The 144179-nt window shown below is 43.9% G+C and overlaps 1 protein-coding gene across 1 annotated transcript; it reads left to right on the forward strand.

Moving 5' to 3' along the window:
- Positions 1–57907: 57907 nt before the first annotated feature.
- LOC144136436 (neural cell adhesion molecule 2-like) lies at positions 57908–104576 on the forward strand. Its single transcript, XM_077668749.1, has 15 exons — positions 57908–58560; positions 84003–84362; positions 85561–85671; positions 91578–91784; positions 92692–93009; positions 93639–93893; positions 95217–95501; positions 96192–96512; positions 97693–97818; positions 98506–98542; positions 100043–100134; positions 101157–101275; positions 102264–102439; positions 102563–102734; positions 104431–104576. The coding sequence occupies exons 1-14, from the start codon at positions 58368–58370 to the stop codon at positions 102588–102590; spliced, it is 2628 nt and encodes an 875-aa protein (XP_077524875.1). The 5' UTR covers positions 57908–58367; the 3' UTR covers positions 102591–102734; positions 104431–104576.
- The last annotated feature ends 39603 nt before the right edge of the window (positions 104577–144179 follow it).

The raw sequence follows: 144179 nt of genomic DNA on the forward strand, positions 1-144179 counted from the left end.
CATGCGTTTTATAAAAACACAAAAGACACAACATGTAGAACACGTGTGGACAGGACTGACGCTAGTCTGCAATCTCGTTTATTCGACAGTTTCTTTTCCAAACGACAATTTCCATATAGCCGAAGTTCGAGCCTAAACAATTCTGAATAACAACCACAGGTTGTATCGCAATACGACAGGGAACAAAAAATTAAGGCACAAAATAGGAGACAGTGTAATGTTTCAGCACGGTGTTTTTCGTTGTTTTTATTACGTTCGTTTTGTGTAAGCATTGATGCTAGGAAAAAAAGCACGTGGAGAGTGAATTAGACATCAAGGCATAGAATTTTAAGGACAAATGAAAAGTAGTCTCAAAACCTTCATGCTCATTGTAAGAGAGAAATTGCAATACCTGCAAAGGTTGTGCAACCATAAAACAGAGACGCGTAAATTGAAGCTGAATAATCATATAAAGAAAAGCGATGCCAATCTTATACCTGATTTTTGCGGCATATGCGCCTCTGGGCTTGTGAGTGCATCTTCAGCGCGGGCCACATAAAACATTAGCAACCATGCTTTCTGGATCTTGAAAATTTTAATGCTCGTATTTTGGGTGTCTTAAGGACGCCCACTAGCGCGACATTCATCGAAGAAAATAAGGCTGAAGTGGTTGCGGATTATTTTGAAGATAGATCTTTTTATTTGACGAGAAGCACAGAACACACTTCGCTTGACCCTCATACTTGGAGGATATTTTTGTAATCTTTCTACTCTTTGCTATTACCTGCAAGAAAGACCTAAACTGAACAAAACAAAGACCTAAAAGAACTGTAATCTAAGGTATTCATGACACCAAAAACACAAGTAGACTCTCTAGGGATGGAAGTGCAATATAACTGCCATTTGAGGCATATATTGTTTTTTTTTTACAGATGCGAGAACTTCATTTTCAGCTATCTTGGAAACACCCGCTGGGCCCTCTTTGTGTTGGCACATATCCAAGAGAACCGTATTTGACACAGGCGATCGACAACCCCGCACAAATTGAGCCATCGAAAATGATGTGACCTACTTCGGTTGAATCGAGAACAGGCACAAAACGAAAGGAGAAAATCTCATGACTGATTTGTTTTCAGTGCCAGGAGTCTTATTGTCGCTGCTTGAAAGATACGATTTCTGTGCACATGTCTGCTTTATTTTTGGTTTCTCGGTTATTTCGTTTTTGAGGCTTCATATTCATTAAATTGGCGTGAATTACCCCTCAGCTGTCTTCCGCAACGGTCAGCGAAACAGCGTTCTTTTTCTATTTCTGCTTTTTTCTTTAAAGCTGCGTGAATAAATGACTGAGTATTCCTGGCTGAAAGGAGGGGTCAATGAAATCTTTTTTGTTTTTATTGAGGGTCGCTTTATATCTGAATAAAAATGAGCTCCCCTGCCTGTCTGGCGAATTGGGTTGATCGAGAAAAGCAGCCTGGGTCGCAGAGGCCCCACCGGTGGCAGCACTTGTCATCGCTGGGGCGGCAGGAGCAGTGTGAGGCCTCCCAGCGGTATATGAATCCAAAGTAAAGAATGACCGATTCCGCATATATGGGCAATAATACATAAATGCTATTGCGTCACACCGTTAAGGCGGAGCTTGAGTGTCCCATACATTTTTTGTGCGCTAGAGCTAAGGTCGCGACTCACCAATTTCGCCTGTGTGTACAGCCTGCTTGACCTTGAAAACCATGCCTATAACCGAAACAGAAGCCGAGGTGAAAACCAAAGTGCTGCCGTACCTAATCCGTATTTGGCCTAATCGCGCTAAACCGTTCGTCTTATTTTCCAGCCGCTTATTACAATTTATCGACTCTGCAGCAGTTGCCTTAGCACAAAGAAATGCCGTGTGTTTGTAGACCGCAGCTTCAGACGTTGTTCAGTTCCAGCCCAAATACTGTAACTGCACTCTGATTTGATACGGAAGGGAAGCACTGCATAGCCAGATCACTAATATGTTTTACGGTGTAATTATTCTTCCGAAACATTTTTTTTTCCAACTGCTGGAAGCAACTTTGATTCTTTTGGCCTGCGAAAGCTTCCTCTTATAGACACTGCGCTTCACCCCGGACTCATGCTCAAGCATAAAGCCCACCATACAAACAAGCACTTTCCACCGCTCGCTCTTTTGCAGTGAAGAAGAAGTGCACAAATCAGTCACCCTGCGGTTACAGTACGGGCCATTTATACCTTCGTTGTGGCTTCATGCGCGTGCACATCTGAAGGGTCCTATGCTGAGGCCTTTATTCACGACAAAAGATATTGTCGTGTCTTGGCGACTACATTCACGTTGTAAGACAAACGAGTAATTCTAACGTGAAACCGTGCCTTCACCCGAAGAAAGTATTTCATGGCTGCGGTAGTGACACGCACAATCGAGAGTCGTCGCCGGTTTCAGTCGCGCTCTATTTAAACATGACTGCGAACGCGCTGTTCCGCGCCGATAGATCTTCCCGAGCTCTCCCGAACACCGCAGGGTTGCCCACGCGTGAGCGTAAACATTTGCGAGTGATCTAGTCGTGTGTAGCAGAACTGTTTGAGACAGCTCGCCTGGTCGATTGATTAGAATGTCGTATCCAATGAACAGCGGTGGAAACAGTTCGATATGAGAACGTTCGGAAGAAGTTTTTCATTTTGGAAAATAGTACAAATAGTACAAGTGGTTCGAATAGTACGAAAAGACTGTTCTACTGAATACGTGAAGTCGCAGGGCAGACATGCCGCTTGTATTACATCGTGTAAGTGTGCATCTGACGAGTTTTGTTCACCGAATAAGCGGTAACGGATGACCAGTGTGCTGGCTGCAGTTTCATAGGGCTAACATCTTTTTCCACCACGAATATGGCAAACTACAGGCGCATCAGAAGTCAAGCTAGCAAAAGAAGCAAAGTCCGTCTCTTAAAATTCAAGCTGCTGTGGTAATACCAAAATCGCACGCCTGTCGCCAAATCCTAATATATTACATTGCAAAAATCAATGTGTAAGAACTTAATTACGCTCGACGGCTGCAAACTTTTTCATAAAATTTATGGCTCTTATTGAACCTTCTAAAGTGCTCACGCTTAATCTCTTTGAGGGAAAAATTTCCTGGTCATGAGAAAGCATTTTGAACCTCTCAGACAAGTGCAAAAGTTCGCCTTAATAGAAAAAATACAAAAAATCATATATTTTACTTTTGCGCACTATAAGTTTTGTACACAATGCATATGCATTGCGGATATTCATAACGCAGCAAAAAATGTCCGCACAAAGTCATTGCGCTGTCTTAATTCATGATTTTACCCGAAGAAGCACCATTTTTGCTTATTTAAAAAAATGTTTAGCCACATTTCTGAGCAATATCATATTTTTCGGCGGCCCTGTGAAACATGTGCTATCTCAATGAATGGTTTACTGTACCACAACACATATTATATTACAACATAATGTATTTCAGAAAAAAATGTGGAAATTAAAAAAAGTGCTTCACTGTGCTTTCGGCCATAAATTTCGTATATAAGGGAATGGTTCTGTTCTTTCATAATTTGTGGGCTTTATTAAATTCAGCCCGGTTTATAGCTAATTTCATTGTAATTTTGCTTAGAGAATTTTATCGGAGTTTTTTTTGTTTCAAACGAGAAAAACATTTTTGAAATTCAGCGCCACACCTCGAGCAATTGTTGCCTTGCACTGCCGCTGCACTGCCGAACACGGCTGTGGCGCCGCTTAGAATTCTATGTTGGGTTTGCAGGAGGAATGGCATGCGAGAGCAACATCAAATGACTCGAGGGGGAATCGGGAAGAACAAATATGATTACCTGAGGAAGCAGGCGCCTAGCCACGTCGGCGTTTAGCTTCCTCCTGCGCCCAGCCACCTTTCAGGCGGAGCCGAGACAACTCGCTTTGCTCTCAAATTTTTTACTGGAACTTGCTTTATTAATAAATAAGACGCAGTACAGTCCTTATTCCAAATAAAGAATAAATGCATTTTGTTCTGTCAGCAGAGCAAGAAGCGCCGCTAGTTGTTTTGTTCCAGTGTTCCCCAGCAAATATGGAGCATGCAATGATTTGAAAACCTTGAGTCAATATAACATATTCAAGAAAATTTATTCTGAGCCTTCTTTTTTTTTTGCACGAATTAAGGTAAAGAATGTCGTCACGTTCATCAACCCCCCCCCCCCCCCCCCATCCCTTCGGCACCCGAAATTTAACTGAAACGGAACCAAGAGCAGAAGAGCAACTGTCTCTGTGCTTCCGCGGTTTTCAAAGCGGGTGGTGGCGGTTTCTTTGATGACGGGAAGACATCTGGAATGTTTACACTTGCTTTGTTACTGAACACTCCTCTGTAATTGAGTAACATGTCGTTCCAGCGAAAACAGCATTGAATGATGGAGGTTTCAAATGGTGTAATGCACGTGTGTCTTTCACAAAAATTGGCACTGCCAACCTCTGAGTAGGTTTGGCTTATTTTTCTTCAACTGCTCTTTCTGGTACCAAAGAACTTCAGTACCCTTTATGTTAGTTTTCGCCCACATGAAGGCCCTTTGTAAGGGCTCTGAAGCCTTGCCCTTGATGCAATATACTTTACTGTTCTTCAAATGTCGTCGCAAGAGTTCTTGCCATGAGTGGTTGCGAAAAAGTTCCACCCAGCTAAGAGATTGAAATCCTCTTCGCGGTGGCACGAGTTAACGACGTTCTTTTTAGTCTTGTACTGGGGTGAGGCACACTCGGTGAACTACTTTTCTGATGGTGCCTCGTTCTTTACCTTTATTAGTTAATGCAGAACAAGAAGGCTCAGAGTACACACTCTGGAAACTATTATATCGACTCATGTTATTGAAACCATTGCATTATACATATTTACCGAGGCAACACTGGAACAAAATATTGTACTGCGCTGCTTGCTCTACTGATATGGCGAAATGAATTAATTTTGCATTTGGAACGAGGAATTTATTGGGCCGTTTATATTAGGCGAACAACTTCCGTAGAAAATTTGCGAGCTAAGCGAATAGCGCCGGCTCCGACTGAAAAGTTGGAGGGAGCGGCTAAAAGCAGAGCGCAGATGTAGCGAGGCGACTGCTTCCTTAGGTAATTATATTAGCTGTTCCCGAATGCAACCCTCCAGCCTTTTGGTGCTGCTCTCCCATTTCACTGCCCGTGTAAACCGAACACGGAATTCTGAAGCCGTCGTGGTGGCTCAGTGGTTATGGCGCTAGGCTGCTGACCCGAAAGACGCGGGTTCGATCCCGCGTGTTTCTAGAGGCCTGTGTATTATGCGATGTCAGTTCACGTTGAGGAACCCCATGTGGTCGAAATTTCCGGTGCCCTTCACTACGGCGTCCCTCATAGCCTGAATCGCTTTGGGACGTTAAAGCCCCCTTAACCATAAACGAACAAAGAATTCTGAGCCCCGGCTGTGTTCAGTTCAGTACAGTTCGAGGCGACCATGGCTTGAGATGCGTCGGTGAACTCCAAAAACTTTTCTCGCTTAAACATTTAAGGTTTCGATAAAATTAGCTCAACAAATTTACAATGAGAATAGCTATAATTCGGGCCACATCTCATATTTTTACTAGAAAAATCTCTGCACGAAATTCATGATCGAAAACTCGGCACAACACAGTCTTTACTAGGCTCGACTTTTTCCTGAATTATTATTACATTGTAATATAGATAAACTATTTATATATATAGTACACGTAATAGTGACCCGTTGGAAGATATGATGTTACAGTTTCAAAAATAGCAAACACATTGCTTCTTGGGGTAAATAATAAATTAAAATAACGCTGAACCTTGTGCTGAAAACTCCTTGCTGTGCGATAAAAAACTCCAATGCATAGGTATTATCTATAAAATCTTTTCTAGCGCAAAAGCAAAATACCTGATTGTTTGTGAATTTTCTTGTGCAACTAACTTTTGCACTGGTCTGAGAAATTCAAAGGGCTGTCACATGACCGCAAAAACTTCTTCGCGAAAGTTAATAAGGGTAACTACTTTAGACGCTTCAATAAAGAGACAGAAATTTTATGGAAAAACCAGAGGGAGGAGGGGGGTCAAACGCAAACTATGTTTCATTTGGCATGGAATGACCCTAAAAAAAGAATGAAACAATGATATGAAATGGTACGGCATACATGGCAAAATTACTTTTTAAACATAACTAAATTACATTACTAATTAGTTTCGTAGAAATCTTGCAAAAATATGAAATTATATTACAAGATTACTGCTCTTAGAAAGTAATGCCATTACATTACGATTTCTCGCCAAAATAATGCAAATTATATTTACATTACTTTTAGGTTCGACGTATAAAAAGTTGCCCATTGATCATCTTTCCTACAAAATTTTCAAATTTCTTTATTTGCACAGCTAATGAGCTTCAAAATGGGGGCGAGAAATTTTGCTCCTTGTTGTAAAAAGGTAGTGCTAGTCCATTGAACAGTCGCTCTGCTGACGCAGATGCGGTCGCATGCGTAATATGGTGCGACCCTCTTAAGAATTTCTATGCACTGCTTGTTGACGTTCATCTTCCCGGAAAGGGGCGCAGACAAGCTGTCAATTCTACTGTTTTCTGAAGGCACGTTGGTGGACCTAGACTGCATGTCGCCTGTGCTGCCTTTGAGTTAAAAATCGGACATCAAATCCGGCCAAACATGTTTCCCCCGAAACTCAGTCCCAACTTTTTTAGATGTCAGTTGCCTGACCTCTTGTCAGTTTGGAGACATGACAATATATAAGAATCAGTCTAGAGGGAAGTACACTATCAAGCACTCGCAGTGCTTCTGCGCATATAGGTGCAATAGGGCGTGCCATGGCCTTGGAGCTCTCCTGATGGCCCTGCGGCGGGTCTGTATGTGCAGCCGCACAGTGCTGGATGTGTCCGTGTGCACCGCCTCGCTGGAGTGCTGGCTGTTGCTGGCCGCGCTTTTTTTTTTTTTGCTTTGCAGACGCCCAGCCCAGCAAACCTGAGGTTAAGGCATGGCCGATAGAAGGAGGAGCACAGGCTCATTTTTCAGGAAAAGTAATACTTCTAGTAATTAATCACTTTGCCGTGAAATTACTGCTTCAAAATAATTCATTACATTATTAAATTACCGGTTCAGAAAAGTAATGAATTACATTTCAAATTACCGAAAAAAGAAATTTACTTACTGTCATTTAATTACTGCCATGTATGTGGTACAGTAGGGTTCGGTACGGTTCAGTACGGAACGGCGTTGTTTGGTTTGGTACGGTATGCATGGTATTGCATGGCATGGCACGATATGGTACGGTATGGTATGGTATGGTACGGTATAGTATAGTACGTTGTGGTATGGTATGGTATTGCTGGAAAGAAATATGCTAGAGCAACGGAAATCGATAAACCGCTTATTCATATTATCTGATCCCCGTGCCTTTGGACTAACTTTGAGTACCCTGTGCAAGGGTCTCAGACGTGAGCTGCAGCTCATTATTTTTCAATGTTCGAAATAAAGTTTTTACGAAGTTTCGGAGCCTAAAGAGGGAATTTCGTAATTACTCCTTCATTCGAGTCGGCTCTGTATGTCGGCAGCTTCTACTTAATTGGTTCGTACAAATCCTTTCAAGGCCTTAGCATTCGCAAATGAATTGTCTCAGTGATCTCTGGTCTTCCAATTCTGGTAAAGTGTGGCGTTGATCCTAAGGGCAGAAATCCGTCCTTTTACATTAAGGTGTACACAACACGGCCTCAAGAGCAGCACCTTCAGTCCAGCTTTCTAACGCCCTAAAGTGAAATCAGGCATTCAGTGTGTACTTTGTACTAAGTGCGTCGTCGGCGCGGATCACAAAAAGACAGAGAAAAGGGGCAGCTAACCGTTAGTGCCGTGTAGTAATGTCCGCTGAAAGCTTCTGCCGTAGGAGTCCACGCGCACTTATTTTGACTGCGCAAGAGGGACTGGTGTAGCCCTTGCTTATCAGGGACAGCAGCTCCCATGCGACGCCTGAAATGAATGGCACAGAAGCTTTTCGGAAATCTGGCGGAATGCCGCAGCGCGAATAAAGGAAGCAAGTCACGGCCTTGAGGGTCGGCGCAAAGGTTTCCTAATACTCTGGCGCCCTCGGGGCCTGTTGCAATTTTGTGTCATTGTTTCGCAGGAGCCGGTGCCGCACTTTCGTGTTATTTCATGCGGCGGGAATAAATAGAATAGTATCTAAGAAGGTGTCTTTCCTATACCTTGAACGACGTGTGCTTATTAAAGAATGCCAAGATTATGACGGTAATATCCACGTGACATTTTCCAATTGAGCCCACTCAAAAAATAAACTCAGTCATGCAATTTATTTATTACAGTCATTCAGAACTTTGTGCTATGAGTTCTGCGTGGTTAAAAGCCGCGCAGCTTCACTACTTCACCTACAGTAACGGGTTTCATGCCGCATAATTTAGGGGTTTCGAGCAAGCAGTACGCTCTGGCAGTGATATTTCTTCGATTTGTTGTGTATTTCTGATTAAGATGGGTGTTTTACCTTTATACGATTGTAAAAGCACTGCAAAAACATAAAACGCAAATAAGAAAGACCATATTACTATTTACGCTGCCCCCTCGTTCACTTAACGCTGATTTTGTCATGTCACGTAGAGAGTACGTAGAGAATGTAATGTCACTAATTGTTCGCAAACAGAATGGGAGTAGAAAATTTTACCGTATTTGGCGGTATCAACAGCACCACTTTTAAGCTTTGATGCCCCTACAACAATCCACATCAAAGAACAAAACTGGGACGTTTCAGAAGTATCGTGGAAAGGCCGTTTCAGAATTTCTTTTTCACCTTTGGATATGTGCACTTCTTAATGGCTTAAACAGTTTTGATCCGCAAGAGACAGAGTGTCACTGTATTGCTGCTGGAATCAGACTTGGGCTAACAGAAAGTGTAAAACACAACTGTTATCTGAAAAACTTCGAGCTCTGGCCGGTGGCTGTCGCACAAGTTTCCTTCACTCGATGACCTAACTCCCGTAGTTTACAGAAAGGTGCTTTCAGTGTAGTCGCTAAGCGATCTCTCTGTAGAGCTAGGGAGGACCGAACGGGGACACTTTCAATACGAAGCACGTCTCTGGTTTGAACAGGAGGCCGACCAAAAAGCTGATTTAGCAGTCGACGCACGTTCAAAAGAGGCGCACAGCATACCAAGCAGGATATGCAAAACATGGGCTTGAAAAGGGAAGAGAGCGGCAAGTAACTGTGCCAGATGTAGTTGCTCTACTTGAACAGGCGTCGATAGAAGCTCAAGAGAAACGAGAAGAAAACAAGAGTTTCTTAAAGCGTAGAGGATATTCGAGTGCTTTCCAAAAAAGTCATGATTGATTTCGACACGCAGCAGTCGATCGGACGTTTAGCGACAGCTCTTGTTGGGTGCCTTCTGATTTCTTTCTTTCTTTCTTTCTTTCTTTCTTTCTTTCTTTCTTTCTTTCTTTCTTTCTTTCTTTCTTTCTTTCTTCTTTCTTTCTTTCTTTCTTTCTTTCTTTCTTTCTTTCTTACTTTCTTTCTTTCTTTTTTCTTCCCTTCTTCCTTTCTTCCTCTTTATTTCTTTCCTTCCTTCTTTCTTTCTATCGTTCTTTCTCTCTTTCCTTCCTTCTTCCTTTCTTTCTTTCTTTCTTTCTTCCTTTCTTTCTTCCTTTCTTTCTTTCTTTCTTTCTTTCTTTCTTTTTTCTTCCCTTCTTCCTTTCTTCCTCTTTATTTCTTTCCTTCCTTCTTTCTTTCTATCGTTCTTTCTCTGTTTCTTTCTTTCTTTCTTTCTTTCTTTCTTTCTTTCTTTCTTTCTTTCTTTCTTTCTTTCTTTCTTTCTTTCTTTCTTTCTTTCTTTCTTTCTTTCTTTCCTTCTCTCTTTCTTCCTTTCTTTCTTAGTTTCTTTCCTTTTTTCTTTCTTTCTTAATTTGATTCTCCAGGTCTTTCTCTATTAAGCATACAATATCCAAAAAAATATACACGAACTCTCTGTACCCACAGTCATAAAGATAATCCTGTGCCCACTAAAGACTGTGCTGAGTGTTAAAGTAGCCGGGTGCAGTTTAATCAGTCATGATGTGTGGAGTGGGATAGGGAATGGATGTGTTGGGTGAGGGCGTAGGCGGGCAAAATAGGCGTAAGTCACGCGTGCCACCGTGTGTTACGTGCGGTCACTTATTGAACGCGGTCATACGACGTGACTGCGAGGGTTGAATGGAGAAGAGGGGGATTCGTGATGTCACCAGTGTCGTCGTAATGTTCAGGTCAATCGTTGATTCGCATTCTGAACAATTAGCGTGCCTTTTTGTCACAACATCCTTTGTTACAACGCCAATAACCACACTGCATGAGCAAGAAAAGTGGCCTTAACTAAACCTTAACAGCGGTAGCTATAAATATAGCTGCCATTGCTCCCTCGCGCTAGCGACTAGCAGCTTCAACGCTCGTAATCCTCTTTTCGCAAAGATGATCAAGGTTTTGTAAAAAAAAAAAAAACTGAAATTACAACGTAATCTATCGTTGTTGGTCAGGGAAAGTGTAAAAATGCGTTTATTGATCATTATTTTTAATCCATATTATAAACCGAAGTTTATGAAACAGACTATTCATTCCCTTTTTCCGAGCGCAAAGGCGCGATAACACTAAAAATGAATTGTTGTGAAGAGCACTAGCAGTTCTTTGAGAACTTCTCATAAAACGAATTTCAGCGAAGGGCGTCTCTGGAAACAGAAAAATATAGGCAAACAACAAAGACTACCGAGACTTCTGCGGTTTGCATTGTCCTTCCTGAAAAACCTGCTCTGCACCTAAACACCGTTTCAGAAGACGTCGTCTCCTTCCTAAGGGTTTCTTGTACATTTTTAAGTGTTTTATAAGACCGTCACCCAGAGGACGTTGTAAGAAGGCGACGCCAAGCGAAACATGATTTTGGAACCACGGCGGCATGGATTACGACATTGTGCATCCAACTGTGCCTGAAGCGACAGCATGATAATTTTATCTTCCATCTAAGGTTCCGCTGTCTTCCTGTCGCGAAGACGTCTGAGAAAAGCGCAGTGAACAGATACAAAACAAAAGAGGCCGGACACGAAAAAGAGAGAGGGGCACCAAAAGATACTCTCAAACAATAACGCGTGCAGTGATGTGATGTTCCGCGGCGGAGAATATCGTGGCGTCCCATAAATAACTTAAGCGGAGAGAAAACATTGATCAAGTAAAAACAAACAACCAAGTATGCGTTGAAATCACTTTGCCGTTTCGGCGCGGCTCCATAACTCTCGATCGCTTCCACGCCGGCGATCTTCGCCCCCCTCCCCCCCTGACGGTTGCTGATCGCGCGCTGCCTTCATGCCAGCTGTGGCTACAGACCATCAGATTGTAATCTAAGATGGCTGGATGGTGGTATCTTCCTAGGGAAGGGAGGTCTTCCACCCTCGTCTCTTATGGTTCAGTGTGATCCGCACGGCGAGTCTTCCTTGCAAGTAGTTGTGTGCACTGCTGTGGCATCGATTAGTTATTGCGGGCGCGTTCGCTGCAGTCGCCGCACGGGAACGACCCAAGGACTACAATCTATCTCTTCTTTAGCTCCGCAACTTCCTGTTTTATGTCTATCGAAATCTACTGCAAAACACGCTTGCTAAAGCTAAAGTTTGTTCAATGTTTGCCACTCGTTAGCTACGACGTCGGTGCACCGTCGTCTCCGCCACTGGGGAGCTTCGTACTAAGGCAGCTTTGTTCTGCGTAGGATGGAATGTGCCTCGGCGGCAGTGCAGTCTCCTTGATGCCGTAGGAATTCATCGGACCTAGCAGAGCGAAGTTGATCACTTCGCGGCGTTGAGACTCCCGCATGGCTTCCGCATTGTGAGGATCAGGGCGTAATGTGGAAGGTTTTCAGACTCTACTCTCTGTGTATTCTCGGTTTCCTATGCTTGAATCAGGAATATCTGAACATGACAGCTTTTCAAAGTAGTTTTGGCTGTTGTTTAACTTCGAAGCCCTTGTGTGTAATGTCGACGGCTCAGAACAGGCAGTTAATGCGGAGAATTTGTTGCACAATAATTTCCCCGCTCCCTTGTGTCTTCTGATCGCAATGATGGTTCAACGTAGATCTCGTACATTCTTCTTTGACAGGTGACTAGTGCTTGCTACGTATCCAGCGTATTGTACCAAAAGCTTGCTACGCACCCAAAGCTGCCGGTAGGTGGCTCCACTCCTATGATGTCTTGGCGATGAAAGGTGCCAAGCAAGCAGCAGTGCGGCAAAATGGGATACCAACCTCGCGTGGATGGTCAGTGCGGGAACAAATGTTGGCAGGTGGGAAGAACAGGCTTTTTATAGATCATCGTTCGTGTTATAAATTTTAAAGCAAAGGCTCAGTCGTGACCAGTCTGGAGGCACACAGGAAGAGAACACTAGTGCACCACTACATCTTCATAACTCAATAGTATATATGCGCGAGTCTTAGAAAGCGTCGAATGCAGATAGAATAATATGGCCTTTGTATTTGTTTTTTTATTTGAAAGATCAGTACCTCTTTTAATCTGGAATATTTTGAAGGGCATGTTCATTCGAGAGGAATCTCATATCCAGAGGTGCCTGTAAAAGAAATAGTTGTCTTGGGAGTGCGAAATGCCTAATGGCCTTCCTCGTTAGCGACAAAAGAATATCGTGACTCCATGCACGTTCCAGGGCTGATTAGGTCCTCGTAGGAAGGTTGAATATGTCTTAATAATGCATATTCCTGGTGCTCCAACCCGAGTGACGTGTTATGCCTTGGATTAGAGTCCATCAGCCAATAAAAAGACACTGTGACGTTACTGATCCGAACCACGCTTTTAGCTGTGATACTGAGTAATTATTCAGCAATGCTCCATATATGGTGTACATTTCAAGCTTCGATATTAGAAACTAGCAATCAGTATTCGAATCTTATTCAAAAATTTTGGCATTCTCACGCACCTACTCAAAAGCGAATCGCGACGAATACGCCCATTTGGGCAGGAGTGTACATTCTACAAACATCATGTTACATGTTTTTCCCCATTAAAGCCATCGATACCTGCTCACTCCAACATCCGCGGTCTTGCTGAATGGGTGGTTTTACTTTTTCTGCTATTAATTGGTACGAATTAATTTCCTTCTGCGGACACACTAGAGGCTTTTTAATACGACAGCCAATAACAGTTACATAATTGCAGCAACTGGAACAAAAGCATTAACATGTTTTTCCACACATTCAGTCGGCGGAAAGAACGGCAGAAAGGATTGCGCCGCGTTGCCCTTTCTTGATTTATTGAACAACACTTCGACAACACGATCGGTTGCCAGCATTTGTATCTCGTTTCTCTGCTGTCCGCTGCGTCGACGAAAATACACCCCTCGCACAGCTGGGCGATGTTTTGCTGATATAGGTTTTTTTTTTCAGGTGCGCAACCTCCGCCATATATCTTTGTTCCTTTCTCTATTTGTTGGCGAACGGTGCTCGAGCCCTTATTGATAGAAGATCAATAATTTCGCTCCAATGGCCTTGGCGATGGTGCATTCAAGGTCATGGCGTTCGACGCCTCCGAACTGAAGAAAAAGTGACAGCAATTCATGCCGCGCCTACACTTGTGCAAGAAGCCAATATTAAGAGACTTTCGCTCTTTCGTCAGCTCCTCAGCTCTAAAGTGAAATAATATGAAAGAAGAGTGCTAATACCGTTGGATTCCTCTGAAATTCTATATTTTGGGATCTTGCGTATAATTACAGTTTGTGTTTGTGGCACACTAAGCTTCCTACACCAGGTAATGAACCCAACTGATGAACCCAACTGGAGGCGGCGCATTTGAGCAAAATGGGTGCCTGCGAGTTGAGTGCTATATTTGTTAGTGTTCGGTGAATGACTCTGGAAGGCAAGAGAAAAAAAATAGATTGCTCCTGACGTTGCCAGTTTCGGGAAAAGTGCACAAGTATCTGTCATTAAAGCGCCTACGAATCCGCGTTTTCAACTAGTGCTGGATGGAGACTGCTTGCGACGGATCTAACATACTGAGGTCCCCTGGTGGCTCGCGAGGAGGTTGCCTCACTTTCAGCCGCTATCAATAGCATATTTGTAGTAGTGAAGCAGCCGATACGACTATTCGTTAAAAAGTGTTCGCAAGAAATAAATCAGGATTAACTTTTAATAAGAACGTTCACAGAAAACGGCAAGGTTTGCCTTTTTTCAGAGAGTTACTTTTATTTTGTGATTTTTGGAGGTTATCTTTTTTTTTCTGATTGATTCCTCAATCTTGAGATTCCAGCTTAATATCCTGCTTATTTTGGTGGCCCATTTTTAAAAGTGTTGTCAGGATTGCTTAGCTGTACTTTTTTAAAAGTATTATTACTATAGCTTAGAATAATAAACAAGTCTTTGCTGGCTCATTAATTTTCTGTTTCGAGGGGATATGAAGGTGGGTAATGGGTGTGGAGTGTGCCATCACGTTTTCGCTGGCGAGCCGCTGTCGCGCTATAGCCTAAAAGAAATAATCAGCCCGTGTTCTTTGTAATGACGTATTGCGTGTCAGAAAGGGCTTTATCTTTCCTTCAGCCAATGAGTGGAACTTTTTTCTTCCCTACTGTACGAAATGGAAGAGGCATGTTTATAAGGCTGAAACTTCAGACTTTTCCTTCCTTTATTTTCTCGTTACAGTGCTTTCGTACGTAAAAAGAGACGGGCCCTATAGCCTGAGTTGCGAAAAGGTGTTACGTCAAGTAATAACGAAACCAATTAGTACAAAAACTCAAGCAACAAGTAGAGAATCTCACATCTTCCCTATTCCCCACAACCGCCTTTCTGGAGAAAAAAAAAAACTTTGCCCACTCGCTTGTTTCTGCAAAAAGGACAAGGCACGTGGACAGATTTTTACTTTCGTTTGTATTCGCTTCAACAAATGCATGCAAGTAAAGGTTATTACACAGAGCAATAGAAGAAACAAACCATCTTCCTTGCTGAAATTGTTCCCCTCTGGATTTGGGTAAAGAGTTAGGTTGCTTGGTTCTGAATCCGCGCACACTTTTCCGTATGCAGTTTGCTTCACTGTCTCGAACGCGTTATTTTCTGCTGTTGTAGCGCTTCTCAATTGCGCGAAGAATTCGCCCGCACAATGTTTGAATAATACAATTCTTTAGATGCTTCCTTGCTGTCAACCATGTTTGCATGCTCTCGGGGATGAACGGATGTTTTCATTATTGTGGAACATTTTCAAATCCGATGGGTTCGTGATAAAAGCTTGAGAAAATAGCCACGCTGAATTTTGGACGAGTACCAAACGCCCACTCGCACAGCGGGCAGTAAAGGAAAAAGTGGAAGTCTGCACAAATCATGAGCTTGCCATGTATAGAGGTAGTTTTCGTAGGTTTGAGTCAGGAAAGCAGTGCTGATCATTGCTGCTTCTGGAAGAAAGTATTGTCCTTTGGATGACATTTTGACAAAAAGCTAGATAACGCAGAAGGTTCGGGTGCGCTTTTATTTGCCGGCTTTCTGCACAGCTTTCTTTGAAGAATGAGGTAACATGATGTGGAGGTTGAAGAGAACAGATGATTGAAATTTCAATAGATGCCTCTCGGTTGGAACAGCGGAAATTGAATCACAGCATGCAAAATACATTACCTGATTTTTCCTTTAGTCTGCTCTCTTGGATTTGCCGCATGAGATGAAAGTTAAGCTGGCTTCAAGATTTTCATCAGTTCAGGGGAGCTCGTGTTCCTCTTTCAAGATTTTGCTTTTTGATCTTTTGCTTGACCATTGCTCCTTAGAGGTACTCACGAACACGATGCACAGCAAGATCATCCACAAAATTTCTGTTAAGGTTGGATTTCTATAAGTCATTTTAATGTAATATTTTACATCTAGGCTAAAAGGTGCATTCGAAATGGGGTCCCTTTTTCAAAAGAAGGACTTGCAGATCAGCATCTGCTGAACTAGTCTCAGTGTCGTGTGCAATGTTGTACCGTAGTTATTAAACGAGCAGTGTAGCATGGAAGTGAGAGAAAGTGAAAATATACGGGCAAGTATTTGTCTTAAATTTGGAAAGTTCGTAACACGGTTACAAAACCTCGAACAATAAAGTTTCATACTCCTCTTTAATACATCCACTAACAGAAGAATCACGTGATTACCAAGGACGCGAGTATGCGAGTTTGCATCCTCGAACCGCCCTAAGCAGGACTAAGCAGGAGGGCCCGCGCTGGTGCTGACTAGCAAATTAAAGTCTAATTTTGGAAACTGAATCGCCTCGCTCATGTTCTATCAGTAAATAAACTACCGCTGTGGGCAGGTGCCGGCCCAATATTTGCTGATAATTGTGAGTAGACAAAGGGTATCTCTTCAATGAATGCCGCCTCTGGTGAACGCACACATATTTACATATATTTACATATTTACTAATATTTGTTTGTGGCGATTTCACGCATCAGATCGAAGTGATAAAAAAGGAAATATATTGAAGGAATCGCTTAAGGCAAAATGTTTAGTTTTTTTGCCGATGACCGCGGTAGACCACAAAAAGACAATATAGTTAGACGGTTCGTTCTTGTTTAAATGGGGGCCAACTTTTCCAGTGAGAGTGACAAGAGGGTGTACGATGGAAGTGAAGGTTGCAAAGAAGTTTGCATGACTGATTCAAGCTGTCTGTGGTAATTCACCTGCACTACACTTGTTCATCTGTTTTTCTTAAATTTTTTTTTGAATTGGGCTGAGTTGACTCAGTATTGAAGGATATACTTGATTTTGCTAGTGGAATGCTGTTCGGAGTTTTTTCTTTTATTGATTGGTCTGTTTGTTCTCAAAAGAAGACGTTGATTAATATACTTACAAAACGCGGCCTTTCTGCCAGAACGGGTTTTGCGATAAAGCGGAAGAACAGGGCCGCCTGTTTTGCGACGGAACCTAGAACCGACTCTGCGATTCCCAGAGGGATCCTTCTGCGCGGCTGTAGACATTGGTACCGGGACCGCGCACTCGTTAGTCGGTGATCGATTAGGCTAGGAACCGTGGCGCTGACCAACGAATGGAAATCGCACGTCAGCCGCATTAGGCGGAACACGCCCGTTTCCGCAAGGCCGCCCCTCACTAAACGGCCCGTCTTTCCGGCGCGGAAGTGTTGAGGTCAGCCTCACCCGGGGGATCAATTTAGACGGACAAGGCTCACCTGTGCAAACGGCTATTGGCGATGGACCGGCGGCACTTCGGCTGTCTCGGAGCCGCGCTCGCGGCCAAGCGTGCTTAGCTGTGGCCGGGTTGGAAGCTAGAACTGGAGGCGTAAAATAGATTTTTCCCAAACCTTTTCTTCCTGAAGCGTGCTTTCAGAATGAAGGGCAAGTACATAGCTCAAAGAAAGTCTCGAAATGAACAAGATTTTGTCAATTACGCAGAAATTAGCATTCTAAACCGGAACTTGGAATTCTTACAATTCATTCATTTAATTTCAAAAATTTTATTTTAAGAGTATAATTTTTTGTGACCGCTATTCGGTTGTTCACCTTAAAACATTAAGCAGCGCGCAGAAATGAGGACTACACAGAAGCAGTTTCTTGAAAGACGCGTTAACCGCATACTAATATCAGGCGTGCAGCGATTTAACATAAGCTTTGAGTTGTCGCGTGTAAATTTGCCAGAATATGATGATTGTTTCTATTGCTGCCCGCAGAACTGTGAAGCTGGACTTCGAACTTTTTCCAGTTCGGAGACATTCACATTCCTTCTATGGGAAATACCTAAACATGCCTTCAAAACGTTACACATTCGCATGCTTAGCTGTAGTCTTGGCTCTCACCACAATAGTTATTGCACCTGCGGCGCTGGAGCTTTCCCTCTACTGTCCCTTCTTGAGGAGACACCAAAGGGTGGGTAACTAACGGGGTCGCGTGTGACGTGCAAGCAAAGATAGAGAGAAAGGCCTCAACGCAATCACCAGTGCTTTGCGCCTAGGTCATGCTCCGAGACAGAGAGTAGCAAAGTGCCAGCGCGAAGGGACGAACACATGTAGGCAGTGATACCCCTGTTTCACACCAGAGTTGCAGTGGGAGACAAAGTGCGTGATAGGCTACTGCAATAAAGAAAGAAGGTGTACTACTCAAGGGGGTGTGGGCGCAAAAGAACAAAATAGAAAAAAGCGGTGAAGGATTTCTCTGAGAAAGTGCGCCTACGACCTTTCGGTCTCCTTTCTGCCTTCTGTGACGCTGCTACACATAGCGGAGCTTTTGCTTTCCTCAGCCATGACCTACGATGCGTGTGACAAGGATTTACTGGCCTTAGCTTGGTCGGCGCCCAGAAGACAAAAATGGTTCTTGCTTGGCAGGCTGCCTTTCGTCAGATTGCGGACGGCCCCGGTGCACTTTATCCATTTTGTTGCTTCTTATGTATATGGTTTCATTTCGCAAGCTACCTTCCGCGAACCCATAATGGATGAAAGCAGTTTTTCTTCTTGTTGTAACAGCATCGAAGGGCGTAGGATAAAGCCTGTCTTGCCACTACTACTATCTACACCGTCCTTCAGACAATCTTCTCCGTCTACTGAACGCCTTCTCCTGGAAACCTTGCGCCTAAGAACTCTAGCACAGCAGCTTACGTCTCTCTGGTTTGTTTTTTGTTTTTACTGCCAATTTATGCATTATCTTTGTTATTGCTAATACCGAGTTTGCTGCCTGCAAATTGGTGACTCTATTCAAAACTCTACCGTCATGAATGAATACTATTTTTTAAGAGTTCCTTTGATGCTTCGCTAGTGCAGTAAAGGTAGTAATGCGATCCATAAAATCATTCACTACCGCTATGCCTACGGTAAAAACGCATTTGTGGGATTATTACTTGGAACGTCCTGATTCTTTTGTGGGATTTTAATTCACCTTGAAAATTGTGTTGGTGCTACTGGAAGATTGTGGTAGTATAGTTCATCGCCCCAATGGCGCTAACGGTAACATAAGTAAGCTGTTGAAATTTTTTTCCATCTCTGTTCGTTATACTGTAATGAACACTATGTGCTTTCGGACTCCACTTGTGGCGGTATGTGTAACCATCTCCTTAAAATACCGTTTCTTCTCTGTCACACCGTTACGTCATCTTGAGGGTCAAGAAATATTTGAAAGAACAATGTAGCGTTAAGACAACACACAGATAAGGCGAGGACAAGATGGGCTTTTCCTCGCCTTTCAACGTAGTGTCTTGACGGTACATTCGTAGTTAAAATATTAGGTGTGACCAACTGGCCCTTCAGTATACCTTGTTAACGAGGAATATTTGCCTGTCATGTCCCTTTCAGGCTACCGTAAGTAGGCCGTGTAAGCCTGTTTAATAGAACTGGATTAAATATCCATCACATTAGGTTTTGCAATGAGCTAGCACAAGGCTGTACCACACAGCTTAATAGCTGGTTGACTGCACAAAGCAAATCTCCTCAAGCACGATGTTACTTAGTTGAGGTTTCAGTGATCTACACAGAAGCGCTGTTCATTGAATTCATTAGCACGCATGTCTGCCGTTGTTAACTGTCATGTGCGCGTCAAGTGTAGAATGTGGAGCGTCTCCATGTGTATGCCATGCTTATAATCGTAATGAATTATGTAAGCTTCGTAGTGCTCAGTTACAGTTTACCTAAACTGAAGAGGCATCAAACTAAACTCCTCGTAGTTTACGGGATTCTTTTGGAGCCCACGTACCAGAGTTGTACTTGTATTACGAGGTATATTTATGAAGCTAAAAGCACAACATGCCAAATTGGTGTGAGTTCCTTTAAAAGAACATAGCAGGTCAAGACGTTTTTTTAGGAATCAAGAAAAATGACCAACTCGTCCAGACTGGGAGAGCACATCGAGACTAATAGTTTGAAACACTGAAAAACGAAACATTGAGGGTATCACCTTCACAATTCTGCGGTTATGACTTCATCCTCATGTCCGCATGTCTTTCCTTATTGTATTGTTCTTATGTCCCTACTGAATGCAACGCTCTTATCTGCCTGCTTATTGTTGTGTTCTGATATCCCAGTCTATTGTGTGTTGTTCGTTTAATGTGTTTGTTGATCACAGGCATTTAGTGTGATTATGCCTGTTCATCGCTTCGCGTTGATTTGCCACTTTTCATTAATGATAACATTTGTGACGTGTCTACTGTGTTCTCTGTATTCTGCATTGGATGTGTTGTAGTTGTGTTTTGTTGCGCTTTATGTCGTCGGTGCCAGTGAGTTCTTCCAACAAGTAGAAAGCAGTAGTCGCCGCCGCCGACAGGCACCAACCTCTCTTCATGTCCATGAGTATAAAGAAAATACTTTGGGCAACTCTGACAGTATAATATCTTATGGTAGAGGAAGTTTTTCCTTGATCTGAAGAATGTCGTGAGCCTTAAATAGAGGGGCTAGATGCACAGAAGGGGTTGCACTAGTCTTGATGGATTAATTTATTTGCTTTTATATCTGGAATCGTCTGACACGCTGGTGCTACACGCACTCGTGACATTCTTCGCGTTAATAACGGGTCTGTCGAATAATCCAGCTTCATAGGATACGTGCACACGTGCAACTGTTTGTGCAGGCCGCAAGGCCATAACTTGGTTGCAGACAAGCGAACCTGTGAGCTAATTAAATAGCCTTCGCGACACCAGCTATCGCCGCCGCCATATGATGCATGGGAAATGTAGTGTGCTATGGATATTATGGCGAGGTGGGCTTCCGGAAACATAAGTGAATTAGGGAACTATGCCGAACATAGACGTCTATAGCGACCAATAGTTGTTGCTTCGAGGTGAGACGGCGCAACATTAGTGCCGAGAAAATGTTGCCCACTCGTTGTTGCTGAAACTTCTTTCTCACAAAACATTGTCGCTCTCGCGACACTAGCAATAAACAAGAAAAATTGCTCATAACGGCTTGCTTGTTTGCTGGCAGCTCTAACCGCTGCATCAAAGCCACTGAAGGCTAAGAAAGTGATAGAACCAACGCGACTTGATCATGGCTTGCGATGTTGTCAGCCGAAAATTTAGCACAACGCTTCGTCTGTACGTATCTTTTCTGAGCATGTTTTTATGCGAGTGTAATTAAACGGCAGGTCTGTTATTTATGTATACATCGAAGACTTATGCAAAGACATACAACAGTATTTTGTTACCAGTTGTGGAGCTTTTCTGTTGCAGGTTAGGCTGCAAGGTCTGTAGGTTATTTTTGAACTGTCTAAGGCAAATCTGGAGAATGGCGTAATACTAATATGCCACAAACGCTATGGCTGACATGCTCCAGATGGAACATTAGGAGACAGGAAACAGTAATACCTAATGTGTGACATATCAGTGGCTAAGGTGCCTTGCTAAGCAGGAAGCCACGGAGCTAAGTGCCGGCTGCGGCGGCCGCATCTGAATGGGGACAATACAAAGAAGACACGTGTTTTGTTCACTGTGAGGGCGCAGTCAAGAATCCTGACTTGCCGTCTGCATAGGCAAAACGCTGTGGGCGAAATGTTTCCCCGAACAATGGCCGCTGCCGCAGCTGGTGAGTTCGGTCCGGTGCCGCAGAAGCAACAGAAATTTGCGGAGCCGGTGCGAAGCCGGCACACCTCTTGCCGCTAGTGGGGCACTGTCTAGGCTGCTGGTCACAACGTCCTGCCGAGCGCAGGCAGGATCGCCGCAGCCCGTCTGACACGTCAGACAAGGCGCTTTTATTCCCGCTCCTCATCTCTCGCGTAATTCACTTATTTTGCATCTGATCTTGTTCTAACTTCATTGAGTTCTGCCCTCATCTTCTTCGCCTACTTATTTTATTTTCTTAAACTAAGCCAGGTAACCATTTGTGGAACGTCCTCTGAGTCAGCAGTGATTTCTTTCAATGAAAATACCATCCAGAAACATCTCCACAAGACTTACCGATATAGCCGGGTGGTTAGACTTCTTATCCTCAAATCTAAGAGTCGTGGTCTCGAATTCAACTGAAAGGTACATTTTTCTGTGATGCATTTTAGATTCGCGAGTTTCCCAGTGGTGTGGACGGACGGGCGCACAAATGTGCGGGCAAGGAGAGGTGAAAACGTAGCTGTTAAATGCATTCCTGCTTTAATAATCGCAGCGACTCCGCACATCCGGCCATCTTCGTAATTTGTTAGCCAAGAAACGACGCATTGAAACGCACCTCCGTTTTGCTTGATTTTTAGTAGATATGAGTTTGTCAAATCAGCGGTCTGCCATAGGCTCCATGCATGACATACACGAGACTAGGCGTATTCGCCGGTTATTTTCGGAATGGTACGCTTCCTCTAGTTTTCAATCATGGTGAAGAGGAGCCTCATTTAACTGATTAAGGACTCATTTTGTTTCGTCCCAAAATGAAGCAATATCAAACCACCTGAGTCTAGACCATTACACCGCTGTCTCTGTTATGCTCCTTGATGGCGTAATTTCGGTGTGTTGCATTCGGCAGTCTTCAGCATGCTTGTCTAGAGCGCTCGAAGGCCCCAATTTCGCACAAAGGAAACGAAATATCAAGGCAGAAACTCGTTTTCAAAGCGAGCGCTTACGTTGGAGGGACAGCGCATACACATGCACTTTGCCTTAATAATTCCATTGTGTCTATTATGAAGCAGCTGAGCTAAAATGTCACTTTCCTGGTCCACAGCCCACCGCTCAAAGGCTCTTCACAAATGTGCTTACGAATGTACTAGCTGGTTGTAATAATTGTGTTTGTATGTAGCGAACAAATACATTCGCAGAATGTTTACTCGAAAGACGCACTAAACCTGAAAAAACGACTGAGCTGCTGTTTAGCATGGAATGGGTTTAAACGGCTCTACCGCAGACTACCTGCATTAAGCATCCCACAGCTAGCCACCTTCATTGAAGGGCTTCAGAAAATAACTCGCCACTAACAAGGACTGATTTTCAACTTATTCACTTCAAAACTCGCGCCACACTTCCTTTTTATCTTTAAATAGCCATCGTTCCATTCAGATAAAAGAATACGAAAGCAGCACAGAACACGCCTTGGCAGACTCTGAAATGCACCGCTGATCCGTCAGACAAAAATAACTATTTAAAAAAAAACACACAAAATCGAGTGTCAGACAGTGCCTTTCCGGCGAAAATCTGATAGAGACTTTTAGCTTATGCCGAGGAAGCCACTCTAACGAGGCTCTTTTACAGCGACGCCGAGAACCTTCTGCAAACCTCCCTCTGAATGCTACCCAGATGCACTCTATGCCGCACAGTTGTGGGCAGCAAAATAGCCATTTATTTGTGCCAAAGCATATATCGTGTGACATATGTTGTGCTCTTCACTGTGTAGAATTAGAAATTTCCAAATTCGCTCTCCACATTTTTCATTTTATTTGGCGCTAAATGACCGAATAGATGTAACAGAATAGAAGAAATATTGCCGAGTAAACAATGCAAAATGTCAATGTCCATTCCTGTAGTAATATGAGAAAGTTAATGGAATAAAACAAACTAATGTTGCCCCGGTTTCCGATTAAAACCTCGGAGTGAGATACACGGGGGTGCATTATAGAAGCTCGAAAAGCCTTTCGAGCTGTGAAAAACTGAGCCAGGTGAACAATGAAACTAGACACTTAAAGCATGCAAAAGCAAACAAACAGGGCAAACAGAAATTTTGAAGAATGCAGAAAACTTCAGGGGCACACAAGCTCCGCCTTACGAGTACGACGCGCTAGCGCAAATGAGTTCTTTGAATGGCCTAGGGCACACTTTGCTTATGAGTTGGGAGGCACGGACACTGTTCTTTATTTAATCATCACATAAAGCTTTACCCACCCTTAAGAATACAATGCGATTGTGTAAGAGGTCCCTCTGGGCCGGCAGCTGTTTTGAACAGCCACCGGTTGGGTATGTGAGACGTAGTTTGCCTCCAAAGTGCCCACAATTCGTTGGGAAGGTTCTGATTGTCACAATGTCAGGTGGGCAAACGAATTTTCTGCTCACAATGGCGTTGACGACGACACCAACGACGCTGCATTTTCTGTCATACAGGAGCCATAGCGTTTACCAAAAGTTACCGAAGCTTTCTAGTGAATCAACAGTATTGTTACGCGGTTGCGCGGTGGCAGTTGAACAGACAGGTCAACATACTGAAAGGTGAGATGCGCTTTAATAGCCTAGCGACTCAAGACTAGCAGGTGTCTCAATAAAGTTTATTCTCTCTGTAATACTGGCCAGTGGGCCTAGCGCAAGCGCTCCGGCCCACGGCACTGCTCGCTTTGTCGTTGTCTTCGTAGCACCATTCGGTGCCGCCAAACGATCGTCCCGATAGATTACGTGGATTTCGAAGGATGACGTGATGATGCGGATGTTCAGGAACGAGTGGAGGAGAATGAAAGCCTTGCCACTGCGATGAACGAGGAGATCCGACCAAAGCTCGAACCCGGAGCTTCAGCTTCTGCGGTCGCCAAGATTCGTATGTCCATGGCCCATGGATGCGTCGGGCGGCTTACGTGCGGGTGCCATCTTGGTTCGGTTGGTGATCTGCTCGGTACGTCGTCAGGTCTGGTCATACCTCGTCTTCTCCTGGTCGTCTAGTCTTGTGGTAGGGGCATCGGAAGGGGCGGGCAGGGTGGTAGGTCGGGTCGGATCGAGTTGAACTTGGGCTGAGAAGGGCGGCGGAGTCCAGGTGTCCTTCGCCAATGATCAAGGCGAGCGGGAGGCGTCGACGCTCCAGGGCAAGAATGAAATGGTTGGCAGCACCCCAGCACAGATGTTATGTGGCGGCAGCGAAGGGACTGACCGGCATGCGGACAGGATGAGATGTGCGTTAAAGACCAGTGGGGTTAGCGAAACGGTTGATGATGATGATGACGACGACCTCAGGCTTAATGACACATACCCACGGCGGGAGATTGGCCAGGGTGGATTGCTGATACATACATGCTCATGGGCAAGGTGTGGAGTAATTGGATGGTTTTGTGTCCGAGACTGGCCCGCGTGACTTCGCCCTTGGTTGTTATCTTCGTCGTCGGGATTTTCACCAGGGAAAATCTTGCGAAAGAAACTTTCTTTCTTGCTATTGCTGCTTTGACTAATAAAGAGCGACTTAATTCGACAAAAGGTTTCGTGCTCATCTCAATACATTGAAGGGCTGTATTGAAAACTTTCTCAATACAGCCTTTTCTTGCCCGTTGCTTTGTTTCTCTTTTTCTTTGTACTCGCTTTGTAGTTTGATGTTGTTGCTGCCACTGCAGGAAAAATGAAAAGGAAAGTGCGCCGGCCTGCCCACTGGCTCAAGCTCAATCGATATTTTCCTTATGTTCAAGATATTTGCTGTTCACAGTTATTGACTGGTTACTAAGCTTAGAGGTGTCGTGTTTTGTCGCATTATATAGGCCCCACTAAGAACATAATCTCTGCAATACGTAAGGTTCATCACACCTTTATTCTCAATCAGTCTATCTTCACGCGCCTGCAATAAACGAAAACAACCAGGTAATGAGACAAATAAATATTTTAATACCATATCCTTGTTTCTTTTGAAAGTATTTCTTTAAACGTATTACTAACCGTAGTAAGGCATGAATTTTGAGAGGTTATTATCTGTTTGAACCACAATTTATTTATTTATTTATTCAAGTTACCCCTAAAGGCCCTCCAGAAGAGGGTATTACATAGGGGGGGGGGGGTACAATCATAAGTAATCGCGATACATTTCAACAATTGAAATGCTTTGTGGAATCTACTTGCGGTAAGGAGCGTCCCTTCTTGCCTTGCACCATTCAAAAGGACGGCAAAAATTGACAAACAAAACTCGCACTTCTCGCGTCTACAATGGTGATACCCTTTTAGAAAACACCACGCGAGGGAATGCAGCCACATGTCACCTGGGAGCACAAAGGGAAAGGCAGCTCTCGCAAGCCAGACTGTGGAGGATAGAGTGTCAAGTTTCAACGTGTCGTGGCACTCCACAATGAGGGCTTAGAAAAGTGTTCCTGCCTACGCTAACGCCACTTTACGCGTCCCCTGAAACGGCTTTCTTCAGCGCACTATGAAAACAGATCGCGCTAGCCATGCCACCTATGACCTCTCTTGCCGGGCGACGTGAATAAGCGTTGACGAAGTGCAAAGGACCGAGTTAACCTCGGGGTTAGTGGGCCAACTTAACGCGTCGCCGCGGTTACGCTCTGCTGCAACTGCCCAACTCCGGGTCGGTGTTTTCGAGCCACGATTGTAGCTTAGAAGGCACAGTAGGGGAAAGTCAACTGTTGAGAACTTTAAGCATGTTAAAATGGCATGGGCAGTATACGTGACGCTGTAAGCGCAAGGTTTCGCACACTTGATGGTTGAAACCTTCTATGGGGCTCTGGATTTCTAAAAATGAAGGAAGTTATACTTCTCTGTAGTAGAAAAAAATAGATAGTAATGTAACAAAACTGTAATAAGACAACACATAAAGCATAAAAACTAATAATCTTCGCCCATCCCTCACTGAGAAAATATGCTCATAAGGTGGATTGTGTCAGCTACTTGGTGCATGTTCACTTAAAACCCGCAGCAGAGAAGAACCAGATACAAGGAACAAGCACACAGACGTGGACGAGGCTGCCCCTTTACCAGCCTCGCAGCCTCGCGCAGCCTCGTCTACGCCTTTGTGTTTGTTCCTTGTATCTGGTTCTTCTCTGCTGCTGGTTTTAAGTGAAAATATGCTGTTTTCAATTTGTGAGGCGCATTGTCAAGGGCATTCTTGTACAATTGTCTATAGTCTGCAGAAAGGCAGTTTTCTTTGCGGGATTTCAAACTGACACACAAATTACCCAAATACCTATTTCTCTCATAACCATGGGACCTGCTTCTGTGTATTATTGAATTGTACCATGACGTCATACAAACGAGATAAATTTGATTTGCTTAGATTTTACCATAACGGCACTGGTACTTAAAAGCGCTCCTTTCATGTGTCTGCTTTTTATTCAGTAAAATTGTGAAAAAATTTTATGCCGTTTCTAATGCAAGTTATCTACTGAAAATCTAATAATGCTAAAAACTCGCATGGTTCCTCTTTATTTATTCGACGAGCCTGTCACAACGCATAGGCTTAGAAATGGGGAATGTGATATAGGAGAAAGTTAGGAATGTAGACCAGTTTTGGTAGGAAAGCCTCATAATTTGACAAACTACTGATTGTACACTGCCAACTTTTGATAGCCACCTTCGCGGTTCAGCCGGAAGCCCGCCTTAAGCGCTTAATAACAGGCGAAAGTAAAACTTTTTGTACTACTAGGCACATCACAGTATTAGTTTAGAAAGTTAGCTAACAGAATATAACCTATTTCTTAAGACGATTGAAATGTTTTTTTTTATATCCGCCACCATTAGTATCGCTATGCAGCCAACAACTTAGTTATATAAAAAAAACTTATTTATAAATACTACTGAAAGCTGTCGCTCATAGTTAGATAACAGTTCTGACGTCATAAACTCTAACTCTAGCGAATAATGTACTAGGCGAGCAAATGAATCAGGAAATGAATCATCGCGATACGCGGCCTTCATTCTTTTTTTTCCCATTGTTCTTCACATACGCTGCCCAGTGTCTCAGGGGCTGCGTATTCCTCTGTCTTATCGCTCCAGCAAAAAAGGTAATGGACAGCGCCAGTTCATCAACTGTTATGCGGTCAGGCGAAAGAACTGCGCAATCATCAGAGCTTCCCAGAAGAGCGCGCTTAATGTGCGGCAGTCATTAAGACTTTCGTCTAGTTCGTGTCTCTGAAGAGTCGCTTGGAACTTTCGCAAAAGAAACGCCAAGCACTCCGAGCGAAACGCACTGTGGCAATGGAAGCAGCACTGCTGAGACGGCCAGCCGTGAGTCCTAATTACCCCGTACCGTGCCTCGTCACTTCAGGGAATGCCGCCGCTTTCTTCCATGGTCCTTGAGAGAAGCGCCGTTTCAACGACATCGTTACCGCGGTAGCTTGGGACACTTTTACAGCGCCGCTCTGTAACGTCGTTCGGCCCGCTCTCTATCTTTGGCGTCTCTTGCTATTCCGACCGACCAGCCATTGTTGACTTTGTAGTCGGTAATCCTTAAGCGAAATAGAGACCTTAGAGCATAATGGGCGACGACGCCGTTATGCCTGTTGCCCGCTTTCTTGTAGGCAGTTAAACTCTGAATGGAGCTCTTGTGCAGGCTTTGGGAGCACGAGTAATGCGACGGTGAACAATAGGAGAAATATAACTTCGCAAAGCATTCTATTGAACCAAATGATGAGATAAAGCAGTTTTGCCACGCTAAGCGGCGTTGGCTACTCTTATTTCTCTTCGGCCATCAAGAAAAGTGGCGCGAACTGCAGCAAGAAAAATTCTCCACAAGAGCGCATTGGCTAGTAGGCTAAGAAATCTTCATAAGCCATTGGTTTCTGTCCGCAAAAAAAAAAGGTCTTTTCCTGTCATTTGGAAAGTTGAGGGCTAAGGAGCGGGGCACTGACAGCGGGCCATGGTGTGTGTTTAAAACTGCCGTTCGGTGCCGCAATTAAGTGTTCGTGCAATAGTTCACGCGATGATGAGGTGCTGAGTGCAGAAAATATAGCAAGCATGCTACTTTGATACAGACAAGAATGTTCGAAATCAATTTCAAACCCAAATTCATAATTATACCTCCAAATGTTAAGCTGAAAAGACTCGAACAAAAGTGAAACAAATTAATTTGCTTGGGCTCTAACCCCTTTCACAAAGCACAGGGCAAGGACAATTTACAAAACCATATTCAGGGGTCATATACAGTTTTACAATTTACAAAAACAAACAAATTAGCGCGAATTACGAATAGAAAGGTTGCACACAGCTTTTTTGCGCTATTAAATTATTGTATCAAAAGGAAGAAAATAGAGAAAAAACAAGAATAGATTATTAAAAATACAAAATCTAAAGAACGGGTATATCATCCAAGAGTAACATGGGAAATCACATGATAAAAACTAATGATTATTAGGGCATTGGATCTAGCAGGTAAATAGCAAATGATAATTTCGAGTGACAGTAGGTTCAGCTGGCTGACCCTTGTTGAAACACAAGTTTTAAGATCGGAGATACCGATGTGAACAACATCATTTTGGTTGGGTTGAACTTGGTTCAATAAAGTTGGCTAAAAATGATGAAACGGTTGTTGGCCTAAATGTTTTCGTAAATATAGGACTTTCCATCGTGCTGAAAACCGCGGTAAAAAATTGATGTTAAACTTGCTTGAACTGCGGATTGTAAGTCTATCTGACTAACGCTGGTTTCCTGTTGGCATCTTTTTTCCAAAGTATATAAATATATATTGTGTTCACTTGGTAATTAAAACCGAACAAATTACGGAGAGCACTTAAGGCTACTTACGTGCTGTTAGTGAGAAAGCATGCACGCGGGGTGTTCGGCTGCGGCGATGGCGTACTACTTTAATTCAGTGACCAGCGAAGCTCTTCTTTTCGCGCCGCCGAATGGAAGGTGATAAAGACGGTTATCTCCCGTACTCGGTACGATACACTGGGAGTTTAGCGCGCAGAGTGTTGGTCTGCATATTTTTGGTGTAATAATACCATGTTTAACAAGAAAAAATGATGTTGGCGCAGCGCTGTAATGAAGTGGCAGGCGAAGCTACGCTAGTAATGTGTAGTGTAAGGAAGTGGCCAGCGAGCCTACACAAGTAATGTTACCGTAGACTATAAAAAGGAGTGCTTCCTTGGAATACTTATGTCCTGAAACACTGAATCCGTCGAAGAAATAATGTAATAAGAGCTAAAGGTGCAGTCTATATTCTTTAAGCTTTTTTTTTAACACTATTGGGTGATTCAGACGATCTACAGCTGTTGAATAATCTATGCACATACCAAAAACAAATTTTTTTTCTTGAAATTATTTTATTTTGCATTCTTTCTGGGTATGTACCGCCAGCTCTGCGGATATACCTTTTGGAAAGCTGAATGTTTCGGGGTTAACAAATTTTTAACACGTGAGAATTGCATACGGCTTTTAATGAAAGTTAGTCGGGACGACCTAATAGCTTTCCTTTCTAGTATTGTTCGAAATATACTCCAGCTTGTGAGGCTTATCTGAGGTCCGTGTTTTCAAAGATACTATTGAAGTGCTTTCAACTAGCAACGTATACTCATCATGGGACTGAAGTAATTTCTTGGCTGCTGCGTCTATGGCTAAAACAAACTTAGAATAGGTTCCCATATCTCAATAAGTACATTACAGGTGATAATCAAGGAAAGAAATAACACCGAACAAAATAAGTGTCACTTTGAGAGAATTTGTCAAACTGTACGATGTGTACGATGCTGAAATACGAAGGTTTACGCCTGTAAAAGTGTACTTACCAGTAAAGGTTTAGTCCATCAGGACGGAATCTTTTATTGCTAAAAGCACCTTTTTTCCTATTGCTCGTGTACTGCTACCATAACTGCAATGCACCCGGCGGCACGGTTCCACATGTGGCGGTTGTGGAATATCAAGAATAGTCCTTCTGTGTACACTGGCCCTAATTATGGCGGGAGTCACGCGTGACGGAGTCACACAGCCCTTCGAGCTAGCCAGCGAAGCCAGATAGAGAGAAAAGAAAGTGCAAAATATGCACAAAAGAAGTGCTACCGCGCTAGCGCCCATGTCCCGGTTAATTAGCCTTAATGGCTCGACGAAGGCAAGACCGCTACAACCTTCAGCGGCTTACGCAGCCGTTTAGCATAGGCGGAAGATACGGCTTAACTCGGGCGCGCAGGGAGTCAAAAGGAAACACAAAATCATTGTGGCGCGGTCGAGCTTTCTTTCAGGCCCACGATTTTTTTTCTCCTATGACCAAAACGGATTGATACGGTCGAATGACTTACCAGATGCAACGACCGAGCCAGATGTTTCTATTCTATTCTCGTAAACAAATCAAAGCAATGTTTTTGATCAGCGCACTTAATTTAAAACCCGCAATGCCGGGTGCTGGTTGAACTGCGTTTTCAGCTGTTCTTTCTATTTAGTCTCGTTGCGAAGATGTATGCGTCTATGAAATCCTAAATTTTCTGAACTGCCAGGCAGTGCCAGTCGAGCACTTTTTTCTTTTACATACCCGCGAGGACGAACGAAGCGGCGGCCTACCCTCCGTGAAGTGGTTCTCACTGTTTTTTTTTTGTCAGCTGACCGTCATCTTCGTAAAAGATGGTTAAAAGTAAGCGTTAATTTATGAATTGAATAATAATAATAATAATTGGTTTTTGGGGAAAGGAAATAGCGCAGTATCTGTCGATTTGCTTTCCAGTCGGAGAACACAGAATAAAGAACATAAAAAGTAGTCGAAGTGGGCTCGCTCCATCGTGCTTAGCAGTGTTGTCTGGGCACTCTTTCTTCGGTTCGTGCACCATCGAATCATGTCGCACGACGCTGGTTGATTTACAATTTTTCTTTGCAATCTTTACCAGTTTGAGAACCGTCGCAGGACACACCAGCATTGCCTACTTTAAAGCTAGCTTTTTAATTCGCTTACAAGCTGCTCTCATAAAAATGAAAAGATGACCAGTGTTTCGATGCATCATTTTCTTTTTTCACCCTCCGTGCACCCTGCGGCGCGCTCTGTGCTTAAACAACGGCATGCCGCAATGGGCAAGTTTTGCATTTTGTTCCCCTCTTTGACAGTGGCGAGGCCCTGTGAATCGGTGAAAACGGGGACGACTGGTCCGAGAACTAACCGTCACAGAAAGGAATAAAAAATGCTTCTCAATTGTGTTTTGTAACCATGGTGATCTGCCTACTATAAGTACGTTGCTAGTTTTTGAACTTTGAATTTACTAGCGGCATATGAAGCTAAAAGTTGATGTAGAGAACAGTACTCGAGTTTCATTTGTCCTTACCGAAGCTCATTGTGCACGTTTCACTAAACTGAAATTGCAGCGTATGGGTTACAAACGCTTCAAATGGACTTCAGAGTATATGGACTTCAGCTAATTAAAAGCGCCAAAAAAACTTCAAGGTGAAAAACGTAGCGCAAAGAAACGAGGACACAGAAATACGGACAACACACGGCGACAACAAAAGCGCCGTGTGTTGTCCGTATTTCTGTGTCCTCGTTTCTTTGCGCTACGTTTTTCACCTTGAAGTTATGAACCAACAAGCCCAAGCATATACCCTGCCAAAAAAACGTTTAGTTCTTCGCTATTCGAGGTCTGGCACGGTCTTTTTCTAACTTTATACTTCACACCATTTCTATTACTTGTATTTAATAACCTTATGCAATAATTTTATTCACCGCATTATTGCACTGCTTGAGTAGAAAATAACCATGTGCAGATCAATTCCATGTTAGGCAGAACAGGTATTCTCTTTTTATAGCGTTTCTGCATCTGGTCTGGTCTCTCTGGTCCCGTTGTCTAGCGCTGTTGAAAATAATTCTTGTCACGGAGCACCACCTCGCCCAGTCTGCCGTCTTTCTACATAAAGCGTACATGGTCTGAGTGAAACTAGCTGAAAAGCGAGGTTTTTTTTACTCACAGCGAATTTTCGTTCATGGCCGCTCAAAGGTTGACTCAACTTGGTTATGGTTTCTCTTGTGAGCTGAAACTTAACACCGCACTCACGAACGGAAATGTGAGCACCACCAAATGTGGTAATTACCTGCGTTGTCGTAATACATTAAAAAAAAAGTTAGCTTCCCGGATTGTTATTCCAGAATGATACGACGGTTCAGCGCGTACATAGGAGACGAGTAGCCTATTAAGAGAAAGACTTGCGGTGATGTGAGCCATCTTCCAAAAGGCACATGCTCTTTTAGTGAAGGCGCAGTAGACACATACTAGCAAATTTGATCCTCTCCAGCAAACGGCAGTTATCTTGCAGAACACCGCTGCTGCTGCTGCTGCTGCTGCATGTAAGAGGCGAGGGTGGGGGCAGTAAAGCTAGTGGCAGGCCCCGGCTGCAGCACTTTATATACATGACATGTGACTATGGGGTTTACAGTCTTTGCCAAAAGTAACCGAGCAGCAGCGATGGCAGCGGGAGCGGCGGCGCTGCGGTCCCCGACGCTGGTCGCTGCTCCCCGACTGCGGGCGTAAACTGGGTCGGTGACGTAAGCCCGCGCTCTCCCCTTCCTTCCTTGAATGATAAGTAAGCACGTAAGATGTGCGGCGAGAAACTTCGCGCCTTTCAAGTGCTGTCATACAGCGCAGGCTTACGTCAGCCAGTTTACACTCACAGCCGAGGAGCTGCGGACAGCGCCGTCGCTCGGCTGCAAGCCCGCTGCGGCCACCGATGCGACTGCTCGGTTACTTTTGGCAAAGACGGTACAACTTCCGCAGCGCAGTCACTTCAGTGCGAAACATTATTCAGTCGGAAAGGGAGTAAATTTAAACGGCTTTGCAGTAAGCGTAAATCAGATGATGGTTTATGCGGGCTTAACGCACCAAAGCGACTCAGGCTATGAGGGACGTCGTAGTGAAGGGCTCCGGAAATTTTAACCACCTGTGGTTCTTTAACGCTCGCTGATATCGCACAGTACACGAGGCTGTGGAATTACGCCTCTATCAAAATTCGACCGCCACGGCAGGGATCGAACCCGCGTCTTTCGGGTCAGCAGCTGAGCGCCATAACCACTGAGAAACTGCGGCGGCGTAAATCATATGAGCTTGGGAGTTGTAGCTGCAGTAGTCCGCGAAAAAATAATTAAGTATTGATAATACCAGGAAACTAAAAGAACAGAATGCATAAAAAACGTAGTTTCGCTTTATATACTGTACCTTTTCTTTCTACGAAACGTTCTCAAAGATAGCCTTGAAGTTCCCACTTGACTAAAATGGTAGGGAGAGTGCGATTTTCTGCATTCTTCTTCTTGACGCACTTTTAATTTGGAGTCCGACATGAAGAGATTTCGAGAAAGTAATCAGTGCGAGATGCTGGAGAAAAAAATCAATTTTTTCTGTGAGATTCGAGAGGAATTTGCTCCAAAATGCACAAAAATACACTACGAATCATAAATGATAATTGTACTAAAAATGTCCAAGCAAAAGCATCATATGCGGCTGTTCAAGTGTGATTTAAAGGCAGACTCTATGCTCAGGCTCTACTTTCTAACCAGTGTGTTCTCTTTTATTACATAGAACAGTTTCATCGTTTTTTCTCTTGGCATAAGGACTGGTGCCATTTAATGCAACAGCTGGCTGAAGGGCATTGTCAAAAATAAGGCACTTAAAAGAGGAAAAACACATTTATAGCAGGGGACAGCCAGCTTAAATAAACTGCGTTATCCATTGCTCCTTACATGCTAAGTAAGAACACTGGAATTATAAGTCTTTGAAGTATGTATTTTTGTAATTTTCATTTCTCTATGGCGACTGTTACCGAATCTTGGTGAGAGTATTGATGGTCAAAAACTTGTAAAAATGGCTGCACGCTTTAAAGGATATAGATTTTTGTTGGTACGTGATAATTCAGTGGCACATTATGGTGTCCTTTACACGCATAACCCTGACTCTAAAGGCAGGCAATGTAATTTCGTATTTCAGCAGCGCATAGCAGGACGAGCACAGTGCACAAAAAAGGCTAATACAAACAAGAACTGAACTTTAACATTAATTTTGAGAATTGAAAACCACTGCATATGTACCCGCACAAAACAAAACGCGCACCAAGGTTACATAAAATATAATCACGTTGCATTAGGAAGGTGTCACTGACAAAAGCTAAACATCGAGGAGTACAATAAATGTTATTGCGAAGTATTGCTAATCAAGCCGCGATATTTAATGAAATGGCCAAAAAACGTAAAAAATTCGATAGCAATATAAGAGGCCAGTAGTGACACGTCTGGAATATTTAACAAAATTTTTTTCCCTCGGTCTATTCTTATTTTTAAAGACAATCAAAAGAAGACACATAAGAAAGTACAAAAATTGAAAGGCGGTGAAGACAGGAAATCTTTAATGAAAAAACGAGCGTGACATGAAGGCATGGAGAATCTTTATTTCCTGTCCCTTATCGCTGTCTGTTTTTTTTAGTGTTACTTCAAGTTCGCGTTTTGTTCCAAGCTATTCTTTATTACTGTTGGTGTTTGTTTTCTTTTATTTTTTAAAATTTTTTCTCATTATGGCTGTCTCGTGTATTTTATTTTATTTTTGTACTGGACGGTTTCACTAGCCGCACGGCTATTGGTCCAAACATTTTTTATGATGTAGTCCCTTGCACTTTCAAAATGAGGAGTGATTTGACTTTGACTTTGAATAAAAAGTAAGATTAAAACTAGATAAAACCAGAGCAAAATGCAACCTTTTTCCGAGGCAGAAACAGAGGCGTGCTGGCGCTGCGGTCTTAGAGCTTTGAAATCTTGGCTGCTTCCATTATTTCGCGTGTATGCTTAATGTGGCATCTCGTCAAAATTGTTGTTTCTTCGAATACAGGAAAGTATTGTTCTTTGCTGTCACATTTTCGACAGTGCGCTTGCAAGTTTCTCAAAAAAGAGCCTGATATAATAACATTGCGATGCTCTGTGAGCCTTTCAATGATATACATCGGCCTGTACGCGCTGCCGCAAGATAATGGAATAGGTTAGACTGCGCTTTATGCGCAAGCAATTGAAGGGTTTCTGAGCCGCGTGGTAGAACCGGTGTTTCTTCTCATCTTGTCGTTTTCCTCACGAAGAAGTCTAGATATGCTCCAAAGGGCTGAAAAAACCGCGTCAACGCCTCCTTTTGTTTACATTTTATTTTTAATATTATGAGGAACTTGGTGCAGGTAAGGAACAACGGCTATCTTTTGTTTTGCTAGCGCATTTCAACTTGGGCGTCGGTTCCTGTTTGCTTGACATTTTTGAACATTTTTTTTCTGCGGCAGTCGAAAGCAGGCCTTGCGGTTATCCACATTGCGTAACACTGCCCACTTGGGCTTAAAAGCTTTCCTACAGTTGCGCTCACAGTGCTTTGGGTTTCGGTTAATGGAGGTTTAACGTCCCAAAGCGACTCAGGCTATGAGAGATGTCGTAGTGAAGGGCTCCGGAGATTTCGACCACCTGGGGTTCTTTAACATGCATTGACATTGAACAGTGCACAGGCCTCTGGAATTTCGCCTGCATCGAAATTCGACCGTCGCGGCCGGGATCGAACCCGCGTCTTTCGAGCCAGTAGCCGAGCACCATAACCACTTAGCCACCGCGGCGGCTCTCACCGTGCCTTGTCAAGGAGTTATTGAAAGTTGTCTGTAGAATATTTTTTATCACTAAATACGAGTGCGCGGAGTCATATGCCAAAATGGATTTTTGCCTCTTGAGTTGAATGTCCAACACACGCTTAGGCGTGGGAAATGTCTCAGCTTGGTGGACGTGCTTTTCTTCTGGTACATTGAGAACTTGTGGCACTTCTAGTAAAAATGCTTCGTAATTAGAATCTATATAATTAAGAAATCATCCACATAATGAAACATTTTTAAAACTCGTGAATGTAAAAGGTGGTCTTTCAGAGTTTTGTCATGCATTGCAAGAAAAAGGTCACTGATGACGGGGCCAATACTTGATGCTATACAGATCTCTTGGCTTTGGATAATCGCCAAATTATATCAGGTTCAGCTTTGAGGAACTAGGCAGCTCACTGTCGAAAATGTGGCAGTAAAGAACAATGCTCTCCTGTATTCAAGGAAACGACGCTTTTCTCAAAACGCCACAATAAGCTGACAAGCGAAATAATCAATGCAGCGAAGATTTTCAAAGCTCAAAGACCACTGCGTGAGCACGCCTTTTGTTTCTCTGTTGGAAAAAGAGATTACATTTTGGTCTGGTTTTATCTGGTTTTAATTTTGCGTTATTTCGTATATTTTACATATCCCTGTTTTACTTTCGTGTTTAGACTTTTTAGGCTTCGCATCCCTTCTAATCTGTCATTCGGTTTTTATCATGTTGTCTTGTTAATTGTTGGCTGTCACTTTTATATGGTTTTGGGGAATACTGACGCGCATCGTTTTTAGGGCTCAATAATCTACAATACTTGATCGTGCCTTTTTCATGTCAGGCTCAATTTTTCATTAAAATTTCATGTGTCTGCACTTTTGAATTTTTGTTCTTTCTCATATTACTCCTGTTGAATCTGTTTGAAAAGAAAAAAGTGAGAAAGCGAAAAAAATTGTTCAAATATTTTTGCCTTGTCGGACATCTGCATGCTATACTGGTGTGTAATGTTCCACCTTTTTATTGCCATTTCATTAAAGGTCGTGGCTTGGGTGCTCACCGTATACGTATAGAATCTTGGCGACATCATTTATTCTACTTCTCGATGTTTCGCTTTTGCCTGTGGCACCTCCGCTTTGGCACGTGTGTGTATTTTATATAACTTTTGTGGGCGTGTCTTTTCTTCTGGTACACAGGCAGTGGTCTGGCGATTATCCCAATTAAATTTGAATTTGAGCGCTTGTTTATATTCCTGTTTTTGTGCAGTGTCGTCTTCCTGCTACGCGCTCCTTAAATACGATGCAACATCAACTAGTCCGACAGCTTGTCCTATTGAATACGGTATAATTTCAGCTACTTGATTCCTGTAGACTAGAACATGTTAGTATGGGCTGCTACATGATACGAAAAAGAAAATGTCTGGATGGATTGCTGCTTTACAACTACTCGACGAAGCAATTTCCTGCGCACTTTTTTTCACGCAAGACGGTTTGCGAGAGACGGTGTCGTGGCTCTTCGCGGCCAGTTACAATACACAACTCTGCACAAGCATGTACAGCTCTACATAACCATTACGAGATGAAACTCGCCATAGTTATCTGGCCTACACCGCAAGTAGTTTCCTGCGTGCCCTCCCAACGTCCTTGGCTCATGAAGCGCAAATTGCTTCCGTCGAAGGGTGGAGCCAGAGAAGTGTGCATGGCTCGAAAGTCGAACAATTAAACGTAATTCAACTTCTCGGTCGTTGTTGATTTGTACGTGGTTGTAAGTCATTATTCAACGCTATAAAATAAAACGAAAATGTATAGATCGACTGCTTCTTTTCCAACTGTTGCGGTCCAAACCAGTATTTTTAATTTGGTTCTTTAAGCAAAACGATTCGTGAGAGAGGGTACCTTAGCTTTTTGCGGCCACTAAAAAGTCACAGCTATGCACACGGATGTCCAGTTCTATTTACCCTTTAGTAAAGGAAACTCCGCCTGGTTATTTGCCTTACACCGCAAGAATTCTCCTGCGTGCATTTCTGACTCCCTGGATTCATGAAGCGCAAATTGCCTGCGCCGAAGACCAGAGCCGGAGGAGCTTGGGAACTATGCTATTGCGGCAGTGGAGAGCTTCCGTGTGCGGCCCATTTACCCTGTCAGCACTTCCCGCTTTGCAGGGGCGACGGGGGAGGTGAACAAGTGAGTATTTTTCACCGTTACTTGTGGCGGCAGAGGACAGAGGACAGCGGTGCGCTGATCCGATTAGGCCTTCTCCCAGAGCCGTGGAGCTCGGTGTGCTCTAGCGCGCCCCGAAACAGCTCTCTGTCTTCCCTAATGCACGCAAGGAATGCCATGAGCTGCAGACAACAAATCACGGGAAGGGAATGTTATAGTACGCGCTCATAATGGTGGGATCGTCAACTCTGCAGCTCGGCAACACGTCCACAGGCGAATGGCACTGCACTGCGCGTCAAAGAAAGCGACAACACTATTCACGTTGCTGACACGGAGGTCAGAGAGACAGAGGCGCTATTAAGTAGGATTGGCAGTCGCAGAATCATCAGTTTTCGGTGAAAAAAAATAGCGCGTAAAAGTGCTGGTCTAAGCGTCATCTGGTATCTGTAACGAAAACCCGTGTCCACGGACGCGCTAGCGCTGTGTACAGTGTTCATGAGTAATGAACCTAATCCTACACGTTATACTCCCGTATAGTCGCTTGGTGGTGACTGTGCGAGAACACAGAAAGCACGAACGTCCGGAAGGAAGAAAAAAAAACTTTCATTGCACGATACTGTTGCCAATAAAAATAACGTTCTCTATGCGGTGTAGCCGACTGGTGAAAGGGTCGGCCATCAATCAGTCGCCTCTCTTGCTCGCTGCTTTTATTTCTGTGACTTCGTTTTTAGTCCTAGTTTAGAGGACGCCTTTTTTTTCACTTCTTGAACCAAGACGAAAAAAGAAAAAGTTTGATGCATCCGGACTGACGGATAAAAGCAAGGGAAATAACTTGGTGTCTAATATTTGTAACTATTATAGGGAAATAATAAACGATAAAAGGCCGATTGGAGGGTTGCATGGTCTATGCGGCTCAAATGCTTGCATTTGGGATGTCGACAACAATTATTAAATTCAGATTGTGCTTCCTGATAACATCGTCTTGCGCTGCTGCAAGCGTAAAACAAAAAAAAACAAGTGAAATTAACTGTGTAGATGCTCTCTGAAATTTAGAGGCGGTGTCTGCCTAAAGAATTTCAGGGCCATAACTCCGCCTTTCTTTTGAAAACGCGATTGCACCCTTTAATACAATGTATTGACATCATGTTTTTTCAACGGCCGCTTAGAATTAAGGACGTCACTTGTTCATATGAGTGAGTTCCGTGCTCACATTGAAACGTTGAGATTACTGTGGATGTGCGTTGTATTCAGAATGCTGAAAAAATTAGTGATGCGCATGAAGGCTAAGTCAGAAAGCAGTATGTTCGTTATTGCTTCAACGCAATTCAAAATGCTGACTTTGTGATCAATTCAGCAGATCAAATTTCATGTGACCATGAATATTTTTTTTTAGAAATAAAGTTTTATCTAATGGCCTCTGTTGTACGGTCTCTGAAATACTCGCAGTCGCCTAAAACGTCGTCGAGCATTCTTGCGTAAATGGCACGTCCGTGCGCTCCTTACAAAACGATACCACGCCGTACAATGGGCCTTGGGGTTCCAAAATTTTTACGAGCGCTCATTTATGCAACGAAACGATGTGCCTCCGCAATCGCTCGGCGTGCAATTCGTCCTACGTCTGCGCACCATTCCTGTTTACAAGAATCAGAAAGTGCTAAAAATCGCCGGAAGCCATCGACGCAAAAGAAAGCATACAGTCGCTCCCCCAAGGCGCCGAGAGTTCGTACAGCGCCTCCACTCGCATCTTGGCCAGGGTAATGAACCTTGCCGCAATCCGGGCCGTGCCCCGAGGCAGGGGTGCCGGGGCGCTGGAGCGCCTAAATAGCCCCCGTATAACGTTGCAACCTTCGGGAGACATCCATGGCCTGCGGGCCCACGATTCCACCCGTCACTTTTTAGCTGGTTTTACCAAGGTCCACAGCTCTGCGCACGCGTACCTAAAGATCTTTCTTGCAACAACATCAACGCATTGCCCAAACACCAACGCAATTTTCCTTGCAGCTCATCTAACCCGCGGGCCCCGGGAACAGTGTAACTACTGGAAACGACCATGTTGTTTGTCACCGTTGCTTGGCTTTCACCGAGAAGACATTTCAGCAATGCGATTCTGTCGCGGCCCAGCTGTCCCGTAATGCAGCGCTGTTTAGCCTGCGACATGTCAGAGTTATGTATGTGAAACATGGCCTCATACGAGGTGAAATGTTGCGGCAACATGTGCGCGCTGCCCAAGTAGCTAACCGCTCATCACATGCAACAATCATGTTATTCGTTTAATAATAAATTCAGCGCAAACGGTATAAGCAGGCAAGTATTGCGTAGTTATTTTTTTCTCTGTTGGCATCGCCGCGAAGATCTAGAATGGTCCACAATGATAATTAAGAATTGGCATGCGGAACTAAGACATTTGAGATGAACGCATTCAAGGAAGCTTTGCTGATGGCTTCTGGGATAAACGGCTATTTGAAAAGAGCTTTAACATTCTTACAGTTCTTTTATGATCGTCACAGAGTAACTTTGCTTCGTGTAATGAATTCCGCTGCTTGTGTTACAACACAAGTATAAAGGCTTGAAAGTCCTTCGATTACTGGGTCCAGAAGTGTTATGCTCCGGAATTGTGCACACGTCGCATGATCTCGCACATTTCTTAGGTGGAACATTCGAAGCTTTTCTCAGCGCGGCATGGGAACACTTAGAATGGACAGGAGAAGCGCTTGTTTGCGTCTTCATATTGCTCTAAGAACACATTAAGGTGGACCGCTGCTTCAAATCCCCAAAATGACCAATACTTTGATTTATAAAAATTGTTGTAACCGCTTGTATGCTCCGCTTATTATGCCGTCTCGAAATTTCATTGCTGGAATCGACCGGGCAGTAGTGTCAAAAATTTTGTGTACCGCGTCTGCTCTGGATTGCGGAAAAAATGTCCGAACACTGAGGCTTTTCTCCGTTACGGTTCTCTGCCTAGGTACTGCTGTTGCGAAGCAGAATTTTCGCGGCTGTTCTATCTATTTTGGCCTCGTTTCTTTGTTGCTCTCCTAGGGCAATGTTGCAGGTCAAGACATCTTTGTTTTTGAAATTTGTAAATTTTAAGTTTCTGATATGAAATTTCTTTCGCACTCTAGATTTGTCAACGGGCACTGCATTGAAAAATTCAATACCAAAATTTGTGCTTTACGAAGAAAAATCTTAATTCTAAAAAATTCTTGATCTGTACCGCGCCAGTACGAACGAAACGAATGTTCAACCAGCCTCGTTCCACATTTTCCTAACTATGCAGACTTTTCACAAAATTCACGGCAAAAATATATTAGAAAACAATTTTCTGTGGACAGTGAATATTTGTGACAGTAGTGAAAATTATTTTTATTATTTATAAAAAAATTATGTAAATACACCAAGAAATAAACAAATTTTTGCTGAAAGCCGCGTCTACCTTTAACGGGTACGTGGTAGCCGAAACAGCAACGGTCCTTCATCTAATGTCTTCACAACCTTCATTTCCCGTACTTCATCTCCACTTGTTTACACTGGCCCCACCACGTATCTTAGCATTATTGTTACAGAATTGGAATGTGTTGTCGGTCGTTTATAATGATTCGCAAAGTAACCTCGCGGAAAGATGCCTAGACAAGATCACATCGTTTAAAGCTTTTTCTCTGCGAAGTGTGAGATTCAAATCGAAGTTACCACTGCTAGAGCAGCGCTTTACAGCAGGGTAAGGTAAAAGTCCGCGTGCTCCTCGCTCTGAGACAAAAAACGTTGAAGCTCGAAACTTTCGCGCATAAAAAGACGGTATTTAGCGTGTTTTGTTGCTAGCTGGCGTTATTGTTGCTGTAGCAATAAATGACTGTTTGTGTAAGCCAGTGTGTCGTTGCTTTGTTCCCTCAGAGCAAGGCCCGCCGTGGTCGGCTCGCGCTCGGTAGCGTTTGCGATCACGGGGTGTGGTTTGGCGGTTTTTAACTGTGTCAACTGCGATTAAGTGGAGGAGAACGTATTTACCCCCCCCCCTCCTCCTTTTAAAAACCCCACAAGTTCTGTTTATTTAATTTTATTTGACGCAGATAAGACCGCCATATTTTACACAGCACCCACAGCCCTTGCCGCAGTTTAGCCTCGCTCGATAGCACCCAATCTTAAATGTAAGAATCAAAATATTTCATGACGTCATGTCTTGTATGTGGCGATGTGGAAGTGGCGAACTGAAAGGCAAGTCAAGCATAAACGCCAGCTGAAGGCTACTACACTAACAGCATATTGCAAAACGCAGAATCTCCTTTTAGCATTTTTGAGGCGGCTTAGCAAGACAGATGTGCAGCTACAAAGCAGGCTCGACAAAGAGTGAAACCAGGCGTGAACTCCAGAATAAACGCTCAAGAATGGCTCACCCTCTTTTTGTCAGCGGTTGGGTGACGTCCAAAGCATTCTTGCCCCCCCCCCCCCCCCCCCAATTTTTTTGGCGAAGAAACAGAAAAAAAATAGGAAGAAATTTAAGACGCGCCTTCGCTACGTTGTCCCAGCTGCTTCTGCTTAGCGCCTTCGTGATGCAGGCGGCCCAGAAGCCGACATCAACTGCCAAAAGTGTCTGCGGAGGCTGCTAAAGTTAACCACTGTTCATTTCTTCTTTTTTGTCTGAAGAGATTAGAATAGAGCTTTAACACGTGTTTCCACGAAACGACAGGAAACAAGTGTCGCGAAGTAACCAAAAAATAATTCTCTCCCGAACGCTGTACCAGAATATGTGACAGCTGCGTTCATAGAACAAAAAGAAGGCACTCAAGCATGAATATGGAAGATCAGATCCGCAGAGAGGGTGCACCTAGTATTCGTCATGGCAAGAGAAGTGAGAAGTATGGGATGCCATGGTAAACAATCCTCATCCCTGAAAGCGCTCTTGAGGCGGCGAACAGCGAACGAGACAGGAAGCGGCAACAGCGGGAGTGAGAGTGTGGACGATGGTAGAGAGAGACAGGCAATTTCTGGTGACGAAGTTTCCCCTCATGTGACTAGCACTGCTGCCGCTTCCCGTCTTTTTCACAGCTTCATCACTTGCTTCAAGCTTCATGCTTGCCGCTTCATGTGTTCGTAGGACCCTTCGATTTCGGGTTTGAGTTTTCCTGGATTTCGGAGGTTAATAATCGCGTGTATACTTCGTATTTTAATTTGCGTAAAAACCCTATTGTTCGACAAAGCTTCATTACTCGGACTTTTTTAGGATATTTTTTTCAGCAAATAAAATTCACTATTAGCGGTGGTTTTTACGCGGCGCGTGAAGTCATGTCTTGCGCCTATATTGCTGAGTGAATATAGGAATAAAGGGCTCTATTAAAAAATTGTTGGCCAAATCAGATATTTCTGTTTTGCGACATTTATGAACTTAGACATGTGCAGCGCTTCCGCGTCTGTGCTGCGAGGGTACCTGCTTTTGTTTTTGCACTGGAGAACATAAATTGAGCAGAAAAATGGCCACTTTTAACGTACAGCAGCCTTGAAGAACCTTCCTAATTGTCCCCTTCCTTTCTCTCTCTTTCTCACTGGCTTTAAACAGCAGGTCTTAGAGCTGGTAGGGGTATTACAATAATAGTGCTAGTGTGACACCCCGACATCGCCTATGTCTTACCCATGGCCTCTAAAATGTACTTTTTGAACATGCAGTCATATTAAGGCAACCTAACGATAAAAGTTCGAGATTTGAAACCATTAAAATAACAATCAACCGAAAAATCACTCCATACGAAGTACAACATATCCACTAGTTCCCGCGTAGTAGCGTCTGTTTTGCGCTCTGGCGAATTGAATTTTATTAAAAGCTGCTTTGTGGGGGCTAGAAGCTCGGTATTTGGGTAAGGATCGGGTAAATATGTTTTCAACTGGAAAAAGTGCAGTTTTGTTTTTATGTAGCCCCGCCGCGGTGGCTCAGTGGTTAGGGCGCTCGACTACTGATCCGGAGTTCCCGGGTTCGAACCCGACCGCGGCGGCTGCGTTTTTATGGAGGAAAAACGCTAAGGCGCCCGTGTGCTGTACGATGTCAGTGCACGTTAAAGATCCCCAGGTGGTCGAAATTATTCCGGAGCCCTCCACTACGGCACCTCTCCCTTCCTTTCTGCTTTCACTCCCTCCTTTATCCCTTCCCTTACGGCGCGGCTCAGGTGTCCAACGATATATGAGACAGATACTGCGCCATTTCCTTTCCCCCCAAAAACCAATTATAATATTGTTTTTATGCACGCTTCCATTTGGACGAAATTAGCATTCATCTCGATATTGTTAAGTGCCGAATGGAATTGCATCAGTATAGGCTGCTGAAAAGTCGTCTTCTTTAAAGCTTTATCTAGATAAAGAATATTTTCGGGCAGCAGTTATGACTCGAGACTGAATTCACAAGGAGCGAAACAAAACTCAGACAACTTCAACAAACATGTTGCCCCTCCCTGAATTTATTCGTCAATACGAAAGCACAAACCTGATCAAATTTACAGGTGTGGTTCTTCTCGAGCGCACCTGCCGCGGAGAGTGCAGTGGGTGTGAGCAAGGGAGACCTACAAGTAGCAGAGCGCGCGTATCGAACGGACACAGACGAGCTGCCATCGCACGGACGACGGCGTGTGTTGAGCGACAGGAAATCAATGCGGACGGGGCACCGACCGCGCCCGGGTCCGCTCAACACACGGTGTCGATCGTTTCCGACCTCAGCCGCCGCATAGACGGGCAGCCAGGTGCTCGGGTGTGGATTGTATCGCCGAGCATAGCCCGGCCTTGCTTATCAGCACTGATCTGTATGCTACCAGTGTCTGTCAGAGCACTGCGAGCCTACAAATTACCTTGGGCGGCATGTTCTTTTAATGAACACGCGTGGCAAAGGAATTCGCTTCACACGTGTACCTTGGTCAGCCGGAAATGAATGTTTATAATAATCTGAAATAAGGCAAACCATTTAAGATCTGCGACGCTTTCATAGGTGGGCGAATGGTTGTAAATGGGCGGCTATCGATTGAAAATTCTGGGTTCTCGGGCGCACCGAACATCGACGAAAACACAACCGTTAAGCTTATATTAAAGTCTGTGTTATGCCTGGCATATTTTCTGACCTAAATAAGAATATAAGCGAATGAGGAAACTGTTTGAAAAGTCAGAGCTGAATTTGCAACGGGGGAGGAATGAAAAGAGGAAATGGCTGAAAACTTTTCAAGCAACATCTTCAAATAACAACACTGCAACATAAATATTGGCGATGCTCTGGACGATGCAGGGTGAAATAAAGGAAAGACAGGGGCATATGGGCTTTTTGTAGCAGAAAAAAAAGCGCGTTGATGAATACCCGCCAGGGTTCGTTATCTTTTCAGCCATCCAGTCATATTGCTGAGCTGCCCACGTTAGCTTACTGCCAGCTATAGCGGTTCGGATACAAAACACGATTACGGAGGAGCATTCATCGGTACTACTAATGGTCGACAGAAAACGGTTTCGTGATCAGAATACTTTAACGTGCGGACTTCAATACCGCATCGACCCGCCGATACGGCTCTGAGGCGCTCGCACAACCAAGATGCGCCTGATACATTCTTCTTCAACGCCATGTCTCATTGCACTTCGATCTTAGAACCGTGTACCATTTACTTCCGACACGACATGCACATTTCGTTATCGACAATGGGCGTTTGCATAGAGATGCGCATGGCTGGTTTCAGCGCACTGAGCTGCAACGTACACACAGAGATGAAAAAGGAAACTTCCTATGCGTGGTGCCGAGCGGGTGTTCATGATTAATGGCTCCGCGTTGCACATGCAGAGTGGCGCTATAAACGCCGGCGGGGCATGGCCTCGGCAGACGGTCGGCCGGTGCAGCACAACTGAGATAGCACAAACGTCCCCGTCACTGCAGAGAACACCTGAGGGAGCCGGGAAATGCAGGCTTTTTGGCCCGGTCGCCGCTCCGCACTCAATTCCCCGACGCCCAGGGGTCGGGGCGAGATAGCCACGTGACAAACGACGTGCTCGGCTGGGCGGTTGTCACCACCTGCCCCGCTGAGTATTTGCATTTCGCCTCGCTCTGTCGTTTGCTGTTGAGGTGCCCATTCTGATGCATTCATCATTCGCACTCGAAACATGGGGTCATAATGTTTCTAATGTGAAATACAACGCACACACGAATATTTTGTGCCCACCAACCGATAGCATTGTTTCTGTTGTGAGATGCAATGTACGAAGGGTTATTTCACGCCTCCTTTAGATAGTTTACGTGATATCACAAGAGGAGTACGGTGTTAACAGACTGAAAATGTTGCGATTTTAGCCTGTATAGTTTCTCTGCTGTCGATAGTCAGAGCCGATGCAGTCATGGTAACGATGCTTAATATCACACTTTGCACAGGATGAGGTTAATGAGGTGCAATTTGCGTGGTATAGGTTTAGTAAAAAAAATCTGCTTACTCTGTTTGCACACATAAAGTTAAAAATTGATAATGATTCCATTCGAGTATGTCATACCTTTGCGGAAAAAAAAGCATTTTTACTACCTCACCAAACTATGTGGGAAAGCATTTAATAGTTAGTACCCGCAACAGACAATAATAGAATAATACAGATTATACGCTGCAATCTGCTTCACCCTGACATGTCTGTTCATATTGAACATGTAGTTTAGCACTTATCTTATTGGATGGTTCGGCAGTTATCACAGAACCGATTAACGTAATTCTGGAATGATCGCCTGTGAAAGTATGAGAACCTATTAGAAAATAGGAGATCCAGAAGGTGCTTACATGGCGCGGATCGTCACCGCTGCCTGGCCAGCTGCTTCCATGCGTAGAACCTCCCAGATTTTAACGGGTGAGTTGAGTCAAGATAAGGTTTCAGATCACCGTTCTTAAGTCGTCGGTGGGTTAACCAAGGGTTGGAAACTCCGGTTAGTTTCGGTTGTAACTACCGCAGCGCACCTGGTGACTGAAGGGAACCTGAGGTTTAAAAAATGAATTAATCCTGGACAATTAAAGCGGAGGTGGCCTAATTGACTGAAGTACAGAGCAACGAAGCTGCTCTGTTATCGCCGGTGGTGGGTCAAAACCCTCTCGGGGACTATGCTTTTTTCCGTCGGATACCGTTGCCATGACAACGGTACGACGCTCCAGTCGGTTTTCCTCCGGCCGCTATGGGAGGAAATGGCGCTCACATCTAGATTCGCTGGACAGTGGTATAAATAGGAAGTTTCGTACCGCATATTAGCCGCTACCTTTCAGGCGGCTTTCCTGGAACGCAAAACCTCCAAAAGAAATGGCATATAAGACATTCTCTCTCCCGTTGTCAAGTTTCCGCCTAATAAATAAGAAGCCGTTTAGGCAAACAGGCTAAGACACAGCTTACCTGAGGCGTGACATGGTCAAAACCAACGTTTGCTTGCATCCATGGTTGCGCAGACCACCAAGTGCCTGCAGGCGTCGTATTATTAAATCGTCTAAAAATGTTTTAAACATGTCTTTTGGTGATCTTAGTAGCGTAAGAGCAGTAATGTAGGAGTCAACGTTTTTTTTTACTTTGTGTGATGCTTTACGTTCTGTTCATATGACACTGTGAAAACTATTTTCGTTAACATTCTTGCTTGCCGCCATGGCTCATTTCAGGAGAAATTTTGAGTGATGTTGACGGAGTGCTCAGAGTGCATAAAGCGTCTTTTAGTAATTTTTAATCGCCTAATTAACACAGCACGGAGAACTTACCTCTGATACCAATGACAAGAGAATGCCTGTTGACAATGCATGCACATGAGAGAACAATTTAGGCAGCAACTATTGAATTCGGTCAAAGAGAGCGAAACCATGAAGCTGCAAAATATAACTACAATGCTTTGTCAAAACTCTCGCAGTGCTGTTGTTCCTGGTCCAGGGTTTGAGTCCGGGAGCACTGCCATTCTAGTGCAGCCGCTTCACCAGGTCAGCTAACCAGGACAAATAGCAGATGGGAGGTTGTGTTGAATCAATGAACTCGAAGCGGGAACGGTGTTATTCCAATGTATTTAGGTGCATTAACCAGTGTGAAGTCGGCTTCAATTAGCGGAGTATCTACTACATTGGACGAAGAGGACGAACGTCCACGTGTTTTCATTTGTAAATTCTTTTTCCAGTTAGTAAACCTCAGCCTGCCGCTATAAGAAAAAGTTATTTCATTTAATATTGTTTACTGAATTCTCCTGCCTCATTTTTGCGTTAATACAGTATCTGAAGGCTTCAAAACTGCGTTCATTAATTTAAGCGATGTTCTCTGAATGCGTGCAGTACTACCTCTGGAACAATTAAAAAACATTATCTTGTTATGATCCGCATGGAGGGGTAACGTAAGATAGACGACGACACCAAAGCTAAAACATGATCCAGAAAGGAGATAACGAGACAAGAACCTTATGTTCTTACGGAGTAATCATTAAGAGCTTGAATATGGCGTTCAATTCACTCTAGTGCAGTTTCAAGAACCGACATGCTGTCTCATAATGCTGGCAAGCAAATCATTCAAGAACAGAAGATTCTTAAGGATTAGCAGCAAGTAAGTCGGGACACAGAGCAGATTGCCACGCTATTACTCTCTCTGAGAAGCCAGTCAGGCCTTGTTTCATTTTAAGACCGTTATTTCGCTTTCCAGGTTATCTCAATTCTTTCCTTTTATTCCTGGAATATTTCAGGGGGGGTGGTCGTCTTTTCCAAGACACTGGTGGGTAAACATTCTGCAGGATCTTAGAATTTCCCCGACAGTTGCTCTCTGTTCGTTGCTTGTATAGAACCTTCAGGTCTTTTGTGCGTTGTCCTTCTGGCAAGTGTCTTGGGTTTCATGTTCTGTGGCCTCTCTTACGTGCGCTGACAAAACTAAAGTACTTGAATTGGAGTTCCTTGCAGGTAGTGTTGAGTGGAAGAAATACAAATACCAATACGGTCTCAAATACATTTCGGCCGAACGGTTCTTATATATAACAGAAATACTGTTATTCTTCATCAAAATCAGCGATGACCTCGTTAAGGGAAGTGTACAACAATACGCGGCTTATGAACTCTCTCGAGTCCAGTTTTTAGACATGGACGCGTTGCCTAAATATCAAAATGTGACATGGTTTCCGCAAAAATTAGCGTTCGAATAATTTTTATGTTGTGTTTCGTTTCCCACTAAAGCGATGGGGCAAGAAAAAATAATTTATGCCACGTTAGTAAAATAGCGCGTTGGGAATCGGGAATAAAACAAATCTAAACATGACCAATTTTAAACAAGGATCACTGAAATATGAAAGTAGAAGGTGTCTTTTTTCGCTATTCCAGCCAAGCTATTAAAACAACGCGTCGGGAATAAAACAGAATAAACATGGCCAAATTGAGTTAAGGAACATCGAAATACGAAATCACAAGGTTTCTCTTTTGGCTAAACCAATTCAGCCACACTAACATCAGAATGTTTCAAGCCCATTTTAAAAATCCATGAAGAAATGGGGTTGGCACACATAAGGAGGCCAGGCTGCATAAGTAAGTCTAGGCTTCATCATGGAAGACAGTTTTGCCACGCCGAGAATTGCGTAATGTTCGCTCAGAATGCGTAACTTCGAGGCCTTCGGAATTCGTTTCGGTGAAGCGCGTGGTCTTAATGACACCATGCACAGTCAAGGCAGTGCATTGGACAAGCGCGGCGGGTGCAAAATCCGAGCCCCCGGTCTAAGCGCTCGGGGTCCGAAACCGGCCGGCGGGAGATTGCGTGCCGAGCCGTGGAGAATCTATATCGCTTCGGCAAACAGCTAACGCTAGGCGTGGGCAGCCGTGTAATTACGACGGCCGGGCGATCCGCGTTCGCACAGCGAGTTACGAGGCATAGGCATCGCTCTTCCAATCTAGCCGCTCTGATCATTACAGATTAGCCAATCTCCTTTATAACCTGCCGCAAGATCACCTCGGCGGCGGAGACCAGGCTGGACCAGCAACCCGTGGTGTTGGTGATGAAACCCGTCGCCACTTCGAATTGTTGCCACTCTTTTCACTAAAACTTACAAAGGCCGTTGAAGGCGTGCTTTGGAGAGATTGCCCTCCTCTTTCGAAACGAATAGGTTGTGAAATGTTTTATACAGGTTAAGACATTAAAGAGTAGACGTTGCACATTGCTTGCAGTGAGTAGGGAAGTTTGCCTTAAGCAGGGATTCATCATAATAGCGACGTCTTGCAAGTAAAAATTGTCTCCGAGCCAGCTGTTGCGAGCAGATGGGGGTCAAATTTTAAGGGCACCTTGCACGTAAGAACAGTTAGTAGGCGGCCCGTATCCGTGATTTGGGCAGTCGTTTTACCTGAGCGTGACACAGGTGAATCCAAGGCCGTTATAACGTTTCGAATTTCTTCCAGCTATAGGACCTCGAATTGCTGAGGCAACCTGCACCTTCTAGTGTAGTTCAGCAGTTTGTCAGGCAGTGCGCTCTTCCGAGCTTTCTTGTTGGCCCAAACACTCGCGAAAAATCCTACCAATGTCATACCACAGTTGAGAACTTTTTTGCTGAAATTCCATGCTATCTGTATTTCGATGACAAAAAATACGCATTCTCTTAATAAGAACACCGACTGTCTATTTGTATTCGCGCACTGTTAGATTATCGTGCGGAATATATTGAGAAAAACGCGACTGGGGTGAACTAGTCTTGGTACAGTTCCAGCGGCTTCTTCCCCTCGGGATTCCGCTCTCAAGATAATAAAAATGGTCGTATATTTTTGATAGAATAACTCTCTGTCACGAAAACGTTCTTCCTTAACGAAGAATTCCGAACATGATCTCCGTCTGGTGGGCGTGTCTATTGTCCTGCTTTCATTTCCAGAAGAACCAGAAGGAGACCAGTCATTTGATTTTGGTCACATGCAGCTGACGTTTCGGCCATAATGGTATGTTGAATTCTGGATTTTAACTTATTTTGGCGGTGATGGGGGATGGTGTTGTGTGCTGTGGGCTGCATTGACAGAGAAACTTAAAATTTGATCTAAACAGTGCAGAATGTTCGGTATAAGCAGTAATATTTCACGTTAATATACGCTATACGTTTTTCGCGAAATATTGTCACCTGTTGACGTCAAAATTTTCGCCTGCATTGGTATACAAAGAAAGTGAATTCCACAAATTAGTTTGTTTAGTATGCAGCTGAATCCATTGTTCTCTGTGCCATAGCTGATGCCATTTTTGCCTAACCGCTAAATTTTCTGCCTAAACGCAGTCCTAAGTCCTGAAAAGTTTCTGCTTGTTATGTCGAACTCTTTCAAACAGTAAGTGGATAACTGTCGGAAAGCAGAAGTAAATGTCCTTCGCCTGCGGCTACTATCATCAAGTTTGTGGCAAGCCTTCCTGCGCATTCGAGTAGCAAGAAATGAAGATTTTAGACCGTACTTATATTCTGATAACTGTTACAGAACAGTTATACATTTCTGCGTGAACTGCATATACCTCGTGAAAATAGATGCATGTATTGATAATAAATCGATTCGTGAATTCAGTTTCCTCACCCAAGGAGCGAGGCACCTCTTTGAAATGCGCAAAGGAAGGCACGTGGCTTAACTTTGTGCTTTTTACACGCGTAGCTCAGACATATGCATTGTAGGTTTGTTTTCTATGAGCATAAGAGGCAGTACGGGACCACACCGGTTGCCTAGTGTTTTAAGCTTCCGCCTCGCATTCAGGAGATGCGCGATTTGATTGCTAGTGCCTTCGGGTGCACACCGGTGATACAATGGGTACAAGCTTTCCGTTGGTCTGGTGCGCCGCTCTCCTGGGGTGAACATCATGGGAAATGGGCATTTCACCACTATTTGTGTAGACGTAAATACGTTGTCCAATGACGCTGTTTGGCCGTAGCTGCCCTGGCGCCATAACAATTCGTTGTCGTCAGGAAACTGTAGAAGGAAGTTTCTTGCAGCGCAATATAATACTTTCGACGCTGCCTTCTTCATTAAAAAGCAAGGAAAGCCGTTCTCACTTGACTCAGAATACATAAGCTATTCAAATGAAGCAAAACTTACAAACTTACAAAACTTGCAAGCAAAAAAGAACCCACAACTTGGACTCTTCTTTTACGATGCATCCCTCAAAAATGGCGCTCTTCGCAGGTAGGGCCAAAACAGTTCAAATGCTGCTGGCCAGAGGTCAACGCTACAGGAATGTCAGAGTTTTTCACAAATTTCCGCACCTCCGGGAACTCTGAGACAGTACATAAAAATATATGTTTTGCAAAAAGTCTTTCAATGCCCGAGTAGCGGTCATCTTTGGGTTCTTGGTCATTGAATGAACTTACCTAAGGCATTGCACACGGAGAGAGTAGTTAGACACAAACAACAGAACCTCGTGCTCCCTTCTGAAAGGTATTCTACATACATTTAGCGAGGAGGCGTCAGTTTCTCGTTTAATTTTTAGCGCAATTTTATCCTATAGTTTTAGTTACATCATCTGAGATTTTTTTTTACCGGCTATATTTTCTGTTACAATCCATTTTTTCGGGCTTTGAAACAAGAAATGGGAAAACGTTGCAGCCAGATGACGGCATGTAAAAACATAGAGAAACTTGTTTCTATTAAGGTAACTTACAAATTAAAAAAAAAACGCTACTAGAAAGAATGAAGGAATTGCTGGCTTCCGCGGGAACTCCAGGAAAACACCTGCGGGCATTTACTTGGTTGTCTGGTTGTACGAGGGTGGCAACCGACAGCAGAGAACATTTTTCGAAAAGCGTTGGTGTCGGCGCCCTCGGCAACACATTTTCTTTGCGTGGACAAATAAAATTTACCTTGTCTAAAAAAATATTGCCGAGAGCTAATTGAATTGCGAGCACAGCCGGTGGCCACGCCATTATAGTGACAACTCTCAATGCAGAGGATGAAGGAGAGGCTGTGCTTTTTTCGTTCGTTTAATTGAGGGAGGCCGGAAAGGCGCAGCTCTATTTTGAGGGAATCTGTTGAAGCCTGAAGGGTGCGACATGAATCCATTGGTGAAGTTATATAAAGAAGAATCGTTTGAGTCTTTTTCACCTGTTTGACTGCAGGGCATTTTCTTGCTCGCTGATCTGGTTTTTGAATTGGGTGGATCAGATTTTTGCCTTCTGGTGACTCAAATTACCTAGATTAAAGACTAGTTCCTTATCATAGCAAGTACAGCTTGAAATATTGTAACCTGTTTACAAAATAACCAAAAACTAGTGATATGGGACAACGGTTGTTCGTAGTTATTCCAGCCCTTTCTGCTGTGGCGAGGTTGCGACGACCTGTGCTTGGCAGCTATTCCTTGGAAAAACAGAACAACATGACAACTAACCCTATCAAAGTTATGACTGAGGTTCGGGCAGTTAAGTACAGCTTTACAAACTTGAAAACGCATCACAATACACAGGACTCGAAAGAAGTGGACGACATACCGCATTCAGTATTAACTGCTTATTTTGTTCCGCCAGCTACAAATAAATGTAGAAGAAAGCCAAGGAAAAGATTACCCCTGATGTCCCAACATTACAACCGTTGCTGGACGCATCGTGGAACAAGCAATGTGGTCTAAGAAGCTATTTCTTTTTCAAGAAGGCTGATAGACGGCAGGCTTACACACTCTCGTCATAGCTGATGAACAACCAGAGTTTCAAAGTTTTCCCCTTCCTTTGAAGTGCTTTGAAGGGAAATCTTTGGAGCGCCTATTATTCATCAGCGAGGACCAGATTGCGTAAGCCTGCCGTCTATCAGCCTTCTTGAAAACGAAATAGCTTCTTAGACCACATTGCTTATTCCACGATGCGTCCAACAACGGTTGTAATGTTGGATCAGTGGTTCAATGTTGGGTCATCCGGGTTACCTTTTTCTTGCATTCCTTTCCTTTCTTTTTTCTCAATATATTCGCGGCTGGCGGAATAAAAGAACAAGTTGATAGCGCAGTGTGTCGACCACATCTTTCTTGTCCTCCATGTTGCGCAGTCTTTCGTAACAGTGACCACTTGATGCGGGCTTTGTACCGTCTGCTGCAAAAGTTTATAGTCCACTGCGCCGTTCGGAGGGATGACGCCATGGACTGTAAACTTTTGCAACAGGCAGTACGTCGGCTTCTTCTCTAGCAACGCGCATGGTGTGCGTTAAGCATAAGCCTTATGTTTCCAAAGTACATAGTCTTATACTACGCTGACATCGCAAGACTTCAGACGAGGGAGTTCTATATTTTCAAACAACTTTAAGTGCAGTGCATATGTACAGTTATGGACAAGAGTTTTCAGGATGCGGATTGGAGAAAAAAAATTGTAGAGGACACCTGAGCTCGGCCTTAAGAGTATGTCGCGATAGCGTAATCGGTTACCTCGAGTATATGCGGAAGGTAATTCTGTACTTTACATTCATAGATGTCTGGGAGTCCTCATGCCTCTCCTGGCGCAGTGGTGCAGCGGTTGAGCGATGGCCCTGCGATGGCAGGTGCTCCCAGCGGTGGGCGTTGTGCGGTCAAGGTTGGCCATCCCTAGTGACCAATCATTAATTTAACTGCCACCTGTCACAGTAGCCATTTTTCTCATTATCCAGTGGGCAGATTGTGACGACGCCGCAAGGTCACGTGACATAGGGGACCCACCTGCTTTCTAGGTTGCGCTCTGGGAACCACCTGCCAGAGCCATGCCGGTGATTTATCGCTCACAACGCCGACACAAAATTTTCAGGTGAACGAGGCTTTAAATCTATCGTGTTAAAAAGTTCAGCATGGTTAGGCAAAGCAGGTCAAATAAAGGCAGAGAGGGATGAGGATACTTCTGCTCTCTATATGCTGGAGCAATTGCGCGGTGACTAGATGGCGATGCAACACATACAATCATTTTTTTTCTAATAATTAGAATCCCGTAAAGTTGTCTCCGGAACTGTACGGGCTGACATCATGTTTTGTTGCCGCAGCTAAAGGCCAACAATCGATCCTTGTGGCTAAAGACGGCAATAATAGAGAAATGCGACGCCTCAGCAAGAAAAATTAAGCCTTGAAAATTGTTCACTGTACCCACGCTGGATCCGCTTCTATTTTCTGTAACAGCGGCAGACTTGGTGTAACCAAATTAGGTCTGAAGAAACATCGCCTGCATGGACCTCCCGAAACAGCACCGGCAAGTATACTGAGCAGGAAATGAAATTAACTTGAAGATGTATGCAGCATTCTAATTTGATCTAGTCGCTGCGCTTTGGTAGCGCCGAAAAGAACCGTTTTGTTAGCCAAAGTTACTGGGTTTAAGCGGTGGACCACTGCGAACGCTTCCAATGTTTTCTCGAGGCCCCTTCAATTACTGCCGAAAGCAATGAAGTCTGGCTGACCGAACAAACCCCAGAACCCCATTACTATACTGTATTTGTATAACAGCTTTCCATTCTTCTGTGAAATTTTAGTGAATGATTCTGAAGTTTCTTAAACTAAGGTAAGGGGTTGATTAAATCAACATCTAAACGCGAATTCTTGAGTATTAGTTTTATACTGGTGCGTGTACGATTTTATCCCTCTTGTTTGGAGGTTAGATCGTTCACATCGTTTTGTTTGAATTGATTTCTTTAATTAGCGTCGACACGCCTGTATGCAGGCGCAACAAAGGCAATGACAAAACTTCCTTCTCCGCAGCATTTGCTGAAAAATATAGCGCAGTACAAGGGTACGCGAAGCGCAATTTTTTTTATCTGGTCGGTGTTTGTGTGACTGGGCCTACCAAGTAACCAGCATAGTGGTCAACTATTGCGCCACGCCATAGCTTTAATGAGAGAAACTCTTAACAATCTGAAATAAAGTTGTCTTGACCATTGTACACTGACAAGAAATGAAGCGTTATTAGTAAGCGCTGATGCCCACATATTAACAGTACAACAATTTAACCTCGGATATCTTGTCTCTCTATATTAAGAAAACCTTGAAGAACAAAATCACGTCGTCCTCTAGCCCTACGCGCAAAGGAAATTTCGTTTCATTAATTTATATTTATGTTCCAAGGTCTGTGCGACTTGTCTTTTTTACGCTTCGTATTGTTTTTAGACAGAGAAGACGCCTGTAGCCCAGACTTCGCAATCTCCCTTCTATGCAGTGAAACGCACAGCGCTGACAGCAGCGCAGGAATATAAAGAAAGCTCTAGTATGACCTCAAATAAAGCTCGGTGGAGAGAACTACATTGTGTATGGCACGTTGCTATAGGTTACAAGCTTGGTAAATGTGAACAATCGTTTCTGGCATGTATGGGTGTCACCAAGTGCTGCAGGGCGCTGGGCATATAAAAATTACCGCGAAAATTTGCAATATCTGGCACACACCACTGATTTCCTATGGCCGCAAAAACTCTTGGGTGCTAGAGCAGGAAGGACTTCAGGATGAAAGGAAGGAGCAGGAAGGACTTCAGGATGGAAGGAAGGAGCAGGAAGGAAGTCAGATTATGCAGCGTGTAGGAAGCCTAAGCCGTCACTGTCAACATTTTCGCTCGCTATTTCACGGGAGGCTTTAGTTTTCTTTGAATTAGAAATGAAAATATTCCCATTCAGTCCACGCAGAGTGAAATTTTAACACTTAAAAATGTACAGACCGCCGGCTGTATATGAAAAAAGAGAGTATTGGCTACACTTCATATATGCAGGATTGTTCAGCTTTCGGTTTGCTTTCGAGAATTGTATCAAATAACATTGCCGTGACCTCTGTCACTGTAGTGCATCTCTGACAAGCCGTCAACCAACGCGACCGCAATGATTTTTTTAATCGTTGAGATTGCATATTCTGACTGCAAAATGCAGGTTAACATTTTTCTTAGCGCGAAATTCAGCCGTGTTAGTAACGAGGTATAACAGTGGGCGGCAAAACGCATCAACCAAATAAATAATATTGACAAATTCTAATACAGGTTTAATGGAACCAATGGCGGCTTAGTGAAGAAGGATCCCATAAGGGACACGATTACGGTGGCAAGCATAGAAGAGATGCTGAAGGAGTCAAGGCTTCATTCGTTTGATAATGTGGTGAGAAAGGATCAACAGAATTTTGGAAGAAGGGATTTTGTATGGACATCGAAGGGAAGAGTACACTGGACCGACGGAAGAGGAAGTGGAAAGAATTGGTGAAGATAGATCTTTGGGAGAAGCTGTCACTGTTTAAAGCCGAAGACAGGATGAGAACTGATCAGAAACAGCGACACCCACATAAACAAGCGAGATAAGCTGAAGTTGGAAGAGAATTATAATGACCGATATCACAACCCTTATTTTTCTGCTCTTGTGACGGCAAACGCTTTCTAAACTTCAAATTAGAAACTGTGCTGTCTATTGGTCAAGCGAAAAGCGGGACGAAATGAATGACTAGCTGGCCGCCCTAGGCTTTCCCCACCATTCGGCGCGATTTTTCAAGAACCCCTTTCTGAACCGCGCATGGCTGGTCAAGAACGTGGTCGCACCGTCGGAGCACGCTTCCTTTTCTGCCCTGTTTCGCCATCTTCCCTTTTATATACATGCTTCTCTTTCGATTCAGGTTCCCCTTTCCCCAGGTTGCCCCTTTCTCGTGGGGGAGACTGAGGGCGGAGTCGGTGGGCGCCGCCACCTCTCGCAAGGGTCGCCAGATGGGGCTGGTATCATCGATTCGGCAAGCGCCAGTCATTTTTGCCTCTCCGCCTCCCCAGAACCTGTCCCTCGCTTCCTCCCTCCTTTCCTCCGTGACCGCTCAGCGAGATCTCCCAGTCGCTTGCCGCATTCGCGTCGGTCCCGGCCTTGCAACGCGACGGCCGCCGACCTCGCCGCTGCGACGTTGGGCTGCAACCCCTGTGGCATCATTAGAACCGATTCGACCTGCCGCCGCTCGGCTCAGTCCATCGTTTGTTTTAATCTTTAACATTCAAGTTTGGCACTTCTGTTAAGCTTTTGTTGTTTCACTAAGTTGTTATCTGCGGCAAAATACTTTGTGAAAGTTTTTGTTTTACTTTGGGATGTTCCTAAAAGTGCTGTCTTAGCAAATTTGTATTTGCAAGATATTTCACTCTTTAAGTTCGGGGCTCTTTTTTTTTACTTTTCTCAGATAGGACGCTAGCTGGTTAACAGCCGCTTGTTAACGTCCCGGAAGTGGTTCCATCTCGGACGTCAGCCTTCGCTCTTCGTCGTCCGAGGCCTTCTAGCAGCGCCAAGTTGCAACCCTTGCATCGATGGTTATGTGCTGTGCCAAGCATTGTGATCTCCGGGGAGAAGCAAGATTGAAAGTTTTCAGAACGCTGCCGCCTCCTTTGAATCAAACTCAGAAGAAAAGACTTCACTGGATTAAACCGGCACGAGATTCACATGCCTGCGTAACACTGATGTGGACTTTTTTCCTGGTAACACTTCCAGGGATTGCAGCAGGTAAGGTTTTTTCCACCTCACTATTTCTTCACACCTTCAGTTTGATTGTTTCTACCTGCATGACTTAAAAATAGTTATGTGTTTGCGAACGTCAATCGTCATATGTTACTGTAGGAAAACAAGAGTGCACATACCCAGATTTTCGGTATAACGTTTATCTGTGGAGCAGCAGCTAAGTTCATACATTGCTACCTGCACTGCCTTCTGGCGTTCACGTGAAAAAAGAACCTTGAAAATGAACATTGGGTGTTTCATGACCGAGTTGTAGAAGGAACGACAGTAGATAGACCTGAGTACCTGAGTGCATCCTTCTTAGAGCAATGCACGGATTGTAATGACTTTCGTATTCTCTGTTTGAAAGAAAAGTTTGATGGAAGCAGAAGTCCTCGCATGTAAAGCGGTCATGCTGTAACTGCAGTAGGTTTCGATTTATAAATTTTTTCGAGAGGGATAATATTTTTCTACGATGCGCCAAGGTTCTTTTACTATAAGCAAGAAATCTAGGTGCCAGCGTTTAACTTAACGTTCCCACGGCACACTCATAGTTGTTTGCTACCTAAAGAGTTATTCTTAAGGTTCTCAGAAAAATGTTGATCTCTCTTTATGGCACAAGCATTAAATTTGGAGTGAGCGCTTTTTAACTAAAGCATCAAATTCAAATTACAAAAGTGTCAAGTCACGCCAGAGTATTCCCAGCCATGAGATCCCCATTGCGTTTCGTTTCAGTATAGGTGTTACGTAGAGTGCGCTTAAGTATAAACGAAAATACTTATTCGTATTCAGCCAATAATTAGTCCATACCCACCAGCAAAAAATACACCGTTTTATTTTCTTCACAATAGTTCTCCTTGTTAAGTATAGTGCAGATGAGACATATTGAACTTCACTGTTGAAATAAACAAAATTCGTTCTTTTGGACAAAAGGACTGGTCTCTTTTATATTGAAACTGCCTGTGTCTGTAAAATCATGAAACTTGGCTTTACAGCTGATTTTTGTTTGAAAGATAAAAGTGCGCCGATGTTCTAAATTACTCTGCATTTTACCTAATATATGTAGATAGTTTAGTTTTGCATTGGTTTTGCTGTATTCGCCTTAAAGGGAATCTCTGTATCGCCATCTTCTCCTAATTCACCATCTTCCTGCAGCATTTATTTGCATATCCCAGGTTGAACGCAAAGCTGCTGTGCCTTCTTGAATTACTAATGCGCAGGAAGTGTAGGCACAAAGGAACCACAGTGCGAAGCATTCAAACGGGAGAGAGCCTTTGATTTCATTCTCGAGTAGCGTCAGCTTCCGTGCCGACAAGCAAGGAATAGCAAATTGAGGACATGGTACTCCGTCCGGCGAGCTCCCGCTGGAGGCGAGGGCAACGCGCAGAGATTAAGCTGCTGTTTCAGCATATTTGAATCTTATTATACCGCCCGTTTTTCTCATCCTCGAAATGGCTTCCTTTTTATTTCGTGAAGAACGCGAGCACTTTCAACACGCGCCAACCGGAGCGAAATCTCTGCTTGTTGAAACAGTTTTCAGAATGAGCTCTTCTCGGGGAAGCTGAACATAAAGGTAGCACCAGAAGTGCATTATCCAGCTTGGGGATGAGCTGGAGCTAACATGTATCGTTGATAGAAACAACCAGGCACTTTACGGATGTTAGTAGAAATCGAATAAAATGTCTGAGTTAGTTCACGCAGCCTCATATCGTTTACATGCATTGTTGAATATTTTGCTTCTCAACTCAGGTCACAAAAAATGCTAATAGTCTGGTTGAAATAATTATTGTACTAAGGTCACTGACAAAACGCGCTTCACAAGCGGTTTGAAAATATTGTATCTTTTGCTTTTTTTCAAGTTTCCAAAAAGGTTTGGCGAATCATCGCATTTCTTGCTAAATAGGTAGTCTGGGATGCCTTGAAGTTAATTAGAGTCTTGTTTTAGCACACCATCGTAACCTTTGCGTTCACTCACTGCAATTCTTATGAGTCATGCCGGGTAAGGGATCAGAGATAGCTGTTGAAATTGACCCTAGGAAGCTCAAGGGCCTTGTTGACACAGGACGCACTCTGTTGCGTGTTCGCCGGCTGTGATCTTCAAGTTCCTGTGCCGAAAAAAAAAAAGGACGCCGCTAACCAGAGATAAAAAAAATAGAGAAGTGCCAAAACGGGAAACGATTCATTTGCAAGCAGTACAGCGAGAAATGATTAATATAGAAAAGTTTTTGACAGACTTTAGGAGAATTATGGCATTGGTGGTGAGAAACCCAGCGCGCGTTTATTTTTCTGGGCACTCAACCGGCACTTTTCGGGTGTGGTTTCGTGTTATGTGGACACGAAGATTTTTTTTTTACATTGCCGAATTTGAAGGAATTTTTTCTAGGCAGCTCATGGTACAAGAAAAATCCTTGAAGGTCCGCCTGGACACGTAGTGTTGGGCGTCTTTTAAGGTTAGCTGTTAATAACCGCTTAGTGCAGCATATTCACCTTATGTCACGCTCATATTGGAGGCAACAGTGATGTCTGCTTCAGCGACGGCTCCACATGTAGCCCAAGCACAACCAAATGTTTTCATATAGAAGAATATTTGCCAACGAGATCATTGCACACGCGTCCGGGGTTCTATACCAACTGAGCTACGGCGACGGCTGATATTCGGAGGTCATGGGTTCGGATCCCACCGATGGCATGGTTGTTTTTCCTGCTGCTTTATAAGTAATTTTCTTTAAGCGACAGGTTAATCTAAGTATTATTTTTGCATTGACCAGCACTACAAATTAAAAAAATATATAGAAGCATTTTCCTATGCACCTTGGTTTCGTTGACTGTTGGCTTCCTTCATAGCTTTGTCAAGCCCCTCAATATATATATATATATATATATATATATATATATATATATATATATATATATATATATATATATATATATATATATATATATATATATATATATATATATATATATATATATATATATATATATATATATATATATATGGCAGCGGCTGGAATAGTGGCGGTGCCGCTGTAGGTTATGTATATATATAAATATTTATTCCTGAAGACTAACGTCTTCAGAAACGACCATTATACCACTTCAGGGTTAAAAAAGAAAGTGAACTTTTGCTAGCTGTGGCGCACTTGAGCACAAAGAGCACTTGACTGTAGCAAGCATACCCAACCTAATTTTGAAGCTATTCAACTCACAAAAAACTGTACAATTCGAAACAGAATGAGAAACTTTAAATATCGGTTTTGAATAACGTGCTACTAGGAACAGGTCTGGAATCGTTCATAAATCATAGAACTTCTAGCGCACGACTCTAAACACTAAATCTAATGCAATTCAGTCCACAAATAACCACAGAAAAATCAGAATCTACAGCGTAGAGGGCGCTGTAACGCTAGTTTAAAGAAGATTAAAAATGAGTACCACTGAAAAGGCTTTGTAATCAACGCGACTCTGTTTTATCTGCACGCATTCTTCGGGGTTTATGAGCAATCTGTAAGCTAAGTACGATTTGTTGCAATGCTGCACGTTTATTTGCACTCCAGAAAAAGCTGCGGAAGTTTGAATAGGGGAATGAAATATTTTGCATGTTTTTAGCTCCTTAGGAATCCCGCCGTGTTGCACGTTACATCAATGGTACCTACCGTATTCATATGTGAGCAGCTATGGCATTCCTTGCGTTTTTTATTGTGATACACTAGGCGATTGAAGCTTCTGGCTAGAACACATTCAAAGGGCGATTGTTCGCAGACCCTTTAATTTGGCGTACCAGAATGATGTTTAATGGGTAAAAAAAAAAGACTGTGCATAAGTTGGAGCGCGATGCTGAAGTTTGGCGCTGCAAAAAATTTGGTTGGGCTTTATAGGTTGCTCGATACACGAGAACAGATCATGGTGATACTTCTGACAGAATGCAGGGTAATGGCTGCGCATAGAGCTCGTATGCTACTTTATTGTCTTAAGCTATAATTCCCGGAGCCGCACAACACAGTTCCAACAGGAGGAACTAAACACTAGGCATTTTTCTGGTTCTGATGAAGCATTTCACGAAACGTTTCTATTAAAATTATGAGCTTCGCTTTTGCCTAATATTTTGCTATCTTTCACCATCTGATACCACGCTGTTATCGTTGTGAAAGTATCCTGAGCACATGATATCATTTGGTCACCCCATGAAACAAGCGTACGTATTTTGACCAGGATCAGTTGAAGGATAGCTTGGTGCGCTTCGCTAACTATGGAGGAGTTGTTGAAAAATGGTCTCGCAGTGTCTCGCATTGTCTCGAATTGTCTTACTTGTGTACGTTTAGGCGGCGCTGTCAGTCTTGCGGTTTTTTTAGTGAGTGCATGCTTGTACTTAAGCAAGACATGTATGTTGTTCGGTAATTACTACTTTCAGTTCAGCAACACAGCGTAAAGCGTAAACTATGTCTGCCACAACCGACAAATGGTGTCTCGCATAACTTTTAATTGCATTTTCTTTAATATATGTCCATAAATTTGCAGAAGAGTCAAAAAGTGGGCAGTGGTGTTCAGCTTGTCAGTTTTCCTTTCCGTGACTAAAAAAAAAAAAAAACCATCCGCGGAAAATTGTTTTACTCTTCTAATGACAAACTGCTTTTGGAGCGTGAATGCATTATATCATGGACATTCAGCCCGCTCTTCTTCACCAGGCTCTGCTCACAGCTATAATAAAGCGATATTTTACTCTCACTTTTCTTATGTGAGCTGTTTGATGAACAACAGCATGATTTGCAAGTGTTTTTTTTTTTGCTAATTTTATCGACTCAGCGCACGCTGACGAAGTTTTCTTCAATATAATGCTTTATATAGGAATGTAATATGAAAGAACATTAAATGCGGTGACACTGCGATTAGAGTACCTCTAGTCGAGCGTTTGTCGAGCTAACAGCTTTCACATACCGCTAGTGTTTTATCTTCTGTTTTGTTTCGTAACTAAATATTCCCATACACTATTAGTGTTAATGATAAAAAAGACTTAAATAAGCGTGGACTATTTTATTAATGAGTCTAATAATGTTGCCTGTTAGTAAAAAAGGAAAGTGACGCGCATGCCTTGCGAGTTTCCGTTCGAAGTATTGCCCCATCGGACGGCTTCGAGCTTGTGACTTCTTGCGCAGTAGCTGAACGGCGCAGCGACGAAACAACCGTGGCCACTGAAACTACATTTTATATTCTCACGTATTGTTTCGGTTCACTCCAGTGCCAAAACAAAACTATATTTTTTCTAGTTAAAAAATTCTCACACTTCTTCAGACAAAAACTCTCAGTGCTACTTGCGCGAGAATATTATCCCTTTGAGGCCCGGCGTCTTCGATTCTGCACGGGACCTTTCAAACTATGCTTTTATTTTTTGATGCACCTAGAGCTGTTTTCACGAAATCATTGAAGCCGGCTGTATTTGAAATTTGAAATCTCTACTGGGCGTGCTTAAAGAGCAAGGGTTGAACATGAATGAAATAAAGATGAGTGTCGTGAAGTTCTATGGTGCGCCCAAGAGGTGCTGTTCGGTGCTGTAACTTTTTTCTTCTGTCACGCTTTGGAACGTTCTAATAAAGGAAGCTATAACTATTTTTTCTTTGCGGAAACAAGTTCTGACGATAAAAACTTAAGTAATCGGGCATAAATGTTTGTTTTTCTTAAATTAAGGCTGAAATTTTGTTGGCGTAGAAGTTGGCAGCGTGCACTAATTCGTAACATTTCTGAGCCATTTATTTTATTTTTGTCAAGTAGAGGGTGTGAAATATACACAAACAAATTTTCAAATTGTTCTCGATAGCACAAGATAATGCTTGTCTGAGAGGATTATAGTTTCTATTATACGTCAAACACGCGAGACTAATTTTAAATAAACACTATGAAGTGTACTCTGGGCTACGGGAATGTAGTGCAATTTCACCATCTGGTACACAGCTATCGAGCGCACGCCTTTGCGCCTAAGAGCCCGCGCTGTAAATAGAAAAGTTGAGAACCACAGGCACTACATTGTTTGTACATGTGGTGCCTGTTCGAAGTTTCTAATTAACCGACAGTTTTGGTTAGTTAAGTTTTAAGCAGCGCACATTTTGATTTTCCTTGCTGGCGCTGCGCATTGTTTCTCCGTTTCCGCAACTTAAACTGCCACAACAGTCGACGTTGTGAGCAAATTTATTAAACACAGGTTGCGAGGAGGATAATGTGAGAGCCTCTTTCTATGACAAAGTTCTGACGACGAGCTTTGTGAAGGAAGAAAAAATGAAATAAATCAGGCTGCTTCAGACAAGTCATTATCTTCACGCTAGGTTGTGTATGTACATCGTTTCTATTTTGTTGCAATAAACAGCAGTGTCAGCCAACCAAGCGCTACTGTTTACTTTTCTTTTCCTGTTACCGTTAGAGTATAGGGCATGAGTCGTTTTCTTTGTTTATCCTGTGTAATCAAACGTATATACTATATCACTAAACATAACGCTCCCTTAGTTGTCATCGCTTTTCGTTTATCTTCTACTGTGTTATAAAAGACCGTCATGCCGTTTCGATTGCTGTTTGCTTAGCAACACTCGACGTTAGCCCACTACCGGAATGTTTTCCGAGTCAACCGAGGCTTTTTGCGGTCACCACTCTTGTCAGCACAGGACTAGCGGAAAAAATTTAAAGGAAGGTCATATAGATGTTATAAGCACTTCATAAAAAACTGGTTGATTTGGTTGGTTTCATGAGGTTTAACGGCTCAAAGTGACTATGGCTATGCGGGAAACGGTAGTGGCGGGCTCCACATAATTTCTATCACGTTGGGATCTTTAACGTGCACTGACATCGCACAGTACGCGGGCCTCTACATTTCCCCTGTATCGAAATGCGACCGCCGCGGCTCGGATCGAGCCCGCATCTTTGGAGTCAGCAGCCGAAAAACAACCACTTAGGCAGCTCAGCGGCTGTTCATAAAAAATGACGGGTTTATCTCTAAAACAGGGTAGATTGTGGTGTATGGACGTTATATGGAAAATCAAATGGGCAAGTGAGGCTAGGACCGAATTCGGACTACGATAAACTGACAGGCACATGAGCCGAGAGACTGCGAATAAAACAGAAGTACAGGAGAAGCCAGAATTTTTAAATAGCCAGTCTTAGTATTTTACATTGGTGAAATTCACAAAAACTCCAAGATACTTTCAAATAGTTTTTGAATAGCGCGATGCGCTTTCTGCTTCTATGGCCCGCTTATACCTGGACCGAGCACCTCCAGCAGAGTGGAAGGTGTGCGCTTAATCTGGCCCTTCGGTCCTATCTGCGCATGAGCACTTGCCGCTTCATGGATGTGCGCGTAATGGAAGCGGACAGCGGTAGTGGATTGCGGACCGCACAGTGCATACCTTTCATTTGTTAGCAAAATTCAACCCGTATTATCAGATGTATTCTGTTTTCCGTAATTTAATCCCACCTTGCCTTTCGCACCGTGGGTTTCATATTGGTTGTCTTTGTTCGCTTGCTTGTATCTGGCTGATGATGCGCTTTTTAAATGTTTATCAGCACATGTATCGCTTTATAAAAAAACAAAAACAAAAAACACCGTGGGCAGTTACCCCAGCTCACACAAGTTATTTTGTGGACAGAAAGTGTGAATACTTTCTGTACACGCCAAACATGATGCAGGAAATGCTGTGGATTGAATATTTACTTGGAGCGTGATAAAATAGGCCGGTTCAGGAGTTAATGCCTTTTGTAGTGTATGCTTTTCTGCCGCAGCTATTTGGTAGCTTCAACACTCTGCGTTTCTTCCTGCCTCGTTGTCTGGCACAGGTTGGTGTGACGCTCCGAAGCTCCCAGTGATTGAATAAAATGGTTGGCTCAGATTGCACATTGTACCCTCCAAGGTTGCAGACAAATGGTAGCTACTGTGTTGGAGGCAGCATATCTGGCATGACTTGCTCATTTTAGCAGTTAATTTAGTCTTTTCATTACCCCCTCGCATGCGAGAGGTGCGGGGTTCGATGCCCAATGTCTCTGGGTACCAACCGGTTCTACAGTGGGTACAAGCTTTCCCCTGGCCCTGTCCTCGGCTTCTTTCGGGTGAAATACTTGGAAAATGGTTTTTTTTTGCCCTACCTTGGCTTTCGTGCTTAATGTGCCTTGTTTGGCCAAAACAGGCCTTGAGCTATAAAAATTTTCCATCACCATCAGCTCTTCCGAACACTTAATAATTAAGGGCTACTGGAGACTTATCCCGTCTGGTACTGTTGCTTTTTGCACACCACATTGGAGGCACACTGCTAAGTGCAAGCACATGCGAGAGAAAAATCACAGAGCTCTGTAGCATACAGCATTCTCGGCTGTAAGCTAGTAAAAATGAGCGAAGCATTTTGTATTAAGTCAGGTTCAGGTGAAGTGCACGGTTTCTTAAGATTGTAGTTTTTTGTCTGGGAGAGGAATTAGTGCGGAGAGGAATTGCGCAAAATGCGCTTTCTGCGGCTGCCGCTAGGTTGAATCTCTGTTGCTGCGGGTACCGCAGTAACGAAGTCCTTAAGTCGGCTGCATCAAATAGAATGGGAATAGAGGAATAGACACCATTTGATCGTGACTCGGTTTAGGGCGTTAAGTGCGGCGCTTACCACGCTACTGAGCAATGGTCGCGCGGGTTCTCCAGTCTACACGCAAACGGAGTGAAACTACAAATATAAGCTACATCTCAAAACACGCCACGGTTGCCTCGTTACAGATTCCGCACTGCACAGAAAACTAGCGCGCCGTACGGACGGAAGCGTTCGCCGGCAAAAGCAGGGCCATTTATGAGAGCCAGGAAGAACTGAACAAGGAAAGAAGGAAGGCAGGCTGCCACGCTTTGAGATAATGGCGCGAGCGTCCATTGGCGGGGAGCGCAGTTGGAATCTGCTTAGTGGTTGCGTTGATGGGCGTCACGTCGGCTTCCGGCAGGAACGCGTGTGGCAGAGAAACTGTTGGACGTTTTCTTTTTTCCTCTCTGTCCAACATTGAGCGCTCCTTTGGCACTGCTGTTCTTTTCGGCTTTTCTCTTAGAATCTTGATATCCTCTTTTTTTGCAGGCCACACAGTTCAATGATGGCATTTTTCTTTTGTTCTGCTCTTGAAAAAAGAAAAGCGTACCAAGGTAGAGTTTAGTGGAGACTAACGTAACACCGTTGGCACTGCAGCGGATACAGAAATCAGCTTCGCAATAGCACCTTGCATAGCAATAGATATCAATGAGTTAACGGCATTGAGGTTTTCCATCGAGACCGAAGTGCGGTCGGCAGCCTCTCATTTAGAGGGAGCGTGTACAGGGACGTAACGATCTCAAGGAAGAAAAAAAAAGGGTTGACGAAGCGCGTGCAGAGGGGATTGCACATGAAAAATTACGGGACGATCAGTCATCTGATGCGACAATTCTGCGAAAACAGTTGGATTTACATTGTAAGATTGCTTTGGTGTTTTTACTTTAATGAATGCTTTTGCTCGAAGCTTCACAAAACACGCGACAAAATTTTCCTGGGAGAGGAATGTTCGCGGAGATGGGTGAGCGCGTGGCGGACGGTGTTTTGTCGAGAGTGGAGGTGTGTTGAAAAGTGACGTTGGGTGGAGGGTTCGTGTGGGAAAGTGGCTGGTGGGTGGTGCTTCTAGACAACTGCTAACTTAAATACCGCGTCTTTGAATTCAATTTCGTCGCCTCCTTCTCGCTCTGCCTTTGCATGGGATTCTAGTGACTGGTGGCCTTTTGGAGGGTGGGGATAGGTGGCTTGGTGGTGGGTGGCGTTTCTGGAGGGTAGAGTTGGGTAAGGGCGCGATGGCTGACACATCAGGAAGGTACAGGTGGGCAGTGGTGGCGTGGGGAGGTGAATTCACGGTGGTGCTGGGTAAGTAGGCAGCCCTCTACTTAGGGGACGTGCGATGGGGAGGTGGCTGGTGGATGACGCTTTTTTACAAGGCGGTGGTTTCACTCTCACAGGCTACAGATAGACGCTGCCTTTGTAGCACTATGACATTAATACTGCTTGCGCCTTAAAAGTGAACACACACTTTGAGGCCCCTTGATTTCAAACCTTCCAACACCAGTCCACTATCTTCTTGTAATATCGCAGTGGGCACCGCAAGTGGTAGCGAGAAAACTGCAGCAAACGAAATCAATCCGTGCTAAGCTTCGTCAACTGGGGAAGGATTTGCGCCTGTTCCAAGCGCCTGAAAACCGTGTTGTTTTAATCGTTACTTTCTTCACAGCGCATTCAAGTACCTGCAAATATTCACTGAGCGGGTGGCCAGTTTCTCGCTAGCGGCGGTCGCGTGAAGTGCAACCAGCCGCACGAAGGGCAATCCGTTGCAATCCCGTTAACTGTGGGCTTCTAAATCGGAGCCGTGTCGCAACGGGTGTGTGCTTCGATCGCCCTAGAAAAGATACCAGTTGCGCAGCCGACGATCCTTGGGCGATGTAATTAAATGAGCACCGCTTTTACGATTTGTTTCCGAAATCATTGGATCTTACTACCTCGGAGCTACCATGCTATCAAAGTATTCCCGCCGATTGAATTCATCGAGCAATCACTGGCGGCACCGCTTAAGTGTTTCGTCCGGGAATGGAATAAAACGAGCGTAATTAAAAAAAAAACAAAAAACAAATGCTGCCTGGAGTGGCAGATGATGCTCACTGGATCACTCTTCCGCCCTCCCAATCTGCTTTGATTACCGCTCTAATTTTGTACTCACTTATTCTGATTGCCATTGAGCAACCCGCTCGTATTTGTTTCGCAACAACCGCAATCGTTGTGTAATGACAGAGAACGTTTTCGATACAAATGGCCGTCGCAGTATTGCACGCACATTTCCCTGCAGCCATGAGGAAAATGTCCGCTTGTGGCCTCTGCAAACTAATACACCCTCCGCACGCACGCACGCACGCACGCACGCATACGCACACGCACACGCGTGCACACACAAACACGCACGCACACGCGCACACACGCAACACTAATCAAGAATATTTACAGCACGTCTGACAGTTACTGCTCTTGTTAATCCAAAGATTGTCGGTTGTAAAATGTGCATGTTGATGCAAAATCCACCCTGTTGCTTCCTTTGTTTTTTGTTGGTAAGTGAAAGTTTGCTCAAATAGACATTTTACTCTCGAAGCCATTACACATAGCGGTTGCCGTTTCGCGTAACTATTACGTGGCAGTGCGAACTTATTCATCAACTTCCGTAAAGACTGATTCTCATGATCTATGTTATTATCTCTGGTCCATGTCGTTAGATACATTTAGAAGATGTTACTTAGGTATTCGGTTTGTATTAGACCATTGTACTGCAACATTGCTTTCTCCTTCGTATTGATTTTTGGAGCATAAAAACACTTAACGCATCGGCTGCAACCTCCTGTGAATGGCTGACTTGCGGAAATGATGGCCAGAGTTTAGAGCCTATTGCCCCTGCGGCCTGCCTGATGGACGCAGGGCCTGGTTGTCGAGGGAATAGTACGGCTGCATTTAATTGCATGATACCATCAGCTACATATAGGTACAAAGAAATGTTAGCAATTAAACGAACGCAAATTGAACTTTCATCCGAGGCAGGCGTCCTCAATAGCCGGCGCTAAGGTTATCCGCCATTCAGCAGGATACAGCTGGCTTCGCTTGCATGCACTTTCTTTTAGTCGTATTTATTCCTTCCGTGAATTCTAGAGCATTCTCTGTTCTTCAGAGCGATCTTTACGACATCGGTATACGCTGCATAAGTACTGCAATAAGGTGTTTGTCTGTGCTAGTCGGTACATGGTACTAAATGAAGGCACAGCGCACGAAGGACAGGACAAAGAAAGAGACAAGCACAGCGCTGTGTTTGTCTCTTTCTTTGTCCCGTCCTTCATGCACTGTGCCTTCATTTAGCTGCATAAGTGTAACGCCGGAATCTCTATGTATGAGTCGTAACTCTCCCTAGCACGAAAGTTTCGCAAACTTACGCTGATCCGCCAGTGCCCGTTAACAACCAAATGAGAGAAAGTGACTTATTCTGGGAACTGCAAATGTAACAGGCTTAACGTGAGCCTGGCTAAGCCATTCCGCCAAAGCGGGCCACCTAAAAGAGTGCGCGTGCCTTTGTTCTGAATGGCTGAATTAAGAGAACAATGGCCAGAGTTAAGAACCTATTGCTTCTATTGCTTCGCCGTTTCTTTATATCTTTCTGCGGCAACATGAAGGCGCCTTCGAACTTCCTGTCAGCATTATCAAAGCGAGCTTAATGCTTGGGCGCAATTTCCTGCCTGCGGTTCCTTGCTGCTAGCTGCTGAGCGGTAACCAGTTCATTCCGATTGCGTGCAAATCTATTACTGTTTTTTGGTCAGCGAGCTTTCGTTAGTGATCCACAATAAAATGGACTGTGAACTCTGCCTGATTCCAGTAAACTAATGGGATTAACTATAGGGGGGGGGGACCACCCTGAGCCTTACGATTCCATTTGTTTACCTGGGGCGATCCACAGATTTCCTGTAAATTTAAATTGCCGGCATAATCTGCCTATATATTATTCAGTTCTTCGCTCGAGAAGCTATTTTATTTTCACGCCTAGAGTGCATACGTTTCAAAACTTCGTCTATTCGTCATTCCTACTGAACTCAGAGGCAATTGTACAGTGGTATATTTTCTAGGCAGTTGATTATAACGCTGTCTTTTCAAGCTCAGCACGCCACTCGTTCATCCCGCATGTTCTTCTCTTGAGTTCTTCAGATTTTGCTTACAAACTATCTCCAGCGAAGGATACCAGTCTGAATCGAATCACCACTTGCTCAGCACTGGTGAACCCTTGGTTCGCAAATGTATCCTAGTCACGTGCACTTTCTTTTATAAAACAGAGTGCGCTAGAGCACAGCTTACTACCTTTCTACGCGTATTCGTGTTTAGAGTGCTGACCACAGCGCGGACCAGGAACTTACAACTTTTCACCGACCTGTAATGTTTGCGGCGCGTATGTTCATGTTTTACATAGTTCCACTGAATGTGACGAAGTGCTTGGGCGTCACTTCAACAATGTGGGCACAATGTGCTCACTGTAATTCAGTTCAGTTGCAAAGAAAAATAATGCCAGTACTTTCACTATACTCCTGGACGAAAAATTAAACAAATAGCAGCACAGCGTCTTTTGTTCTCGGGTCAAAACGTTACAGAGAAATCATCCTTGAAAGTACCTGCTCGCGGGCTCACTTGTATAATGTTTTCATTCGTTAGCAGGCGGTCACGAGACCTTTTGTTCACAACTTACTTGAGATGGCGATGGAAACGTTGAGGCAGTTTGCGCAGGAGAAATCCCGTAACACATGACGCTGGTAAAACGTGCGAAACATTGGATAGTCCATTCCCTGAAATCTGTTTACGCCTCCTGGACTTTCGTAATTCCTTCACAGTGGTCAAAATTTCAGCTCAGGCTCGCGATAAAGAGCCTAGAAGTAGTTGAAAGATGCAGGAGAGGAACTATTGGTCACCTATTGTACAAAGTTTTGTACTCGAGAGCCGCTTATAGCAGATAGTCAGAACTGACCTCAACAATTCCTGAATACGCATAATAAAGCGGATCTCAGTGAGACCCTTAACAAGCTGCCCAGGCAGCATTTTCCTTTTAGGCACAAAGAATACGAAAATGTAGATCGTCCCAGATCAGGTGATGGCTCCGAAAAGGCTCACGTCTTCGTAACAAAGCATATATTAGTTTTAGGTTGTCTGTTTCAACAGCATTTAGTTATTGTTTAGAGATCGACTGGTTCTTCAAAGTTATTGTTTTTCCGCTCTCGATTTTGTTGACTTTGACAGCATTCCACTGTGTTCCTTGTGCCAGTGTATTACGTTGTCCGGTTGAACTGAGGGCGTAATGGAATGAAAATTCTTTAATGCTAGTTCATAAAATGGCTATCCTAATATAATTGGGGCGTATGAGTGAGTCGTCTCGCCCCGAATGATTTTTCAATCAATTAGGTAATATGTTTCGTAGCGAATGAAAGGAAAAATTTCTGGACAAGAGTAAAATAATTATCATGCTTCACCGCTGCTCCGGTAGCGAAGGTATTATTTCGTTAAAACGAAACGGAATTTGTTTTAGTGCTTTGCACACGGTCGGTCGCAACGGAGAAAAAGACGCACTTCTCAGCGAGAACTAAGAAAAGGTCTGAAGAATGTGTTATTTTACAATCGAAGACCTCAGAATTTTTCTTCTCATTGTGCCTGATAACAAATAATTCTAGCAGCCTGGTGATTTTGTGCAGTTTGATTTCATTGAGCACAAAGCATTCGTTTTCTTAGTTTGACTCTCTGCTCATGCGCCACTCAAATTTAATAAGACGGCTAGCGCTCGCGTGGGCACTCAGAAGAAAGCCCATCTTGGAGAGAACTGCACGGCAGCATTTCTCGGTCGCGTTTCGGAAGCTCACGAGCGTTCTTGGTATGCCACCCGCTGTCCGAGTGAGTTAGTGCGCTTTTAATGGTTGGTGACGGCTAGCCGCCTAGACGGCTAGCAGAAGAACGGGAGCTCTAGTTTGAGTATCTCTAAGTGCATTCTTTCATCACCTGTAGTGAATTACTTTGGATACGAGGAAAGTTCTTGCCATTTACTTACGCTTGTATGAAACATCGCGATCGGAAGCTTTGAGAAAAGTAAAACAGTACAAAGAGCAAATATATATACAGATTTTCTAAAAATCAAATCTAGGACAGTTTTCGTTGGAAAAGTTTATGCTGCTATGACTTCATTTCAAATCAATGTTACTGTAAGTGAATTTTATTTTTCACCTTTTTATTGGTTATATGTAACTTTCACATAATTTCTGTTGGAAGAACCGTATTCTGAGTCTGTCCTGCTAGTTTTTTTGTGTACATATTGCATGGACCCAAGTCTATCCGAGAAGGCTAAGGGCCCAGATGTTTCACATGTATGTTTTACTGACCGCATCCAGCGAACTAAAAATTGAATTGAACTGAAGAACAGGAAAGCCTGAAGCTTAGATGTAGTCTTCGCACTGTGTGGTTCTTTAATCGAAGTCTATTTTATGAGTGTTCATGAAGCGCTATGCGGAAAAAAAAGGGCAGCTAATGACACAGCATCAGGCAAAAAGTTTTGCTTATTGCTCTTTTTTTTATCTGTAAAGATATATTTATGCCCAAAAAACCCTGTTTACTCCCGTCATAGACTTGATGCGTTCAGGGATGCAATCCTTTACCCATTGCCTTGCCTTCGGCCCAAAAATATTCGCAAACATTATCAGTTTCGCAATCCCATGGTGGTCCGAAAACAAGAACATGATCTGGAATTTTGTGCCGGTCTATCAGGTCCCTCTCATCCTTGCGACAGAGTTCCCACGGCTCGCGAGCATTCCCCAGCTGTTATGGACAGTCTATTCTTCGCCAGACCTACTCTTTCGGTGCCGTTCTCTATTCTTTCGGGACAAAAAAAAAAATCAAATGAATGGAGCTTAGACATGAAATTTTGAATGGTTTCGAGAAGCCGAAGCGCCCTTGCATGATTAATGGCTGAGCGCAGCCTCACATTTATAATGCTGATTTTGCAGTTGTCAGGACATCATTTTTTCGGAACGGCGCGGTTCCTACCCGGAGCCTGGTGTGCATTTCGCCAGACTGTAGAACAACGAGAGAAAAAAAAAAACGCGTCTTTTACAGTTTGTCTTTTCTTTTGTTTTTCCCTGGCGTGCTTTATATGGTGCTTTAATTCTTCAGTTTATGGCGCTTTATTTTGATGTTTTGACTTTCTGCGGAGCCATTCTTCATTTGACCACGGAAGTGAAAGGTTCCTTACCATAAAATGAGGGGTACGAATGTTTGCTAATGCATTCGCTTCGGCGCGAAACAGACAGTCCCCTTTTAATGACTTTATTGGCCTTCTCTCGCGAGTATTTTCTAGCGATAGCAAGTTTCGATATTACGCTCATGAAGCCTCATTGTGTTTACCTCACTTGCAGATCCATCTCCATAGTCGCATCGTTACGGCGGTACGCATTTTGATACTCATTGATTTGGCCTAGAGGTTGCAGTGACATTTAGAGACGAAGCTGACATTCGTTTTACTCATAAGGTACCTGCCGTTAATATCGTGAAAAACTCTGGGTCCGTTCCGGTGTAGATTTTTTATTTACTTTGTGTTCGAGAAACGCGATTACTTCTCTTGCCATCTCTCATGTTTGAAAGGGCCATTTAGTGGGGTTAGACGTCCCAAGGATGATTAGTCGAATGAATCTGACGTCTTGTGTTTTTGTTTCTAGGCTGTACATTCGTGAACAAGGTTTTTTAAATACGTGAACCAATGAACCTGGCCCGTATGAGTCAGTTATGCTTTGTTACTGCGGTTTGTTGCTTTTCTGGCTTCTCTGTGAGTCGCTCGAAGTCGTCGGCTTGAGATGACTGCCTAAAAGGAAGCACCCGAAATGAATGCTGTTCCTGCTTCGAGGTCAGTCCTTGGTGGTCAATGCATCCCCTCCATAACCGCTTATATCCGCGGCAGCACCGCTTTGGAGTGTCCTTGGGATAATCAAAGGGTTCCTCACGTAGCATAATGACGTGTTTTTAAGAAACTTTGAGTGGCCGACACTCTTTCAGTTTAGCAGTGAGCGCCACAGAATACACGACCTGACTCCGTAAGTTCGCTCTGCTTTTGCTTTGCTAGCACTCGGTTCTCTCTAGTCTTTGCCCATGTTTACGAACTTCAAATGGTAGCGCGTCTCCGAGTGTTCAGCAAATAACCCGCGATTTAAAGTCAAATGCAGCAGTCAACGACCGGAAAAAAGAACAGAATAACTTAAACACTGAGTATTTTCCTGCATGCAGCCCATCGCAGATGGTGTAGATTAATGAGCAGTACGTAAAAGCTTGTCCAGCGTACGACCCTTGTCTTGAAAAGATCCGGCAAGGTTCGCCATCTTCGAGGGCAATTACTCAGCATCCTCCTCTCTCTCGGCCATTTGTTGCTTGACGGACCTCCAGCACACATTCAGTCGTTTCTCTTAGTTTTCTCCTCAATGGACCGATGGGAGTTGTTGACAGAGGCGTGAAAAGCAACCGCTGTTCCATTAAATATAAACGAAGCCATTTGATGAGACTATCTTTAACAAAGCTACTTCAGGCTAAGGCATCTGCGGTCAGAATCTATCAAATTACCCGTGTAGTGTTCAAGAGTAATTCTATGAGCCCAAAGGAGACAAAATTTCAGTATGTGCTCAAAGGTACCCCGGATAATGTTCAAAAGAATTGCAGACTTTCTATGCAGCTGGAGTGATTACAAATCACATGCTGGTGATCGCTGATGAAAAGAACTAACTTTGGCCTTCCTCAGATTAACGTTTTTAAAAGTGGACAATGCATTCAGGCATAACACTGCGCGAAATTCTTTCCTCAACCATTAGCACAACTTTGGATGAAATGTTGCGAATTCCGGTAGAAAAAAAAAAGGACGGACGAAAGGAAGGGAAGGGGAAAGCGGAGGAAAGCAGGATTTTCTTAATAAGAGTATAATTGCGTATTAATTATGGATTCCCGGCGAAGATCAAAAACAGAGGCTCAGACGAGCCATTAGTAGTAACTGTATGTTTTTCCAAAAAGGCTCTCAAATTCCGGGCAACGCGAGAATGCTTGTTGAAAGTTTGTTGTTCTTCACGCCAGACGGGGCATCGGAAGCATTACGTCGCAGTTCTACATTCCTGAAGAAATATTCCAAGAAGAGAGCATAATTGAAAAGTCCTAGTCACTGGGGGCTCGACCACTTAATACGCGTGCCCAACTATCGCGCCTTGTGCAGAGTGTTATTTCAAAGCACGCAGCCTAAATTCATCTGCATGGGAATTTTCGTTCTTAAAAAACCAGTTATTTTTTCTAGAAAAATTTTCGATTTCTTGCCGTCGAAAAATAAATAATCTTCAGAACATAGAGATAACGCGTCTATTATTCCCCGTAAGTTAAGGACGTCTTGGTATACTTCAAAAAGTTCCAGTAACGCTGCATTGATAGTGTAGGGTTTCAAACTGCGGTGTTTCGAAAGAAGTAAGCCGTTATAGCCCGTAATCTTGAACTGTTAAAAAAAAATTAACTGGAGTTGTATGCATTCCGTATAGCGATCGTATGCAGCAGGCGGTAAAGACGTCAGTAAGCATTTTTTTGTTGTTCTTCCGACGCCAGTTAAACAGAAAGGCCATGCTTTTGTCTAAAGTGTACACGTGATGCAAGCAGGAACCGGTGAATACGTGCTCCTGTGAGCCCGAAAAATGCACGTTCTCCACCCTGCTCTTTCTTTTTGTCTTCACACGTGAGATGGAAGAGCACGTCGCTATTCTAGGGGTTCGACAGAACATCGCATTCTGTACACACTAGAGAGCCAGCGCTACATGCCCACTAAGGAGGCCATGATGGTGGCGCGCAATTCTGGAGGTTTAGGAAGCGCATCGCATTATAGAGAGCTGAAGTGTCCGCACTGCAAGTCAGAAGCGCAGTCATTTGCATTGCAAATGCCGATCGCTGTCCAAAGTGCGGCTTCCTTTTAACTTTAGTCACTGCGCGCGTCTAGATTGATTTCAACCTCTGTTTTTGCAGCCAGTGCTTATCCAGCTTGGGAAAAAACTATCAGCCTTTCTCTCGCTCTTTCATGCCATGCTATCGGAACGTCCTGGGAGCTTTTTCAGTGATAACTATGCATTTTACCACTGTAAGCGAGGCGTCGATTCCAAGAAGTGCATTGAATTGCAGCGTACAACTTACAATGAAATACTTGCAACTCTGAAACATTATTAAGACGGAAATGGGTTGAATAGGGAGAGGCTTAGGCGCATTCCTTATATATGAAGTACCATTTGAGAAAAAAAGGTGTAGAAAAAAAAGGCGATGCTAGTGTCTTTGTTTTTCCCTTCAAGGAAACGTGAAACAAGCGTAGAAACTTAGCTTGTTCCTTTAGGATTTCATCGTGGCTTATCTGTATCAGCAGAATGATTTCTGTGTGGGATAGAAAGCAAATGCAACTTTATGACACAGGCGCTGCGCTAGATTGTTCGGCAGGCAGCAAAACTTCAAGTATCTTATTGGAAGCTTTGCTCCAACGCTCTTGCTTGCTCGATGTTAAGGCTTTTTCGAACATCGTGATGTATTTTTTTTTTCAGTGGAAGTTTTTCTATCCTTGTTTTCAAAGTTCATAGCAGCGAATGTTTAGAAAATTTGCACACAATGATTTTATTTGCGCAAAAGTGTAGACACCACTGGAATGGCGATGATTGCGATTTTCCTGGGCATAAAGGCGCGTCTAGCAGAAGCATGTGGACAGACAGGTTAATGTATTTAGTCAGGCACTCCATGTGTATCTTTCACACATGCACTGCACCGTGAGAAAGCGTTGGCATGCTGGACGTCTGGCAGGTCACCTGGTCTTTTCGCTTTTGCGCAGGCGTTTACCATCCGAGGACCGTATGCACCGATAAAAATCAACCATCTGCGCTCATACTCGTAGTTAATAAATTTGGAAGAAATAAATTATTCGATATGCAGAAAATAAAAATAGGTATCATGTGAGCAAACGTGTCATACAAAGAAGCACAAGTTAGAAATCCCTCGCTTTGCGTGCCTGAGATATGTTCGGAGGTTTCCATTTTTGAGCTCAGCTTACTTCAGTTTCTTGTGCGTGATTTAAAACCCAGCCTATATTCTGTATTTTCGCATCATTGCAAAATATTTCAGAGCGCATGTTTGCTGAAGTGTACAAAAGCCTCTGGCCAAGATCTGGTTAACAGCGGTACGAGTGCATGCACTGATTGATAATAGTGCTCTGGCCGCTGCCAACAGGAAACCGTGATGAACAGAATAATGAACTTCTTCATCGGCTGGTAGGTTTCATGGGAGCAGCAATGCATTGTCAAGAGTCGCTAATGCATTGACAAGGGACTCTACGGTGGAGAAATTGCCGGCAGATAAAGCAAGGCTAACCCCACCTGTAGCATTCAACACCTCAACTCAACTCAACTCAACTCAGACCTCAGTTGTGGATGTGCGCTCGCTGTGAAAATTTCATAAAACCTGCGTACACGGCACGTCGAATACGGTGTTCTATGTGCATGATTCCTGGACATCGTTTGTATTGGGGAGGAAAGTGTGCAGCATTGGTGATACTGTTATTGAAATCTTGAATGTAATGGCCCAATCATCTAATGGGTAGGAAAATCTTTATTTTAAAGTTTTTCCTTCGCTCACATCGAATAGTAATGACTGCAGCAGAAAACCAAAGGGGAATGTTTTTGGCCACAGCAGAAACACTAATGCAATAAACTAGAAGCCTGCCGAGAAGAGCTCGGTGGACATGTTGTTTGTTATAGTCGAATCTTATGACATGTGAAAAAATTCAGTTCATAAACAATTTCCCGTTGAAAAAAGAGCATGTGCAGAATTTAAGGGAGTGGGCGGAAAAAGTACAAATAGGAACACTGCCTGAGAACAACCAGCAGCACCTGAATAGCTGCAGAGAAAAGTGCATTAGTTTTGTTTGAGTATTTTTTTCGCGAAGAACATTCGCCTTGGCACTGCTCAAGTGTACGTCAAAAACGAAATCAATTGCACGTTTGGTTGCCTTTCGTATTTCTAGTAGCCACCAGCGAATCTCCGAACACGCTCTGCTTTGACAAGAATTGCCGAAATGATGCCCTGAGTGTTTTCATAAAATTATGAAGTGTGGTTCTTCTTCATAACATGTGCTCACAAATCTTAGGCCGTCAGAATACACGATTTTTTAATTTCCTCAATGATGTCATTTCATCATAAGGAAGTTGAAGCGTATAAGCGCTTCTAAACTGGAATTCCACTAGTATGGCGGCCGATTTGTTCATGAGATTGTTTTCTTGTTTCCAACCATGAAAGCAACTGAACAATGGCTGGATAAAGCGCCCACTAGTTTTAGCATCTGGAAACAATGGTGGCTCTGCATATAAACGCTTGTTCTCATAGCTGTTACACAGAATACAGTTCGGTATGGCAACGGTGCTTCGCTGTTGCTTGAAATGGAAAGCAGAAAAAGTGCTCACTTCAATAATAGCTGCGGCAAACGGTGTTGTGATTTTCACTCAACACGCAAGATATTCTACCCTGCACGAAATTACGATCTCTTTCTACAATGAAAGCATCAAAGCTCTAACACCGTTGAAGTCTAATTTTGGCTTGACGCTATATATATGTTCCTTCTTCCTTGCGTCCTTTTAATACGCCTGACGTGAAATGTAGTTTTCTTCCTGGGCACCTCTAATAAGCCTGGTCTTACGGCTACCAGTGCTTATTTCAGCCTTCAGCGGTTAACCTGATTTGGTAAGGCTGGCAGATGTTGCTTGCAGATATATTATCAGTTCGGACGTGTAATCATCTGCACACATAGCGTTTTTAGATTTCGTATTTCTCCGAGCACATCTGATTTCAACGTGCACCACCTCTATTGCGCTGCTCCTACAGTTATGTTTTAGCACCATGTGTCACCACTTCCGCATCCCTCTCCTCTCCACCCCCCCCCCCCCCCCCCCTCGTCGTTCTCTGCTTCCTGTGGCGACGCGCATTCATTATATACCTCGTCCGTGTCGCGCGGCTGTGCGTCGCCTGATAACAGCCAGGTGCGGCACAGACACACGACACTGTGTGGCTGTGAAAAGCACTTTTCATGTACGTCTGGCTAAATGCGCCGCAATGCTTTCACCGCCGGACGAGTAAACAACAGGAAGTTCAGGAAACTAATTACCTACTTCCGCTTGATTGGAATGCGAGTTGCCGGCGCAGGCTAGCATCTTGTTGTCTCATTTGCGTCGGAAACCACCAGTAGTAGCTTTGAAGAAAACACGAATAATAGTCAAAACTGGGAAGGATTACAAAGACCATACGGTTCATTAGGCATGGTCAGAAGTCCAAAAGTAATGATATATCCCGCTGCGGTCCTATAATTCATGTCCGGATGGCAAGATTGGCCTGTGCGGCTTGCGATAATACACTACACTGAGAAGTTTATTTAGAAGATAATCATTTGCTATTCATGTAGTGCTAATCGGGATTTTGAATGTGCAAGTATTGAGTAATCCCGTTTTTGCCAAGGGATGGTTGTAAAAGTAATCTGCTTTCTTTGAAAGTATACACCTAATATCTTTTCGTTCTCTATGGCCGATATATGTTGCATATGCACAACCCGCCAGGCGCAATGGCTCAGATTTTTTCTGCATTTGCCTCAGTGTCATTGATGTTATTGTAAATTTACATAGAAAATAAAAAGTCCTCAGGCGCTGCTTAGTTAAATTTTTGTCTAGTTTTCATGATAAGCTAACTCCCATCTTTTGCAGTTCAAAGTTATATCTAAGCTTCAGTACAAATGTAGGACGGAGATGTTTAAGAAAACGAAGGACGCATACGTTTACCTAAGCTCTAGGGAGGTCTGAGCAGATAATTATATACCTATTTCCCTCAAATCATGGGAATGAGCACGATATAGCGAGATATTCTCTAGGCTTCTTTGACTCAAAAAAATCATATAGTTCTTTCTTTCTATGTCGTCGTGGTAGGCAAAACTCTACACAGAGTTGATCTCTCAAAATCGATCCTCTGCTTGGCTGCCTTTACTTGATACATGTGTGTGTCTCCCGGAATTTTTATGCGCGGGAACAGTGATAACAGGTGGGACTGGTGGTGTGACTGTATATAACGGGTTGCAAGATGCGACCTGGTTAAGTCTTACTTGGTCTGTCAGGGTGGGTGTACTTCCATTCAATAAAAGAAAAAAACTGCGGTGAAAGCCTAATGCTCTCGTGAGGTGGCCAGCAAAGCTGACCTGTTCGCGGCGCCGCGGGTTCGAATTCCAATCGCGGCAGCGTTTTATTTTAATTTACTTTAGTATTGATATGTTTATTTATAATTTGGCTCTGATACACCGACGGCGGAGACGCAGCTGAGTTCACGAACGGGCGCTTAAGAGCTGCGCTTTAAAACAGAATTAAACAAAACGAATCTGTCTCAGAATACGATATGTATTTGTGTTGTGCTCGACGCCTTAAAAAATGCCATGGTTTTTTTCATTCCTCTGAATGCAGCTATAACGTAGTTGTAGATTTCAAGAGCTATATTGGGTTATATTAAGATAAATGTGCGCTCACTGAGTTCGTTTAATGACCACGAAAAGACACACCTATACGCGGTTAAAAACATTCTCGCTGTGAATGTTGCCTCAAAACTGCACGAAACGGAGAGGAGATATTTATATTTGTGACTTCGTGACAGCGACAAAAGTAAGAGGAATAGTAGAAACGATATGGCAACCAAACCGACTGCGTCGTTGTACAGTCGGTGCTTAGGAAGCCGTTTTATGATTTTGTCGCTTATTTTAGCGTCGGGCAGACCATTTGCGCGCAACAGACTGTATGTGCCGTGTGCGCTTCTGTGTGAAGGAATGACAATCCATGAATGAAGTGGCAGGTAAGCTCGTTGTATATTCTTCAAGGAAATTTCTTTCTCATGATATAAATACTCAGCATATATTAGCCGGGAAGTGTTTAGAGGAAATCACCGAATGCTTTGTTTTTGCGCCTTATTAAACAGGCGCAAATATTCGTTTTATTTCGGTTAGTAGCATTTCAGTGTGTTCTGATATCAGGGCCGGGTTTCAAGGAACTTCAGAACGATATGTACCGTACTCACGGGTGGCTTTGAAAAACGAAGTTTTTGAATAAAAAATAGTGAGAGCGTATAATCCTTACATGAAAGTCGAATAGGTTTCCCAAGTGTACCGGTTGGTTGGTCGTACTATTGGCAATGAATAAGCCAGGAAATAGTTCAATATATATATATATATATATATATATATATATATATATATATATATATATATATATATATATATATATATATATATATATATATATATATATATATATTGAACTATTTCCTGGCTTATTCATTGCAATTGCCATAGTTCAATATATATATATATATATATATATATATATATATATATATATATATATATATATATATATATATATATATATCAGAACATAAAACGCGATCAAAGAGAACTGCAGCTAGAAAGTAGACGCTACAAAGGGAATAAAACACGTACACGAGGCTGACTATCAACTGAATTTAATCAAGCAAACAAATGCATACAGAGTGGAGAGGAGGGTAACAGAGGGCGAGTGATCAGAAGTGGTGACGTCAATGGCTGAAACTACAAAAAGATAAAAAGATAGATAAAAACGCCGGATGAAATTACTGAGTAGTAACTAGCTAAACATGTTGTCCAGCTAATTACTGCTCTGTATTACCTTCCGGCACCGCGCTTTACGCTTCCGGGTTTAGTGTTTTTATCTGTGTGTATTCTCACCCTATGACGTGACTACTGATGCCCACCTTTGCGCTCTATACGTCCCCTTCTCTGTTACCCTCCTCTCCCTCATCTGCACTCTGTATGTGCTTGTTTGCTTGCATAAAATTCAGCTTGTCAGCCTCGTGTATGTGTGTTCTTCCCTGTGTGGCCTCTATTTGCTGGCTGTAGTTCATTTGGAACATGCACCAACAAGCTCAGAAACAAATTCTTATCTGAAACGTGTTTTCATCGTTTCATATTTATGTAAGTAAATGAGGAGGAGTATTTCGTTATGAAACGCAATTTGGAGGAAACAATAAAGATTTAATGCCTACGTATGAGGCATATATGCCTGATATGAAGAGATTTAGTCGTTGTTGCTTCAAGCTGTGTGTTCTTGCTATATTAGCTAAGGCTTTCTGCGGGATATTCTATGAATAAAAATATCGTGGTAACTGGGGTCTGAAATGAACTGAATAAAATCATTGATAAGTTTCTTTGCCTAAGACAGCTGCCTCATTTAAATTAATGAGTGCTCGAACGAACTCAATACCGAGATGGTCCGTATATATGCTAGGCACTGGCGCCTAAGAAGCGCTTTAATAAGCAGTGACCGCTCATTAAAGCTCTTTGCCTATGTATATTTGGTATATAACCTAGTAGTTATATGTATATATATATCAGTGGTGCTTGCCTGGCAGCTGGTCATTAGTTATTAAGACAGACAGGCACCAGTATAATACTTAACAACGCTTCGATAAGTGTAACGTTCAAGAAACAAAAGAACTTCAAGAAGGCCTGTCCATCGGCCGAAGCGTTGTATGAGATCTTTGTTTCTAGTGATGCTCACTGTATTAATAATCAGTAAACTTGATGTGGAGACAGCTTATAATCAGTGCATTTCCACTGCGAAAGCTACTTTCATGGCGTCTTCTTTTTCTGTAGGATGCATGAACAAAGCGAAATGTAAGTCTGTAGTGCCTATAAAAATAGAGCTGTAGGCAGCACTAAATGCGAAGGAAACGAACTACATTGAGGGAGTGGGCATAGTCAAGCTTAGATTAGAGTGCACGGCAAAATAGTCTTTTTTGACTGCGCAGGGAGCAATGTCTCCGTAGAAGTCACCGCTGTTGTCGGTGGCGACGCCTGGTTGCCATGCAACGTGGCTGCTGACAGCGACGAAGAGCGAACTGTGGGTCTCGTGCTGTGGTATAAGGACAACTCTTCCACTCCTGTGTACACTGTGGACGCTCGCTGGGGCAGCCTCCTCCAGGGGGCGCGACACTTCCCTGGGGAGGAGGAAGTGGAGCTGGCGGCTAGACTTAGCTTCGACGCCAGGCACCAGCCGGCCCTGCTACGAGTGGCACGTGTCGAAGCAGAGGACGCGGGTGTGTACCGCTGCCGTGTGGACTATCGCCAGGCCCGCACCGAAGTCACGCTGGCTGCACTGCGCGTCATTGGTGAGTGCTGTGCGAAAATTAAGCGAACGCAAGTGTCTACTGCGCGTACCTTCTACGTCTTTTTTTAAGTTATAGAGATAGTATTCCACATTCACCCAGTTTGTTCAAACGAAAGCCAACCAACTTGTTACTGGTGCAAGGACTGGCTAGAGTTCATGGATTATACGCCGCAAAAACTGAAGCAGTGACATCTCGAATAGCAGATTTCGGTAACTTTTTTACGAACGTACGTTCTTTGATATTTTAAAGAGACGCGTTTACGGTCATGTCAGGAGTTGTACTAAAGGGACAAACTTGAAAGCTCCCGTTTGTTTTCAAATATTGCCCTATTACACTGCCATTTCCACCTTTTATTGAGGGACGACTTGTTGCAAATGCTGAAAGCATCAAAAGCATCGGAAAGAAATGTGGCAGGGCTGGTAAAAGTCCAAAATACCGGTTATAGCCTATGCGTTTACGCTCGTTAAGTCTATATGAGAGAGCTTTTCGTTTGCCTTCACCTGCTGAAATACAAAGGAGGGCTTTGAAATTTCATCGTTACAACAACTTCAAACTAAAACACCGTTTTTATTTCAACACACTGTCAGCTTATTTTATGTGCCGTTGCGATGGCGTACTATATTTCCGACCGAAGTCATCTACGGTTGTAAGAAAGTTCGAATTGCAACCAATTGTTTCGGCTGTGTCTTGCACGTCCCTGTAGCGATTTTCACATCTGCGGCGCACATTGCACATCCTGCTTTTCAAGAAATCAGCAACTAGCGTCATCTATTGGCAGCCTCTAATGACCACTGCATAACGAAGTTGGAGTATTTTAAGCCTGTAATTTTTTTAAAGCCTGAGTACCGAGAGATTCTTCGTGAACATGGTGATCACAATGGCTAATTCTTCATCTTTGCTCCTAAATGTGACCCATAAAATACTTTCTGCATTCACACTGACTATTAACGTCGGTCTTCAGTATCAATGGGGAAAACCGAAGGTTCGAAATTCCGACAGCAATTTTCAGTGTACAGCACCGCCAGGGACGTGGTGGCAGCTGTGCAAAGTCGAGGCGTTTGTCCGTACTTCTGGGCTTCGTAATGGCCAGAATTCTGCAAGCAATGTATAAAAAGGAAAATGTATATTTTCATCATCTTTGCGGGCACTTGGGTTTCAAGGCTACCCCCAGCAGCTGCTCTGTCTTTGGTCTTTTCAGTACCTCCTCGGGAACTCATCGTTCTCGATGAGTACGGCCAGCGGCAAGTGGACGTTCTGGGGCCGTACAATGAAGGCGCCACAGTGCTTCTCGTGTGCGAAGTGGAAGGAGGTGAGCACTGTCATTTCGAGATGGTCGAGTGGGCAAGACTGTACTATTAATGTGGCCACGGTGCTACCATCTCTAAGCACTCGGGTCAAAAAGGCCTGACGCTTGCATTCTTCGCACTTGTGATGAAGATCATAAGAGTGCGCGTGTCGAAGTCTCAACGAATGCTATTCTAATCGATTGAAGTAGTTGGCACTTATTATCGTAAGGCTCTGCACGCATTGAGTAGTTTCACGAATAATTAAATATGGAGGTGATGGGAATGAAGGATTCCATGGCATGAAATATAAACCGGGAAAATGAGAAAACGGCCCGGAAACAGCAGTGCAGCAAAGACTTTACTAAGACGTGAACGCTCTAGATATACAACCATACAATATGATACCCAACCTAAAAACTTCAGCTTCGCAACAAGTGCGCAAAATAACAAAAAAGTGAGGTTCTCTTTACGTCCTCTGGGGGGGGGGGGGGGGGGGGGGGGGGGGGAAGGGGGTAGTGGAAGTAAAGAGACTAATACAAAGAAGAGAATTCCCCCTGTCTAAAATCTCTAAGTGCCAGAAGAACAGCAGTCGCGCACGGAATAGCACAACGGCTGCAAACACGTGAACGCAAAATCTGGATAGGTTTCATCCCAGCTCTGTACACTGAAAAAGCAAAGCCTCTTTTATTGATCTTCCATCAACCCTGCCCTGCGCCAGCTGCGCCCAGCCTTTCTCCGCAAATTTCTTCATCTCACCTGCACAGCTGACTCTGCCTCCTCCTGCTGCGATGGCCTTCCCTTTGAATCGATTTCGTTAATCTTAGGCGCCATCGGCTTTTAACTGTCAAAGAAAATAAATTTTCACATTTGATTGACAAGCCTACAGCCAAATATCCTCTTTAAAACAGAGACATTCAGCTCTATATCTTTAACTGGATATCGGTAATCCGCCACGTGTCATCGCTAAAATAATGAGCTGATTCTAGCGCATTGCAGCTTTTATTGAGTGCTGTACTTTGTACTTCGTAGTAATATACTAATAATGATAAACGAAGAGACAGCGCAAAAAGTGAGGCAGACAAATAAAAAACGGACACCAACTCAACACTGCGCTGCAACGCGTGCTGTCTTCTTCTCTCCATGTCTCTTTGGCGCTGTCTTTTTTTGTTCATCATGCACCGCCAACTGGCCCAAACCTTAACTCTATCACGGTACAGGCATATAAAAATTTTGCCCGCAGGCCTCTGGTCAAAAAGCTTCTTTTTATTCAGTATTAGGCGAAAATGCTGCTTAAGCAGCACAGTGCCGAACTCGTTCTGCATATTTTGAATATTCTGCAACCAAGTACGTGAGCTTTCCCAGTTTCACTGCCGCATTTTCCTCGTTATTTTAAGAGTAGTGCGGAAATGGCGCTTTGCAAAGAGAAGCGTAATACATTTCAGCTAGCAGCCCCACAAGCAATGGGTGGCAAAACAAAAAGAAAAAAAAGGATCTTTACAAGAATAAAAAAAACTTTTCTTTGCCACGAGTGATTGTTGAGAATGTAACCTTTTTTTCGGTCTTGCAGATATCGTGCAATAAATTTGCATGATGGCAAAAACGTTTTATGCTCTCTAGGCGCTTAGGAGCGTGGCCACAACGTCTAAAGAAAATAACAAAGGCTGAAGGCGCAGCGTTCTGGCGTCAGGATTCCTCCGAAGCGGGTTGTGTTTCTTCCGAGAAGCAAATTAGTGTGCCCCGAACTGCGGTCGATGGAACGCGGCTACAGCGCGCAGGCAGTCGCTGAAGACCTGGCCTGCTAGACATCGCGAAATAATTGCCCGTTTCTTGTTTTCCCTCGTACCGACAGGCTATTCTGGAAGTTCCAGTTAAGACAGCAATGTGGGCTCTCGCTTTTTTTTTTAATGGCCCAACTCCTCGTGTTGTCTTTTCCTGCTGTATTTATACTCATTTTCTTTCGCCAGCTCATTTTCTGTAACAATACCTCATAAGGATTACGCATTTGAGAAGTTTTGCGGGGCCTAGTGTACAAATGCTGTAGGCTTATGAGAGCGTGTTAGGAGATAGGTCATGCCCTCTGGCGTTTAGGAGTCTTGTGGTGACGTCTTACCTTCACCACTTGCTTTTAACTGACTGAAGAAAAAGGAACGCCGACCAAAAGGTTGTTGTTTAAAACGAAGACGTTTCGGCTTCCATACGGAAGGCTTCCGTACGGAAGCCGAAACGTCTTCGTTTTAAACAACAACCTTTTGGTCGGCGTTTCCTTTTTTCTTCAGTCATGAATATTCTACCCGACCAGACCAGATTTCGTCAGACTTTAGATTTCATTGCTTTTAACTCCTTGCCCTCTTATTGCTTATACTACAAGTCATGCTTTCTTTCAATAAAAGAAAACTAAACTGGACGCAATGATACAGAGTTGAGCAGCGCCAAGAAACACGAGGACAAAGACGAGGACGACATAAGAACAAACGAAGACGAGTAATATATATATATATATATATATATATAATATGTGGGTATGTGCCATCTTTTGATAGAATAACAACAACAACGAAGACGTCGTTGTCATGTTGCTTGGCGCAGGTCAAAATCGATGCCAAAGGAACTTGTCCTTCACCTTATTTTAATCAATCAATTATATGGTTTGAAAATGTTAAAGCTCCTCTCAGTTAGATAGCAAGACAACTGAATTTCTGATCTGTTCTCAAACACAGCCATTCTCTTTGATATCTTTGGCCATCTCCCTCTTAATTATACCGTCACCTTGCCGGTAGGGACACTGCCTCAGGAAGGAAGGCGCTAAGCACAACACGCCTTCTTGTTCGGAAATTTTGCGGCAGTTATTGCATATATTGCACTGTTGTTGCGAAAAATGATAATGGTTTATTAAGCCGCTGGTTGAGCTTTAGCTCTTTCTTGCTTCACTATGATTTTACTTGATTTATTTACCATGAGTTGGCAATTCTTATATCTTGCTCTACCATTAAATTAAGCACTCCGTTTGCAATTTTAACCTTTTATTGAGTTATGTATTCTTCTTCTTCTCTATTTACACGATTCTGGCAAACACTGTTTCGTCGTCTTTGAAGTACTTGGCTATGGTTCGCAGTTCGGCTATAGTCATCTTTGCAGAGCACACTCGTTCGAAGGCGAGATCTATTGCAGTGCCCCATTGCGTGGTAATAACGTCGGGATGGAACTGAGCAGAAGGCCAAGTTCTCTCATTCTGTTTGGGATAATGGTGTCGCGCTTGGCATTCTTGTTGAAGTCGCCCACCATGGTGAGCGATTACTTAATGTAATCGATCATCGGTAGACCATTAACGCGAAGTGGTTGGGTAGGAGTACCAAGCAAGACTCTCCGTTGCCGTGCTGTTACGGGAGTCAAGACGTATGGTTTGAGCCGGGCCAACCTTCTTTTACGTAAACGGCTACGCCTGAATTGCGTTCCGCCAACCGTGCTTCCTACCGAGCTGCCTGCGGGATAATCTGATTCTGCAGCACGTTTACGGCGCTCCCTTTCAACCGCATTCCGAGCCTTACGAGACGACGTGCCGCGAGCGTCGATGCTCGGCAGCATCATTTATACACCAGAGCACGTGATCACCACGTGGTGCATCGTACGATCGCTGACGTCAACACAAGTTTGATTGCCATCCTTTATCATATGAGTTCTGACATCATACACGATTGATAACCGCCCATTGTTTCCCATCTTCCAGGTCACAACAGGTCCAAGCAAGGTCACGTGCTAGGACAGATTGAAGGTCACCATTGTGTTGGCCTTGACAGCGATATTGGTTCAAATCGTTGAAGGTCACATTTTAGGGGGAGGGCAAAATTTGGGAGTGGCCTGTTTTAAATCTGAAAATCACTATTGTGTTTCTCAAGGACAAATTAGCACGGACATGAATTTTGGTCCAAATTATTGACTGTCAAATTGTGGCGGGTGGGCCAAATTCTGGGACTGGCCAACGCAACTTTGGGAGGTCACCGTTGTGTCGCGCCTAATTAGCGTGGATATTAATTTTGGCTCAAATTGATGAAGGTGAGATTTCTTGTATGGGGGTGGGCCAAATTTCTAAAATCACCAAGGCTAAATTTAGCTGTCACCATTTTGTTGCCTGGGGTCAAATTGGCCTGGCCACCGAATTGGTGCAAGTCGATGAAGGTCAAATTTCGGGGTTGGGGTGTGCCAATGTCCGCAAACCTCAGGCTAATTGGGGACACTGTCGAATCTTATATAGTGAAAGCATGCTTCGGCATCTGACTTAAGGCTGTTGCTATGAAGTTCTAAGTTCGATGGTCAGCTCAATGTCAAATCCAGACTATAACTGAAACTTGAGTTGTGCATTGAGTAGAGCTACCGCTCTAAAAACAGTCGCTCATTCGATTGCTGCAATAATAGCGCGTATTTCCAACAGGTGAAAACTGCTCCTAGGTGTACTCGAACTCCCTGAACGCATTTCTTGGATTTGCCAAGCTTGCAACAGTTTTGCCATGTAGCCCTGAACCTAGTGTTTCCTTCATGGCAAACTGTAAATTTTAGCTTTCCTTCATTCTTCAACAATTTTTTTCACCGCGGGGGCAGAAATGAAAGTGAAGATTGAGAAATCGCTTTTGGCCTCCTGCCAGTGTAGAGTCGCTTTGTGGGTTTGTTCATTTGAAGCAGTACCATTTAAAATAATTCGTAACTTAAGCTTCAAGACATTCTAGGCATCAGATATTTATATTTTTGCATGTTCACTTCAGCTAAGTTCGAATCGACTAATCATATATATGTATATGCCCTCAAGCTTCGCTGCTGACCGAAGGCGAATCCGGAGTAGCGAGAAAGAACAAAACTTGCTTTATACTGTACATGCTTCACCTATCTATCAATGAAAAATAATTTGTAACGTACAATCTAGAGCTACATTAGGTGACCGAACACAATATTTCCAAGGACTATAACGATTACTTAGAGTTTTATAGGACGTTACTAAGGACATTTGCTATTAACTTAAAAATAAACAAATAACACGAACTACTGGGAAACTACTCCGAGTTGACCAGGAGAACCTGGACTTTTTAGCGGTGGTTTCCATCCAATTTTTTTCATTTCTTTCTGCTTTGCCTACAATGATACTGGCCGTCATGATTACTTAGAAGGTAGATTTAAAGCCATACTTTGATATCAGAAGTGTTGCTGATGATTTGGAGTGTTGAAATGGCGAAAGCCTATGCGTATGTCACATGCAGTGCGTTCAATACATCCGGCACCAAAGTCGTACAAGCGTAGACGATTATCCTAGGTAGTTAAACATGTCGATTTGAAACAGCGAAGCATACGAAAGCAGAGCTGAGGACGAGACGCAAAATCGCGTCGGCTTTGATGGATGTATAATGTAAGAATGCATGCGAAATACATACAGGCCATAAAATGAATTAACAAAAAATAAAAACTAATATCATTGCCCGATAGCCGCGCCTTTGCCATTACGCCTACTTCCTGACATTCAAGAAAACGACTTCGTTTTCTGATTTGGGAAACTCATGAAAGTCACTCATGACTGTGCGAGCAGCTCGTCGGTGGAACGAACAGAAAAGTTATTTCCTTGAACGTGGGCAATTAGACGTGATGGTGAATGCGTGGTTACTGTGCGATGGTATCGGCACTAACTTTTTTTTGCATTCATTTCGTGGTCTGTATATATTTATTTTGTCGACCTCGAGTTCAACGTCAGCGCCTCTGAGTAACTCGTCCTCGCCTCCGTTCTCCTGTACAAGGCTGTTTTCAGTCGGTGGCAAAGTTGACATTACTTTTCAAATACCGGATACCACGCTGTGTGTAACGTAATTCTTTCTAAGGTCCAAACATAATAAACACCATGTGTGCAGAGCTTTTATAGAGCGCGTAAGGCGTTTCTATTCCACTCTTACCATAGGGGATCCTCCTCCTGAGGTGCTTTGGTTCAAGGATGGCGAGTTGCTCGACTCCAGCTTCTCGGTGCTGTGGCCCCAAGGCGTTGTGCGCAACGAAGTGCAGTTGGGTCCACTACGGCGAAGAGACCTCCTCGTGGCACTGCAGTGTCGGGCTTCAAACAACAACGTCACAGAAGCACTTACGGCTCACTTCACACTGGACCTCACCCGTGAGTGGTCACGAAGATATGCGAGTCGAATTCTCGCCTCTGCGCTCCTTGAGAAACTAATCATTGATCGAGGATGCGCTGAGAGACAAGTGGATGCAGCACAGACAAAATTGCCAGTGAGGACAAAGCTGATGTGAGTTGCGGTAAATTAGGATATTCTTACTCTTTTAAAATCAAAACCATTTCCAAGGCGATTTCACCCAAGACGACTTCATGTTAGAAGTTGGCCAGCTAACCGCAACTGAAGGAGGATTTTGCTCTTTTTTCCTGTGCCGTTGGGCTGCTTTTTTTTTTTGGTTGAGATGACACTTTAAGTGGATCTGGTTAGCAAAAATATTGAGCCCTTTATTAACACCTCTCAGGCTTCCCAAATGCTTTGCTGTGGTATCAGGTCAGTAAATTTTGCGTACATAAGGTGGCTGCAGCTAGCACAGACCAGTGATATTTAGAGAGAAACGAGTGAGGTATTTGTCCAGCATTATGTTTTGTTAGGCTGTGTTCATGTTGATGATGAGGATTTTCTTCAGAAAAGGTAGCGCAACCAGAGCCTAATTGGCGAATTAAATTTTACAAATGGAAAGTAAAGGAGACTTGCAGAACCTTAAAACTGGTTATTTCAGATATTTTACGTAGTGTCGCCTATAGGAAACTAGTAATTAAGATTTCAGAAGAGGAGGCGAAGGTCTGATGAATGATTTTGTTTTTATGTGCTAATGCTTAGGCGCTGCCGCTTTCGGTAAGTTGCGCTCAGGAAAAGCTAATGCGCTGGGTATTTTGAAACATTTCGCGGCAAGTGTTGCCATTTTTTTTTGTCTTACCATTTAGTTGCATTAACTGACGCAATGACAGCGCATTAAGAGGCACCATTCAATGCAAGCCGACGCTTACATCTTTGTCGTGGTTGCAGTGAAGCCCACCGAGGTGATGGTATCGTTGCCGGCGCTTTCCCATTCGTCGGCTGAAGGCGCCACTTTGGTAGCAGGAGAGATGGCCGAAGCTCGGTGTCTCGCCAAGGGTGCGCGGCCAATGGCTCAGGTTGCGTGGTTCAAGGGCGGCCACAGGCTGCAGCACGATCGCTTCCTTTCCCGCGAACCCGGATCCACACTCAGCGCCGTCAGCTTCGTGGTGCGGGCCGAGGATCACGGGGCCCAGCTGACTTGCCGCGCCGACAACCCCAGCCTGCCCGGCAGCGAGATCAGTGACTTCCTTGTTCTAGACGTCCACTGTGAGTTGCTTCTGCCATCGCTTGCCTCATTCCATACATTATTTCTCTCCTGGCACATACAGTCTTTGCCAAAAGTAACAAGGCTGCATGGTGGGCTTCTCGTTCGTATAGTATAGAGCCCATAACGGCTTCCCTACAGATCAAAGAGGTCTTGGAAAATGAGGACAAGCGTTCTTCTTATCACATAGAGATACAGAGCTTCAAGGCTGGCATAAGAGTTACAATACACGACTGAGAAGCAAACCAGGCAGCCTGGTTGCTTTTGGTAAAGACTGTACATCCAGTAAGCGTTTTGAAGCAAGCAATGCGTTTTTTTTTCTTAGTTCTCTGGTAGAAAACTCTCTCGGACGGATCAACTGAAAGTAACCAAGCACTTTTTTTGCGTTTACCACAGCATCAAACACCTATAAACAAAACTCCGGCGAGGCTATAATATTATAATTAATCACTTTTCACGCTCTATAGCGCAGGTAGCAGATATGCGGTATTTAACCGAGGGCGGCCACAAGAGGTTCATGTGCAACGAAATCTCAGTAGGCGGACGTTTTTACATTTCGTCGTGATCGAAACTCACAATTTGCGGCGGTAAAGAATGGTCCTCCGTTGTGCCTGTTTCGTGTCGCCTGCAGATCCTCCGCAGTTGTCTCTGACGGCTTCCGAGCAGCGTCCGAGGGAAGGAGACAACGTCACGCTGCGGTGCGACTGGAGCGCCAACCCCGTCGTCAACGCTGTCTGGTGGAGGCGCGATGGCCAGCTGCTTGAATGGCGAAACGAAGTACTGCACCTGGTCAACGTAACCAGAGCGCAGTCGGGCCTTTACGAGTGCCTCGCCTCAAACCGATTCGGCGAAAGCTTTAGCAACCAGCTGCGACTATCCGTACAGTGTAAGCTGCGGTCCTGACCTTTACAGTGAAGGCGCGCGCCTTAATGCAATTCTTTGTTGCAAGCCGACAATCCAGTTCAGTGCATAAATTCATTTGGCAACGACACTAAAATAACTCTTAATTAGATAATTTAAATGCGAGATAATTTTTATTACAGATAATTATTATTACCACATTTTTATTGCCAGATAACTCGAGAAAGAAATACAAAGAAAAACAGTCGTTCGAAAGCAACTGAGCAAGGTAATTTACAGTGCATCGTAATTACCTCTGTGTTAATGCGTTAATCACATTAATGACCTGGAGGAGTGCGCGACTGCTTAGTGATTAGCATTAAAGTCCTGAACGATTTCTTGAACTTATTCTTTCAGATTTAAAGCTAATGTTTTGGTAGGAATCATATTAGATTCTGAATATAATAAGGAATGCATTCAATGGAGGCTGTTATGTGCACTGGAGGGGTTTCTTTGCCTGCATGCTTTCGAAAGCGCATGTAGTTTCTCACAATGCAGCCAAATTTTGTCGAACCACAGCGGCGAGGGTAATCGTGGTTTCGAAATTCCAAACACTGATATGGCGATTACTAACGGCACCTCGTTCTTCCTTTCTTCTGTCACTCCCTCCTTTATCCCTTCCCTTACGACGCGGTTCAGGTGTCCGCCGATATATGAGACAGATACTGCACCATTTCCTTTCCCCCCAAAACCAATTATTAATTATTATTTCTTACGGCTGGATTCAAATCTCTAATTGCAACTAGACGCCTAACTCTAAAAGTTAAAATTTTAATTTTTACTGTTAGTTAGTCACCTTACTAGTTAAGATGATTCGCCGGTTTTCTGGCGTCTGCTAACCCTGGCAATACCGTGCCGCAAAAGCCATATTTCTGCCTCAAAAATCCTATTTTTTCAAACTTACTTAGTCTTACTTGTAACAAACGGGTATATAGGTCGCCATGTGTAATTTGCTTCTGGCTGCACCCGAGAATGTGGTTACTATACAGTTAACAGGTGTTTGCCGCCTGCCACTGTGGGCAGGTTGTGATGACATCACAAGGTCACGTAGCCTAGGTTTTGAGGTGCGCCACCTGCTTTTCCCGCAACAATGCCATCAGTCCCGCCGTCGGAGCTACTGCCGAACGGGAGCCGTGACTGATGCGTGTGTAGAAAGGCTGTAATGAACATTGTGTGATGTATCTAATGTTCATCATTCATTCCATGCATACACCCACAACACGCAGAATACACAGGGCATACAGCTTTAACCCGTTAACTTTAATTCATTTTCTGCTTATCTTTCCCTTCTTTCCCACCCCATGAACAGTCGCACCCGAGTGTGCGGAAGGTCAGAGGGAGGAGTATGCGTCATCGCCGGAGCTGCGCATAGCCTGCGAGGTGCGTGCCAACCCGAGCGACGAGCTGCACTTCGAGTGGCTTGCCAACACCACGAGGCGCGTGGGACGCATCAACAGCCTGGCAGTGAACGGCACCAGGGCGCTGGCGCGGGCCGTGGCCGACAGGGAACTGGAGTACGGCTCGCTCCTCTGCTGGGCTTCCAACCGAGTGGGCAAGCAGCGCCAGCCGTGCATCTTCCGGATCGTGCCTCCCGGTGGGTAGCGTTGATTAAACACAACCAGGCAGAAAAACTTCCGCAGATAACAAAAAAACACACAAAAACAACGAGCTCATCACCTCCGGTAAGGCGTATAATAACTTTAATTAGAGGATTACTCATCATTAAGTAATAATTATGATTAAATGATGTGTGCAATTTTTGAAAGAGAGTTTGCGGTGCGTTACTTAATTAACGCTTCAAACAGAGGACAGCCGGCAGAGGTGAATGCTGAGATGACAGAACAAAGTATGGTTTCAGTTCAAGTTATAGTCGCTACAACTTAAGTCCGCAGTGAAGCTCCGCCCAAATTCAGGAGCACCGTATACAGTTCTTCCACGACTGCAAAGTAGCCCGTACTTAGAAGTTTTCTCGTTAGCTAAACAAGAAACTGATCACAAGAAAAAAATATAAGCTCTAGAACTTTTGATTCTGGGCTCGTTTAATAAAGCCGAGCATTCAAAATTCGATCTCGTTTACTGTTGTGTTTGGCTACTGGAGTAATACAGGGCGCCACGGATCGTGGCCTAGTGTTAGCAATTGCTGTTTTTTTTTAAAGCTGTATGCTACTATAGAATGTAGCATTAATTTACATAAAGCCTGGAAGTTATTAGGTATTTTTGCCTGATGTCATTCTGTTTTATTTACACTTTGAAGGATTTTTCTTTTTGCTTATGCTTTTCACAGCGCCTCCTGGACGTCCGCATAGTTGCAACGTAACAGCGCACAGCCAAGACGGCATAGCGGTCACATGTGCAGCTGGTTCTACTGGCGGGCTTCCGGTCACCTTCATCGCTGAGCTACTCTCCGAAGAAACTGCGTCACCCCCCGCTTTGCTGCGCAACGCTACCGATGCACGCTGGCCCCGCTTCGTTTTCGAAGAGCTGCCACGGGAGGGCGCTCTTCTTGTGCGTGTGTATGCCCTCAACTCGCAGGGTCGCAGCGCCGCCGCCGAAGTGCGTCTTCCGGCTGGCCTGTCTCTGCTGCATGAGCCTTCTCCCGCCATTGGTGAGCAGCGCATGCGCTCGGCACTAGAGGGGTTAAAAAAAAGCACACGACGCTCATATTTGGCGGTTTCAACACCCGGAATACAATAACAGCGCCAGTACGAGACGTAGCAAGTTCATACTCGTAGTGTTAGCTTTTCCCTGCAAAACTAATACGCGTAGCTGTTCTGTTATAGGAAACCACAGCTAACTTAGGAAAGCTAGCAGTCTTGGTTCGCGGAATAGAGCGAGGCCAGTTGCGAACGTAAATACTGGCGACGAAGTGAATGATATTACACTTAGAATGTCGACCTCCTGGAAGTGAGAAGAATACTCTGCACAATTTTTCTTCCTTCAGAGTAGAAGGGTAGCTTGTTGTTGGCGGGTTGACCGAAAGACGTTGAGTCTGCTCTGGGCATTCGTGTCTGCGTACTTCTCGAGGAAATAATAGTTCTTCTTATGCTCCTACATTGTTGGCGATATGCGAAATTTGAGAGATTAGAACAACGCGCAAATGGTCAGAAATGTAATATTTTGCATGATTAAGTTGAAGGCGTCTAAGCGGATGTCACATCTTAATTACGCGGAATATGCTCAACGGAATTATTAATTTCTATTTATGTTCGAAACGCATCAAAAGTTTTCCTTTTCGTCACCAACACCGTATGGTCTTTTGTGCAAACAAATGACGCGGGCAAACAACTAATATACCAGTATAAAGTACTTAATGCAGGTAGCGCTCATTGCAAGTTACCTTAGTATGACTTATCCGCGTCGAGGTATCCTGGGCGCTAAGTCAACCATGCGCGCCATTTTCACTCAGAGCCCACAGCTGGGATAGTTAGTGAATTTATTCGGCATAAGTCACGGTGCCAATGTGAATAGACAAGGGACGAAATCAAGTATTCAGTGGCATGTACTCGTCTTTTGGGCCTTGTCTATTTGCACTGGTACTATGTCTCAAAACGCATTATCAAATCGTTACAGTTTTAGGCATGCTCGCTTTTAGCACTTGCGAACTTCATTAAAAGTTGTACGAGTTAGGTCGCGAATTTAATAAATTGTCCATTTTACTGTCCATACACAATATATTTGTACAATGTTTAAATGAAACTACGTAAGTGTAACTTTTGAGTATTTTATTAGAAATTTGGTAACCTCTCAATTTTAACTTGCACGGGTACTGTTTTCTTGGTACGCAGACGCTAATTCACTGAGGCTGCCTGGCCATGTAATAGGGTTTCTCATCACAGCTGTGGTTGCACTCGCCATCGTCATCGTGTCCCTTACTGTGACGAGACACTGGAAACGCAGGCGAAGGCGGAAAGGTACGAAGGAAAATCTTGAAATTTTTACTGCGGTTAATTCGGGTAGGCCGTTAAAATTAGTCTTTTGCATTGTCTTCTCAAATAAACAACAGTTCTTGGGCTTGTTAGGAGTTCAAAAATAGAAGTCGCTAGCGTGTATATGGATACCCAATGATATGCCAGGCCCGGTGTAGCAATGGGCTAAGCAAAACTATCTAAGCCTAGGAATGGGGCTTTTTTTTTTTTCAGATAGGGAAACTTCGATGGTCTTGTTTTCTGATGGTAGCCTTACAGAGCATTAACATTAGTCATAGTTTAGAAATACATGAAGACATAAAATCAGTTTTATTCACATAGGTCTGAAAATATTTAGAAGGAATTTTCAGCTAGATGTGCTGTGCTTTTTAAGCAATGTACAAAGTTTTTGCCTCTCTCGTAAAACAATATTGAGCACTAACATTCGGACGGTTCAGTGAAAGATGCACAATTAAACTGTTTGCATTATACGCTGACGTTTAATTCTAAATTAATTGAATGAAAATGCTTTCCAGAAAGTTATGCACGTGAGAAAATCAGCTGATAAGGAAGCTAGGTACTTTTCCAGAGCGGTCGCAAATAAAATATCATATTTGGGAAGAAGGAAAACTTCGTCCGGCTATAAATCACGGTGATACATTTTCTAGCTTGACCGATTCTGTTTTTCCGCAGATCCGAAGCATCTTGTGGAACTGCAGAAGCTCCAGAAGTAAGTGACCATGTTTTTTCCTGCCGCGAACCTTCTAACGTGTGGCTGGAGTGCAGATGCTTCGTAAATATTTTATTTGTCTAGATGGAGAAATTATTGGGGCCATACCCGTAAAAAGAGGTGGTTCATTTATGATCGGTACTGTATTCAACAAGCACAAGCGTTCATTCTGTCCTTTCCCTTCAGCTCACATGCATGCTGCTTCTTTAAGCCTTGCATTAACGCGCACCGTAATTACTTCCGCCAGCCAACCCAGGACGTGCTCTCTGGAAGGCGTATCAATCGATGGAAAAGCGTGCGCCTGAACGGACTTGACATGAGTCGAGGTGTTCCTGCTTCCGCGCTGCCCTGCATCAGCGAGCCCGATTTCCCCTGAAGTAATAATACACGTCAAACAGCTTCCCGACGATGCGTAACTGCTGGCGTGTAATCTGTGATACAGTTGCCCGTACCTTAAAAGTCTCACCGACGCCGAGGCCCGCTCTTTCTGGCTTACATTTTTCCCAGCCCGCTCATGGCACGGTCTTCCATCGCAGTCGCCATCGATCGCACGCCGAACACCATCGCTCTAATGCATTCTACGCGGGCTGGTCGTTCGGTCACTGCAACGTTCCTCTTGAAATCACGCACTGCCGGTGGAATGATCGAGAGGGCGCTGCGTTACGTGCAACATACGGCGCCCTGCTTTCGTGTCCCACAACGTTGAATTAGTCCTCGAATGGGGAGGCAACTTTCGTGGATCAGATGACGTCCATTATTAGATTGATTTGGCGCAGCCATGCTTGCTAAGGGCGTTGTAAACCGGACCAACCCAGTTTGGAGGCGTCTATATGCGTGCTTGCGCACCTCGAGAAGCGAGTTGAAGGTTTTTTGAGTGAAACAGAACTGCTTCTAAACCTACCTTAACTTCAGAGCCGCTTACACGACTAGGCTGGAAACGTTTAATGCAGTTCCAGGACTTAGTCCCTCGAATAAAATACTGTTTTACTTCGCCGCTTTGGCAACAAAGTACCAGACGCCGTTCGTCGGGCATTTGCTGCGCCATCCTAGTGGTGTGTATTTCTAAAGCGTCATATAGATGTTTACTTTAGATGTTTACTATATAGATGTTTACTATCATATAGATCGGTTTACTTTATACGATCCAGCTTGAAGTGAAACATGCGGGTGGATGGTAGATCATTGTGCTCTGATACTGGAGCTAAGAAAATCTTCCTGCCCGACGTATAACGTAGCAGCAAAATGAAGAGAGCGAACACGTGAAGGCAGCCTGATGCCAGGCCACGATGGCAGCGCTGACTGCAAGCTCATTTCGTGCTGCGATACAGCTTCTGCATGCCTGTGTGGGAAAAAATACATCGTCAAAATTATCTTTCCGCTAAATATCAGTGTAGTCAACAGTCTGAAAGGTTCCGTCATTGTTATTAGTAGCAAGTAAAATAAAATTCTTTGCCGTTTATTGCGAGGAAACCTCAGGTGTAAAACTCGCTTTCTGCGCAGACATTCCCCGCAGAAAAGCTTCTGCGAGTGTGCCTCCGATGACGTTGTCTTCCAGTCGCCAGACCTCATCACAAGCAAGTACGGTGTGCCAGGCGAGTAACCCACGTTTGCATTTACTTGTCCAATCTATGCGCGCAGGCATTATAACACCAATAGGGTTATCAAGGTAGGGGATGCTGAGTTGAGCGCAAACGCTACCGCTTACAAAACATTTCATGGTAGGCATGGCGTTTATATTGGGGCTGCTTAGTTACCTTCTATTTCTAAGTGTATTTTCGCTATTAGCATACAAGTTTCAACTTAAAAAAAAATTCGTCATACCCATTGCCTATCTGCAAATAGGGCACGAATGCGGTTTGAATGAAAAAAAAGGAACTGTGTGTTTGTAGGGATGGAAGCAGCTCTAATGTTCCCACCCGGGTATCACTAAACAGCAAAGTACCTGCAACTTAATCTTACTTTGCAGGCAATGAAGGCGTTAAATTCAGCAGCTAAGTGTGCCAGTAAGCTCACATGCAACTTTAAAGGAAGCAGAATCTCTGGATGCATCCGAACACAGTAAATACGGAATCAAAGACGTGTAGCTCTATTTGGTAAAGACTTCTTGTCGGATTATTACTTTTACCTTTTTGCATTTAGGCAGAACCACTTTTTATACCGGTCCCCCCCGAAAAGTATCGCCTGCTGGCTTTCAGTCCTGACGTCATCAGTGGTAGTGACCAGGGATAATGGGAAAAAGTATGGCTGCTGAAAAGAAACATCCTGAAATTCTGTGTGTAGTCGTCAGTTCGCTCTACATATGACTAAAGTACTATTACTGTCAGTTATGTCTGCAGAAGTTATTTTTAGGCTTATAACCGCTTGATTTGCAGCAACCAATAAAAAATGTTTCTGTTTCCTGAGGCAAAGAGTGTTTTAATGGCAACCGACGCTCACCTGCGTTGATTATTTAATGACTTCAGTTTCATTCAGCGGAACACCAAGGCCAAAGTTGTTATTTTAGAGATGTTAATGCAAACATTAAGTATCTTGCATTAATATATTTAGCTGTTTTACTAGAGTACGCTTGTGCACCGACTATAATTCATCGCTTTCTTTCATTTAAGTCGTGCAGACCAAGCCGTGACAGTGCCAGCTCTGCCACGCGATGTGGTCGGGGGCCCGGCGCTTGATGTGTGCTACCGGGGCACAGCAGGCGTGGATTCTTGCCGTTCTCCAACGGTACAGCTTAAGGTAGGGAACGCATGACACCTCGTTCGCACTCTGTTATGGAGCGTGAGCTGTTTACGGGGGCGCTTTCCGCAAGTGACGACGCGTAGCATCGTTCCGCGCAACGGTGGAAAAGCTGGTGATGGTGAGGGTGGCTGCTGAGAAGAGAAGGAAACTCGCAGCACCAGCTTGATTTTTGCGGAGATGGCGCTCGCTTATGTCGTGCAAAGCCGCAAAAATCTATACGGCGCGCGAACGCAGGTCAGCTGTCAGTGATTTTAGGACATTAGGGTACAAAGCCTAGACTTTGCCAGTTTACCTTTTTATGGCTAACTGCGTGCACTCTTGACAGGCGGCGCTCTGCGCAGTTTCATATCAAGTGACACGATGACGGTAAATAAATGAAAAGTACAGGTTTTCTTCTCACCTTTGTACAACTTCTTCATTGAGGGCCAATCTTTGGCCGCTGTTTTCAAAACGCGTGCTTTAAAAACGCGTGTTAGAAAGCAGTGATTGCAGACGACAAGGTAACGGTTTTATCCGTAGAGGAATAATTGAATAATTGTTTTTTTGGGGGGAAAGGAAATGGCGCAATATCTCTCATATATCGTTGGACACCTGAACCGCGACGTAAGGGAAGGGATAAAGGAGGGAGTGAAAGAAGAAAGGAAGAATGAGGTGCCGTAGAGAAGGGCTTCGGAATAATTTCGACCACCTGGGGATCTTTAACGTGCACTGACATCGCACAGCACACGGGCGCCTTAGCGTTTTTCCTCCATAAAAACGCAGCCGCCGCGATCGGGTTAGAACCCGGGAACTCCGGATAAGTAATCCGAAGAGGAATGAAAGAATAAGTTGTCAACACTAATTCTTTTGAAATGGTAATGGGGTTTCAGACTGATCAGTGCATGTGGAAGGCTACGTTGTGTATATCACGTATTTCAAATTGTAGATGCGAAGCTAGGCGTCAGCATATAAAATGCGCGTTCCTAGCTATTTTTTTTTTCAACAGCTCACAACATTCGTCGGTAGCCCCAGCACCGAGGTTCGGAAGCCGGCGTCGCCTACATGCGTCTGCGTTCAGGCGCCAAGTCGCTTAGTGGCGGAAGGCCTTCTCACTCCAATGACCAGCGCGGCACAGTCGTCGGAACGCCACTGCAGACTTCAAGGCAGCTCGCAGAAGAAGAGGTGGGTAATAACTTCGAATAGCCTTTAACTAACTACCTCAGTGTGCAGTGCGGAGATAAGCGGAAAGTTCTCTTGTTGTGTTTTTATTGCTCCGTAATTTTGGTCTGTCCTTTTCTTTTCCAGGCTCATCTTAAACTTCAATAACAGGTAGAACGCCGTGCGTCGATTGGTGAGGACGCTGCGGCATCACAACTGGCACCCGTGCCTTACACGACACGACAATGAAGCTGTCTGCTGACCAGCGACCGAAAGTGATGTGCAGCGCGGCTGGAACAATTCCGCTGCCCAACAATAGGTTTGTTTAATGGCGCGTTCAGCCTCTGCTAAGGCAGGCTATGTTTCGACCACTTTTAAACTCGAGTGCTCGCTCTTGTTGAATGGCGCTCTATAGATTACTACGCATCCGTGAAATTCTGCGCGGAAAAATTGGTGATATGAAGGAAGACGTGATGAATTTGTTTGTACGAAGCTGCAAGAAAAGGTGTGCGCTGTAATTAAGGGCGAAAAATGTAGTACATTTTTCTGACATAAAAGAATATAACAACAACCGGTCACAGACTTATTTGCGATGCAAATGCGCATTTCTCTGCGTTCTTCCTTCTGACGCATCATCGAACAGGCCACCGGCATTTTTTTTAACTCGTCGGGCGCATAAAGAATAATGCTAATTAACAAATATCACATCGCTGCCTGTTAAGCGACTATTTGGCATTGGGCACATTCTACACTCGCCTAACATGCGCCGTCTTCAGAAGTACCAAAAATACTGCGTCTTTCAAATGCGAAGACTCAGGACGTGGGAGCGGAGCGCCAACGTGCTTTGCAAAGTTGCAAAGTACTTGGACGCAGGCAATATCGTGAAGCGCTGTATACAAATAAAGAAAGACTGCTGAAAATACGCAGCGACGAAACTGGAGTAGTCGCTTCCACTGTGTTACCCGCTGAGGAGTGCCTTCATAATTCTCGATTACTTCCAGCCTGATGCGCTTCCCGGGCCTTCGTCCCACAGTCTATAGCGGCAAGCTCTTTAGAAACGCCTTAGCGCTAACTCGTCGCCTCGTAAATATGGAAGGCTGAAACGGGAACTCAGACCGCATGTGCCCCCCTCCGGATCCAGCGTGCGGGGGGGGGGGGGGGGAGGGGGGGGGGTCGCAGTCTCTATGTGTACGCGACGCTCTTCAGGTGTTCGGATAAAGCAAGTGGAAAGCATTATTGCCACTGCGGTCCTTGTCGCAACTTATTTCAAACGACTCCGACCCTCTTTCAAAAGAGGTTTTATACCGTCACTTCTTTATTTCTCTCTGAATTCAGCGCCTGAATTCGACGGTTTAATAATATTTAACAGGTTCTTTGAAGCACAAGTTGCTTGCTTGAAACTTCGTAAAAGATTTTAATTTAATCAATAGAGGATGTTTAGAAGAGATTGCTTGTACAGTAAACAAATGAAATGATGAATTAAGCGACTAATATTGACCATTTAAAATATTTTATTGTGCTAATTATTAACAAGGTTAACAGGTATAGATATTCGGGCGGCCAGTTATATAATCAAAGGAAGCTGTGCTCTGTAGCTCTTTTGGCAGTTTTTTCTGAAAGAATAAAACAAACATTGAATTTAACAGCCTGCATGACGGCAGCGAAAAAAAGCACCACCGCCGAAATGTTTGGGCCGTCCGCAATAGCTAGACGAGTTATAGGTTTCCAGGCTATCGAGTGGGAGAGGACAATTTCACACACACTGTTACAGTCGGCAGTGAGTACTTGTTTATAAGTAGTCCTGCCATTTATACGCTTTGTTTAGAATATATTGAGCAGCGCTATGGCTCCTTCAGTTGTTTGCCCATTTACCTATGTTTCGTTTCTGCTCCTGTATCAAATTATTCAGAATGGACGCTACCTTCACCACCACGTCGTTCATTTACTGTTGTTTTCTTATTAAAAAAGCGGCCCTAATGATAATGTTAGTCACTTTCTTCCGTTCGTATACTCAGGGCTGTCACTTGGATGGGTGCAAGAACCCGGTGCTTTCAGGACAGCTTCCACTACACTTTACAACCTGCAAGCCCTATTGAGAAGAAATGATATATGTGTCAATATGAATATAAATCTGAAAGTAATAAAACTAATCGAAAATGTGTTCCCTGACCATGACTTGACCTTTGTTATTTCTAGTACTCTGTGATGCTTCCATAAGTTGACCACAGTACAACAAACATATTTGGTTACCGACATCTCAGGAGATGGGGTAGTTTTTTTCTTTTTTAGCGAGTTAGCTGCCTCAGGAAGAAAGGAGAACAGTTATGTGAATTCAATAATTGGGGCGGTACATAAATAAAAGAGGTTGGCTGATGTTATGAAGTATAGGAGAGACCATTGATGTGGTCCCTGCGTCCAAGATCATATGATAAATCTGATTCTTCTCAGTTTTAAAACTGTACAGACCCACAGTAGATAATGCACGAAGACCAATGTGGAGGGGTGCCGTACACAGAAAGAGACTAAAGCACGTGTAAAGCGCCGAAGGTGCCCTTTCCTCGTCAATAGGAAAGTGCCGGCATTCAGACTGAGGCGTTCAGATGGTGAAGCGAGGGGGTTTAGTGAGGTGGGTGACAGATTTGGTATGGCTATGCGAACTTGGGAGGTAACGTGGAACCCCCTCAATGTGTATTTACTGAGGAATGTGAGCTGCCAGAGGATAAATATTTCCGCAAATCACTGGGTTGCGGCTGAAGCGCCGTGGTAGACGTATTGCCTGAAGAGCGTCGGCGCGAATAAAAATTCATGTCACTGGAGGCAAAGTAAGGACGGCCACTGAATAAAGGGCCGCTTGGACACCTATACAGCGGCTAGTTCTGCACTAAAAGAGGAAGGAGGTGCCTCGTGTTCGAACCTTTATGTAGGGCAGACTAGCAAGGGTAGTGAAATGCCAGTATTATTTTGCTGTTCAGGATGCCCACATAGACAACAATGGAGCCACAGTGCAAGAGGCTTTATGTCTATTCTCTTGTAAATGCTCGACGGGGGGATACGGGGAAGGGAACTGTTAGTCCTCATAGCCTCTCGGTGCGCGGCTTCGAGACAACCCATTGGAGCCCAATTAAATGCTGGAACAGGGCTTAATATATCAGGTGCGGTTGGACCTTTGACCAGGCTCGAGCAGTTTTGGGAGAAATGCGGAAGATCCGACATAATGGCTGATCCTTCCAGAACTGGCTGTGCCGCCTCTTTCTTTTTTTTTTAAAGCCTGAGCAAGTGAAATAGTCACCACCTCCGTCTGGTGGATTCTCAAGCCAAGAATTTTATCGGTCGAACTTTTTGAAGTAGGGCTCCGGAGAGTTGAACACGGATTGGCATTGCAATCAGTTTATGCTTCCCCAGCAGTTGGCGCCTGAGGTGTACATAATTCGGCTCACAGATAGCGGAAGACCGACTTCTGACACATGCGTTGGAGCATTATCTGAGGCTAAACGTAAAGAAACTGCTTATGTGTGCAGGTAGCCGTGCTCCACGCAGTGGTTTTATCAGCGTATTGTTGACAAATACCTGTCTGCCTAATATTTACTAAAAATACAAAGCCATAGCAAGCCGCCGCTCACATTAGAAGGCGAGGGCTGCTTTGGCTATAACAATAAACAGACTGCCCCTGTAGTGAGGGTGCGACTACAAAAGGAATGCGTTATTTCACTTATGAGGTTCATGAACTGCAAATAGGTCAACTAAATGCCTTAGTCGAACCCGTAGGCCAATTTTGAGCATCAAAGTGTTTTACGAAAAGTAAATATATAAGAATGTATAGCATGAAACTTTGGTACTCATATTGAGCTTGTGAAAGGCATCGAACATCGTGGCAATAAAAAAATTTCCTCATTCACTAACGCTAACAGGACTAACACATGAAAGCTAGGATCGTTTATTCCTGCTACAAGGAAAATAGCTTCTTTGGTGTTTGCAGAATTAAGGGTCATAACATGTTTCCTCTGACGATGACACGTTGGCGCGTGGTTTTTCCTTGTTGGCAACAGGCCAGTATTTTCGGGAGGATAATGGTTATGACGCAGTGTTAAGGCGTTTGAAGCATACATTACCTCTTTGTACAGTGAAAATGTTCATCTTCAATTTTTTCACTTTCTTGACATTCCGGCAACCAGCAAATTGTGAAAACGGTGATGTAAGCTAAGTATAGAGAAACAGGACCTTACGTTGTATTTCTGAGAATTACGGTTGCTTTGTCACAGCCTAATGCAGTCCCTCTTATTATTACACAACGACCTCTGCTTGACGACACTTAGAAGGCACAGTGCAAACGAGGCTCAAGTGAAATAAACGAACGCTCTGACCAGTGCTCATTCGTGGAGGTCAACTTTAAGACTATGAATGCTGTTAATAAATTACGAAGTACCGGATCTAGCGGCTGCTCTTTCAAACAGCTCTACAAAAGAGCGCCGAGTGTTTTAGAAAAAAAAAACACCGCCTTTTTAGGGTCATTGGAAAGGCAGAAGTGCACTCTATTTAATGCGATTGTGTGGCCCGTGTAATGATGTCGTTGTTACGGCGCCTAACGAAAAGCTGCCGCGTATGCAGTGAGAGTCTCGAGAAGTGCGCACCACTCGACGAAGTAATTAAGACCTACAGCTACGTCTTACTGTCTGCCGTTGTTGCTGCCGGGAGCCGCGTCGCAAGTGGCGGTCCTCGGTGCTTTTTGTGATACTCTTGGGGCATGTGCCAGATGACTGTCCTAATCAGCAGCCAAGCACACTCTGCAGCTTTTTTTTTCTTCTTCTTTGAGATAGGCCATCGCACTAGCCTCTTTACGGCCTTAATTATAAGGCACAACCAGTCCCTTTCCTCCTCCTCGTTATATGTATAAGAGCAAGGCCCGGAATGAAGCAAGCGGAAGGAAGTTCCAGGCAAGAAAGTCTAGCGAGAGGTTTAAAAAAAATGGCGCGTTTAAAATCAGTGGGTCATCCTCTGGCGAGTACGGTGTAGTAAGGAGGTGGTGGAGATACGAACATTGCGCAGGTGAATATTTAGTACCAGGGCGGAAAACCAGCCGGTGTTAACAGGTGGTTTGCGCAGGAAATAAGGAATTTTTTTTCTTAGTAAGGTGGCATCTTATTATTAAAATGGTCACGTGTACTGTTTTGGAAGCTCGCAAAACATATCTATCTTAACCTTATCTTATACGTTACTCAAGGTACTGCAAGATAGGAGATGTAGCAAGCATTGATGAAGAGCAGGAGGTCAGCATATACTCGTATTTGTAGTTAACGCGTGTACATGCTTTACATATCCAATCTGTATTGTACCCGCATACTCATACAAGTTGTACATCCCTGGACGTGTCGCACTACGTTGCCTTGAAAGTTTGCCTGAATTCGCGTTTACGTAACAACTCAGTGTTTCAATTTAAGCCTGCTCGAATATTGTTGGCCGGAACTTATTCCGTGCATAATTTCTCTGTGTTTGATTAGTTCCCTTTCTTTCTTTCTTTCTTTCTTTCTTTCTTTCTTTCTTTCTTTCTTTCTTTCTTTCTTTCTTTCTTTCTTTCTTTCTTTCTTTCTTTCTTTCTTTCTTTCTTTCTTTCTTTCTTTCTTTCTTTCTTTCTTTCTTCTTTCTTTCTTTCTTTCTTTCTTTCTTTCTTTCTTTCTTTCCTTCCTTCTTTCTTTCTATCTTTCTTTCTTTCTTTCCTTCTTTGTTTCTTTCTTTCTCCCTTTCTTTCTTTATTTTTTCTTTCCTTCTTTCTTTCCTTCCTTCCTTCTTTCCTTCTTTGGTTCTCTCTTTCTGTCTTTCCTTCTTTCTTTCCTCATTTCTTTATTTGTTTCTTTCTTTCCTTCCTTCTTTATTTCTTTCTTTCGTACTTTCTTCCCTCATTTCTTTATTTGTTTCTTTCTTTCCTTCCTTCCTTCCTTCTTTCTTTCTTTTCTTTTCTTTCTTTTTCTTTCTTTAGTTCTTTCTTCCTTTATACCTTCCTTCCTTCCTTCCTTCCTTCCTTCCTTCCTTCCTTCATTCATTCCGTCCTTCCTTCCTTTCCTTTTTTCTTTCATACCTCTTTCTTTATGTCTTTCTTTCTGGCTTTATTTTTAATTTCTTCGTTTCATTTCTTTCTTGCTTGATTCCTGCTGTCTTTCGCGTTGTTTTGTCATTTTCTTTCGCCTACCGTGAAATACAACAGGCCGGGATAAAGGCTGCCTGAAAGCAACTTGGTATGACAAAGCCCGGCTTGCGATTTAAAAGAAATTAGCTCCCAGCAGTGTTTCTCTCTCTTTCCGGACGTAAAATATCCGTCGGCTCACCTCATCTGAATTTACAGGCAAATAAATAAGAAATTAAACGTGGTTCCTGGTAGTCCACGTTATTTTTTCGATTTCCTGAAGATTTTACGGAGATGAACAGAATCGGCGGTAGCAGGTCATTGATCTAATCTTCCCTGACAAAACGATGGGTGCTACGCGACACGCTGCGCTTCCTGGGCTGTGCAGACCAGCTAGAGATATAAACAGAAGAAACCGCTGTGTGCTCTCAGTGTATCTCTGTCGATGCTTCGACGGCTGTTTGGCCCACCTCTCCCACGCCGTCCTTAATATTGGAAGCGAACGTAAAATAAGGTATTCTGCTTTATGTTCGTTATGACTGAGCTTGGAGCACTGTCTACGTGTTCTGAGTGGGTACTTTCAGTAAAACGATCGCGTTTATGTGCCGCTACGTCCCAGGAAAGTGAGACAGGCATCGCCAATTCATTAGTCCTCGATTCCTTTGGCTTTTTGCGCAACTAGACTATATTCCCTTCCTGAAAAAAAAATCTTGTTTTACTTGCGTTCAGATGAGCCGGTTACGAAACAACAAATGAATGAGGTGAACAAAAATAAATAAAACCTTACCATATGGTAGAAGGAGCAAGCGAGCTTGCGGAACAGTGCTCTTTAATCCCCTAGCCAAATCCCAAATCAGTGTGGGCTTTGTTCTGTCCAAGGGTAATAAGCCTGAACTCGTTTCTCCTGTGTTCTGTTATACACTGCAAAAGAAAAACCTACAAGAACAGCCGAAGTGCTGACCGGGCCGGGAGATGTCAGCGTCGTTTGTTGCCGCATGCGTCCGGATTATGGCCCCTATTAGCTGGCGTGGCGGGCTCCGCCCTGTCAAACCAATCGATGCGTCAGCTTTGGCAGCCCTCTGGCGTTTCCACGTGCTGGAAGCAATTCGGTCTTCCTCGACCGAAGAGAATACGTCAAGATGCAGTGAGCTTACATGTCGCTCTGTCTCTTGGGTAAAAGCAACAATCAAGCATTTAGCTTCATTTCACGTTGTTGCAAAACTGACTGCACGCAATCGGCATATTATTCGTTTTCTGTAGGCTCATGAGGAGTCCGTTAAAGGCTGTCCCCATTTTTGACGCAGTGAGATATAACAAAAAAAGCTTCAGCCTATACTTCCGAAATTTCCTTTCAAGAGGATAAAAAGTTGCCCCTACTACAATTTTTTTCCATTGAGCATAATTATCTTTGTAGGGAGACAGAAAAATAGTTCTTTAGAGATGGTCACATGAAGGCTATAGATGTGCTCTTCCGCTACACCGTCACGAGACAACCGCCGGACAGGATCTTCGTCGATAGCTCAGCTGGGAATCGATGGAGGGGAATTTACTTCAAGGAAGTGAATACCATTTACTCGTTTTTAACACACTTGTTATGATGTCAAGTGTACACGCCTTACATTTTTATACCGAAGGCTTTGCGCTACTAAATAAAAAAGAAAAATAATATGCTGTGGCACCTCGGTTCCAACGTCACACCACATCACATGGCACCAAAACAGCACAAAATAACGCGTCAGGTAATTGTTAGAACGAGTAAAGAGCAAAGAGTGGAAGCAAAACCTGTGGCATGGAACTGCAACCTAACTGACACAATGTTTTTTGACGGTACTCACGTGAATTTTATTGCCTTTTAGGCTGGTACGATTTTTCAGCCCCAAATTTAATGTCTTCGTCGGTGTCTTTGCACTGTGTTTTCAAAATGATCATTCTGTTCATTGTAAATTTTTTACTCTTCATTTTCCTCTTGTAATGTTGTGTAATGCCCTCATTTGAGATTCGCTATCCATAAAAGCTACAGTAGCTACTAGATGGACGAGAAGACACCGTTCACAGTGAAGTTAAATTGTTTTGAACTGCACACAGAGTAAAGGATTGCCATGGACGACCGCGGAAACTTCACTCCTTCGTTGTAAGACGCCACTGTGCGGTACATACTGCAATTCACCCATCCTGAAGATTACAACGGACAGAAAAAAAAAAACGATGCCGCTACCATCTGGTAGACGTTGAAGTAACGAGCGCTATCTGTTTGGTTTACTGGAATTATGACGTCATAGTCACGTGGCGGCTGAAGTCAGTCGCCACATTTGATTAACAACAACGTCATCAACTAATTGCAATTATTGGCCGACATCTTGGATCTATAAGTGACGTCCCAATCAATCAGCAATTCGATATACTAATGACGTCACCAATCAATCACATATTGGGTTGCTAAATCGATTTACTGTGGGGCCGCCATCTTGAATTCCTCGGACTTGGAAAATTTCACGCCCAAAGGAGGTAGTAGCAGACCCAAAGAAATCGATAAACGTTATGAGTAAGAGATAATGCTCTTAAAAAGCACTTCAAACAGGCTCTGCACTGAACTCGCAACTTTCATTTAAGCATGTGATATTCTGCACAGAAAACATCCGACCATCGTTTAAAAATTAGCATCCCTTATTCTTCTCCCACTGGTACCTCGAATAGAGGGAAGCAGAAGTGTTAAATTAACAGAAGTAATATCGACAGAAGACAATTGCTCGACGTTACTCCGTAAGTGCGACAAAATCGCGGCTCTAACTGCGCTCCTCACAAGGACGGCTTGACAGTATTTCTTAACCGTTCTAAGGTAAGCTCCTGGCTGTCGAGACTGGAGAAAAAGTGCTCTTTTATCTCCCATAATCAAGTTTCAAACGATGCTGAAAATAGCTCTTTGATGCGCGAGTGTAATCGGCCCACCGGAAGCTCCTGGCTGCAATATCAGTTCTCAGGACTTCAAGAACATTGTTTCCCTGGTGGCAGCTTTGTACGCTCTGCACTGTCCTTGTTTCGAAGGCCCTTTGCAAGAAATCAAAATCGATTTAAGTTTGTCGGTCCCTCCAAGCCCGTTAAAAGCAACTCAGGCACTCTGCACTGTTATAGAATTCCATCATGGAACCTTTTTTTTTTTTACTGAAAGTTGTCTTCTATATTCTTTTTTTTTTCAAGCCTTGAGGAACAATGGCTCCCGGATGACCACCAGCCTTTTTATTTTCTATATCTTTAAATGAAAGCACAACCAGCTAGTTTCTTTTCTTTTTTTTGTGAAGCAATAAAGCTCTTATCTCGCGTCTCTGTGTCGAGCAGCTCATGAGAAGTAAAATCCAAGATGTCTACTCGAAAGCGACACGTACTGACAAGATTTTTTTGTTGACTCCCTGTTATTGCTGCACCTCGTACTATATAACTTGAACAGTGGCCGTTCACACACCAGAAGAAAGCACATTTCATAGTAATGCCAGCATGTGATTATGTTCTAGACTACTGTGTAGCGTCACCAACACTTTTAGCAATTATTATGTGCAGATATTTTGACGCTAGGTTGCTGTAATCATTTATTGGAGAGACCTCGGACGAAAACCATGCTCATTTCAGGTACCCTCCTTTTAAGCTGCAGCATAACTACATTTGAGCGACCATGAATAGCCTGTTTTATTTCCCTTAGTCGGTTTCTTCCTTCTGTACACGAATTTAAACTTAGCCAGTTACTCAACAGCATGTTGTCTTGACTCTGCAACTTGTTCTACTTCGGCAGTGATGTAAGGCAACTTTCTTTATCGAAGCCCTTATATAAAAAGACCGGCGTTTTGACACTTGAAGAAACAGAGATAGATTACCACATGTGACACTCGAGAAAATTTACAACACACCGCTCCTTTCTATGCAAGTTTAAGCACCCTTTTTTGTACATGCAAGGTGGCGAGCAGAACGCGCCCATAATTCTGCTGTGCTACTGTCCTTTATGCAAAATGACCCATAAAGCATGCGAGCATTGTCTCAAAGAGATCCTCGCTAGCGAATATCCGTCTCACGCTTGGGAACTGCAATGCTGTACACATGGCACGCATTTTCACTAGAAAATTTCTAAACGTTCGCTTGGAGCTAGAGGAAGGCAGTAAGTATGCCGTTGAATGTCGAATGGATTCCCTTTTCTTTGTCTTTTTCTTGGTCTGAACCTTATACACGTGGCCGTTTCTGAGTACCTTAGTGCAAAATAAATCGCTTTGAATTCAGAAGGCACTGCTACCCTAGAGGATAAACCGTGCCTCATCTCGCGTCCTCGAGCGGAAACTTACTGTTCTCACCGTTCAGTTGCTAAAACATTTGTGGGTTATTGCGCCGAACTATTCCTTATATAGCAAAAACATGTCATTAGCTGTGGTTTACTTAACACTTCAGGCTCATTCTTCAATTGACGTGCCGTGCGATGGCGCCACTTCTCGTTGGTGTGTTTATTTCGTGCTGTCCAACGAAACTTTTTCAGTACCGATATGCTTTGAATCTGTGTACGAGGCCGCGTAGATTGAACAATTTTGTAACTGGAGCTACACTAGTCTACCAGTCGAGCATTTCGCGGTACACGCGAGAGGCCAGTTGTGTGCATGCGCCGTTACCATGGTACATGGGAGAGACCAGTTGTGCGCATGCGCCGTTACCATGGCAACCGGGGAGAAGTGGGTGCGCCGCGCGCTTCGTCGCCGCTCTTTCTTCCGGAGTCCCTCCTTTATCCCTTCCCTTATGGCGCGGTTCAGATGTCTGCCGATATGTGAGACAGATACTGCGCCATTTCCTTTCCCCCAAAACCAATTTAACCTTATGGCCGCCTTCCGCGGTGTCGGTCTCATGGATCACACCTACCGTTCCGCTGAACGCATCAAAGTGCACCGGCGCTTTACGAAAATTTGGGTTTGGGGGAAAGGAAATGAATTAGTATGTGTATCACTGTACCAGCGGACCGCTGAACCACGCCGTAAGGGAAGGGATAAAGGAGGGACTGAGAGAATAAAGGAAGAAAGAGGTGCCGTAATGGAGGGCTCCGGAAAATTTCGACCACTTGGGAATCTTTAATGTGCACTGACATCGAATAGCGCACGGGCGCCTTAGCGTTTCGCCTCCATCGAGACGCAGCCGCCGCGAGTTAGAACCTGGGTACTCCGGACCCTGCACCGAGAAAGCAACCAGTCTAAAGACTGCGTTGGCAGCATTGAGACAACTGCGTGTTACTTTAGCGATCATTGGGCAGTGTTTTTCTCTGTCAAAACAATTGAATAAATAAAGAATGTGTCTCACCGAATACTTCTGCAATGCTTAACATTTCAGTCACAACAACAAACTCGACAACATGCGTAACCAACGGAGAACTACAGCTCTCGCTACGTATATCCTGGCATAGCTGAGCTAAGCCACATTAATTTTTTTTTATGTATTAAGCTCAACAGCCAGCCGTACCCCATTCACTGGCAACTTCAATGCCATTTTAATCAAATGGGAAAGGGAATACAATAGACTTCGGTAACGCTTTTAATACATTCGGCCAGGAGACGGAGACGCTGGAGCGGTAGGGTCGTCGCGCCTCTAGCGGCGGCGAGTGGCGTAACTCCAGGAGAAAAACTCGCACTGCTTCCGCGGCGAATGCGAAGGCCGTATGAAAGAGCGCGCGCACTCCTCGAGACCGGCTGTGCCCTCACACATCTGTAGCACAGTTTACGTTTAGTTTCCGTGGCCTCTCACAAAGAAGATAGAACGCAAACGGCGCCGTTATCTGGGTGTGCTTGCTATCTTGCGCGTTTATCTTGTGATCCTGTTCAAATGGGATCCAGCGCAGGGAGGGCATTCAGTGCATTTCTCTACGTTTATTTTGATTTAATTATAGCGTATTTCTTTGTAATCTCTTCCAGCCGTCTGTGAAGTTTTCTGCCAAAGCTGAAGGTTTTGTCCCCCAAGCTACAATAGAAAAAAACATCAGCTGCAGGTGGTTATTTGCGAACACGTCCTGCGATTATTAAAATTTTAGCTGCTATAGTCCACGATAATGACATTTCAAGACAAATCATATATTTCAAGTGCTGGCCAAACACTTCTTACTTATCAGCGGAATGTTTTTTTTTTTTCTCACAGGTCAGCCGAGTTAGTCCTCTTTCGGGTGGGATTCAGTCTTTATTCCGCTTTCCCAACCTTTTGCTTATTGGGTCTTCGACATCCTGCCAAAGTGAAATTTGCGCTCCTTGATTTTATCCACAATTAGAAATATACGGATGTGTCTTTAGCACTTTGTGAAAGAAAAAAATACCGTGTAATAAAAAGCTGAGCATAGAGATGCATTAACGATTTGCTGAAATAACCTAGCTTGGACAACACTGACGCTTCTGCTGCGAACAAACCAAAATAGGGGCAGAGATTTCACTCTCTTTTATTGCAAAAGCTTCGCGAGCGTTCAAAACGACGATCGCTGATTGCCAAGTTTCAAAAGCCATCAGAACTTCCATTTGTCGCCCACTGAACGTTCTACGCTTGTCAGAATAAATATGTTGCTTTATTTGGGGCTGACTGCTCTCAAAATGCCAGCTTTTTGTCTTCGAAGTAAAAAAAAAACGCGCAATTTTTTTCTCTATTTGTCGTACATGCAGAAAATTGTCTCTTGTGTTGTACACGGCGGTGCTTGTCACTTTTGGGAATTTTTTCCAAAACATGTCATGGTATGTTAAAAATAGGCTCCTCTTAAAGCCTTATAGGCAAAGCTGTGTCATATTATTAGCGCACTCCTGCATCTCTAGGTTGCCCACATGCTTCTGTTCTTGCTATCCTCACCTTTGTCTGGCAGCACTTCCAAACACGTTAGTGTTATAGCGTTACCGCTTAACAAAGCAACCGGAGACGGGAAGAAGCCTGTCCAGAGCTCAAGCCGATTGTGCTAGAGGACAGCTCCGCAGCCCACCCTTCTCCCCTTGCCATAATCCGTGCTTTGTCCCAGTGTCTACAACAAAACGCATAACACGCGCGGTGCACTCCGCTCTTTGTTCTGGGAGCGGAGAATACGGAAGCGGAGAAGATAAGAGAGTTCGGCAGTGTTTTTTGGAGAGGAAGACTGATCCGGATCAAGACCTTTAATTATTCAACGGGGTGGGAACTCACACTAAAGACGCGTGGTTGGTCCCCGTTGGTAGTTCGTGCGTGGTCTCCCTCATTGAGCGTGGGGCCGAGAGAATGAACGCGTAGTTTAACGTTCGCCCGAGGATCTTTCGGGCTCTGAAAGAGAGCTGAGGCAGTAAAAGTTTCATGAAGCTTCTGGTAGGGCTCTATCCGGAGTTCGCCGGGGAAAGACTACGGGACGAGGGAGGGAAGTTAACGTGCGCAGTAATATAGGGGAAGAAAGTTAGCGAAGGAGTAAACATCGCTGACAATATATGCCGTGTTTCCCGTATTATAGGCAGCGACAGCATCAAAACCAAATGTAAATCAATGATAATAGCGACATGACGGCTCCAGCTCGTTTATTTGTTTTTGCCTCTCTCCCTGCTTCCTGGTGCGGCTTTTGCTCTCCAGCGCGTCACAGGAATAGTGAGCATCCAATGGGATCTTTGTCCACGTACGTGCAAGCTGTTCCTAGTTAAATTTAAAATTTCTAATATAATATCTTCTCTATCACCTCGTGAATAATTGAGGGCGCAGTCTAGTACACATTGCGCCCTACGTTTCGCCGCCGCGAATCCGAAGCGGGTTTAGGAGTTCAGAAATATTGTAATTTAATACAAACCGCCGCCTACAAAAAGCCTTCATGAAGCTGATATTGCAATTTGAAAGCGGAAACCGCCATGCTCCTTGGCAATACGTGCTGTGCACGCTACGGAAACCCTCTAATGCTGCGTCCTATCCAAATAAGACGGCAATATTGCAGCGCAGCCACAGATGGAAGCTACTCGAGTGCACGTGTCAACTAAGGAGATCGCGTCTAATAAGACTTCGCTCTCTGCGGGAATAAGTTGTTTGCATAAGATGATGAAAGGGTTTCTGCCCGTCGAAGCGCAGCTTAAGTGATCGCCGCACTTATGGCTCTAAAAACTGCGGGTAGCATCGCATGGGAGGCGACTAGAGCCTTGCGTTCAACAAAATGGTCGTTACTTTCTATTCATACTGACACTAACATTTAAGGATACCAGGCTCATACAGTTCTACTACATAGATGTTAATAATCACAATGAGATCTGCTCTGACATTCAGTACGCAGTACAGAACGGCGGCTTCAGGAATGCATTAAACATTTGTCAGGATATGAGCGGCACACTTGTGCTCTGAGGGGAACGCACCGCATTTGCTACAAGTTTCGTTTATATCTTGCGCTGATGCAGCGCTCCGGCAAAGTGAAGAACGCTTAGGCGATCAGAAGTGGTTGGGCAGCTTCAGCACGCTAAAACGGGAATTGTGTTGATTAATTTAAAGGACATTTATTACGACCGTATGATTAAAATATTCTGAGAGAGTTTTTAAGGCCTTTTTAGTCTACGTATGTTGCTTGTGGTTAAACACTTATAGCTCGATGCGCTTTCTATATTGGCAACAAATCGAATAATTACAGTATTGGAAGTTCACATAAAGCTCAGCAACAAGTACTTGCATGGTCCTTACTAAGCTTTAATTGTTTTGCACAATCTAGGACCAGTTGCAAATTATTTATTGCGTTTACTGCAAGGAAAAATATTGGATAGAATGCTTACTGCCCTTGGTTTTTCGTGGTTCCCTCAGGACTCCAAGGTGTACCTTCGTGAGCAATGTGGGAAACAAATAAGTTTGTGCGGACAGTTGTAGATTTTCTGGTTATTTCTGCTAATTATTTGAGATTGACTTCCGGGTATTACACGGCAACATTAGAGCTAATTAGAAAACGGAAAAACTGCTTGTCACATGTAATTGTGGAGAAATCTATAAATTAATGCTGAAGCTTTGTTCCCTTTTACATTTCTTGCAGCTGTACACGAGTCAATACGGTACACGCAGTCAGGTCGCATCTGACAACGCTGTTCTAAATATGATTATTGAATCACATTTTTTCAAAACCGCGGCATTCCTTTTTGGCGTTATTTATGGACTCCTCTCAGGTTCTCGGGGCAAATTCTACAGGATTCTTGAATCAAAGTTAGAGAAACTTTGTGAGTTGAAACTACCGGTTATAATTATGGGCGACGTCCGCATCAACTTGCTTCGACTTCTCCATGCATCTAAAACTTTACGAAAGATGTTGCCATGGAATGGTGTTTGCAATCTTATTAATACTCCTACCTGCCTCACTGGTCATGCTGAGTCATTCATAGGCATTTGTTTCACAATTTACAAATACAATAACACAATGGCCGGTGTCTTTGCTGATTATATTAGCGATAACGCATATCTTTTCTGCTTTGTACCAGGAGAGCCGCGTAGAGTTTTTGTATATCAGGCACAACATATACTACACGGATTATAACAAAAAGCAGCATTGAATAGTTCCGATTTCTCGTGGCCACGGTAAATGGCACTAATTTTAGCAGACCAAGGCCCCAAAGATTATTACGAACGTTTTTGGAAAAAGAATTGAGTTTTATCGCATAAGCCACCGTTAACAGTAAAGAAGAAGCAGAAGGGCTAGGAATCCTTCGGTTAAACGCGAATTAAAAAAAAATCACAAAGCGAAATACTCTTTTGCATAACTTCTTGTTATTCATAGATATAATTGTTGAAGGAATATGAAAAAGTCCGCTATATGTTGTATGCCGGTGCAAAAAAGGCACACTTCTCGTATTACGCCAACAGATTTTCTGACATTTATTATGATCCTCAAAAGACGTTGCGCGTTTTAAAATGCCTATTAAGTACACATCACACCATCGTGCCCGCTGATCTATACATAGGTAACAAAATTTTAGCGGTAGGCTGCGCTGCTATCAGTTTAATCGACATTTTTTTTTACCTGTTGGAGCATTTACTGCCCCTGGTTTGTGTGATTTCGAAAAATATATTCACTGTAACCTAACTCCACGTTCGTTTATCCAGCTAGAGAAACGATAATTTCTCATCTGATCAATGGCCTAAAAATAGAAGTTTGGTTTTGCTGGCGTTATCACGGCGCCAGTAAAAGCTCTACGTACCCGATATTTTATCTGAAGTTTTGTGCTACCCTACAAATCTGGTGTTACCAGTCGGCTTTCCTTTGTAGCCGCATGGCTCCGCTTCGGTGGATGCCAATGAGTAATTACTCCCATTACAAATCTACTCCACCTTGGGTTATTCCTCTAAACATCTGACCACCAGCTACCGGAATATGTTCAGATAAAATGAAAATAGCAAATTTCACAACTCCATTCAAAGGGAGCGCCGCCTCCGCTGTCGCCCAGTGCCAGTACTACCGCTGTTGTCCAATTTAGTCGAAAAAATTATTAATCAGAGGTTAACTAAATGTTTAATTAAACATGCGTGCTCTCTGCAGACAAGTACGGTTTTGAGAAGAGCAAATGTACTGAATATGCACTTTTAAGCATTAAAAATAAGTTAGCACATAATATATAAAAGCAGTTCTTTACTATATAATTTTCATCAATCGTGACAAAGTGTTCGGCAGTATTCAACATGAAATACTTTTTCAAATACTACCACATTACGGAATAAGGGGCGTCGTACATCAATTATAACGAAGCTATTTGTTCACCCGTTCGTAGTTTCTTGTTACTTGAAATGTTGCCTCCGATTCTGAATTCTTAAAGTGCGATGTTCATCAGGGTTCTATATTAGGCCCTTTATTATTTGTAGATATTGATGGCATCAGTGCTAACCCAGGCACATTAAATATCGTAATCTTCGCTGATCAGATGAGTGCTTTCCTTTCACTGTATACCGTGTCATCTATAGCGCCAGTAACAAACGAATGGCTGGATAATCTCTCCACTATGTTCTGTGTAGACGGTTTTAAGGTAAATATTAATAAAACAAAATGTATGATCTTTTCAGCTGTAAATAAACCAATGCGGGTTACTAACCAACTCTTGGTCCAGTTTTGTTTCTTGCAGTGCGTTGCAGTCCATGAATATTTAGGTGTTTTGTTTCAAATAAATCTTCCCTGGACATATCGTGTAGACTTCGTAACAAATAAAACTTCCGGATAAATAGGCATTCTAAATAAATTTTGTCTCCTACTACCCACCCACCTGAGGAAGCGTCCATATTTTACGTCAGGTGTGTATCACGGTTTGCTGCTGGGGGGTACGGATTCCAAAACAAGCATGAAAAGCAGTTATGTCTTACAAAGAGAGTCCTTCGTTTCATTTACAAACTGCGAAGATGTGGTTTTGTTTCAGGATACTTTAGATAAAGTCAAATAATAAATATTACAGCCTTCTAACGCGAGTGACTGCCAGAACTTACGCACCGAAATCCAGTTAGTTAAACGGCAAATTCCCCATCTTCTGAACTGTTGCCCTGATATGGTTGATGCAATAGATAATCATCTTCTTTGTTCATCTGGAGGAAAAAGGTAAATCATACTGTGTGGAGCATTTGTGGTTATTTCTTTGTTATTCCCGCTGTACTGCTGTATTTAATGTACCACAGATTGTCCTCTTATGTTATGGAAACGGTCACTTTCTTGTGTTGATGCGCATGATTATTATTGTATATGTATACCATTCTGGACTTCTAACCGAATATTTTTTGCTGATGCGGGATTGCCGAACAGCGTTGCACGTATCTGTTGTGGTGCTAAAGGCCCAGTCAGATTACTTTTATGCCACCTTTTCCCTCAGTTCCACGATATAACTGTATTTGCCGAAATTTCAAAAAATAAACGCGCTTTTACTTCAGTGCTGTATACAAAATAGAAACGCCTGCCAACTCTATTGTTTTTAATCCGGAAGGTCGGCTTACCAAGCCCTGCTTTACTTGGGAACAAATACGCCACAGTAACGCTTAGGTCCCTGCCACCCACCGAACGATTTGAAGCCTTTTAAAACGGCACTGAAAAAAAAAAAACATATCGAAAGCTGAGTGAAAGCCGCCATTCAATCAGGCGCATTATCAGCCTTTGATAAACAATGCTTTAATTGTCAATCTCCAGCTCCAGAATAATTGTGTGCAATCACTTAGAGGAAGAAGTCCACTCCTACTTCCTCCGCTATCATTCCTCGAAGCTAATCCTGCAAAGTTTGTTCAGGCGGGTGGGGAATCAATTCTCCCTGAACAATTCCCCAAAGCGGCCTAAATTAGCACTCCTCGTCTTGCAGGAACGTTGCCTCTCGAATGAACTTCTGCAAGGCATTTTGTCGGAGAGAACAATTTCCCAACAATGCCAGACTCATTATCTATGGAAAGCGGAGTGTTCTTTTCACAAAAAAAACAAACACGACAGAACATAGAAGTTCTGGCTAAGCGATTCATAATGTATTGAGGATGTAATGGCTCATAGGAAGCCTAAGCGGCTCAAAGAATTTGCGAAAATATGATTTTAAAGAAAGCATGCGCTTACGCAGTTTAAAGAACTTGAGCTATGAAAACAAGTTTAATCAGTTATGGTGTTCTTTGATCATTAAGAAAAAAACATTTCTGAAATGAGGTCTAGAATAGGTATCATTGATGAATTTTGACATATAAACAATTTTAGACAATGTGTAATAACATGATGAGGTTTTTAACCAGCCCATCAATTATTAGTTGTTACTTTGTATGAAGAGGCTATACTTTAAAGCGCCCAAGACGCGATGAGAAAATTTTGTTTCATGCTGCTGTAGTGCACCGTGAACAGAAAATTTTATTGTAATCTTTCATCTCTTGAAGGTTATTACTGCTGAGGGTGAGCTGCAAGGCAGTGATTGCTGCTGAGGCGCAGTAGTCGGAAAGCCCAATAAAAAGAGCATTAAATCACGCAAACGAACGCGTGAGATCTACGTGCGCAACGCGAAGAGGCCTTTTCATTCCTCCACAAGCACATTTACATAAGTGGGGAAAAAATTCTAGCTCCAACATTTAAGTGGGGCTTAAAACTTCAGCCTCTAACTCAGCCAGGCGAAAAATTTTACAAACTATTTCGATGTTGTTCACTTAGATTCAGGTGACGCGGATCTAAGTATGTAAAAAGAGGGGAAGACACAAAATGTTTTTAGCCTCAACCATCACGTGCTGATTTAGTGATTGACCGCAGTTGCCGTATTTTTTTTTCTTCAAATGGACTCTCTGGACCGCGGGAAGGGCGTGAGAACGACCAAGTTCTCTAGCAATTAAGATTTCTTTCCCCGCTAGTGGTCTGTTAAAAAGACATGTTTTCTCACAGTCTGTCACCGGGGTCTTTTTTGAGGAACAGCGTGACAAGGTACCTTCTCCTCCACCTCGACTCTTCGAAAATAAAAATAAGCGAAAGCACTTCGGTGGCTCGAGAACTCTTTACTGCCATGTGTAGACTCGAAGACCTGGGCTTATTCGATAAGAGGTTCCTCTTCAAGTGCTTCGACACCGTGTTTGCGACAGTCCCGCAAGTGTAAGGAGGGCAACGCGGTTCCAAAAATAAAACTGCCCGTGAAATTTTGTTTCTAAAAGGCTTACGCTGTCCTGGCAAGAGGTCACAAGAAAACGAAGTTTTTCTCGGGTGCCAGAGGAAAGAAATCTGGTGAGTGGTTTCCCGTCCGCAAATATTTTTTGCTGCTTCGCTTTTTACGTTTTCTGTAACAAAAGGAGGATTGACATGAAGAAATGAACTGAAAGGTATGATGAAAGCAAATAATTGCGAGTAGACACAAACTTATGAGAAAATTCTCTAGGTTCGGAGAAAAAAAAAGAGTGATGCCGTTTAACTTGTATAACAGCGTGCATTTTGATAAAGATGCATTTCAACAGTGAACATTTATTTAGTATCATGGCGGTTATGTTATGATAGTTTATAATGAGGATTACGAGTGCTAATTTTTCATTTCTCTGCATTTTCATACATTGCGTGCCTTCCTAGTTCATTCAGTTATTATAGGAAAATCTGAATTCGTGCACAGAGGATTTCAATAAAATCAAGGTCAAGGCATTTCACTAAATATGCTCTCTGCCACGTTGTAGGCGTGAAAGGAAAACGCGATCGGTTTGAAGAGCCTAGAAAGTAAGGAACGAAGAAAAAAAACATTGCATAAAAAATTCAAACAAGCCAAATGCTAGGAGGAAGTGGGTGAAGGCGTTGTTTTCATGCCAACAAGCCAGCCAGCCGACGCCATTACCCGCATCCTGGTTCCGAATCCTCGGCTGTCACCGCAAGGAGCAAGGCGAAGACGCAGCTGTTTGCATTGTTTGGTACTTGGGGCAGCCCCGGTTTAAAACGCGCCGTGAGTAAAGCGAAGTCTTCCGGAGAAGAGTTCCTGGTGTGTATGTGTGTGCGTGTGGATGCGTGCGTGCCTGCGTGTGTATGTCTGTGAGACAGAAAGCAAAATAAGCCGTAACACCACCTTGCGTCTGGCCTCGCCGCCCAACCTGTCACGCCGACACACTGGTGGGTAAGTGTTGATCTTTTCTTTAACGCTTGCTCCGAAAACCCGGCCACTTTACCTTGTGCCAGAGGCTCTCCATGCGATGGCTGCTGTCTTGTTGTGAGCCGCACCGGGTCAAGAAAACCTGCGCCGGGTCTTCCTGCTTATGGGAGAAAGAAAAATCTTTTAAACTTCAGCCTCCGTTGCCGCGCTATCGATCTGCTCGCTGCGAGAGGCTGCGATAAGTTTCAAAACGGCTTGAAAAGTTTGATGCTGATGCAGCTGAGAGCTGTGAGAAGATGTAAAACGGAAAGCTAAAAAAATTATTGAAAGCAGCAAAAGGGGCCTTGGCCAGATTTCTAGGCCTCTTTCGTATCGGTCTTTGGAGTTGTGAGATGGCCCATGCGCTGAACACATGCTGCGCATTAGAGTTTCCGTAGCAAGAAAGAGCTAATTGTTAGACTACAGCTATTTCAGCGAAAAGAGGTCTTGTTGCAAAACTGAGATGTGTTAAGCATGTTCATTATAAAATTGGTGCATTCAACTGACGTTTCACGCTGCTTACAAAATTACTCGGCAGAGGACATTTCGCTTCGCTCTCATCGTACGTTCACGTCCAACAAACGGGCTAGGGTATTCGTCGCCCGTCGTATATACCTGTAGTATTCACGTTGGCGGTTGCTTATTAGAGTTACAAACGTTGTCATTGATCGTACATGCCATGACAAAGCTCCTTAACGAAGCAGCTGCTACGATACGGTGATGCAGGTGTGTGACCGGACGACGGCACATTAGGAGACGAAATTTGAGGAAGTAGACGAGCCTCTCGGTCTACACTTGGCATAAGTCTATTGTAGCGTAGAAATATCTCAAAGCGCACACATGCGCAACTAAATTGAACGCTCTCGTTATCTCGGTAGAGTCCTATCTTGTGCACTTTACTTCTCGGTTTTGATGGATTGTAAGTCGTACTCAATAGTTAGCAAGCTGTTATGTAAGCGTTAAGGATATTGACCATTCTTGGTTAAAAATGAATTTCAGAAAATTATTTCAGCATAAGTTTAAGGTTTTTGTTCATATTTAAAGCCTAAAAGTTCAGTGCCTAATTACGTCACAGCTAGGCTAAGTGGAGTGAACAGATAGAGCTGAAATTATTTCCAGCATCATTAATTATCGCTTGCTAATTTTAACGCGGGAGCATTAAAGGGGACGTTCGGAGGAAAAGCCGGGCGCGTTGTAACACTAATTCAAAAATAGTCGACCGGGTAGTGACGTCACACGTTGAGCTGTGCATTGAAAACGAGTTAAATTGTGACTATGAGAGCGTACCATGATTGAAATGTGATTACTACATATATTGATGCAAAGCAAATTCATTAAGCGGAAAAGAAAATTGAAGTAATTAGTCGGGAATGCAACGCAAAATCGTTAATTTGGCAGAGAGGCACGCTACGCCTATCAGACTGAGGCACGTGCATTCGATATGGTTGAAGCGACAGCTTGTGTGCCTTTCTGGGTATCACTTGGTGCATTGCACCTACTTATGAATGCTAATAAGTTTGTGTAATTAGAAATAGGTACTAAGATGAAGAAAGAAAGTATCAAATAACCATAAACGCTCTCGCATCATACGCTCAAGGCGGAGCTTAAGCGTTCCTCTAATTTTTTGTAAGTAAAATGGATGACGCTTCATTTATGGTACTATCTAGTTTCATTTCTTTTGCTTACGAGAACACTTCGAATCACAATTTTAAGACTTTGTGGTGTGGCCGTAAGAGGGAAGGCTTTTCAGAGGCCTTCATGTTGACCAGCAAAGCAGGAAGGACTTTTGTCAACGAGAAGGAAGCTGGAAGACCCTGAACGCTCTTTACATACGGTCGCACAATAAAAGTGCGTTTGGGGAGGCAGTGTAGTATAAAACGACAAAACGCTGTGGATGAGCCATGTTATGGCTTTTGGAGTCTTCCGTCTGCCCCCTTTTAGTACTGCTATGCGTTTTCCCGCGTCCTCTATCCGTCTTCATCTCTTATGCTCTGACACGTGGCTCTATTCTTCGAGCGTATAACGGATTACCCACTCAGTCTCTTTATGCCTGTACGATATGAAGGACCATTCCAGCTCAGCTACTCGTTAGAGTTGTAAGGGTTTACTTCGTTCCTCACCTTTGTTTCCGTAAGGAAATTCGACTGATTTCGCGTTTTAGTCTGTTGCAGTACTCTAGCTCATTTCGGCGCCTGGCTGCTGTTCTTTATTTCCCGTACATTCTTTTGCCGAATTCCGCGAAAAGTTGTTTCCGCCCCATGGATGTTCTGGAGGTAACACTCGCGAGCTTGTGTCTACGGAAATGCTTCATTTGCACTTCTAGACATTTCAGTTGATTGCGAAGACTGATTGCAGTGGCACCTGGAAGCAAAGAAGACATTTTACCGCTTCCTTAGAGTTAAGTGAGAAGCAGAGATAATGGTAAAAAATGATTTTTCATGACCTTATTTGTAGAAAAATTATGTAAAGTTGTCGTGACATTGTTGTTGCCTAATCAAAAAAAAACCAGGCTTTGTGCCTATTTTAAAACGCGGCCTCTGCCATAGCAGCCTGTGCTCACATTTCGCGCTTGGGAGTTAATTGGGTGGCCAGTGCTATTTCGAACATTGGTGTATTTAAACTGAATTTCTGTTTCCGTTGGGAGCAATGTTATTTAATATATTAAGCACTGTCATTACGAATGGCAGTACGCATGAAAGCAGTTTCAGTTTCATTTTTATTATTTATTTCATGGCACAGCTTCAAAAAAACTAAAAAGCAAAGTCTTCAGTGCAGAGTGTATCCGACCGCAGAAGAACAGTTTGAAGTGCAGTTCTCTTTGAAGCTCATAGCTTCACTTCTGCTCCGTGTGCAGGTTCTGTGGTCGGGGAAACGTAATGATCAGCCAGATAACTTGAAGGCTCTCCGCTCTCTTGCGGCATCTTCGATCTTGTCCAGAAAAAAATATAAGCTCAAAGAGCGCAGTAAGGAATCAAGGCAGGCAAAGGCCGGCTGCCTAGTATCCAAAGAGAAAAGCGAAGGGCGGAATCTCATTGCAATCTGGCGACTTCCGCCAGGGGACAAAAGGTTGTCCGATCTGTCTTCTGTGTGTGGGCGTGTTGATGTCCCTGCGTCGCAGAGCAGTTGAAGGTACATACGGACGTGACAAACCAGCCGACTCAGGCTCCCGATGCCATAGATATACTTGGGAGGCTCTGTGTTATATCGAAGTGGGCTTTTCCCTATGAGTTCCTGCCAGCTGCATCTTTCTCTGTTTGTCTCTTAAGAACAAAGGCGATGCGGCGCTTTGATCAGCGATCGCCCTCGAGGAAGTAGGCAGCGAGTGGTCTTGTCCTGTGTTTATGTCTCTGCGGGCTCTGCGAAGAGACCAAAATTATTGCGGACTCGGCGTATTACTGAAAACGTAATGATTGTCCACATTATCTCTGTCGTAAAACACGATAGAAATTTTTTATCATCAGAAGAGATTTTTTAAAAACTTTGCGTCCACAAAATTATAGAATGTCCAAATTTGAGCAGTAACAATAATTTCTGTTGATTTGTGCTTTCGCTTCTCGAAACGACAGAAAAACACCAAAAAATTTTGGAAAATACTATGGCAGTACAAAAAAATACTTAATTTCTGCCTGCGAAAAACTCGGTCTTTATGACAGGACGACAGAATTTTGCCGTATTCTGGACACGAGTCTGTCATTTTTTTTTCACGGGTGGAAACGAAAATAAGACACAGACAAGGACGTGGCGCTTCCTCCACGTGTTGCAAACTTTGCCGGAGTTACCTTTTTCTGGGCTTTTCTAAACTTTGTATGATTACGTGCGACTTGCACTGCACTGAACAGAGTGCATGGTGCGGGTCTCCATAATTATGTGCTCTGACCCTACAGTCACCTTTCGACATTGTTCTCGTTCGTTACTGACATAGCCAGCAAAAAAATTTCACCGCATTGGCTGCCTTCAAAATGACCAACCAGTACTAACTTTTAAATTTGTTCGCGTTCATCCTGCCACTATAGGTGAGCGAGCTGTAAGGTGGCCCGCGTTTACAACGCTTTCAAAACTTTCTCCTAAAAGCGACTGCACACTAAAGATATGGGTTTTAACTGTTTCGGTATAAGTGTGTATACCTATTATACACTTGCTATTTGTGCTTCGAATTACTATTGGCTTCATGCCGTCTTGTAAAGAATTTTTTAGCTAATAAGATTAAGCAGTACACGCCAATTCACAACAGTTTACTTCGCCTTTGAATGAATCCTTCCGATTGCAGTATCAGCGCACAGACCATTATTTGAAAAGATTGGTGTACAAATACAGTGATCCTTGTAGTTTCAGTAGAGTTGCAGTACAGTTGAAATCTGGGTCAGTTGGTGGTTCAGGAAAAAAACAGTCAAAAGACAGAACACAGAGAAGAGGCGAGGCACACACAGGACGACTGGACTAACAAATGTGCTTTATTGAAGGAAACAGTCTCACAGGAAAAGGTGGCAAAGAAAGCGCAGCTCACCCATCAAAAATCGACATTCAAAAGAAAGCCGTGCTCTAGCGCTGTTGCGATAGAAAGCTTAGTTTCTTCTGAATAAGGGAGATAGAACGATTGCTGATGCTACGATTTCCTTGCATACTAATGAGGAACGCTTCGAGAATTTCGCGCTCGACTTTTTCCTTGCAGAAGGGTTGAAATGCGGGCCAGTTGGTTGCCTTTGCCAATAATACATACAAAACAGCGGGTAGCAGCCGCATTCCCGGCAATGTCGAGGCAGTTAGCACCGTCAATAGGGGACAGAGAGTTGTGGTGCTCTTTCAGTATTTCATTAATACACCTGCCTGTTTGGCCAATGTACACTTTTTCACAGGTCAGCGGAATCCTGTATACAACACCTGTGGCACAGGTGACGTGGCGGTTTTCATTCTGCGTCGAAGAGACCGGACGATAAGTCCAGCCACGTGCAACACGTGAGCACAGGCGTGAAAGCTCGCAGTTTTACCAGTTTTATGAGCAGTTCAATCAATTTCGTAGCGATATTTGAGTGCATTTAGACACGGCTTCCGAACAACAGCATAACTTTAGCACATTAAAAGAACTAAAAATTCCGAAATATAAAAACAAATTTTAGTATGCATGATGAGCGTAATACCTCAAGTGCGATATTTATGTGCAAAATGCGCAGGAACTCATGCACTAGAGAACGATACCCTGAATTTCTCTACTTTCCCTTTAACCGCTAACTCGTTAATGGGCTTTCGCCTGACTAGTTTCTCCCGTTCCCTCTTCGATTCAAGGGTAATATGAGACCTTACTGTCCTGTGCTCGCTACAACGTTACCTTCTAAGGACCCTTATATCCGGTCCAATGCCAGGGTGAGCGCATACTATGAAGTTTAATTCATTTTTTCTCTCATCATTTCGGCTCTTCCGTCTTCATTTCCTGTTTTCTCGTTTGCGAAAGAAGGCACTCATGGTCCGTAAATATCTCTCTCTGCGAACTGTACTAAGGCTCCACAATGCCTATGTCATAGTCGCGTACTGCCTAGCCTCCAGCCTGCTTCTTTCCTGCCTTGGCATGGAGGTCACCCATCTGTACAGTGTACTGCGTTTTTCCTTTGTTTATTGCCAATTCCGCGTGTTCTTAGGTGCTTTCAACGATCAGGCCATTATGGATGGATGTAGGCGCGTATGCCGGAACCACCTTCAGCTTATACCTCTCATTAAGCACAAATGCGAAAGCTTCGACCCTCTCGTTAACACAGAACTCCTCTATGTTGCCAGCTTTATCCTAACTGATGAGGATTTCCACACCTACTTTTCGTCAGACCACTAATCCACATTAGAACAGTAAATGCCCGCCTTTTAACACTGTATCCACTTCATCTGTCCTCCTAACCTCGCGAAGTTCTATGTTAAGTTCACGTGTTTCTGCATGAAATGGATCATTAATGGGTTTTTTTGAAGCGTTTTATAACGAAATCCACCAATTTTAAAGCGGGAAAATTCGGCCGAGTTGGTAGGGATTAATAGATTTGTGGCACCACGACAACGGAGACGCATGCGAATGCGAAGAAATGACAGAACAGGGGCTCACTGCCAAGAAAGAAATTTTTAATAAAGCAAGCAGTGTATGCAAAAAGCGTTACATGCACAGTGCAAGTTGGTTGCGAACAAACAGGCGAAAGTACAATCTAACGCGTTTGAAGGTAATCACTTAATTCTTAATCTATTCGGGTTTAACTGCTCTAACACGGTTTGCATTCGTAAAAAAGGCTGCAACGAATGCCTGAGCTCAGCTAGACGACTGTTGCCTCTATCCTGCACCGTCATGTCTCTTGCGGGCCAAGCCCTCGCTACTCCAGAAAAAAAAATTCTTTGTCTGCTTTAGCCGGAATGAATGCTGTAACCTTAAAAACACGCTAGGCTGTACAAGTGGAACAGCAGCATGAGTTGAAAAGCAATCACACGGTCAAAGCATGGTTTGTTCGCAGCCAAAGCTTCGAATCCATATGTAACTCTTCTTTGTATATATTGTGCGCTTTAATAAAAATTTTGTCTGTTAGTGGTGAGCACTTCTGCCTTTTCTTCATCTGCGTGAGCATTCTCGTGTTGCAACGAGAGTACGAATCCACAAATTTATCTTTCGAAGTCTAACACCTTGACGTACTGCCTGCAAAAATAAAATTAGCTGGCTGACATTTAGCGTAATTATGCGGTTACCCCTGGAATGTTCGCCTCTGGCGTAATGCCTTATCTTATCATGAGGGGAAAAGCTCTTACAAGAGGAAGCCATAAAAAAACGTGTTTACGATGGAAACGCAATGTACTGAAAAAGTGATAACGCAGTCTTTCAATGATGATGAACCACCTGCTTGAAAAAAATTTAGATAAGGAAAAAGAAAAAAAAACAGTATAGAACGATAACGCCCTTTATAATCGCAAGAAAGACTGCCCTTCGGCCAAGCTATAGCGGTAGAGTGCTTTCATTCTCCCCGTTATAGAGGCTGCGAAGGTCCTCAGCCTCACGCATCTAAGCTGTAAAGTGTACGCCACTCTTGCGCAGAAACCTCCCTCCATTATTGGGAGATGCCGTAACGTATGCACAGCGCGTTTAGTCTTCCACGCGATCCATGCTCATAAATTGAATAACGTTGCCCGGCTTTGTAGAGGAAAGCTTATGCATGGCGCCAACTTCCGTTGGTCGTATTTCTGCCTTATTTTTTGAGCAAGAAACAACAAACCCACATGATGGCCTGAGAACTTTCATTTATTTACGACATTTGTTTGCCTTAGGATGTGCATATCTAGGGACCCTGGGAGAAACGCGTCTTCACGATCTGTTCTCGTGAGAAGACACGGTGAAACATATGATGCAATTAAGAACTGAGTGCACTTTCGTCACAGAACGCCAGAAACAACCACGATAAATATATTTTACGACCGTCAGCACGAAATGGCGTTCCATTGTGTGTTTAGAAACGCAAGTGATTTGTTAATTGCAAATACAGATAATAATAACGAAAAAGAAACCCTGCCATCAGCCATGCTGTATTGTAAGAGGTAATACTCAGACAGTTTATTTCTTTAGTGCGCACTCATCTCTACCAAAAGTCTGACTACCAGTTGCTTAGCGAAGCCGCCGTGGGGCGGGTTCGATGCCGGCCACGGCAGTCGCATTTCGATGGAGTCGAAATGCTTGAGGCTCGTTTACTGTGCGATGTCTGCGCGCGATAAAGAACCTCAGGTGATCAAAATTATCCGGACCCCTTCACTACGGTGTCCCTCATAGTCTGAGTCGCTTTGGAGAGTCAAACCTTCAGAAACCGGACCAAAACATTCGCGTAGTAATTCTCAAGCTACTAACAAAGCAGAGTCAAGAGCTTTTAGTGCATTATAAAATGGCTTCTTCTAAATGTTCTCGACGAGAACATTCAAGTGAATGCCAGTCCGGATATGTTTTACATTATACAACCTTATGTAAACAAATATTTGCTGATATCAAGTGAGGTTTCCAAAGAAACGAAAAACTTCGACTTTAATTCTGTCCATAATGGTGCCATAGTTATACTCAATTCTTGCGCATCTTCGGATTGAGCTGCACCTTATTTATTTTTTAATCTAAAAAAGCGCATTTTTACCTAATTTTATTTCACGTCCACGTCTCACTATAAATGAACAGTGTTCTAGGCATTCGATGCAAGTCATGAGGCACTAACGAATTGCTGTGTGCTGGTAATGACGATCTGTCTAGAAAAGCGGTCGATCAAGATTTTTTTTTTCTGAAACAGCAGCCTGACACAGGTAAATGCCTCATCTGCATCTTTGAATAGTGCAATAAATTTCTTCCTTGTGCTGAAACTAGACGCTGTCGAATAACTTGAGCTAATTGTAGATATACGTGTACAATATACGACGAGAAAATAGCAACCGAGTGCTTAGTGAACTCTTATGCCACGTGGGCCCTGGAGTTTTAGTTAACGCAGCCTTTGTCCGCAGAAGTTCGCGAAAGCTAGACAATCAAAATGGGGAGATTATGCACGTTGGCAATATAGGTGCACCTCGGTGCAAAAGCCTTTAGTGGATTCCCTCGCCAAAGCGAGAGTGGCTCGGCATTTTCCCCCCGAGTCAAAAAAACGCCCGTACTAGGTTCACCCTAGCGCTATGTAGGAGTTAAAAACAGATCAATTTTGGGACTGAACAGCCCTTTTCTAGACATCTGAACCGCGCGCTTTTTCTTCCAGTCACCTATGTGTGTACGGGTGCCGCGCACCTGCGCTTGACCGCACTGTTGCATGCGAAATGTGGCAGGCTGTCGCTTCGGTGATGACTTGATAAAGGCAGCCAAAGGAGGGCGCTGGACGACTCCGGAGGGAGTGCTGCTGGGGGGAGGGGGGGGGGGGGGTACGCTTTCGGCGGCGATCACGAGCCGACGGGATGTAAACGGACGGCGGAGCGGCACCGTACGAGGATGAAGACAAAAGATGTAAGTGGCATCTTTGAATACGGAAAGCTATTTGGCATGAGTGGCTGCTATGCGAGCAACCAAGTTTCATAAACCGCTTCGAGCCCTTGCATGTGCCGATTTGTCCCATTCCAGTCTCAGTGTGTTTTTCATCTGCCGCGCTCAGAAGTTATCGCCAGTTTTGTCGCAGCCTTAGCATCGCGATCTCAAGAGCCTTGACTTCATGCTCTGCTTCGTCACTACGTTCTATGTTGTGGCCCTTGGAAAGCGCGTTGGCTCGGTGCGGATTGAACCGGTATCTTGTTCTGCGATGAATCAACGATGATGTGGTGCTTCTACTTTCACACTATAAAGCCCGGGCTACATAGTCGAATTGCCGACGAACATAGACGAACCTTGCCCGGAGTGATTCGCCGATTGCTCTTATTAAAGAAATTGATCCGCGGTGCTAATCTGGATCGGACAGATATTTCGGCCCAGTAACCGACATATCAGGAAGGAGCCAGCATGGGGCGGTAAACGGGAGCCAATCGCACCGCAGCAAGCTCAATCTGGCGGCCGCCATTGCACACGCGCAACGCTACGAGGAGATAATGTCGCTTTTCCTCGTGTTCAGGGTATCTGCTTGGGCGAAGAAAAAAATAATGCGGTGGCTTCTCTCATTTATCCACTCCCTGTGAAACCGGTGCACAAATACCGAGCCTTTGTCGTCGCGCTTAGTGCGTCTCAATGCCTGGACGGCCTAAAGGCATTGAGTCTGGAGAATACCGCGATTAATTGAGGATACCTAGCAATGCAGACAATATTCACAAATTTTTCTTGTAGTACCCTAAACTGATATAGAAATTCGCGTGATTAATTCAGCACAGAAAAAGAGAAAATTGCAGAAAAACTTTCTTTTCTATTTCTTGGCGTCGATGGTGCGAACGCGGTAACGATCCGTTTTCGTCGCCGCGTTACATCTAACTATTTTTTGACATTTTTCATCTCGAACACTGTGTAGCGGTTTACTTATTACAAAGAAATATTCAACATGTGCAACTAAGAGCTGTGTTGGAATCTTTCTTGGTAGGTTCGTAGTAGCATGCTTGTAACTGCTTGGTATGTCCTGCTTGGCGCAAAACGACACCGGATCGTTTGAACGAGCTTATATTTCAAGTATCCAGAAGCGGACAAAACAGATTACCTAAATAAACTCCCAGGACTGGCTTGTGATGTATATCTTATCAAACAGCGGAGAAATGCCGTGCTTTTTTTGCGTAGATCATGTTTTCTCACATCAGTCAATCGAACAAAAAAAAAACAACCAGTGTGCAAATAAAAACGCAGAAGAGACGCAAATTGATGACAGCCAGCTGTAGGCTACCACGCAAACACAGAAATATAGGGCCTCTATTTTGATGACAACAAAATAAAAGCTTTCATCTCCGGGGATACGCTTTGGAACTTGGGGTTTGGAACGAAAGCCGGCACAAGAAATACCCGAAAAGATAACTTTCATCGCCGCTTTCCGGCAGAAACACGTCTGCTGTCCTGATGCCATGAGTGCTCACGGGGCTTTAGGCTCAGCTCTTTTATCTTACTTTAGGACAAGGCGAATAAATGGTGCCGTTCTTTACGGCATCTCTCTCGACATCCTCGTGTTCCTTACAGCGCCATTTCTCCTTCTTCTATCGTCAACGTCCCTCCGGACGAAACGCACAGTGTGTGAGAAGATTTGATGCGGCAACGGTGGGAGCGACACCTCGCCTTCAAGTGCGCGAAGGAGCCATCGATCGACGCGGCAAAGTCTGTTGAGATTCCCCCCGCGACTACCTCGGAGACGGGCCTGCTCTACTGCGAAATAAGTACTTCAGTGCACCTAAGTCCACAAGTAAAACAACGTAAGGGGGGAAAAAACCCGAAGCGGAACGAACGATAAAAAAAACAACAGAAAGAAGGGTGGGGTTTAAAGGTTTCTCGGTCGAATCTCGAGAGCAGTCGTGCCTTTCACAGAGAGCCCGTGTAGTTGAAACGCACCGCTGCTTCCGTGTCTCGCACGGTGCTGCCTTCCTTTACGGCCTTGCCGAGCCGCTTTTACGACACATGGACGTGTTGCACTTGATGCTACAGCCTTGATAGCCTTTCCATGGCCGTGTCTGCCTTGAATAGCAGCAAGAGTATTTAGCTGAGTGCCTGTTACAGAACGCACTTCCTCTATATGTGACGCAAAAAAATGGACAGCGTTTGAAGGCGAAGGAGTGATTTTTGTAGCCATTTTCTCCGCGGTCGTGCATTTTCTTACACAGAAGGTTCCAAATCTCAGCAGCCTCTTAAACTACATCAAGTTGGCTTAACAATAACCGTGACTTAGAAGGAATCCAAAGAAGCGGCAAAGTGAATACCAGTGCATTGCACGGTTAGGTTTAAAAGACATCACGCAAAATGATAACCTAGTTCGAGCTATATGGAGCACCTAAAAGTTGCTTTTGATGTTTTTCTTCAGTTGTCTTCTTTTTCAACCTAATTTGTCGTCAGCGAATGCTATTTCTTTGCAGGACATGTCCCTCAGCTTCAAGAAAAGCTTGTAGGGTCTGAATAATAATAATAATAATTGGTTTTTTGGGGAAAGGAAATGGCGCAGTATCTGTCTCATATATCTTTGGACACCTGAACCGCGCCGTAAGGGAAGGGATAAAGGAGGGAGTGAAAGAAGAAAAGAAGAATAGGTGCCGTAGTGGAGGGCTCCGGAATAATTTCGACCACCTGGGGATCTTTAACGTGCACTGACATCGCACAGCACACGGGCGCCTTAGCGTTTTTCCTCCATAAAAACGCAGCCGCCGCGGTCGGGTTCGAACCCGGGAACTCCGGATCAGTGGTCGAGCGCCCTAACCACTGAGCCACCGCGGCGGGGCAGGGTCTGAAACCATGAGTTCATTTTTGGGCGCTTCTAAAATAAGTACGGACTGGCGACGTAGCTATTCATATTAGCCGGGGTGATGATGATGATGACGATGAAAAAAGTTTCTTGAGTTGTGCGTTGTCAGCGAACTTTACAGAACTCAAAGTACCGGAAATTAGTACGCAGCCTTGGCCCGTGTGCTCCTTCAGGGCGGTAAACTGGTGCCGAGCCATACTGTACTTTATATATATGATGATGACGATGAATTTTTATGGCGGAAGGGCATCTGTGGCCAAAGAACTCCATAGCGCAAGGTGTTTTTCGTCTACACAAAGTGGGGTCAAAGACTCATTTCTCAAGCATATCACTCCAAAGAAGCCGAGCAACAGGCCAGGGGAAAGCTTGTACCCATTGTATCACCGGTGGGCACCCGGTGGCGCTGCGGATCGAACCCCGCACGTCCCGCATGAGAGGAGGATGCTCAAGACAGTAAGGCATCGCTGCAGTCCGCTTATATACACACCACACCACACCACACCACACCACACCATACCATACCATACCATACCATACCATACCATACCATACCATACCATACCATACCATACCATACCATACTTCACCGTTGCGTTGCATGCAATACTATACCGCTACGTTACGTTCCATACCCCACCGTAGTATACTATGGCATATTTCAACGGAAATAAATCTTACCTGCAAAAAAATGTGACCAGCCGTACTCAGTTCCATTTAGCAGCTCATGCCGCACTTGCGAATGCATGGCTGTGTTTGATCGCACGCTTGTGCACGACCAAGCATGATGCTGACCTTGCATAAAAGCCGAGCACATCGCCAAGTAACGTCAAATATGTTTCAGCCATCCCGCGGTAGCATTGTATGATAGAGACGGATGTCGCAGAGGAGTGTCCTATCCGCAGAGTGCTCTGTATGCTTCTGCACGTCACCCGTGCCCCATTGCTGAAGCTGACCTACCGAAATGGAGCTGCAGTCGCCTTTGAATGACTCGGCGGATTCGTGGCAGAATTGAAGTGTACTCTGCATCACCGTCCGGGCTAGAGCCTCCGGTTCGAATTCAGTTGTCCAAGTTGCCCTTCGCTGGAGATAGAGTGCAGGGGAGAATCTATTTCGTTTGATAATGCCGCCAATATTTGCAGTGTTTGTTCGTTTTTCAAATCTGCCGCGACACCACCTTATCGCTTTGTTTGCGACGCAAGACGCGACTAGATTTATCTCGATTGATCGCAGCCAGGCAAAGCTGATTCTACGTTGTTCCGGAATGTTCTAGTAACTTTGCGCCCTTTATCTCGAATGTTCGCTATCAGCTTTAAATTGAGCACGGCCGACAGCGGCGGGCATTCTATTCGACGACCGCCGAGCACGCTTGTCGCTTCGCCGCCGCCGAGTGATTTAGTCCATTTTTGGTGCAAGTCAGCCCAATAAACAGTTCTTTTAGAAGACCCTTTCGTCTGTCTTCATCGCTGCTTCGACTGTCGTCACCACTACGTGACATCTGGTGGAGGTGCGGGGTGGACGTCCTTCTTTGTTATGTTGTTCAAGCGGCGGTAATCCACGCAGAATCGAAGTGCGCCGTCTTTCTTTCTCACTAGAACAACCGGTGCCGCCCATGGGCTGTTTGAAGGCTGGATGACGTCGTCGCGAAGCATTTCTTCGACTTGGTCCCGGATGGCTTGTCGTTCTCGCGGAGACACATGATAGGGGCTTTGACGGAGAGGTCGGACGTGGTGATCCGTTATAATGCGATGCTTGGCAATTGGCGTCTGTCGCACCTTCGGCGATGTCGAAAAGCACTCACTGTAGTTTTGAAGCAGATTGCGGATCTGTCTTGTCTGTTCCGGTGCAGGGCTGGGTTGATGTCGAAAGTGGGCGAGTTCTCTTGGTCAGGCGGATCTTCTGCGGAGGGGTCGGAGAGGGCGAAGGAATCTCGTACGTCAGATATTTCGTCGTAGAAAGCAATCGTCGTTCCTCTGTTAGTATGCCGGTATTCTTCGCTGAAGTTAGTCAGCAGTACTTCGGCCTGGCCATTGCGGAAATGTGCGATGCCTCTTGCGATGCTGATTCCTCGGTCTAGTAGCAACTGCATGTTCCCCTCGATGATGGCTTCAGTGTTTATGGCTTTCGTGGCGCCTACGGTCACGATAACGCTTGAACGGGGTGGGACGCTCACTTCTTCCTCCAGGACACTTAGGGCAACGTGATTTTCCCGAGTTTTCATCGAAGCGATGGCTTCGTCCGTCGAAAGCGTGATCAGCTTGGATCGCAGGTCGATGATCGCCTGATGCTCATTAAGGAAATCCATACCCAAGATCACTTCGCGGGAGCATTGCGGTAGCACAACAAAGGTCGCAGGATAGGTATGTCCTTTGACAGTCACTCGCGCTGTGCGTCGTCCTGATGGCGTAATGAGGTGGCCCCCAGCGGTGCGAATTTGTGGGCCGTCCCAAGCCGTTGTGACTTTTCTGAGCTGCGCAGCGAATGTTCCATTCATCACCGAGTAATCGGCTTCTGTGTCGACTAGAGCGGTAACTTTCCGGCCGTCGATAGTCACTTCTAGGTCGGAGGTCCTGGCTCTTGCATTGCATGTCGCTCTCGGCATCGGGTCGATGCTTCTTTGAGAGGGGAGTAATGCCGCCAATATTTGCAGTGTTTGTTCGTTTTTCAAATCTGCCGTGACACCACCTTATCGCTTTGTTTGCGACGCAAGACGCGACTAGATTTATCTCGATTGATCGCAGCCAGGCAAAGCTGATTCTACGTTGTTCCGGAATGTTCTAATAACTTTGCGCCCTTTATCTCGAATGTTCGCTATCAGCTTTAAATTGAGCACGGCCGACAGCGGCGGGCATTCTATTCGACGACCGCCGAGCACGCTTGTCGCTTCGCCGCCGCCGAGTGATTTAGTCCATTTTTGGTGCAAGTCAGCCCAATAAACAGTTCTTTTAGAAGACCCTTTCGTCCGTCTTCATCGCTGCTTCGACTGTCGTCACCACTAAGTGACAATATTTTTGTGCTCTGAATCTTGATAACTTTGTGCACTACTGCATTAAGGGGCAAGCGGATCTGTCGGTGAGACCAGCTGCAACGACAACGCTGAAAGACTGAAGAACTAGGCGCTTAAAAGTGGCCTTAGAGTTTATGGGAATAAAAGATATTCTGTAAGTACGTTCTCGTGTCTACTGACATGAAATAGTAAACGAGACACTACTTTCGCTTCTTATATTGCCGCTAAGTTTGCGAAGATGTTTATTACATGCTAATGACGACAGCTGCGAATTAACCGCCCTTACCTGACTAGTTCCGAAGTAAACTTATAGAAGTAAATTTGGCAGTTTTAATATATTTTGTCTTTGGCCTCGTTTTGTGCACTTCCTACACGTATGTCGTGCAACTCTTTCGCCATGCTACCCTTCCGCCATTTAAATTAAATCCTCGGCATCATCATTTTTAACATATTCGAAGGCTGGACGGTGGTAGAGAAATCAAGAAATCCAAACAGCAATAGGCACAAATAAATAATAACAAGCAGCACAATTAGAAATGAATACAATTTTTCAAAACCATTTTGTGTCACCTAAAAGGAGGGTTCAATGAAAGTGAAATGCAGATAAAAATCAAAACAGTGCCTGCATAAGAAGGCAGACTTATAAGAACAGTGATGAACGAATCAGTAGACAACGCATAGAACGAATCACGCTAACTTGATGGTATCTCTGTATCAAACGTGAAGCAGGGAACTTTGTAAAGTACACAACTGGCTAGCGAAGAGGAAATGGTGTTCAGGAGGGGTGATGCGCGCGCGCAGAATCTGCCACTACTTCGCCACCGTGCTACAACGAAACAATTCGAGCTCAAGTGCGCTTGAAATTGTTGGGAGGCGGTTGATGCCTAATGCATAGGTCCCTCAGACTTTTTCTGTAGTGCACATCTCCACGCAGGAAAAAAAGTTCTCTTTAAAGAAAGTACATGAATGCAAGAAATATTTCCTTTTTTTCGCTTGACCCAAATATTTTCCGCATTTCTCGTTGAGCAAATAAATCAACGTGGTGGATCATATCCAGGCTCTGGAAAGATATTGTGAGAAACAGAAACTCGAGAACACGCCATACGAGAAGCGAGCCAGAATCGTGAGAAATGATCGCCTTGCGGCTTCCCAAAGCACCCTTCAAGTTCCAGGGGCGCCAGCGTCTCGCTCATCCCCGCCGTAACAACGAAGTGGTGCTTTGTCCATCTCGGCGAAGCGAAGGAAATCTCTTGGGAAGGAAGCCGGGCCGTCGGGCGAAGAGTGCTGCTTTTGAAAGCAGCTAGGTCTCGCGGTCTTCCTCACTTTTTCCAACGAGTGAGGTGCGACGCTACTCGACGCAACCGTTGCAGCCGACGGACGCGTTTCCGGTCAATTTCGCTTTTCTGCCCAAAATCGGCTCCTCCGGTAACCACCTCTTTCCGGCCAACCATGAGCGGAAGGATGGGGGTTTGGGATTGCTGTGACGCCGACACACCGACGCTAAATAATAAATGACGCGTGGTTAGTAATAGCATGCTGAGTAAAAAAAATATTGCTGGCACTAACATAGGCTAGAGCGAAGCTAATTTGCATTTCATGAGCCCTCGACAAGTTTCGCCCAGCAGTAACCACCTTGTTTTTCTGGCATTCTGAACGTGAAAACTTACTTTCATCCTAAAGATTCAGGACACTTATTATCACTTTAGCGGTTCACACCTCTGACCTTTGCTTGCGACACAATCGGGGCAGCGGAGAAACAGCGCAAGAGCTCATGGATATAAAAAAGAAGGTAACACTGCACTGCTTCCCTGCTAGTGATCCGCTGTGCGGTTTTACTGTCAGGCCGAGTTGACCATCAGTTCATGTTACCATCGAAGATTGGACGAATGGGCCAGGCGTTCACATTTACGATGCACTCTTGTCTGCTCCACAGAACCCGCATAAAAATCACTAGCTTGTATTGTAATGGAAGGTATTTGACTGAGTTATTAAATGTCACATAAGTGTTCCTCCTCCCGGAAAAAACTATGCAGCTCGGGAGAGCATTTTCGAGTGTTTTTAAAATTCACTGTTCAAGCTTATGAAGCGAATTTTTATTTTTTAATGCCAGGCTGTTCCTGAAAAAAAAATTGCGTGCCGGAAGCAAAAAAAAAAGAAAAGAAAAATAATAGGTCGATGTAATGCGCACACGAAAACGGGCGCATTTCTCATCATGGAAGTTGAATTATTCAATTATCGGGCAGTCAGGATAAAAATAGTAATAAAGCACTCCGCTATTTCTACAGAAGGCATGAAAATGTTCCACTTTCAAGTTACTACTTGTGTGCAACGCTTTATTTTTCATAGTAACGGTACATTTGGAGATGTTAAGTTCCTTTTCCTTACTCGTTTGGCAGATTTTCGCCTGATAAAAAAAATATTGACCAAGCAGTCTTCAGGAGTAAATGATGAAAGTTTGCGACGCTTAGAAAAAAAAGTTTTGTCCTCCGTCGTTGTTGTGAATATTCAGAACACTCCTAATCTGCTTTCATACGCAGAAATTGCACAGAAGAAAAATGAAATTGCAGTGATTTTCTCAAAACGAACACAGCATGGGAAGGGGCTTTAGAAGGGCAGTGCAGATGTCTTTGTGAACTTCCGCTAAAATGCTCACAGGAAATGCGTTACACCAGAAAATGTTCCAGTATTTTGCAATGAAAGTGGTCCTCAGCAAAACGGGGCGGACTGATTATTGTTTTACAAGTAGGTTTGAGTTCGTTATTGTCTTCAAAATTGCTGTTAATGATGCAAACGGTTTCTGCTGCTTTGTGTAAAATTTATTTTTTAAATTAGGGAAAAAAGAGGAATTTGCGCAATTAAAATGCCCGCAGCGTGTAACGTCATTGTCTGTGTTTTAGGGTGTCTTTTGTTCCTACCGTGAAAAAAAAATTAATGCAGACCAACTTGCCTGACTTTCTATTCTAGCATCTCGGTCTCTGCCCAGGAAGTTTCATCCAACAATCCAGTGTCATGGGTGCCTGTGTTTTTTATTGCTGTTTGTATAATTCTTTACCAATCTTTCTGCAGTGACCTCGACTTTCCCGCTTTTCCCTATAATGGTATATTTTTGACGGCAACAACTTCTAGCATTTCTTTTTTTATTGGCTAGACACAGCACCAAAATTCTTCCGACATGCACATTTTCTCATTACCACTTAAACCGTTTGAAAAAGGATCCATTGTACTTGTGCCTAGGCGCACTGTGCCATCTTACACGCGGCTAACATTTTATTCCACCAGCGGGAACACCGGACACCACATTGTGACACCACATTGCGCAGGAAGCAGGGCTTTTATCCACGGGAATGTCAGTAGTACATTTATTGCTGTAACACACAAACAAAAATATAGCGAAGCAACGCGAAATTTGTATCCAGTGTTGCACATATGCACATTTGCAAACTGCATTTGGAATTCAATCACTAGCGTACTCTTAGTTAGCGGACCCTCAATGCCTTAATAAAGCGCTCCTGAAGGTTATTCATGCGCATATTAAGAAGACGCATGACTTGCAAATGGTGAAGCAAAGTGCTCCATGTGCTCTTCCGCTGCATTAACTGAAGCGGTTCAAGTATTGGTTCAGACTCGATAACTATGTCGACAAAATGTGTTACTAATTCTGAAAGACGAGCTTTTAGAATGAAAACGAAAGATCTTACGCTTTCAGCGTTGTTAAAGCGGCCAGATACTGGGTGATTTATTTACAGCTTCGGCAAGAATGCGGAGAGTTCTGCACAGTCTGTAGCTTAAGCGACGAAATTGTCTTTTTGGACATAAGGGCTAGAGCATTTGGAAACAGTTGAATAGTGTTTCAAGCAGGATCTTCTTGTTTTAATTTGTCCCATGCTAGTAAGAAATGACAAGCAATCGTCACACGAGTTTAACTGCGCAGTAATTTATTCCTAGCATTTTTCGAAAGGTATCAGTTTGTTTTCTGAAATGCAAGCGCAGATGAAGTGTCATTTTTTTTGTTCAAAGTAGGAGCAGTTAGACTGGCTGGCAGCTCATTCGATATACGAGTGCTTTGCAAAGGAGGTAACGAAAACGAGAAATGAAATTCAGTGCTGAGAATATTGAAAATAGCATCAAAAAGAGCGCATTTTGACTAAGTATAAGGTATTGTCGGGCTAGTTGGTTCAATACTTCAGACATGACAGTTGCGCGAAACACACACACACAAGACAGGGTACGGGACGAGCGCAAACTTACAACTGATTTTATTCAACGGACACATCACATATTTGAAATAAAGAGAATACACTTTGATCATGCGCAGCGAAAGGTTACGGCATGTGACAATCAGCAGCACACCAAGGCCAGAACTTACATAGGCCTTCATGTGCTACTGATTATCACATGGGACACAATGGGGCATGAAATATAAAACCAGTGTAGAGAATGGTTGTTTCATATGATTTTTGACACCCGATTTTACCAACAAAACTATAATTCAATAACTTCACGCGTGAGTTTATACATCGGAATATCGAAATGTATACGTCGGTCACTCTCTTCCTACTCCCTCCTTAGTTTGCTAAGATGGTAAAAGATCAAAATAACAGCAGTATGCCTATAAGGTTCTGCAAACAACCTAAACTTTTTTTCACATCTTCGGTTGAAACGAAAGCCTTATATGCACAAAAGCTCAAAACCCATATAAAAAACAGTCACAGGAGCAAGTCCACGCTATCACTAACGATTAGTTTCTCGGCGCAGGCGAGATACCTACATCAGTGGAGGACTGATACAAAAGGCGTTCGTACTAGCAAAGCAAGTGATCTCAAAAAGCAGAGGAAGCACTCCGTGAGACTGTGGCTATCTTAACCTAAGTGTATTTTTAAATGAAAATCTTTGGACAGACCATTCTGAGCCACTTGTGTGATTCAATGTAATATTGAGAGGTGGACACAGTCGTAACTTGTTGAAGAAATTCTGCAATGGACTTCAAGATAGAGATGAGCCATAATTATTCGCAGCTTCGCTAGTTGAATACATTATACCCCTGTGCTCTTTCAACAAATCAACATATTAAACTATCAGAGCACTTAGTTTTACGAAAATGTCACTTAAAAATGCTGAAAAGAATGGTGCCTATTGCCTGACGAAAAAGCAAAACCGAATTTACTGAGCTACACGAAACAGCCTACCTAGGAAAAACCTAGCAATTTGAGACGTTGATTCCAAACCGGATTCAATGCTTCGGGCAGCGAGCGTTTCGTTGTGCTTCTGTTGCTGGTAGAGGTATATCCTTCGCGTTCAATTTTCTCGGGCACAGGCTCATCCAAAGCACTGAAAGTGCAGGACACATTCAATCAGACGCTCAATGCGGCAGCACCTGGAGGCACAATTCATGAAAGAGCGTGCGTGCAGAACTCAGCCGCCCCGAAGGAAGTCCAAACTTGATTTCCGTGCGAATGGGACCCCATTTTGTACGAAACAGCCAAGGGCTCCCAAACACAAGTTTGAAGTCTAAACATGCGCATTTCAGGCTGATCTGAGTAGAACGGTACACAAACAAACACCGTATTTGTTTTTCTATACCTTCACATGCTGCACAAAGTGCTCAGGCTTGCCGTAAAAGCAGGCTAAAAATGATGAACGCAATAGGTCGCCATTGTTGGCGAGGTCTTAAAGGCTGGACGGAACGGGCCTTACGGTTCTGCGTTAGGCTTCTGCATTCGCGACACATTCAGTGTCTTGAATGGACAGGATGATGAACAGCGCGTCTTCAAAGGAAACCTTTCAGTAAACAATCCTGCCTGAACAGCGCACGTATGCAAACAAATCGAAACGAAACGCAAACGAAACGAAATGCTAACGGGAACTGGAGTGATGTGCAAAATTCGTTGTTTCACACGTTTTAAACGCGCGCAAACTCAATGTCTTCTTGAAAGCCGTCTATGATGTGAGAGAAACAAACAAAAGACAACGCAGTGCACACAAACATCGGCTGTATGAGCTATTGCGGGTCGACCGTGACAATAAGCAAGACAAGATGTTTGCTTGTTCTCGTGTTGAGGAGATTCTTCTGTAAAGCGTGTGTTATTTCCCCTCTCTTCTAGGCTTCCAGCAGAGCTACCTTACTGAGTCGAAGATAGTCGAGCGTTTAGTCGCTTGCATGTGTCTTCGAAGTATGGGGATGAGCAAAAAAAAACAACAGTGCAAGCAGAAAACTGCCTTTCGACACTGCGAGCTGTGCCCTCGTTCGTGACAC

Source organism: Amblyomma americanum, chromosome 6 (genome assembly GCF_052857255.1).
Source record: "Amblyomma americanum isolate KBUSLIRL-KWMA chromosome 6, ASM5285725v1, whole genome shotgun sequence".
Taxonomy (NCBI): domain Eukaryota; kingdom Metazoa; phylum Arthropoda; class Arachnida; order Ixodida; family Ixodidae; genus Amblyomma; species Amblyomma americanum.

Coding starts and splice junctions, on each gene's coding strand:
- LOC144136436 (XM_077668749.1), top strand. CDS start 58,368: ATGGTTATGTGCTGTGCCAAGCATTGTGATCTCCGGGGAGAAGCAAGA. Junction 93,010..93,638: donor CCTTGTTCTAGACGTCCACT/GTGAGTTGCTTC, acceptor TGTCGCCTGCAG/ATCCTCCGCAGTTGTCTCTG. Junction 98,543..100,042: donor GAACTGCAGAAGCTCCAGAA/GTAAGTGACCAT, acceptor CTTTCTGCGCAG/ACATTCCCCGCAGAAAAGCT.